Here is a 142,835-nt window from a genome sequence, read left to right as displayed (position 1 = left end):
AAGAACAATTTTCAAATGAAGTAATCAAATTTATCTATACCTACATGAAAAAATGCTCTAACTCACTATTGATTGGAAAAATGCAGATTCAAATAATTGAGGTACTACCTCATACTTATTAGATTGGCTAATAGATATTTTCTCAATCAATAGAGTATAAAATCTAAAATAAAATCGATCCTGCTCTCAAAGGTTTCTCTTATAGTCTATTATGGAAAAATACATATAGAAATTATATAACAAGAAAAGCTGCGATTTAAAGGTCATATCATAAACAAATTAAAAGACAAGGAAGAAAATACATTCATAATTATGGATAGGGGAGAGTTAATTAGAGAAAATCAGAGAAGATGAAAATAGAGAAACTCAATTACATAAAATAAAAAGATCTTGAATAAATAAAACCAATGAAATTAAAATTTGTAAAGAAATAGTTATCTGCAAGAAAAAAAATTTGCAGCTAGTTTTTCTGATGAATGCTTCATATTCAAGGTACATAAAAATTATTTAAAATGCCTAAGGATAACAATTACTCCCTACTATGTAAATGGTCAAGGGATATGAACAGGCAGTTTTCAAAGGCAGTTTCAAAAAAAATCTGAGCTATCAACAATCGTGAAAAATCCTTCTAGTTACTAATAATTGGAAAAATGAAAATGAAAGTAGCTCTAAATTTCTTCTTTGAACTCAACAGAAGATGAAAAAAAAAAAAGAAAATGACAATTTGCTGGAGAGGTTGACAAACATTAGATATTAGATATACATTGTTGTTGAAAGTATGGAAAAGTCTAGCCATTTTGAAAACCAATTTGGAACCATGCCCCCAAATTACTAATGTGTATATACATACTCTTTGACCCAGTGATATCATTATTAGATCTTTACCTCCAAAGAGATTAAAGAATGAGGAAAATGGTCCATTCCTTTTTTGTTTTTTTCAAGTATTTGAAATTTATTTATTTTATTTTTTTATCAAGCTTTTTATTTTCAAAACACATGCATAGTTTTCAACATTCACCCTTGCAAAACTTTGTGTTCCAATTTTTTCTCCCTCTCTTCCTCCTACCCTCTTCCTTAGATAGGAAGTAATCCAATGTATGTTAAACATATTCAGTTCTTCTATATATTTTTACACAATTATCATGCTGCACAAGAAAAATCAGATCTAAAAGGAAAAAAATGAGAAAGAAAACAAAATGCAAACAAATAACAACAATAACAATAAAAAGTAAAAACACTATGTTGTGATCCATACTCAGTCCCCACACTTCTCTCTCTGGGTACAGATAGCTCTCTCCATCACAAGATCATTGGAACTGGCCTGAATCACCTCACTGTTGAAAAAACCCACGTCCATCAGAATTGATCATTGTATAAACTTGTTATTGCCATGTGCAATGTTCTCTTGGTTCTACTCACTTCACTTAGCATCACTTCATGTAAATCTCTCCAGGCATCTCTGAAATCATTCTGTTGATCATTTCTTATAGAATAATAATATTCCATAACATTCATGTACCGTAATTTATTCAGCCATTCTCCAACTGACCGGCATCCACTCAGTTTCCAGTTTCTTGCCACTACACAAAGGGCTGCTACAAACATTTTTGTATGTGTGGGTCCTTTTCCCTTTTTTATGATCTCTGCTACAGGTCTAGCAGAGACACTGTTGAATCAAAGAGTATGCACAGTTTGATAACTTTTTGAGCATAGTTCCAAATTGCTCTCCTGAATGGTTAGATCAGTTCACAACTCCACCAATGTATTAGTGTCCTAGTTTTCTCACATCCCCTCCAACTTTTGTCATTATCTTTTCCTGTCACCTTAGCCAGTCTGAGAGATATATAGTGGTTCCCTAAGAGTTGTCTTAATTTGCATTTCTCTGATCAATAGTGATTTAGAGCATTTTTTCATATGATTAGAAATGATTTCAATTTCTTCATCTGAAAATTATCTGTTCATATCCTTTGACCATTTATCACTTAGAGAATGGCTTGTATTCTTATAAAGTTGAGTCAATTCTCTATAAATTTTAGAAATGAGGCCTTTATCAGAACCCTTAAATATAAATTTTTTTCCCAGTTTATTGCTTCCCTTCTAATCTTGTCTGCATTGGTTTTGTTTGTACAAAAGCCTTTTAATTTAATATAATCAAAAGTATCCATTTTGCATTCCATAATGTACTCTAGTTCTTCTTTGGCCACAAATTCCTTCTCCACAGATCTGAGAAGTAGATTATCCTTTGTTCTTCCAATTTGCTTATAGTAGCACTCTTTCTGTGCAAATCATGAACCCATTTCAACCTTATCTTGGCATAAGGCATCAAGTGTGTGTCAATGCCTAGTTTCTGCCATACCAATTTCCAATTTCCCCAGCAATTTTTGCCAACTAGTGAATTCTTATCCCAGAAACTGGGGTCTTTGGATTTATCAAATGCTAGATTACTTTGTCGCTGACAATTGTATTTTGCGAACCTAACTTATTCCATTGATTGACTATTTCTTAGCCTGTACCAAATGGTTTTGGTGACCACTGCTTTATAATACAGTTTTAGGTCTGGTACATCTAGGATCCATTCTTTTAAAAATATTTATAGTATCTTTTGTGGTTGTTGTTATTGCAGATTTAGAAATAAAGGTTTTACTTATCAGTTGAGGAAAAATTGAACAAATTATGGTATGTGATGAAAGGGATGTTTAGAGAAAAGACTTGTATGAAATGATGCAGAGGAAAGTGAACAGAACCAGAACAATTTATACAGTAATAATATTGTGAAGAAAAATGACTTTGAAAGACTTAGGAATTCTGATCAAACTGTTGGTAGAAATTCTGGAAAACAATTTGTAATGACGTTAAAAAATGTGATTAAAATATCCATGCCTTTTGATTCAGTATCTCACTGCTAGACATATACTCCAAACGAATCAAAGACAGAAAAAAGTCCCATTATATGTCAAAATATTCCATATGGTACTTTGTGTGGTAGCAAAGAACTGGAAACAAAATAGGTGCTCATTGACTGAAAAATGAAAATGTTGTAATAAATAAATGGAAAAATATATTACTAAACCTTAAGAAATTACAAATATGAAGAATTCAGGAAATCTCAAAAGGCATACTAATTGATATAAAGTGAAGTAAACAACCAAGAAAACTGAGTTTTAACAATGGGTATGGAAAGAAAAATAGAATAAAATGGAAAATAATATAATTACAGTAGCTAAGCTTGGACTTAAAGAAGAAAGAGAAACAATGCCTTCCTTCTTTTATTAGAGAAGTGGGAATTGATACATAGTTGCTTTACACTGTTAATATGCTATTATTACATTATTACAAAGGAGATTCAATGGATAAGGACGTTATGGAAATGAAACAGAAGGCATCAATTTAAATCATCGGCTAATATTGGTGCAGGTTTTTTGTGTTCTTGGTGAATATCCCAGTTAGCTCTTGGGTTACGGAAATAATGAATTCCATACTCTTCTATTATCGCACTTTCTGCAGATAATATTCCTTTACCGTTAACTGAGAGGGGTGGTTCATAATTTTGCTCACTAGGTGGCATGCTAGTCTATCCATTGGTTCACTCTTGCTCACAATCTTGACATTCACAAAAAACACTTCCTTGTTAATTTTTATAATTAATGCTAAATTTATTTTACTTAAAACAACAACAACAATAGCAACAATCCTAATCCCACATCCCACTAATGCACAAGTTCGGGAAATGAAATTTTCTGTGCAAAAAGAATCATTAGATTAATTTTTAAATCATTTTAATGTTTAAAATTACCTTATTTTTTCTTCTTAAGTTTACTTTAAAAAGAATCTAAAACTTCTCCTTCATCCTTAAACAAACAAACAATCCTCAAGTGTCAAGCATTTCAGTTGTGAGTGTTTTGCTCAATCTTCTCTAAAAATCTTTGGGTCACCTGGGAGAACAGCTCTGTCCCTCTGCTTCCACAGGTTATGGAAGGAATTGAGGAAGGGATCCTTCTTTCAGCATCAGTGAATATAAATGCCATAATGCAGCTGGGATTCCTGGTGCTTCTATGGCTCACTAACCATTCTAGACTCCCCTGCTTCCTGCTTGGCTGATCTGGCTGCTACTAGAATTCAGTTTCCCTGCCTCTGTGGGCTGGGAAATCCCAGCTTTCTCTGGTCCTGTGACTGAATGGCTGCTAGGAAATCTCTCTCAAGGGCACTACCAACAGATTTGATTCCCCAAAGTTAGCTAGTACTAATCTTTCTGGCAGTCAATTGCCCTTGCCTTTCAGTACTTAGCTACCAAGTGCCTCCATTTCTTTACATGGTGAGAAATGAATTCTTGTCTCAAAAGTCAACTGGGAGTAAAGAAAAAACATGTAAGGCAGGAATGCCCAAGGACCACTTTACCATTGTTCTGTTTATATCTCAAACCCTTGTTAGACCCAAAGCTATACCTTGCCAGCAAAAGAGCCCCTTATGTGACAAAGCCCTCCTGTCTCATTTTATTAACTAGATTTACTGGCTCTCTCTTAGCTGAGTTAAAATGACTTATTTCCATTTACCTCTTCACCATCAGAGCTCAAGCAATGTACTCTTAAGCTGTCAATACTTTCTATTGAATCTTTTGAAGCTAGGGGAAAATATTCACACCACCCCTTTCCATTAGCCTTTCCAACTTCTATCATTCACCCACTACCTTGGCAGTACAAATTACCCTGAAGGCTCAGAGATGTTTCCAGATAGAACTAGGAACAGTGGAAGGGGAGGGGCAGCAATCCAGCTGCAAAAGTTGCATGTCAAAGACATTTTCATGATTTGAAGACCCAGGTATACTTTGGAGAAACTTCTTATCCTCTGGGCTCATAGAACCTATCCAGGAAGGTATTGAGCCCAATCAGGTGGGATGTTTTAGTAAAAGGAAGAAAAAAGAAGAAATCTCAGGATGAGCAATTGTTAGTTTTCAAAATATTTGTTAATCATTAATCATTTACTTGTCCCAAGCTCATACTTCTCTGGTGAATGTCCTTTCCTTCAGGTCCTGTCATGACTCAATTTTCCATGCAGCTGAACAAGGACAAATATATTATCATTTAGGTCTCAAAGCTCATTGGTCTGGGATACTCTCATCACTGGTGAAGATCAATGTCCCATGACAACATGAGTAGCCAGGCAGAATTGACCAGAGCAGGACAGAATAGAGCACCAGACTCCTCAGTCTCTACAGTCACTTCAGGTTCCTCTGGCTTCCAGACTGATGAAAGAAAAGTTTTTGCAAACAAGCCAGTGTAAGAAGAGTTAGAAGTCTCTATCATATCCTTATTTTCAGTGTGTTATTCTAGAGACTGGGTGAGCTCAGATTCTTTGTTGAGTTGAATTAGTTTGCTACCAATGGAAAAGCTTCTTCATTCCATATTGTCTAACTACCCAGTTTCTTAAACTATGGTTTTGACTCATATGGACTCTCCTAACTAATATGGAGGTTAAAAAATTATGATTTATTATTAGTTATTGTTTGATTTGTATAACTGTTTTTTTATTTTTTATTAAAGCTTTTTATTTGCAAAACATGCATGGGTAATTTTTCAACATTGACTCTTATAAAGTCTTCTGTTCCAAATCATCCCCTCCTTTCTCCACCCCTCCCCTAGATAACAGGTAGTCCAAATATTAAATATGTTAAAATATATGTTAAATCCAATATATGTATACATATTTATAGTTATCTTGCTGCCCCAGAAAAATCAGATCAAAAAGTAAAAACTGGGAAAGAAAACAGAATGCAAGCAAACAACAGAAAGAGTGAGAATGCTATGTTGTAATCCACACTCACCTTCCAAGTCCTCTCTTTGGATATAACTTATTTCATATACCTATACATGTGGAGTCATGTAAAAATTTCTCTGGCAAAAAAAGACGTTTGGAAAAAAATTTAAGAAGCCCATACTTTTTCTGATTTGTTTTGTCATTAACTTGGATAAATAAGCTCCTTTGCTATCAGGTATGTGTTCGTTGTACAACTGGTATTTGGTGGGAAAGGAGTTGAACCTTGAATATAAAGCCAAAGTTTTGCCTCTATTAGTTCACTGTGATCAGAAGTTTATCTTGAACCCGAAAACCATATACTCTAGACTAAAAATATGTAAGGGAGCAAACAAATAATTTTAGCCTGATACCCTGTCTCTCTGAGGAGAGCAGAGCTGCAGTCCTCCTGTTTTTTTTTCCTGGCAAGAATTAAAATCTTTCTTGGAGAAAGGTGGAGGCAGAAGAGGCTAGAGATGTTTATTCTACCTTCTTTCAGTCACACAAAGACACCCCTATGTTACATGTGGGAAGGAAAATCCTTGCTACGCAGGTCTTAAATTATAGAAGCAGGGTGATATGGTATGTCTCTTCTTCTAATTCACCTCCTTTCCCTCTTATTTCTCATGCCTCTATAGCATATTCCCTATCATCACTATGTAGGCCAGAAGCTCTTCATCAGAGGCCTTCAATCTTTCTCTAACAATAAAAACTACCATTGGGCTTCAGGGTTTTTGGCACTATGTCCCTTCCTTCTCCATTTAGAGACTCCTCTGAACTCTTCTTGGGCCTTGCAGGTGATGTGGATTGGGTTCACTATTGGGGGAAGCTAGCTTAATGAGAAGGACCTGACATCCCTGTCACATACTTTTTGGCTTATTATATCCCCTCATCCTGCTGATCTGCAAAAGATCTATTTAAAGCTTAAATTTGAAATAATATATAGGCTTCCCCAAAAAAGTAGGCAAAAAGGTTCTCAAGATACAATATATGTATGAATCAGGTATAGAATGGATATTTACTCTTGACACACAAACGTTTACAAAGAAATGTTGTGAGACACAAAAAGACACAAGAGCATTCATAGAAAGACTTAAAACATGATTAACTCATACAACTATAGTTATACTTTCCTGAGAAGTTGGTATTTAAACCTCATCAGTACATAAAGCAGTTTGGGGAATTGCTGAATAGGGTTTTTATTACATTTTATCTCAATTCTGCATTATTCAAACAACTTTTGGTCCCTGTCTTCTGATTACATGGCTAGGTCTTGGTGCTGTCTTCTTGTTGGTAGTTATTGTTTTTGAGAACACTACAGTAATTGCTGAGGACTCTTGTCCTTATCTCTAATTAGCTCTGATGGAAGGGATTCGAGATCTCCGGATCTCTCCAACTTACAGGGTTGCCTCCAAACTTAGATATGTCTATTTCAGGAAAAAGAGTCATTCGCTTAAGATTGGAAAAGAACAAACACAAGAAAAGCAACACAAAACTTAGGGCTTATACTTGCCTAACAAAGACATGTGTTTTAGCAGCCATGTGTTTATGGTATATAATATATATACTAAGGAAAATGAGTAAGGATGCCATTCGTATAATCTACAGGTACGGATTACCTCATCCTGAAATCTAGGATACGCGTATACCAAGCAAATGATGGAGTGTGTATGTGAAGTATGCTTTACCTGAATGTATTATTCATAAGCATATATATTGTATATAATGTCCTTTTTGCAAAAATATTTTGTATGAATGTAGTAGGGAACCTGTAATAATTTATAGAGAAGGGATCAGAGGCAGGGTTGAACAGAACTGACCTTTCTCTTCTGAGTCCACATGCCTAACTAAGGGGATGAGGCACTTTTGAGATGAGATGAAATGAGTCTCCTTATTAGCTACTGAACAGGAAGAGCTGAAGATTTGGTAGATATTTAAAAAGGAATGATCATAAACAGTGCACTTTTCTCTTTTCTCTATAAATCACACAGGGATCTCCTGAAGTGATATCTCATAAGAAGTGGGGAATAAGGCAAGGTTTGTAAATTTCTAAATCTCTTCCATCCTCTGGTCCTGGAGAGAACGCGTCAGAGGGCAGCTGGATTCTCACCTGTGCATTAACATATGGTTATCCTGGGATTACTCCTGGTATGTAATAAAGGTGTCATGTGTGGAATCTCCTTAGCATTGGTAAGGTGTGGTAAGATTTTGTAATTCTTACCAGGTTGATAATTTACTAAATCATTTTCTTTCAAAATCTTAATATTGATCATAATGGATTCAGGTAGGGAAGCCAGAAACTGAGCAATGTTTCTCCCACAAGACTTTTAAGTACCACAAAAGTTCTCTGGTTCTAAATTGGCAAGGCCTGGGGTATATTGGGTAAAGTGGTCAGTCACTCCTACATTGTACTCATGTTCCTTTGATCTCCTTAAAAAAGATAAAGAGGTTTAAGCATATTAGTACCCAATATTTCTTAATGTGGAAGTTCTCCAGGCAAGTTGTTCAACTGGGTTTTCCTTTGATCATTGCTGGAACAATTCTCCCAATATACTCGAGGAACCATTTGAGGCCAGCAGAATTTGTTTCTCACTAGATCTACATTTTTCTCTTTACTTAAGTACCCTAGATCTTTACATTCGACATTTTATATGCACAAGTGATCTTCCATTTTTGGAGGGAAGAGGAGAGAATGTTGAAAAATGTTTAACAATGAGCCTTTCCAAAAAAGTGTATTCAACATACTTCTAAATTTACTTTGCATTATTAACATTCTTTCCATCACTTTCTCTTTTTTTGAATGTTGATGTAAATTTTTTTATCTATTTTAATTTTTTTATAATAATAGATTTTTATTTTTCAAAATACATACAAAGATAGTTTTCAACATTCATCCTTGCAAAACCTTGTGTTTCAAATTCTTTTCCCTCCTTCCCACCTTACCTCTCCCCTATAAAGCAAGTAATCTAATATATGTTAAACATGTGCAACTCTTTTATACATATTTCTACAATTATCATGTTACACAAGAAAAATCAGACCAAAAAGGAAAAAAATGAGAAAGAAAACAAAATGTAAGCAAATAACAACAACAACAACAACAAAAAAGTAAAAATACTGTGTTGTGATCCACATTCAGTCCCCACAGTTTTCTTTCTCTGGTACAGATGGCTCTCTCCATCACAAACTCTGTTGGAACTGGCCTGAATCAGCTTGCTGTTGAAAAGAGCCACGTTTATCAGAAGAGTTAAAAAAAAAAAGTTAATTTTTTTGGAGTTATTCTCATTTTTTTGGATTTGTCTTGAGTATACTTATCACCATAATAGCTTTTGATAGTGGAATTCTTTTTTGTTTGCTCATTCTTCCAGCCTACTTTCTGACTTCAGACTTATGTAAGGGTTAAGTTCTGTATACTTCAGGAAGAAATGTCTGGGATGGTCTTGCTATTGCTTTCTTAGGGTTGTTGAGAGTTGTTTCATGATATCAGGGACAGCTCAGGTGGGAGACTTGCAAGTTTTCAAAGCTCCCAATAAGGTTTGATCTAAGGCAAAGTCTGATTTCTGACTCCTTTGCTTGAGTTCTGCAAGTTCCTGACTTGAGTCTGAGACACAGGTTTGTGGATATGTTCTATTTGGAGTTCCTTAGACTGTTGCTGAACTCTGCTGTTATCAGCCAGCTGTGGATTCATAGTAGTGGAACTTTAAGCTTCCCTTTGGTTTGGAATTTTTGTCCTGGTTATTTCTCTGTAGGGTTCAGACTGGATTGGATGCTATTTCCTATTTCTGTGGTCCAGGCTACATGGTAGCTTCTTGCTTCTAAACCAGCTCCTCTGTTGGTGCACAAGCTAGGACTTGCAACTATTCCTCTTTTTGGAATGATAAGCCATGGCACAAGTTGACCTGAGCGACATGATATCTGTTCTTACACTGAACAAGCTTAAGTCTCTCTGTGCTGGTTCTGGGACTTTTTCTTCATTTAGGGTGTAGCCTATGGGGCTCCTGGCCAGAATCTCTTCTCAGTATCTGCCTGTTTACTTATGCTGATCTGAACTGGAAATACGAGTCCTTGTGATTTTTTTCCCCTTGGATTTCCTCATCACAAGACATTCTGGGTGATTTTCTAGATCTGTTTGAAGTCTTTTTTTTTTTTTTTCTCTCTCTCACTTGAGGTAGGGAAGTTGCTATATGTCTTCTTGCTACTCTACCATTTTAATCCAACCCCTTTCTCTATTTGTGAAAGCCATTTCCCATGACTGGAATGGACTCCCTGCCACTTATCTCCACTTTTTGTAACATTTTTCTTCTTTTAAGACTCAGCTGGAAGTCTTATTTGGGATGTCTCCCCAAATTTCATTCCCTATCTCCACCATACCTATAAAGGATATTTCCTTCCTTCATATTAAACTCTAATATAAGATTCCTTTGAACATATCATATTCTAACTTTTATTATAATAACTTACTTTTGTATTAAATATCTTCTGCTAGGTTCCGAAGCAGGAAGAATAGATGTAACATTTGTGGGTTTCTTTTTGTTGACAGCAACAATAAGGATTTAATAGTTAATATTCATATAGTACTTATTATGTTCCAGATCTTAAAATAATGATAATAATAATGCTTACTTATCTCTATAAGATCCTCTTTGTATTGAACAAGTCAAAAGGTGCTGTTAGAGCATCTTCTCCAAAATAAACTAAGAGCATAAAGATTATTTGTTGTACTAAGAAATGTTGAGTTATGCAATGATCTGTTGATTATCTCCTGAAACTAGCTTGTTCAAGTTGGATAATGTGCATGAATTTCCCTGTCTTTTAATTTATCCAGAATAATTTGTGAAATAATTTGCAGATGATATTAAAAAAAAACCTTATTGGGTCATAATTACCTTGGTCCTCTTATTTCTCCTCCTCTTCCTGTTGTTGTTGGTGCTGTATATATAGGTGTATATTTGTGTATATGCATACATGTAAGTATATGCAGTTATATGACTATATATCAGCGTGGAAACTTTCTTTCCTCCCTTGGATCTATAACCTGTCTTTATTTCTGAGACTTGTGTGGGCCATTTGGAAGTAAGAAGGCTTGCTTATGGTCAAATAGCTAATATGTGTCAGAGACACAATTTGGATCCTTCTTTCTGACTCCAAGTCTGTCCTTCTATCCATTATACCATATTTTTTCTCTATTTCCTTTTAAAGGAGTATCTGGAAAGTGATATAGACATTACCCAAGGTATGCTGGTGATGGTGAAAAATGAATATCCCCCTTAAAAAATTTAGAAATGATCTTCCCTTAGATTTCCTTCTCTTAGTCTGCTTTATTTCCCCCCATTTACTAGAACAATTAAGCATCTCCAAGACTTTCCACTTTGTAGCACTCTGCCCCATCAATTTCAGTATATGACTACCTTTTGCCCAGATCTCTTACCACCTCAGTCTTCCCTTCCTGACCATAGGGGAAAAGGTAAATGAGACTCATCTTTTCCCATGGATTTTTGGGTGAAGGAGCTCACCCAACTCAAATCTGCTGGCCTAGATACAGATTTACTAGATTTTCCAGAATGATTTTGTTATTTATCTCCCAGTTCTAGGAATAGATGCAGAGAAGTGCCAACATGGCAGATAAAATGTTAGGGGGCTGGTAATCAAAGAAAATGAAAATGAAATCAGACTTACTGAAAATGGTTTAGACACAGGTCAACATAAATATATATCTGAGTCTTTGAGAGATTTGAGAACTACCTATTCTACCCTGAATGTTGTTTTTTTCAGATAAAACACCACATTTTCTCTAAATTTAGCAACAACTTTTCCAAAGTATAAACAATTTAAAAAGTTCTAGTAACATTATCTTTTTTCTAAAAGGGCAGAAAAAGAATTGAAGCTCCAAATCTATCTTTATCTACCTGCCAAAGATGACAACTTGAAGCTTAATTATCACTTTATGTTTACAATTCAGAATTCCTCTTGTCATTTCCTGAAATTTTATTCCATTGCTTCATGATTACCTGGAGATGACCTGAGTTCTGCAAGTTGAACATAAATTCTGGCAGGTCCTACTATGCTGGGAAGCCTCTAAAAGAGGCCTTGGCAATGGATAGTGCGTTCATCTTCCAAACACTTACCTTCCTAAATATGAAGAATTTTATTACAAGAAGCTAATGAACTTTTTTTTAATAAGGAAGGAATTGCAGTCCGCTTTGGTTAAAGGGATTTCTTTCAGAATGTAATATTAGAAAAATATAGTTTATGTTACATTGGGCCCCATCCTTCCTTTTCATCTTTATTATTCAAGCTACCATCTATGCTTGCCACTGATGAGGTACAACAAGAAGTCATGATGAGGTACAATTAAGTCATGAAAGTGAGGAGTCATTCAGAATGAATTCACAGGCTCAAACCATCTCCAAGTCAAGAGGCAAAGCTTTATTATAACACCATAGGGCAGGCAAAGTTCCTAATGAAGTCACAATTAACAAGGGGAGAGATGGGATCTTATATGGGAAAAAATCACAAAATAAGGTATACTCACTATGCTAAATATATACATCAGTATATAATCAACTGGTGGTCATGGTCATCCTGTTTATATAAGATAACCTCAGGGGTAGACATTTACAGCTTACCCTCCAGATTGTATAAGGTAACAGTGAGCATCAGTACAGAATATCTGTGTACAAGAAAATTTTACAGGTTCAGCTTGCTCCTCCCTGGGGCCCCCTTAGACAATGGATTGTTACAACATGGTCTTTTGCTGGAATTCATTCACTCCATCACTATGGTCCAATCAAACAGGCCTTCCTACTGTTACTTAGACACAACACTCTTTTTCCTGTTTCTTGGCTTTTTACTATTCCTCTCCCCCCCCCCCCCCCCCCCCAGTTCCCAAGCTGGGAATGATCTCCCTCTGACCACCTTTGCCTCATTGAATTTTCAGTATCCTTTATGACTCAGCTCAAGGGCTACCTTCTCTATGAGGCTTCTCCTAGCAGCTGAAATCTTGCCCCTCAAGATTATCACATATCTATTTTTTATGTTTTCTACATATATATATTTATATGTACATATATTATTCTTTTTTGTTTATTTATTTATTTTTTAATTATAGCTTTTTATTGACAGGACACATGCATGGGTAATTTTTACAACACTGTCCCTTGCAATCACTTCTATTCTAACTTTTCCCTCCCTTCTTTCTACCCCCTCCCCTAGATGGCACGCAGTCTCATACATGTTAAACATGTTAAAGTATATCTTAGATACTATATATGTATCTTACATACAGTTCTCTTGTTGCACAAGAAAAGTTGGATTCAGAAGGTAAAAATAACCTGGGAAGAAAAACAAAAATGCAAGCAGTTTACATTCATTTCCCAGTGTTCTTTCTTTGGGTGTAGCTGCTTCTGCCCATCCTTGATCAATTGTAACTGAGTTAAATCTCTTTGTCAAAGAAATCCACTTCCATCAGAATACATCTTCATACAGTATCGTTGTTGAAGTATATAATGATTTCCTGGTTCTGCTCATTTCACTTAGCACCAGTTCATGTAAGTCTCTCCAAGCCTCTCTGTATTCATCTTGCTGGTCATTTCTTACAGAACAATAATATTCCATAACATTCATATAACACAATTTACCCAACCATTCTCCAATTGATGGGCATCCATTCATTTTCCAGTTTCTAGCCACTACAAACAGGGCTGCCACAAGCATTTTGGCACATACAAGTCCCTTTCCCTTCTTTAATATCTCTTTGGGATATAAGCCCAGTAGTAGCACTTCTGGATCAAAGGGTATGCACAGTTTGATAATTTTTTGAGCAGAGTTCCAAATTGCTCTCCAGAATGGTTGGATCAAACTCCACCAACAATGTATTAGTGTCCCAGTTTTCCTGCATCCCCTCCAACATTCATCATTATCTTTTCCTGTCATCTTAGTCAATCTGACAGGTGTGTAGTGGTATTCCAGAGTTGTCTTAATTTGCATTTCTCTGATCAATAGTGATTTGGAGCACTCTTTCATAGAGTAGAAATAGTTTCAATTTCTCATCTGAAAATTGTTCATATCCTTTGATCATTTACCAATTGGAGAATGGCTTGGTTTCTTATAAATTAGAATCAATTCTCTATATATTTTGAAAATGAGGCCTTTATCAAAACCTTTAACTGTAAAAATATTTTCCCAGTTTGTTGCTTCCCTTCTAATCTTGTTTGCATTTGTTTTGTTTGTACAAAAGCTTTTTAACTTAATATAATCAAAAATTTCTATTTTGTGATCAATAATGATCTCTAGTTCTTTTTTGGTCACAAATCCTTCCTCCTCCACAAGTCTGAAAGGTGAACTATCCTATGTTCCTCTAATTTATTTATGATCTCATTCTTTATACCTAAATCATGAACCCATTTTGACCTTATCTTGGTGTATGGTGTTAAGTGTGGGTCCATGCCTAGTTTCTGCCATACCAGTTTCCAATTTTCCCAACAGTTTTTGTCAAATAGTGAATTCTTATCCCAAAAGTTGGGATCTTTGGGTTTGTCAAACACTAGATTGCTATAGTGATTGACTATTTTGTCCTGTGAACCTAACCTATTCCACTGATCAACTAGTCTATTTCTTAGCCAATACCAAATGGTTTTGGTGACATCTGCTTTAGAATACAGTTTTAGACCAGGTATAGCTAGGCCGTCTTCATTTGATTTTTTTCCCATATATTGTTCTCATATCCACGTATCTGTTTTGGAATGTTTTGTACATATATGCATATATTTGTGTTATTTAAAGATGATGATTTTTCTTTCATATTAATAGCTAATTACTAAAATTGGGGAGATCTTAGTTTTTTTCCCCTGTCCTTGTTCAATCTCTCAAGAATAGAACTGATGGAAATTAATATTAAATTCTCCTTATTCTGTATATTGCTTCTTCACCCAACTAGATCAGACTTCTAATCTAAGGTGAAACTCCCTTCAGCTCAGGCTTGAGTGGGGAATAAATTATTTTAATAGATGACCAAGGCTGGGGGTAACTTAGAAGTAAATGGTGTAATCAAAGTTCATTTGAGTAGATTAACCAATTGGTTAACAATTTAATGTTTAATGGTTAACCAAATTGTTAACCAATCAGAGATGACTGACATCCTAGGAAATATTTCTCTTCCAAAGGCCATATAGGCTGTGAGTCTAACACTATGATGGTAGAGATGGTCAAGTGACCATCCTTTTATTAAAATGCAGCTATTATTAGTAAATTACCCAGAAATTATATTTCTCAAACACCACAGCTAATATACTTATGCACTCTGTATGTATATATATGCATATGTATATAAATAATAATTTGTACATAAACACACATATATGTGTACACATTATGTATACATATTTATATATACATGTGTTGTTTTCATTGTTAAACTATAAACTCCATCAAGGTAGGGACTATTTAACTTTTGCCTTTGTACCCCCAGCACCTAGTACAATGTCTAGTATATAATAGGAGCTTAATAAATATATTGAATAGAGCACCATCCCTGGAGTCAGGAGAACCTGAGTTCAAATCTAACCTCAAATACTTACTAGCTATGTGATCCTGGTAAATAACTTAACTTCAACTGCCTCAAAAAAGAAGTGCAACAGGGAACTGACCAATGAACCCAGCCTTAAAAAACACACATATTGGGATACTGATACAATTTCATGTCAAAGAGGTTGGGGAACCTGTTTCTGGAGAGTAATGGTGACTTTTATTGAAAATGTCTTGGAGAGACTTCAGCAAACTAAACAGAGAAATACCTAGAACTGAAGTCGTCACTTCTTTCCCACTCCCTCTTCCTAATATTCAATATAGCCCTTGGTCAAGTAAAGAGAGAGGAATGATCTTCTTTCATTTTTCTTCAGTACCTAGTAGAGTGAAAGTTCCTATCAGTGCACTAATTTACTTTACCTGCCACCAAGTTCTAAATATGAACCCGGGACTCCTGTTTTTGTTATGCTTGAGGTACCACGTGCATCTGAAATTCAATCCCTTATTTTGCTTCCTGTGATTGTGAAATTATTTTGTCCCTATTCAATTCCCAACTCCCCACTCCTCCTTTCCAGGTTTAGTTGAGCTATAAAGCAGACATTCACCTGGAGAGAAAAGTCCCAAGCATCTTCTAAGACTGAAAGATCATGTGGAATTGTAATCTACCAGCATCCCATATAAGGATTACGTGAGAACACACACAGCGGAGTCAAGGTCTGACTTTTCTGGGGACTGAAGGTTGAGCACAAGGTAGATAAAGTGGCACTGGGAAGACTGAGTGAAGGCCATGGTGGAAAAAGAAAGGGAGCAGGGAACTTGCCACACTAGTAATAGAAATATTTCTGCATGGCTCTCATGTGCACGGACAATGTTGGTTAGATTAAGAGGGAACAAGGAATGGTGAGATTATGTGGTGGAATCCTGATGAAAACTTTCTTTCAAGACGCTTTTCCTTCAATACTTCCCAGCAGTGATTACTCTTCTACAATATATTCCCTGATCACTTAAACACTTGGTTTGGATTATAATCACATATTGACATGTTTTATAAATCTTCTGAACTCTATCCTGGGTATAGAATCTGTCTTGCCAGCTAGAGAAATACGATTCTTAAGAGTAAGAATGAAATGTCCCTTCCTTTTCTCTTCATGGAAAATAGATGTTCTTACTTTAGTGTGTATTTCTACTGTATTATTGTTAAAGCACATTTGAGTGGAGGGTTTTTAGGAAAGAATAAAGAATCTAGGAGGGCAAGGAAAGGTACATAATTCCATTACTTCTAATCAGAGAAAGAGGCAGAAAATTAATGGTTCCCAGTAATATCCTGAAGTTACCAAAACTTGTCAAGAAAGATGAAAAGGGACACTATTTTTGGAGGTGGAAGGAAGCAGGAGTTGGGCGTCCTACTGGCAGGTGTGCCTTAGCCCTCCCTTTCCATAAGAAGCATGGCAGCTAGCATCATGGCATGCTAGTTAGTTAGGAACAGGGGCTGCTTAGTCTAGAAGCTGCCAGCTCCTAGGACTAGAATAGAATTGCTTTTGGCTATAGTTTCTTGGCGCTGGAATGTCTCGGCTTTGTGATCATGAATTTATTTTTATTTTATGCTTTTTTCCTTAGTTGGTAGAAAAGTTCCTTTTTGGAAAAACTGGACAAAGCAGAGCAATACAGAAAGCAATGATCTGTTTCAGATGAACCAGAGGAAAGAAAGGGCGTGTCCAAGGTGAAGCAAGGGGAATTTGGAATGAGTATGGATTCAGACTCTCTTGGAGGCCAGTAAAAAGCTGCTATCATAAAAAAGGCAGCCCTGAGATGCAAGCTTGCATAATAGTGGAAAAAAGTAGAGAAGTCCTAAGGCAGAATTAGGTCTGGGCTCTGGTTTCAAAAGTTGGCTTCCAAAGAAGCCCTGGAGGAACAGAGGAAAATGGGTTAGGAATCAGAGCATGTGGGTTTAAATTTTGGCTCTGTTACATATTACCTGTGTGACCCTGGGCAAGTGACTTGATCTCTGCCCATCCTCCCAAAAGAAGAATGTATAAGGTGAGTTCTCAGGCTTTAAATCTATGATCACACACAAGTCACTGAATCTCTCTGAGCCTCAGTTTTTTCACCTACGAAATATAGATGATAATACTTGTTGAGTGAAGATGACAAAGTTGTACTACTTTACAGATTTTTTTGATCAGTGGATCAAGTGCTGGATCTGAAATCAGGAAAACCTCAGTTCAAATCTGAGGTCAGACACTTAGTAGTTTCTGGATAAGTCACTTAACCAATTTACTTCAGTTTTTTCAACTGTAAATTGAGGGTCATAATAGCAACTACTTTGCAAAGTTGTTGGGAGGATCAAATAAGATATCTGTGACAGTAGTAGGTGCTTTTTTAAGCTGTCTTTTGACAGTTGTTTCCTTTCCCTTCCTTTCATTTGTAGAATGAGAACTTTGAACTAGATGGTCTCTAAGGTCCTTTTCACTTCTAAATCTATGATCATTCTATTTCTTTCCCCACTTACTACATTTGTGGTGCTAAGTATGATTCTCTGTATAATGAATTCTTCTTTTTTTTTTGCTAAGGAAATTGGGATTAAGTGACTTGCCCAGGGTCACTCAGCTAATATATGTTAAGTGTCTGAGGTCAGATTTGAACTCAGGTCCTCCTGACTTCAGGGCTGGTGCTCTATCCACTGCGCCACTTAGCTGCCCCTGTATAATGAATTCTTAATGAATGTTATTTACTAATTGGAGATTGTGAGGTAAGTGGAAATAATGGCATGACTTGGGAGTCACAGGAGGGGATGAGGATTGTTTGAGGAATGACTACATTTCGTCTATCTGCTCTGTTTCTGTTCCATTTCATCTCTTTTCTCTTCCTTTTCCAGCTAATTGAAGAGATGGCTCTAGCTCTGCATAGACCCTTCCCACTGCTGTAACTGGTGCTGTAGGCACTATCTGTGATTCTGGTCATTGAAGTGACTCCCCAGGTTTCACTAATTTTCAGTGGTTCAAAATGCAGCATTGACAGTTTCCCAAGGACAATTTCACCAATTATTTCAATAAAAAGATGGCACAATATGTCAAAAAATACCTTAAAGTTTTGCAAAAAGAATATTGTATGACTAGATCCAGAATATTATTGATGTTTGCAAGCTCTCTACTATTGTTTGTAAGATCACTATAGGAATAAAATCTCAACAATGATTACAATCACTAAATACAATCTCATCTACAATATTCCCAGGTGCAGCCACCAAAGCACTGTTATCAGTGCACATTTCATGCTGGTCTGTAACCCCCCTCAATTTAATGATACCCTTAAGGATCCATTGCTTCCTGTGCATCTGGAAGGTCCCCACCACATAACACTCCTACTGTCCAATTTGATTCTGCACCTCTTACTCCTCAGCTCCTCTGCTTCAGGTCTTATTCTGATTGTTGCTTCTGTAGCATTTATTCATTTCCCAAACTCCTGGAATCCTCCTCTTTCTATTATCCCAGTGGTTATTCTCCTAGATGAGATAGTATAGCCAGAAACATGTTGGAAAGAGTCAGAACTCCAACATGTCCTTGGATTCTTAGTACCTACTTAGAAATTACAAAGTATAGATTAGTTTTGAGTGACTCTTTATGTCTTGTGTCACAGAACACCTTTACTCATATCTTCTATCACCTAATCTGATCTGTATAGATTTTGTGATGAATTTTACTGCCTGCTTTGATAAATGTTTGCTTGTTGTTGGTGATCATCTTTTGTGTAATGGGAAGAGTGCTTAAATGAGATTAATTGTTACCTTCCATGTCTGGAGCAGAATTACTTTTCCTGCTCATCACCCTCCAGATAAATCAGGGAATCTGACTTTTATCCTAAATTGCCCCCAAATGATCAGATTCTTAGTCTACAAATATCTGATATAGGATTCATACAAGTCCAAACTCAATAATATTTTGAAGCTATAGAGGAAACTGAGGGAATGATCACCTGGTGATCTTCCTAAACCCTACAAAGGTGGAACTATAATCACCCCAAGACTTGGAATTGGGTCATTCTACATGAATCTATCAATCCAGGTTACTCATGGGGAGCCTGGAACTTTGTTAGGCACCATAACTTTTTTCCAGTCACTATAGTTCTGCCCTCCATTTATGTTTCATCTTGAGTGGTGTAGACTGGGCCTGATTCAGGCCAGTCTGGAGCATTAGGTTGGGAATTAGAACAAAATGAGACACTTGGAGACTACCAAACAGTTAACAAAAAGTTTACTTAGCCCTGACGCAGAAAGTATACTCAGCAAGGACATAGCACTGATTTAGTTGGGTATAGTTTCCTGGACCATAGATTGGGCTGGCACTCCAGGATAGCTTGAGGAAGGAAAGCAACTCCTGCTTACTTTCTCTGGCTTTTGTTTTTTAGCCCCTAGAATTGCAAAATCAAGGGTTAATTAGGTTTGAGGATAGTTTTAAGGAAAGAAAATGAGCCTAGCCTATAAGATAGCTATTGCTTCCATCACTGGAAGAGTGGATTATCTTTCATAATGAGAACATTTCAGGGTAATCACAGTTCATCCCGGGTGCGTTCGAGATGCACAGGCCTCCCATTCTCACAGGCCACGGTAACTTTGACTGCTTCTTTCTTTGTGCAGTTGTAGCGACATTTCCCAGGCTGAGAGTTTGCCTTCTCCTCACAGATGGTGACAGGGTGTGGCTTTGCACCTTCAAAGCAGTTGTCCCACCCGTTCTTGCAAGGCACATTCTTGCTGCTGGGATCGGTGCAGATATCCTTGATGGTGTCTTTTTGGCTGTGAATGATGGTATTTTTTGGTTTGCATCTTCTTTTGCCCGAGTTGATCTGCCTCATTTGTTTTTGGACCTCTTGATTACTGCTCCCTTGGTTGTGATGCTCCTGCCAAAACTTCTGCTCCCTCCTTGAAGATCCAGCAAACGATGAGCTGGAATCTCTCATTGGTAGCTATGAAGAAGAATAACATGTTGGTCATTGGGGATTCACATGTGTTGTTTGTGTATACCAGTACATAGCTGTTGCACAGCTTGTGTGGACACACACACACCATGCATATATCATACAGATTGGTGCCAGTTTGAAAGGCATTCAGTTTGTTAGAGAAACGGGAGCCAAGACAGAAGAAAGGAATCAACAGAGGTGATTGGTCTCAGTCAGAAATGAGATAAAGAACGATATAAGGTTTGACTAAAATAGGGAGGAAGGGAAAACACCATCCATTTTGGAAAGAGTTCTTAATATTTTTTGAAAACTATATATTTTGTAAATATATATGTATATTTTAATATATATTAATATAAACATACAAAATATATAAATTTAATATTTCAATATAAATAGAATATATTTAATATACCATAAAATATATCAATATATATGATATCTATATATGATATCTATGATATGATATGATGATTATCATTTATATGATAATATATCATAAAATATATAAATATAGAAAATGATATATTTTGAAAACTACATATATATCCAATATAATTAGTTTCCTATTTTATTTTGTTCATTTAAAAACATTATTCTTAGAGTATGATACCAGATACCAGAAAAAACTGTTAAGGACTCCTAATCTATAGGGAGCACAGCAATTTTGTTTGCTGATGGGAAGTAGGGCAAGTTGCTTGTTCCACCTAGACTTTTCAGTTTTGCCCCTGAATTCTTTTCATGTTAGCAAGGAACATAATTAGGGAGGAGATTGGAGAGATCTCCTTACAACAGTCTCACCTAGCTCTTTTGAAGTTTTGATAAATGGAATCTCTCAGATTATTTGAAGGTTCCCAGACTAGTTATTCAGAGACATGATAGAATGAATTTCAGACCATAACTCATTTAAGAATTTAGTCTGAGAGATCAGTAGCAGCCAGGGAAATATAATTCAAAACACAACTATCTAAATCTTGAGAACTTCTCTTGGCTTTTGTGGCTGTCCAAAGAGTGTGACTAAAAATAATCTTTGATGCAGTCACTCTTAAGAGTTAAATCCTCTTTTTTTCCCCAGGGGATAGACTTTATACAACATGCAATCCAATCGATAGCAACAAAATGTCTGATGAGTTTTCAGGGCAACTAAAGATCAGCAGATGGTAGCAGAGAGTAGCAGTGATGCCATTTGCTAGAGAGCAATAAAAACCAGTTGAGAGAACAGTCACAGAGGACTCTATTTCACTAGATCATCACCAAAGGGCATCTGAATTTTGGAATTGTAAGTTGTATTGGCCACACAGGTACTTGTCTCAATCACTTTTAAATTGAGAGACTTTAGAGAAATCACTTTTCTCATCTGTTAAATGGTAAGGTTGGAATAAATGGCTTCTAAAGTTCCTTTCAGCTCTAGATATATAATCCTAGAGTCTTATATGTATGAATATTGAATGAATTAAAAATTATTTTAGTGGCTTAATATACTTTTAAGTATCTCCTATGTGGTAGGCTCTGTGCTAGGTTCTAACAGTACATAGACAAAAATAAATTAGTCCCTGACCTCAAGGTCTTTAATAGATTCCTTGAAGTCAGGAACTGTTTTATTTTAATAGAAGATAACATATGTAGGAAAATGGTGGCCAGAAAAGGGAATCACAGGGATTCTGAGTCGATCCATAGGGTAATTACTATTACACTCTTTCTGGTGGCAATGATAGTTTGATTTGATTATTGTTCCCTGAGCAAAGGTGAAAAGGTGGATTCTGGAGGAGATACCCAAGAAGGAAGCAGGGAAGATGACAGCAATATTCTCTGCATGTGTTTCCTGTCTCTTTTATTGATATATGTATAGAAGAATGTTGTCTTTTTTTTGCTTTTGATAAAATGGAGTTCATGGTTCTACCCTCTAGTTAGAGAGAAGGAGAGTAATGATGAAGTCAATTATCAAAGCTTGAGGTTATTCTAACTTCCTGGGGGCATGGTGAACAAGTTAGAGAAGCAATATTTGGGACCGAAGGAGAGCCACTAGGACAGAAAGTGTAGTTTTGGGATTTATGAGATGTGTAAGAGACTACACAAATCTGTGTGTATGAGAGCCACTGGAACATAAAGTGTAATTACAGGTTTAGGAGATGTGCGTTTGAGGGTATAAGTGTGGTTGAGGCTGTTCAGGAGTTCTAAAGTCTGAATGACCAGCCTGAGCAATTGTAATTACAGGCAGAAACAATGATGGCAAATAATGGAAAGCAAGTGAACTGAGGCAATTATGGTAGAGAGGAACGAATTCTGAAGTCAGTGCCTGAGGACGACGAATAGAGACTTCATCTATAAAATGACTGAGTTAGACTCTCTGAGGTGATCTCTGAGAATCCCTCCTGCATGAAATTCTCGATTTCTGTGATTGGGTCTAGAGAATCCTAAGGTCAATCCATAACTACTAGAAATGCCACTTAGTCCACAGAAGCATCTCTGAATGGATTCTCTTCTGCATCTCTCCCCAATCCTCTTTGACCCATAAGGGAGACCCAGCAGCTGCAAGCTAAAGCGAGAGGGAGAACTCTAATATAGCTGAAAAGAAACTTAAGAGACCATCTCTTCCAACTCTCTTATTTTACAGATGCAGATACTAGTAACAGTGAGGAATCCTTTTCCCATCCTCCCAGCAAGTTTCAGGTTTCGGGAGGCGGGGCCAAGGATCACTAAGAGGAACTCTTCTACCCAATAGGAAGAAAGCTTTCTGGACAAACATTTCACTTTCAGCGAGAGAAGAAACAAAAGTGAAAGAGGTTAATTTTGTAGAAATGAAAGAGGTTCCCACCCAATTCACCAAATTTTCTTCTCTAAAGCAAAGTGATGGCCTCTCATTTCCAGGAAATGCCATTCTGAGCTGCTGCTGTAGCACTCCCTGACCACTCTTCGAAGGCGACGATTGACTCTATGAACTGGCTTTCTGAGGAAGAAAAAAAGGAAATGGAAGGAGACATGCTGTGAACTGTTTCCCTCTCCTTCATCCCTTCCTCCCATCCGCCCACTGCCCCAACTCTCAGCATCTGTTTCTTTGGGCATTACTACCTCAACTTGGACAGATCCATTATCAAATTATCCCGCTGTCACCCAGGAGACCCGGACCTTCACTTGGGGAAAAAGTCCTGGGGTCAGCAGGGAAAGAGAAGGCTGGAGATAAGTGTCCCACTCCGTGGCAGCAGAACAGAAGTGTCTGGGCCAGTGGGAGAGAGAAGCAGCATAAGGGGAAACAGGATAAAGTCTGCAGTAATTAATCCTGAGATGGAAGGAGGTTCATAGCCTGTAGGAGTAAGAGAGACAGTCTCCTTCACAGTTTTGCTTAGCTCTCAAGTACCAATATGCCATCTCAATATTTCTCTCCACTCCTATCCCGTTATTGTTTCTCATCCCCCTGAGCCCTTAATTCTTCCCAGCCCCTCTCAGTCCTTCCCTCTCTTCACCTCAATGCTGGTCCATCCCCAGAAGTGTCTTGCCTTACCTCGTCCTCTTGTCCCGGGTCTAGCGGAGAACAGAGCCAGTTGGGCTTGAGGCTGGGATGTCCTAGGGACCCAACAAATGACTGCAGAGCAGGACTTGGCCGAAGGAGGAAGTGCCAATCAAAAGCATGGAGGGAGGGATCATCCGATAAACGGAAAGCACCGAATTTCCCTTGGCTAGGGGCTTTCTACTTTTACCAGAGTCACTCTGGGACCGCTCAAAGGTCGAGCATTGACTTAGGTGTATAAACATAGAGACATAATGTAAAGCAATAACCTGGTTAGCTACTCCCCTCTGGGACTGGACATCTACTATGGGGCGGGGGGGAAGAGGGAAGAAAAGACCAAGTTTTTATTAAGTTCTAGGCATTGTAAGCAGCTAAGTGAAGTGAAGAAGAGAGGAATAAAGCTTAATATAACAGATCAAGGGAAGAATTTTTTTAGCCTTTGAAAGGGAGCTTGGGAGAGGTTTGGGAGAGCCCAAGTAGAAATTTTAAATTCTCATTCAATTGAGGAATCCTGATCTGATCCATCCCAGCCCCCACTGGGTCTGACCTGCTTGGGCTGTCCTAGCCCTCACTAAAGATACCCAATATAACAGCTTCCCTCCACCAAGGTCTTTACAGATGGACCTAGGTAGCTCACTCAGCTTCCAGGACCTTCCGTCCACTGAGAAAGCATTCTCAGTGCAAAACTCCACTTTCCAATAGATTTGCCACTCTATATAGAAGTCAGTTTCTTGGTAAAGTGATTTCTACCCAACAATAAACTTTCATTTTGCAACTAATAATTTGGGAATGAGTGAATCCTTTCACTCCTAAAACCTGTGGTTGATTTAAAGGGGATTCTTAACAACTCTCTTATTGCCACTAACCTTTAGACCATCAGGAATTGAGACCACTCAAACCACATCAGATGGAGAGACAGATTCAAAAAAGGAAATGATTGATGGAACTATTCTGGAGGATGTAGAAGGAGATAGTTTAGGGTATAAGTGGAAAGATTAGGTTGGATAAGTGAACCCAATTCTTTGTTTTTTTTAAAATTTATTTTAAATTTAATTTTTTTTTTTTTTGCTAGGCAATTGGAGTTAAATGACTTGTGCAGAGTCAAAACTGCTAGGGAGGTTCAGCTCCGGCCCAGAGAATCTTGTCTCCTCAGTGCCTACAACAATGACCCATGGTCTACCTCAGAACACTTCTTTCTACCTAAGAACCAGAACCACCCTTCCTTTTGCTCACAACCAGCTTTTGGAAAGGAGGGCCCTTGGGTGGGCAGGTGGACAAGTGATAGAAGACATCACCCAAGTCCCTAATGAACAGTTTTTCTGAGCATATCTATCATTATTTTGGGCATCTTATCTTTCCCACAAGTTTTCACCCTTACTAGCTTCTTAAAGGCCTAAATCTTGGGGTTTTGGTAAGAGAATTGGGTTGAAAATATTGTGAGTAAAGAGGGGAATACTTTTGAGTTCCATGGGCCCTGCCAGGATTACACTTCCCTAAAAAGAGGGAAATATGTCCCCAGGCTTAAATATTTTTCATTTCTTCTTAGTACAGTTTGTCTCTGCTCTTCAAGCATTGGGGCCATCTCCAGTAGTTTTGATCCATATCTTGCCACTAGACCCAGGTGGCTCCGGAGGGGAAAGGGAGGCAGGTGACCTCTCCCAGCCCTCCCTCACTTAAATCCCATTCACTTGCATGTCATGGCATTATCTCCCTGATGTCATGGTCCTCTTCCAGAATGGACAAACGAAGACAATCACCACCAGAGACCTCTGGCAAAGCAGGGGAGGGAGAAAGCCCTGGAGCCTTTGCTGGAGGACAGTCTTTCCTGGAAATGCCTCTTACTATCTCCATACTTGTTAGGCTGCTCCTAACAGGCGGTACCTTTCCTTACCTAGTGGCCTCTATGACTCTCCGGACTCTCCAGATACACGAGACGAGATAGTCAGCACACCTGATGAAGGCTGCAGCAGGCAGACTTTATTTGGTTCAGGTCATGATGTCTCTCCCTTTCTCTCTTGTCCCTTATATCTTCCCCCCAACCATCCTCCGTTTCCCCCAGGTCACATGCCTTGGCAACAGTCCTTCCAATGGAGGGGAGTGCTTGTCCCATTCTTGGCATGATGCATGACTTTGTGACATTTCTCTTGCTGGAACCCCTAGTGCACACCTGTCAGCAGAATACATGCTCGGGTGCCTCAGCCCAATTCTGGTTTGTACTGTTAGCCAAGGCATTGTGTTATAGGGGTCATGGAAAACAGGTGGGATAGAAGGTTTCAGGGCCCAACACATACTTAATACTTTCTTCCCTCAAATATTTTCCCTACTAAGTAATTTACATTTTCCTGAGGAGCAAGGGACAATAGGGTGGAATTGGTTTGGAGACCAGGGTGCACCTGCCAAAACCAAGAGACTCTCTCTCTGCTTAGCTGCTTAAAGAGAGTCATAAAAGCAGAAACTGCTTCTCTGGAATGATTACTGTCCCCAGCAACCTAAACCCCCAAGATAATTCAAACTTCAATAACCTGATGGGAAAAATGGCTGAGTCAACATGGATGCTGCCTACTCTTCTACCACCTTTCCATTCCCTAGGGCCAATGTTAAGGCAGGGGTTCCTGTAGAAAGGAAAAATGTCTGCATTTTATATGTATATTCTCTTTTCCCTTGTAAATAAATCCTAGAAAACTCATAGAATGTTAGGGGGACAGAGGATAAGAAGGGAAAGAAGTGGGTACCATAAAGCCCAGTTACATGGCAGCATCAAAGGAAGAAGAATAAGATAATTAAAGATAAAGTTTAGCAGATCTCAGAGGTCAGGGAGCCAATGACTTGAGTCATGAAACCAGACAACTCAAGTTGTTGTTGGTGGTGGGGTTAGGGATTAATGAAGGTTTAAAGAATAGTGAGGAACAAAAATCCTAAAGTCAAGAGCAAAGGTATCCTGGTTCCAAAGAAGGATGGAGATGTAGGAAGTTAATGTTAAAGTTAATCTAGTTCTAAGTTTCAGGGCTGAATCTTTCATATACTTAGAAAGTATTTTGCTTTCTCCTCTTGCGTGTACTTAGCATGCTTTATTTTGCAAGCACACAAAAACACACCACAAAAATGCTAAACACATGTGCACGTGCATGTATACATGTGTATATGTGTCCTCATCACTACCTCCTGGCCTCCCTGGATGCTACCTTTTCCAGAAGCCTTATCCAAGTTCTCTTTGTTGATTATTTATCCTGTATGTAGCTTGTTTGTACCTAGTTGCTTGCCTTTGGTTTCATTCACAGTCCAAGTTCCCCAAGGGCAGGGTTAGTCTTTGACCTTTTTTTGTAGTTATAAGGCTACATGTCAAACCGAAAGTCTCCAGAGGGACTGGATTGACTTCATTGTTGTATGTCTATGAATCCCTGGACAGTCTACAACACCATGCCAGAAAACTGAACTGCTCTCATTTGAATTGATTCAGAAAGATTCTGGAGATGATTCTCAGGTGCCAGATCCTGAGGTCCTCCCCTGAGTGGACCTGGCAAGCATTCAGTCTCCACCGCAGAGAGCCACAGAGCCCATTTAGCGGTGAGCTTGCCCAAGGCAAGTGTGTGCACGGAGGTCAGAAGGACATTCTATCTGAAGAACCTCTGTACCACTTCTGAGACAGGAGAGATCATGGCACAGAATCGCCCAGTATTGGGCCCACCAAAGGAGGCCAGCAGTCCCTGAGCAAAGCACAACTATAGAAGCACAAAGGAGATCGCCAAAACTACATCTCCACCCGACGTGTTCAAACTTTAGAATTAAAAGAAGTTGGGAAAGGCTTCTTGTAAGATAATCTCTATACTCCTCTGACAAGCTTCTCATACTCTGCGGGCTTATTAAACTCAAGGGTGCAAACTTCTATGGTATTCCTAGAGCAGGAATGTTTCTGGTTTGGGACAGTGGAGTTAAAGGATGAATAAAAGCTCAAGAAGGGAAGGAAACAGAGCAATTGCAGCTAAAGACCTGAGTGAGAAGGAGGTCGCATTTCTTTATCCTAACTCGGGCTTGGGCAAGTTGCCAGAGGAGAGAGAAGGAAATGCCATGGTAGAGGAGATGACTATCTGGGGAAAAAAGGAAATGCAGGCCGTTTGGAACAAGTCAGCTCTTGGCCATAGAGACTCCTTGAGGTCAAAGGGAATCCTAAGTCAAAGGAGGCTGAATTAGGACAAGCTACTTATCCATCCTTCAATCAACAAGAACTTGTTCATTTGTTTGGAGATAAGTGCTGTAGATAAAAAGAAAAAACTAAAATAATCCCGGCTTTTAAAAAACTTACCAATCAATCAATATTCATACAATAAAAATGTAGTAAATGAAAGGTAGCCTTAGAGGGGAAGGCATTAGCAGCTATGAGGGCTGGGGAAAGCCTTCTGAAGGAGGAGAGATGTAAACGGGGTCTTCCAGAGGCCCAGGGATTCTATAAGGCCAAGGTTGGTGGGAGAAAATTGTAGGATGGGGAATAATTAGTGCAAAGATATGGAGTTTATGTATGGAGAACAGTAAGCAGGCCAGTATCTGGACCACAGAGCTTGTATAGGTGAGTGATGTGTTAAAAGACTCTAAAGAAAGAGTCAAGTTGTGAAGATTTATAAATGCCAAACAGGAGTTTTTATTTGATGCTAAAGATAATAGAATCACTAGAGTTTATTGTGTAGGAGAATGACATGGTCAAGCCTGGACTTTTAGGGAAATCACGTTGACAGCTGGAGTGGAGTATGGATTGAAGTAGGAAAAGGACTCAGAGACCAGTGAGAAAACTATTGAAATAGTCCAGGTGAGAAGTAGTGAGGGTCTGAATCAGGGTGATAGCTGTCTAAGGGGAGAGAAGGGACACAAGAGGGGTGTGTGTGTGTATGTGTGTGTGTGTGTGTTTGTGTATGAGAGAGAGAGTAAGAGAGAGAGAGTCAGAGGGAAAGAAGAAGAGGGAAGGAGAAAGTGAATGGAGCTGATAATTTGAGAATGATATTAAAGTTGTGAACTTGGGTGCCTGGAAGAAGGGTAGGATCTTTGAAAATAACAGTCAAGTTGGGAAGAGAGGTAGGCTTGAGGGCAAATAATTATTCTGTATCCCAAAGATCACAAAAAGGGGAAAGGACCCATATGTACAAAAATATTTATAGCAGCTTTTTGTGGCACCAAAGAATTGGAAATTGAGAGGATAGCTATCCTTCAGGGAACGACTGAACAAATTGTGGATGTAATGAATATAATGAAATATTATTGTTCTATAAGAACTGACAAGTAAGAAAACTTGTCTTTCAGGAAACCTGGAATGACTTATATGAACTGATGCTGAGTGAAATGAGCAGTACCAGGAGAACTTTGTACACAACAATGACAACATTGTACAGTGATCATCTATGAGTGACTCAGTTCTTCTCAGCAATACAATGATCCAAGACAATTCCAAAAGACTTTGTGATGAAAAATGTCATTCACATTCAGAAAGAATTGTGGTGCCTGAATGCATACTATTTTCACTTTTAAAAAATTGTTTTTTTGTTTTTTCTTTATTGTGGTTTCCCCCTTTTGTTCTGATTTTTCTTTTACAACATCACTAATGTGGAAATATGTTTAATGTGATTGTGTATGCATAGCCTGTATGGAACTGTTTGCTCTTGGGGAGGAGAGAGGGAAAAGAAGAAGAAAAAATCTTACAAAAATGAATTTTGAAAACTATCTTTTCATGAAATTTGGGGAAAATACTATTAAGTAGAAAAAAAGATAACGATTATCATAGCCTTTAAGATCAAGTCTAGAGAGAACACTAGGTTTAGGTTTTGAAGAGCAAGTTATTTGAGGTTAGAAGCATATTGCTGTATGAACAAATCCTGATCTGGGGCTGGGGGAATGATACCTTAACCCTTAGTAATTTAAGAGAGTAGGGTAGAGGAAGGTGGATAAAATCTTCTGACACACAGTAACTTGGCTAGAGCTATATAATGACTTTTCCTGCAGTTGACATAGGAAGTATATTAAGGAATAGTGAAATGCTGATGGACCCAGAGAAGCTGATGTGTCTGTCTTTTTCCTCTAAAGTTGTCCATATCTCTTTACCCACATCCACAGACTGGGTTCAGTTTTGGTAAGACTGGCCCCGAGAGGAGTCAGACTCTTTTTCTTAAGTTTTCTGAATCTTTACAACTCCACCCCAAAGACCTCAGGAGAACTGCTCCAAACTTACGGTTGTTTCGCTAGACTCTCCTTATAAAGGAGAAGAAGGGTATTTAATAGATCAGGTATAGAAAAGCTATTATTTCCTCCATACAAAAAGAAAAGTTTAAAACACAAAAGATTCATGTACACATATTAACAACTTGAACACAAAGCAATAACAACTACCCATCTTGATGATGCTTAAAAATATTACAACAGGAAAACCTTTTTCGGGACTACTGAGTAGACACTCCACTTTCCCTTTGGTTCTCCATTATCTGAACTCCTTCAAGGGGGCTGTCTGGAAAGTCAGTCCAGAAGTTCTCCTCTTCCTGTCAGTGCTTGTCTTTCTCTAAGAATCCCAGGAGTAGCATTAGGGGATTATCACCTTTGGTTCAGATTATCACCAATTGACTGACCCAAGTGCTCGTAAGGTAGCCACTCAGAAAAAATCTTTCCCTCATGATTACTGCTCAGGTATTTATGCTCAAAAAATCGCCACACAAAGTAGGAACAGCAGCAAGGATGTGTATGTTACTCCTCCCTTAGGCCTCAAATAAAATCCTAAGGAGAGTCCCATGTTCTTGAGAGAGGGAGAAGGGCAAACCCAGAATAAAGTCACTCCTTTTAAGGTATGCTGAATTGTGTGTTTTGGGATGTGTGTGTGGAGACTGTTCTGGGCTCAGTGGCCAATTATCTCTAGTAAAGCACAGATGTGGCCCTCTGCCCCATTACTGCATCATCCCAAAGTGCCAGATCTTTTGATACAGAACAGACACTGCTGGCCCACTGGAAAGCTCAAGGTCAGGCTGTTACTGGAAGGCAAGGAGCTCTAAACACATTCTATGGGATGTGCTCTAGCCAAAACTGTTGGAGGCTGGTGAGAGGGTTAGTTCTGCTCTCATACATTATACTTTCCTGGCTTTTTTCTCAGGGGTAGTGTATATAGTACAGTACTTGAAGTCAGGACACCCAGATTCTATCACTGATTTTGGTCACTAAGGAGCTGGGTAACCTTAGTAAAGTCACATAAAACCTCTCTGGGTCTACTTACCTCATTTTAAATTCTTCTCAGTCAGTGATGCATGGTGGATTATGTTCAACTTGGAACCTGGATATAGTGCTGGATTTGAGGTTGGAAGACCTGGATCCAAATAATATTTTGTATACTTCCTGGTGTTCATATGAGTATGTGTAATTTGCTTAATCTCTTTAAACCTCAATTTTCTCATCTATAAAATGGGGATAATAATACATTTAAGTAGTTTCCTCATAGAGTTGATGTGAAACTCAAATGAAAAAAATGTTTGTAAAGTGTTTTGCAAACCTTAATTTGTTATATGGAAAGCAGTTTACATGTACTTACACTCACTGTCATTCTATATGTGACTACTGTTGATAAAGAGAGCTTTCTAACTATTTCCAGTCATATGAAAGAGTGTTCTCAATCACTATTGATCAGTGAAATGCAAATTAAGACAACTCTGAGATACCACTACATACCTGTCAGATTGGCTAAGATGATGGAAAAAATAATGATGAATGTTGGAGGGGATGCGGGAAAACAGGGACACTGATGCATTGTTGGTGGAGTTGTGAACAGATTCAGCCATTCTGGGGAGCAATATGGAACTGTACTCAAAAAGTTATCAAACTGTGCATACCCTTTGATCTAGCAGTGTTACTACTGGGCTTATATCCCAAAGAGATACTAAAGAAGGGAAAGGGACCTATATGTGCATGAATGTTTGTGGCAGTCCTCTTTGTAGTGGCTAGAAACTGGAAACTGAGTGGATGCCCATCAGTTGGAGAATGGCTGAATAAATTGTGGTATATTAATATTATGGAATATTATTGTTCTGTAAGAAATGACCAGCAGGATGATTTCAGAAAGGCCTGGAGAGACTTAAATGAACTGATGCTGAGTGAAATGAGCAGAATCAGGAGATCATTATATATTTCAACAATAATACTGTATGAGGATGTATTCTGATGGAAGTGGATTTCTTCAACAAAGAGAAAATCTAACTCAGTTTCAATTGATCAAGGATGGACAGAATTAGCTACACCCAAAGAAAGAACACTGGGAAATGAATGTAAACTGTTTGCATTTTTGTTTTTCTTTCCAGGTTATTTTTACCTTCTGAATCCAATTCTCCCTGTGCAAAAGAGAACTGTTTGTTTCTGCACACATATATTGTGTCTAGGATATACTGTAACCTATTTAACATGTATAGGACTGCTTGCCATCTGGGGGAGGGCGTGGAGGAGGGGAGGGGAAAAGTTGGAACAGAAGTGAGTGCAAGGGATACTGTAAAAAATTACCCAGGCATATGTTCTGTCAATAAAAAGTCATAAAAAAAGAGCTTTCTATGACTGTTCAAATAATCCGTACAATACAACTCTACTAATGGTATTATTTCCAGATTTTATAGAAGAAACCCCCAAAGGGCTGATAAATTCATTTTACTGCTTTCATCTGCAGAAGGAGTATGGAGAATAATTAGTTGAGGTCTCCTATTAAGAATTCAAGTCAAATATCCCCATCTTGCCCATCATACAGATATTCTGCAAGAATCAAATTAAATGACATTGTGGAAGCACTGAAAATTAAAAATGTTACTTTATTTTTATGTGACTTTATTTTAAAATTTATTTTTATTGATAATTAACTATTGCCTACTTTCTTCCATTGGGGTCAATGGGTTTGGGGATTAGGAATTAGGATATAAAAACAAGATGTTTGGGATGATAAGAGAGCTGATATTTTGTCTCATTTAACATGGATGAATCTGTAGAGCAGCAGCAATGAAAGGATTAATAGCAGTTCCCTTCTTGGATCTACTCCCAGTAATATTATTTCTCATTCCTCCTCCCTCCCATTGTTCATCCCTAGAAGAATCTAAACCAGAAGAAAGAACCTCTAGGGGCCAGCGCAGAAGGCAGCAAGAGAACCAGTGTGTCAGCCTCCCCGCCAGGCTTGGACAGAGGGCTTTCAGGGGCTAACGATGCCATCCAGGTGCACAGGAACCAGCTGATATTCAGGGGGATCACCATCTTCAGGGGGATCACAGGCCACAACGAAGGCTCTATCAAGGCAGGCGTCGCTATAGCGGCAGTTAGGGTATTTCCCAGAGGTGAGGTCACACTGGGTAATGGGAACTGTGCCAGGGCTCTGATGACAGTTCCCTTGGCCATTCTTACAAGTCATGCTGGGGGATCCACAGGCAATGGCCACATTTGGGAAAGTGTCATGGAGGAAGGTGTTAAGGGGCTTGCAGCGCTGGGTGTAATAGTTAATCCTGCCCATGGCCCTGTTGCATTGGAGAGGGCTGGGCTGCACATGCTGGACTTGAAACCACTGGGCATAGGTCAGGTTCTGAGGCTTTGTGCCAACTGGGACCTCCCATAGGCCCAGAAAAAGAAGCAAGAGGGGGCATGAGCCTGCCAGAGCTGGTGCCATCTCTCCTATGGGGGAGGAAAAATGAAGGGAGCAGAGGGCAACAAGCTATACATTCAAGAAGTTAGTGGCTCCCACCTCGGCTTTCAGTTACTGTCTCCTTGGTCAGCTGTGCTCCCATCCCCACCTATTTCATTGTGTTCCTATCCCCATTCATGATTGTGCTTTATGTCCAATTATCCCATAATCTCCCCAGTCTCCTTTTCTTGTTTCATTTAATCTTCTCATCCCTACTGGGATCCTATCCCTCCCTCAATTCATTCTAATGCTATATTCCCCCCTTCATTCCACTGTGATCATATTCCCCTTTATCCACTATTTTCCTACATGCTTCACTGTGGAATCACTGAAAATAGGAACTGCCTTTTTTTGACTCCTCAGCACATCAGCATAGTGCCTGACACACAACAAGTGTTTAATAAATGTTTACTCACTGTATTTCTGTATTTTTACTCTATGCTCTCATCTCCAAATAACACAGCATTCCCATCCTTGCCAGTATTTTCATCTCTACTGTGCTTTCCCCTATTAAGCATCAATCCCTCTTATCCCATTTTGCTCCCAGCTCCTCTCAACCTACTGTCCCCTTTATTCATATCATTGTATTCCTCTCTCTTCACATCTTATTTTATTTTGTTTTGTTTACATATTATTAAAAATATAAATTATATTTAAATATATACCCTATTGTGCTCCTTGCTTACATAAATCTCTCATCCCCATTGATTTATATAATTATCCTATGAAAAAACATCTTTTCTCTTTATCCATCCTTTTTTCCTCCCTTCCCTAAAACACTCATCCCTCCCTAAATCCTTATCTACCTCAACCATATAAAGCCATCACCTTTCATCATCCAGTCTGAGAATAATTTCTTGCTGAAAGCTGAATCCAGATGTCTCGAGAAAACCCTGGAGAATCTTCCTTGTTGGTTGTGGTTCCTATAGAGCCAGCTTCCTCTGTGCTGGCCAGAAGGATATGAGGACGATCCCGGGGTTGGGGGACAGAAGTGGTGTTTGTGGCTGGCGACCGTATCTCACTCCCAGAACAGCTTGAAGCCAGTCACTTCCTGGCTTTGGGATCAAAGGCAGTCCCTCTCCCCTTCCCTTCCATGTGACCTGACCCAGGGGATACATTCCAGCGTATATGGAAGGAATAAATACACCTGTCTAAACAAGTTCTGTAATGACAACGCCCTGAACAATGTACTCATCTTGCCTTGTAAAAAAAAAAAAAAGCTTAATGCTGTGCTCCCTTCTCCTCACGTGTCAACAGAGTATGAAGGCCTGGAAAAGGGCCATGGTGTATTTCTGCCCCTCAGCAGGGGCAGCAATGAGCTCCTTGTGGAAGCACCAAGTGCTCTCTACCGTGCTTGCCTCTACAAGTCCTTGTGGATAGGATTTTCTAATTGGGGCACTGTTTACTCCTGAAAATATGAAGAAAAAAGAGTTGCATCATCAAGGTTTTATGAGGATTCTGTGCTATTTGATCCCTTCATCTCCATCCCCACTAGTTATTCTGATGATGATGTAATGCTTCCCAAGGCTATTATCTGGGCGTCTTCTTCTTCTTTTTTTTCCTGTTCAAGTACTGACTTCTACATTCATTCAACGAAAATTTGTTAAGTGGCAGCACCATGCTAGGCACTGAGGAGACAAAGATAAAAATTAAAGTCCCTGCCCTCGAGGAGCTTACATTTAGTTGGGTGATACAATATGGATCCAGACAAGTAAATTCAAAATAAGTCCCAAATTATATTTGCAAGGGGAGAAGAGAAAGGGCAGTAGCCATTGAGGAGTGGGAGCTCAGACTGGGTCTTCTATAGAAAGAAAATGGTCCTTGAGCTAAGCCTAGAAGGAAGTGAGGAATTCCAACTAGAGAAGTGAGGAAAGAAGTAAATCTAGACATGGGCCTGCGCCAAAACATGGAGGTGGGAGCAGCAAGCAGGCTTCTTTGATTGGAAATAGACTGCATTGGAAGAATTATGGGGAATAAGTGTGGAAATGAACCAAAAGGGAAGTAGGTTTTAAACTCTAAAGAGTGGAAATTCGCGTCTGTTCTGGTGCAAGGAGGAGCCACTGGAGTATCTTGAATATAGGAGTAACACAGTCAGACCCGTGCTTTAAGAACATCATTTTGGCAGATGTGTGGGGAATGAATTGGAGATAGGAGTGAATGGAAACAGGAAGACCAATTAGGAAGGCTTTGTAATACATTGGGCAAGAGGTGATGAGGACCTGGAAATTCGGGTCACAGCTGTGTGAGGAGGGAGAAAGGAAAAGATGGAAGACATATTATGAAGAGAAGAGACAAGACTTGGCCATAGATCGGATATGAGGGTTGAAGGAGAGGGGAGAGTTGAGTGTTTCTCCAAGGCTGCAAACCTGTGAAATTGAAAGGATATTGATGGCATCAATAGAAACAGAAGAAAGAAGTTAGGGTTTTAGGGAAAAGAGAGTGATTTCTGTTTTGAGATGCTTATAGGACAAGAAGTTGAGAGAATTCAAAAGGAAGTTAGAGATGCGGGGTCTCAGAAGAGTCTGAAGCTACATATAGAAATCTGAAAGTCACATATTTAGAGAGAATAATTGAATTTATAGAAGTTGATGGAATCACTGAGAAAGAAAGTTGATAGAAAATACTCAGAACAGAGCCCTGGATAGTCCAACAAAGAAGACAGAGGGGTGGCCAGACAGGTAAAATAAGCATGTAGCAGCTATTACCAAAACCAAGAGGGCATGGTGTATGCAAGACAACAGGGGAGTCAAAGGTGTGAAAAGAGAGACATGGAGGATGAGGACTTCAGACAGGCCACATGATTTGGAAATTAAATGATCACTATTAATCTTGGAAAGATCAGATTCAGTTGCATGGTGTCAGAAATCAGACTGAAAAGGGCTGAGAAAGGGGAGGAAAGAGAAGACAATGAATGAGAAACACTTTGTTTTTGTTCTTAGCTATGCAAGGAAGGATTTACAAGATCAATATTTAAAGTAAAGAGACTTGGCCATGGTCACATGACTAGCAGCTTAGATCTGACTTGAACAGCAGATCCATGAGACCATGAACCAAAGTCTATTGATTCTTGCTAGAACTCTATGATGCCCCTTTATCAAAGCAATAAAGTATTATAGAAAATGCTCAATGTCAGTCTTGAGTATAAGGCTGTATCCAATGTTACCCTAGTATTCCTGGAACAGCAGCATTAATAGGGATTTGGAAACAGAGGATTTTGGGTTAGATCTATCACTTATCTGGCTTTGCCACAGTCTTTTAATTTCTCTGGCCCTCTGTTTTTTTAATAAAGACAATCAAGAGGTTCTTTATGGTTATAAATTAAAGTATGGGTCCCATTCTCTGATTCTCAGATTGGAGCCTGAGGACAGTCTCCTTCTGTCAAAACAATATTCAAGATCCTTAAGACTCTCTTCATTATATTACTGATTGGCTTAGGTCCAGCATCAATCAATAATATAATCACTGATGGCTAGATAGCTTGGTGTTGTATGAGATCTCAGCTACCAATATATGGGGACCAAAGGAAACAGATGGAATCGTTTTCTCCAGTTTCACATATTTAGGTGTCTTCCTCCTACTATCCCCCATTATTTTTATGATTTCCTTAGTATGTAATAACAACACAGGTATTTAGTGGGATAGATTATTTTAAATCAAAGTGATCTGAGAATTTAGGGTTAGAGATAGAGTTCTGGCCAGTAAGGTAGGCCAAGGTTTGGGTAGGGTTTTTATTGGGGCTCTAAGGGAGACAGGAAACCAACAGGAAGAGGACCACCCTTGTGTATCAAGAGAAGAGCAACTGTGGTGAGGGATGGAGGGAGACGGGAGACTGGCTGCACTAGAATGAACTGGGAAGAGAGATATTCCACTAGATGGCAGGAGAGGTTGTGTTTGTCCTTCCTTCTTGGAGATGACCAGGACATCAGGGAGGGGATGCCGGGACATGCAAGTGAATTGGATTTAAGTGAGGGAGGCTGGGCAAGCTCACTGGCCTCCCTTTTCCCTCCAGAGCCCTCTGGGTCCAGTGCCAGGATGTATATCAAGATGGCTGCAGATGGCCCTGGATGCAGTAGGAGACCTGGGCTATATTTAAGCTAAGGTCTTCCATGGGCCTCCATGGGACACTGGATGCTGACACTTCATTAATTTGCCTTTCTTGGGGCCTGAGCTCTTGAGCCACATCTTCCTATGCTTTCTTAGAGCAAAAGTGAACCTATGTAAAGAGAGCTACACACATGCTAGGGGAGATGTCAAGACATTTTCTGCCTAAGAATCCTTGATTCAGAATAGCCTCTTCATCAGAAGTTATCAAGATTCCCAAAGGTGGAGTCTGGGGGTGGGATGGGGAGGGAGGCTTGTAAGGGAGCTCAACTGGATTCTCAACTACAACTGCTCATTCTTAGCTTTCAAAATATATTTTATTTTTCTTGTGAGGCAGGTAAAATTAAGTGTTTTACCCAGGGTTACACAGCTAGTAGATGTTAAGCATCTGAGGCTAGATTTGAACTTCCAGGTCCTCCCAACTCCAGTCCTCTATCCACTACATTATCTTGTAATACACTGTTTCCACATCTGATTTCCTCTAACCACTGCCACTGAATGGCTGGAGGGTGCTGAACTCAGCCTCTTCAGACACTATCACTAGTTGTGTGTTTATTGACAAGTCACTTAACCTGAGTCCTAGTTTCTTTATCTGCAAAATGGAGAGAAACTGTCAATATTACAAACTTCACAGGGTGTTGGGGGATAAGAGGAGAGAATAAATGCAGTGTACTTTCCAAGCTTTAAAGTCTTATGTGAATGGAAGTTATTATTCTCCCTTCTCCCTCTCCATTTGAATTGCCTTTGTGGGAAATGAAATTAAATCAACATATTCCCCTATTGCTTTGGAGCAAAAAAGCAAAACCAAAATGTATGAAGATATTCAAAGCCCATGTCTATAAAGAAATAAAGTCACAGACTAAATCTATTATTTTGTTGATATAAGTAACTCCAAAATGAGGAACTCTTTCTGCTAAGATGAATTAGCACCTTCTCTGCAACTGTCTTTAAAAAAAATTATTTAGTTTAATATTTTGGAATTACATGTAAAATTTTTTGAACAATAATATTCTTAAAATGTTGAGTTCCAAATTCTCTCCATCACTCCTGACCCTCTGCCCTCTATGAAGAGGCAAGCAATTTTATTTTGATTATATATATGCATATATATATGTAAGGTCATGTAAAATATATTTCTATATTAGCTGTGTTTGTAAATTTAGTCTTAAAAACTTGCCTACCCACCACATGTGCAAAAATGTTTGTGGCAGCTCTTTTTGTAGTGGTTAGAAACTAGAAACTGAGTGGATGCCCATCAGTTGGAGAATGGCTAAATAAGTTATGTTATATTAATGCTATGGAATATTATTGTTCTATAAGAAACCATCAGCAGGATGATTTCAGAGAAGCCTGGAGAGACTTGAACTGATGCTGAGTGAAGTGAGCAGAACCAGGAGATCATTATACACAGTGACAAGATTATACAATGATCAGTTCTGTGACTCTGCAACAATGAGATGATCGAGGCCAGTTCCAATGATCTTGTGATGAAGAGAGCCATCTGCACCCAGAGAGAGGGTGGTGGGGACTGGATGTGGTCCACAACATAGCATTCTTACTCTTTTTTTATTGTTCACTTGCATTTTGTTTTCTTTTTCATTTTTTCCCTTTTTGATCTGATTTTTCTTGTACAGCAAGATAACTGTATAAATATGTATACAAATATTGGATTTAACATATATTTTAACATGTTTACTTGCCATCTCAGGGAGGGGATCTGGAAAAGGAGAGGAAAATCTGGAACATAAGGTTATGTAAGGGTCAATGTTGAAAAATTATCCATACATATGTTTTGAAAATAAACTTTAATAAAAAAAGTTACCTAGAGCATAGCTCAGAGGTTGTTTTAACCTCTGGTCAGGATCACAAAGCTAGTATTTGTCTGAGGATGAACTTGAATATAGGTCTGAAGCTGACTATTCATTATAACACAGTCTTTTTTTGGTTACCCACACATTAAATTTGAAATGGAAAATGGAATCCATTACCTGCCCATGGGTAAACCAGATCCTATCCTTGTAACTTCATCACCATCTAGATTCCACTGGGGAAGCTTTTCCCGGCCTGACTTAGGCAGCTTACAGGCTGTGGTCCACTTTGGATCATGTTGCACCAACATGAAGACTGAGTGTTCAGTGCGAATTATTTTTTCCCCTTCATTTGCCCCCTGGCTGCATTTTTTAAAGGGCATTTTCAACGAGAAGAGAAAATGTGGAGGATGGGTGAATAGAGGAGGGAGGCAGAGGGCCAAGGTGGAAAGGTCATGGAAGAGCTGCAGGAGGCCAGCCCTGGGGGGAGAAGAATGGGCAAAAATGGGCCAGAAAAGAAGCGGCCTCTGAGCATGGGAATTGAGAGAGTCGGCCTGCTCTCGCTCCCATCCCCTCAGCCATGGTGGCCCAGCCTCTCCCCAGGGGGCCCGCAGCTGGCAGTGAAGGGAGCCGGGGTGAGTGTTGTGCAAACCCCAACACATGCCAGGTGGAGCTCTGCCTCTTTTTATGGTAGGCCAACAGCAGCTGCTTCTTGTGGCTTTCATCTGTGGGGGGTAAAGAAGTGGTGTCTGAGACACGAGGAATTGCCTGCTCTCTGCTCCTCTGAAATGAATCCGAATTTTAAAATGTTCTTCTTGAAATCACTTTGATTTCTGGGCATCCACTCTCCTCTCCCCAGTAAGCCATACCTTATAACAAAGAAAAGGAAAGAAAGGGGGGGGGAGGAAGGAACCAAGTCTACTGCTGTAGGGAACCTTCCACCCCGCAGTCCCCCAGCTCTGTAAAGAAGGGAAACTGGCTCCGAGGCTAGAGATACAGACTTTGGGTGGGAGGGTGGGCATGTGAGAAAGTCCAAGGGCACGGAGGGTGTTTCCAGCATATCCCATTCACTCTTGCTGTTCCACTTTGTTGTGTAAGGTTGATGATGCATGCAGATGGAAAGTGACCTGCTTTTACAATATATAAAGGTGGGGTCAGAGGGACTAGAACCTAGGTTTTCTGGTTGTGATTCTCTCCATTAAATATCATTCCTCTGTCCCCTCTGTCTCACAGGGCCTGAAGGAGATATAGGAATACTTGTATCCCATTCCAATAAAAATCCCAATGATCTCTTCTGAGATTTACAAAATCTCTCTGTATCATCCTCTCCCTGTCCTGATTACTATCATCTACTAAATCTCTAGGGCATTCTCAAGTTTCCCAGTGACTTCTAACTCCGGCTCACCACCTTCCTTTCCATTCTGTCCCCTGCCATCATCTTTGGGAGATCAAAGGTCAAAGAGCCTTTTAACAACCTGACCTCTTGATTTCTTTACCTCTTCAACTCACAAATTTCCTTCTTCATCCCATTTCAAACATAAGCTGACAAACCGCCATACTCTAGACCAAAGCTTCTGAAATTATGGTTCACAACCTCATATGGAGTCACATAACAATGTGGTAGTCATGAAGTTATGAGTTGTTATATGAGTTGTTATCTATCAGCAAATATTTTATTTGTATGTCCATTTTATATACCTACAGACTTGCATTTGCATAAAGTTTACTCACTGAACCTCCTAGTTTTTTGACTGTAAAATCAGAGGACTGGACTAAATGACCTCCTTCTCATCCCTGACATGTATCCTGATCACTCCCTAGATATCTCCTGACCCTCAGTCAATGAGCATTTATTAAGCACCTCCTATGTGTCAGGTACTAAGTGATGGATATATAAAAAGAGACAAAAGACAATTCCTGCTTTATAGGAACTGACAATTTAGTGGAGGAAACATCAAGTACACAAATATGCACAAACAAGTTATACGTGGGAACATGAGGAAATAAAAGAGGGAAAGCATTATAACCAAGAGGGATTTCTTGTAGAAGATAGGATTTTAGTTGGAGTTAGAAGAAAGCTAGGGAAACCAATGGTGGAGATGAGGAAGGAGAGTCTTTCAGGCATAAGGAACAGCCAGAGAAAAATGCCCACAGCCAAGGGATTGAACAGCATCTTTGAGAAAAGGCAAGAAAACCAGAGTCATGGTCACTGGTATTAGGTACAGGAAGACTAGAAAGGTTAGAGTTAGGGGAAGGGGGCAAGGTAATGAAGATCATTAAATGCCAAACAGAGAATTATGTTCTGATTGTGGAGCTGATAGTTAGTGAAATTTGTTGAGTAGGGATGAGGATGACATGACTAAATTTTCTTTTTAGGAAAACCACTTTGGTGATTGAATGAAGAATAAACTAGAGGAAAGATATGTGATTGAGAGACTGGGAGGAAAATAGAAATGGGAAGAGTTTGATGGAAAAGAATGAATTCCCATTTTGCACATGTTGAGTTTAAGGTATCTACTGGATATCTAATTGCCATTGTATAGTAGGCAGCTGGAGATAACATAAAGATTAGATTCGGATTAGGAGATTTGAGAATCATCAACCTAAAGATGGAATTAAATCCATGGGAGTTGATGAGATCAGCAAATGAAGACTTTTGGAAGAAGAGAAAATGGCCCAGGACAGACCCCTGAGGGATATTGAAAGGGAAAAATTAAGACCTGGATGAGGATCTAGAAATGAGATTGAGATGGAACAGATTGATAAAGTCTATCTGTCTATCTATCTATCTATCATCATCATCGATCTATGATCTATCACCTACTGAACTTCCAAATTGTTTTATTTTCAGAGATACATAACTGCTATGTGTTACTAGAAAAAATCATGAAATTGATTCCTACCATTGGGCAAGGGCTGCCAAATGTCTAGCACAAGGTCCAGAGACTGTCTTTATTGTTATATGGTACTTTAAAGAGATCTGACCATTAAGCTCAGTGGGCTAGGGAGAAGTAATGTGATCCTCTTCACTGGAGTAATTTAAGCACAGGCTATACTGTAGTAAGTAAGAATAGCTTTTTAGACATGTCTGCTGAGGTCCTTTTTAACTCTGAAATTCTGTGATTCTGTGACGCAGCCAAGTTTGTATTTATGATTTTTCAGTAGGTTAGCCTGATAGTTCCCCAATGATACCTTGTATCACAATTGCCTAGTTAGCCATTTGACAAATGTTATCCATGGCAGCCAGTTAAGTTTCTGGGAAGATCATGCAAAGTAAATAAATGCTCTACCAAATGTAGGTCAATAGCATAACCTTTAATGAATAACAGAAAAAATATCATTGATTAACAAATAAAGATTTCCAAGTGTTGAGTCATGGCCCACTTTTTAAGGGAAAATTTTAGCTCAAAGAAGGAATAGGGTTTTGACTTGTAGTGCAAAAAGAGATCATAAAGTGCCAAAAATGTGGAATTAGAAAGCAAGAAGAGTGGGATGACAAGAAGTCAGAATATTGGGCCAAGTTTGGAAGGAGAGGGAGGGATGAGGACTGGTAGACAGGGAGGCAGGGGGATATTCCAAATAGAATTGCTAGTCTAAAGAAGCTCTATTAGGAGATTATTCAAATTTAAGTAACATATGGTAATAATGTGGGTGACAAGTAACATATGGTAATAATGTAGGTGACCTCCAGTGCATATTGGGCAATGTACTAGTCTGAGTACTGGGAAAAAAAAGTAAATAAATGAATTCTAGTCCCTGCCCATTCAAACATTAAATGGAGGAGATAAATACAATGTACACATAAATAACTTGTGGCATAAATTCATATAAGGTCAGCATAGAATGGAATAATATTTATTAAGTATCGTGTGCCAAGCAGAGAAGTGGAAACACGAAAAAAGTGCTTTGGAAGGTCAGAAAAAGGAAAGATTATTTTCTAACTTGGGACATTCAAAGAGGAAGTGGCATTTGAGGAGAGTGATGAAGAATAGCTATAATTCAATACTAAGATGGGGGTAGGGAATTCCAGATTAAAGGAACAAAGGTAAATTGTTGGGAAAGCTTGAATGTGTATACAAGTCATTTGGAGTAGAACACATACTATAAGAGGTTGTAAAGAAAGGTTGGACTCGGATTCTACAGAACCTTGAAAGTCAGTTAAATAAATCAATAAATAATTTTGAATCAGAGATCACAGAATTATGAATAGTTTGAAGAGAGCTCAGAAACTGTCTAGTCCAATCCCTTCATTTTAAATTCAAGAAATTAGTCTTTATCTGAGTCATTGCCTCCCCTCCCTTTAAAGTGACAGTCAATAGGGAACCTCTGGAGGGTTTTAAGTAGAGAATGAAGGCATCAAATCTGTTTGTAGAATAAAGATAGAGACACGAGGACCTGAGTTCAAATTTGATCTCAGACACTTAACACTTCCTGGTTGTGTGACCCTGGGCAAGTCATTGAACCCTAATTGCCTCAGCAGAGAAAGAGAGAGAGAGAGAGAGAGAGAGAGAGAGAGAGAGAGAGAGATTTAATTAGCATATTGGCACCTGTAAGCACCAATTATCTTAGATAAGGACTGCCAAAGCACAGAGGAGGTAAGGGATTTACAAAGTCATACAGAAATAAAACTTGAACTCCGGAGTTATCAGCTGATAAAATGAATCTTAAATTGAAAGACATGTGAAGGATAGATTAGAAAGGAAGAGAATAGAATTGGGAAGACCAGTTAGGAGGCTGTTGTAATTGAGATGAGAATAAAAGTAATAATTAGTATTTATATACTGTTTTAAGATTTATAAAGTGTTTTATATGCAAGTCTGAGCACAGCATCCCTGACTCAATAAACCCCAGTGTCTCCTTATAGCTTCAGTGCTCCTTGATATTCAAACCCCTTCACAACTAGCCCTGCCCCCAATCTTTCCAATCTTCTAAAGGTTTACTCCCTGTTACACACTTTTCCATCCAATGATATTGATCTCCAAGCAGTTCTTCAAACAAGACACTACATCTTTCAGCTCTGGTCATTTTTTTCTGGCTGTCTCCCATGCCTAGAATGCTCTCCCCCACTTTCTTCCTTTAAGTTCCCACCATCTTCCTTTAAATTCCAACCAAAAATGAAGACCTCCCTAATCTCTCTTATTCCAGTGCCATCCCTCTGTTAATTACTTCCTATTTATGCTGTATACAGTTTGCTCTGTATATATTCATTTGTACGTTGTCTTCCCCATTTGATTGTAACCTCCTTGAAGGGAGTGTCTATCTTTTGCCTCTTGACACATACTAGGCACTTAATGTTTATTGAATTTACAAATATTATATTTCATTTAATTCTTACAACAACTTGTGGGAGGGGGAAGTATTATCCTCACTTAATAAATAAGAAAACGGAGGCAGACAATGATTAAATGATTGGCCTAAGGCAACACAACTAGTAAGCTTCTGAGCTAGATCTGAACTGGGTCTTACTGATATTAGGGACAGCACTCCAGTCACTCCATCAACTTAATGGTAATAAAAGGAGGGAATGGATGCAATGGATGCAATGGATTCAAAATATGTTTTAGAGTCAGAATCTAAAGGATCTGGGAAACTGCATCCTGAAGAAAAGTTGAAGTTACAGAATGCAATCAGATTCTTCCTGAACCACACGGTTAGCTACCAAAATGATGGGGCATGAAAATGATGGGTCATGAGGTGAGACCCCAAATGAATACTGGGGTTAAGGTTACAGGTCATCCCAAAAGAATTCGTAGGCACAGACTTCCAAATCAAGGAGGAAAGAATTATCATGCTGCTAAGAATGGGCCAAATCCAAAAAAAGTTAGCGAAGAAAGGGGTTTTAGCAATTAAAACAACAGACAAGTTCCCTAGTGGAACTCACAACCATGAGGAAGATGCTATTTTTTTATTATTTATTTTTTAATAGCCTTTTATTTATAGGTTATATGTATGGGCAACTTTACAAGATTGACAATTGCCAAACCTCTTGCTCCAATTTTTCCCCTCCTCCCCCACCACCTCCCCCAGATGGCAGGATGACCAGTAGATGTTAAATATATTAAAATATAAATTAGATACACAATAAGTATACATGACCAAACCGTTATTTTGCTGTATAAAAAGAATTAGACTCTGAAATATTGTACTATTAGCCTGTGAAGGAAATCCAAAATGCAGCTGGGCAAAAATAGAGGGATTGGGAATTCAATGTAATGGTTTTTAGTCATCTCCCAGAGTTCTTTCGCTGGGCGTAGCTGGTTCAGTTTATTACTGCTCCATTGGAACTGATTTGGTTCATCTCATTGCTGAGGATGGCCAGGTTCATCAGAATTGGTCATCATATAGTATTGTTGTTGAAGTATATAATGATCTCTTGGCCCTGTTCGTTTCACTCAGCATCAGTTCGTGTAAGTTACTCCAGGCCTTTCTGAAATCATCCTTGGTCATTTGGTCATTTCTTACAGAACAATAACATTGCATAACATTCATATACCATAACTTATTCAGCCATTCTCCAATTGATGGGCATCCACTCAGTTTCCAGTTTCTGGCCACTATAAAGAGGGATGCCATGAACATTCATGCACATACAGGTCCCTTTCCCTGAGGAAGATGCTATTAAAGGGAAGATACCTTGAGGTGGAAATGCATTATTGACTGGGTGAGTGAAATTTATAAAGAAGTTAGATTAACCCTAAAAAGGGGTTAGCCTAAAAAGGAATTAGCCAGGGAAGGGGATTACACCATTAATTGGAGGGATAACCCTACAAGGCATTCAGCATCCTAAAAAGAGTGAGCAATGATCTATAATATGAACAGATCTTCTAGATGGAAAATACAACCTTAGGGGTTTGACATCATAACTTGGTTTTCTGATTGGATACAATAAAATAAAGTGGGGTGGTTTCAAGATACCTCCACCTGAGATGGGGCTGTAATCAAGTCCCACTTAAAAGGCTGAGAAAGATGCCATCAGTGCCCTTCTCTGCTCACCTCACCAGTATGAAAATCCTACTGGAACTTCAGGCTTTCTCTGCTACTGCCCACTAGCTACCCAAAACCTCATCAGAAGAAGAAAAAGTCAGAGAAAATATAGGTTTAGAACATGGGTGACGGAGAAAGTAGCAAGAGCATTGAAAGAAATTAAGGAGTTAGGAGGAAGAGGAGAGTGTTAAGGCAAAAGATAATAAATTTGGATTTGGACACTCTGGGTTTAAGGTTTGGGTAGGATATTCAAATATTCCTTAAACAGTGAGAAACAGAAAGGGCCAAAAATTTGGGTTGTGATAGCTTAAGAATAAAGAGTGGTTAATATACTAAAGGAGGGGGAGATTTGGAAAAAAGAAAGAGACACTGAGGCTAGACCCTTTTGGAAGTATGAAAGACCAGTTTTAAAGGGTTAGAAAAAGGAAGGGGAGAAAAAGGCTGGGACAACTAAGTCTTGGCTGTGGAGGAGGGGTATTTTAATTATGATTTAGGAGGACAGGCTTAAGATTTCTTCTAGTTTTCTATTTATTTTTGGAGGAGGGAGAGAAAAGGAGAAAGAACACCTTAATCACCAACTACCATGGAGAATTAGGAGATTAGGGATCTGGAACCTGCAAAGAAAGTAAAAAGTGGATATTAAGCCCTACTATGTGGAAGACTTTGTGCTAAGGATAAATGAGAGGGGAATAGGTGGTGCAGTGTATAGAGTACAGGGGCCTGGAGTTAGGAAGATTCATCTTTCTGGGTTCAACTCTGACCTCAGACACTTAATAGCTGGGTGAACCCTGAGCAAGTCATTTAACTCTTAGTTTCCTCTTCTATAAAATAAACTGAAAGAAGAAAATGGCAAACTACTCCAGCATCTTTGCCAAGAAAACACCCAATGATTTTGTTAACTCATGTTGAGTTTAAGATGCCTATCAGTCTAGGATGTCTAATAGGTGACTGAAAATGTGAGACTGAAGGTCAATCAAAAGATTAGGGATGGATAAAACAGATTTGAGAATTATGGGCATGGAAATAATTGAACCCTTGAGAGCTGATGAGATGAAGTATAATAAAAGATTAAGTCTCAGGACAAAATACTGTGGGAACATTGGGGTACCATGTGACTTGGATGAAGATCCAGCAAAGGAGATCCAGAAGGAGCAGTCAGATAGGCAGTAAGAGAACTAGGAGAAAGTAAGAATACTGGAAACTTAGAGAGAAGAGTATCAAGGGGAAAAAAGTGATCAACAGGGTTGAAAGTTGTAGAGAATATCAAGAAGTAGAACTGAGAAAATGCCCCTGGATTTGGCAATTATCTTTCATTCTCAAAGACCATCATGACATCAGGGAGGGCATGTCATGACATGTGCAACTAAATGGGATTTAAGTGAGAGAGGGCTGTGCAAGGTCACCTGCCTTACTTTCTTCTCCAGGGCCATCTGGATCCAGAGGCCAGATATAGCTCAGAAGGATGGAGATGTCTTTGGATGCAAGGTCTTTAACATGTCTCAGTTTGGCAGAGGCAACTGCCTTTCATTGAAGGCTAGGAAAGATAGAAATGAGCTAAAGGCTTTTTTAACCTAGTCCAACAGCCAGAGTGATTTGAATTTTTAAAGCAAGGTCAATTAAAAAAAACTACACTATGAACTCCATATGAAATATATATATAAGAGAGAGAGAGAGAGAGAGAGAGAGAGAGAGAGAGAGAGAGAGAGAGAGAGAGAGAATGGAGAGAGAGAAGAAAAAAATAAAGATGGGAGGAAAAGGAGGAAGGAAGGAAAGAGAAAGGAAGGAGGAAAGAAAGGTTGGCAATTAAGAGATCATGGGAAGAGACCAGCTTGTTAGGAGGAAGCCTTGTTCTTTGACTGACTTTAATTTAATTATAACTTACTTTTTCCCCTAAGAGAGAATGTAGTGAGCTGGGGCCCAAAGTACTTCCTGGCTATCACCATCTGCATTGCTCTCAGTTGTTCACTTCAAGATGAAAAAGGCAGTGCTGACATCAGCCTACTCTCCTGGGTTTCATCCTTTCTGGGCTGGGCAACCAAGTCTCAGAGATGAAGTTCCCTAAAATTGTGGCCTTTGGGGAGGCAGGAACTAGAATAAGAGCAATGCCTTGGTGACCAGAAGTTCAAAATTCCTTTCTGTGAAATCCATTGCAAAGTAGGATCAGAGAGAGAGAGCCAGAAAGCAGGAAGCCCTCTGGAAGAATCTTTTCTCCAAAGCTTTGTATGCCCTTGTATAAAGAGGGCAGAGCACTACCCAGTGGTGCCGGTAATAAGAACTGTAGAACCTCAGGAGTTGACCTCCTCATCCGTTTTCTGGCTAGCATTTTCCTCAGCATAGGAGAGACCTCTAACAGCTGAAAGTTCCAGTTCCAAGCCAATACCTTGTGGACACATAAACCATGAGATAAGAGAGTGAAACTGCTGAATTGTTTCCTGGACGTGGTAGGGATGAGGAGAGACTAGTTCTGGTGGCTAAGGCTTAGTGTTGATGGGAAGAACAAGCCAACAATGCTCTTAACTCTTCAGACTAACAACACTGGGTTCTGGACAGAGCAGAAAAACTCTGTGGTTCTCTACTCCTGCTCCAGCCCCCACACACAGTAGGCTGTGGTGGTGGTGGTGGTAAGGGTGGGTGGAAAGATGAGTCAGGGACTTATTAATGACCTTCTTAGAGGTTCTGACCCAGAATCTGAATTCAGAAAAATGATGTCTAGTGAGAAGAGATGGATGCCATGGTCTCAGATGGCATATGGAAAGTTGTTACAGACGTGTTTCTGAGCCTAGAGTCCTAAATAGAAACATATTACACTGGGCAGGCCGCAGAGAGTAGGAGAGAAAGGGGCATCATAGTCACTCTCTGTTCCTATCAAATTAGATCCAAGAGCACTCTGTTCTCCATAAACTAAATAGCCCTTTTCTATTCACCTTAGGGAATAGTTGAGAGGAAACATGAAATTACTAGGTATTCTGACTCAAAGTTCCACATCTTATCAAGATGGATCAGTTCAGGATGCTGTCTTTGATCTTTTTCAATCAACCAACCTCTGCCCTTGAATAGTTTCCTTGACCAGATTTTTAAATATTAACCCTCCTAGTCTATTGTCCGCCTCCAGACTCTGCCTTCTCATTACTCCATCCCCTCTTCCCCTCCGGTTTCCAGGTGAGACCAGGTTACAGCTGGCCTCAGAAGGAAGGAGCCTAGAGGAAGACAGGATCACCTGCTCTTCTGCCTTCTCTTTTCAGAACTCTCTGCCTGTACTGGTCAGAAGTTTGGGCCAGGGGACCAAAAAGACCAAAAGAGATTCCTAGTCTAAGGATCAGCTGATTCTTTGTCTACTCAAGCTTCAACATAAGAACTGGGTAAGGACAGGGGCTCTAAGCTGAGTTAGTCTGGGTAAGGAGTTTGGCATGAATAAGAAGAGAAAAACAGAAAAAAAGAGAGAGATGCTGAGACTTTGGGGATGAAGATGTAGGCCTTTTGGAGAAAGGGAATGATACCTGCCCTCTATTCTCTCCCTTCCCTTTATTGTTCTCCCCCCCAGAAAAGATGGTTCTGGCCAGGACTCTAGTTCTCCAGCTACTCCTGGTACCAGCTCTGACCTTCCTCTCCTTCTCATCGTCTAAAGTCAGAAATTTCCGTACTCTGCACGTTGACTTTCCCAAGGTTACATTTGCGAATGAGTTCCAAGGCTACTGCAATGGTCTGATGTCCGTTGTTCGAGGATACAGATATGATAGGCACTGCCCCTGGACCCACTATGTGCTGCACGCGCCCTGGAGCCAAATAAGTAAAAACTGCAAGGAACCTGACAGCTTTTGCCAGGACTTCAGTGAGTACTGCTCTCTCAGCCAAGATGCTTTTTTTCTTACCACCTGTTCACGAGTGACCTTGGAGCCGCCCACCACCTGCCAGTACAATGAAACCACTTCCACTCAACGGGTCTACCTACTTTGCAACAGAAGATTTAATGGGGAACCCATATATATCATTGGTCTCCTTGAGAAGTAGAATTGGGAGGGAACCAAGTGGTAGGGGAAACCTAGATTCCTATCCCTGGCAGAACAAGGGGCAGGCTCTTGTTCCCTGATTGGGGAATGTAAGTCTTCCCCCTGCCCTCTGTATCCCTCCTATGACAGCAATGCAGGCTGAGCCAGTTTCCAGGAAACTAGATCATTTAGCAAAGTCTCCAAGGGCTCCAGACCACTCCCCATGGTCTCTACATGAATAACAGATAAGTTACCTTATAGACCAAAAAGAAATTGCCCTATTACCTTTTAAACAAGTCCAATCCTATGCCCTCTTGCCAATCTTCTAACCCAAAGATATAGCCCCTCACCCTATGTAGGGTTCAGAGCCTTCCCTCCCTCCCCTCCTTTGGCCTAAGAAGTTAACTCTGTCCAGTTGGCAGAGGTTGGCTGTTCACTTGGCCGGATCCTGAAAATTGGAAAGAGCCCCAGAGCCATGGCCAGCACCATGACAACAGCTGGCCTGGCCTCCCTTCTCCCCAACCCCCACCTTCTATCCCCCATTACTTCTTTCTGTGCTCAGCTTCCTCCAAAGGGTATCTTTGTTTGCTATACTGGCCATCTAGTTTCTGAAGGAATCAGCCCCTTCACATCCATCCTGGAGTAACAGACCCCTTTCCTATTCTCCATCTTCCCTATCTTTAACTACACACACCCAAATTCTCAGTCTTTCCCTTTCTTTCCAGTTATATATATATATATATATATATACTGTCCTCTCCTTTCTTTCCATCCCACAACAGATTCTAAGTAGCACTTGTGGGGTTGAGTGGGATGGGCTAAGATAAAAGTTTTTTAAACCATGAACTCTGTGCTTTTATTTTATATAGATTCATCTTGAAATTTAGGAAAGGGTACAAGAGAATTAGGAAGTTTGGTAGTGTTGGGGTAGCTACATATCTGGGAGTCTCCAGAATTTCAAATTCAACAAATTCAGTAGCCTCCTTTCCTTCCTTCCTAGGCCATCCTTTTTCCTCTCAGCCAGGTCTCCTTTTTAATCTTTCATCTTACCTTGGAATTCTTTCCCTTGTGCTGTGCATTTGTATTTGCTCTGCCCATAAAATTAGTATGGTAGTAGTATGAAAGGTCCACTATAATGAAATGTTGGGGTGGTGTGTGAGACCTGTTAAAAGGCAATTTAAAAGTCCAGGCAGGTAATAGAGCTTATCCTAGGATAATAACAGGAGTATGATATAGGAATGATAAACAAGGGGTCTGAGAAATATGTTGGAGATAGAAAGGATAGGATTTGACAATTTATTAGATATGAGGGAAGAAGCCAAAATTAAGTTTTGCATACTATACCTGAGTGCCACAGTCTGATGACTTAGTTACCTCCCATCCCATCTAGGACTGCCTTTCCAAATTGCAACCAATGGAGGCAGGTGAGATCTAATGAGTTAACCAATCAACCAACCAATATTAAGGGTGCAAGGCACATTGGTACAAAGATCACATTTATACGGTGTTATACGGATATAAAGCACTTTACATACATTATTTCATTTCATTTTCATAGCAACCCTCTGAATCACCTGAGGTACTGGGTCCTGGATCCGCAATTTCACTGGTCTAGAGTACCTCCAGATAAGGAATCTGATAATTTAGGTTGTCACATTCTCTGCAATTTAAGGGTCCTAGAGTTGTCTAGAACATTAAGAAGTTGTGAGTGGGGTCATAGCCAGTGTATATTGGAGACAGAACTTGACATCGGCTCTCTGTGGCTCCTTCTTTTCCAGCTTTCCATCCACCACAATATGGCTAGTCAGGACTTAGAATTTATTTTATTAGTAGTACCATTTTACTAGGAGGAAATTGAGACCCAGAAAGGTTGCCACATATTCAAAGTCACAATGGAGCTTGAAGATAGGACTGGAACCCAAGACTTTTTGCTCCAGGTATAATGAAAGCCATCCCATGGAGTTGCCCTTCCTTATTCTTGCTGATCACATACGATGACTAAACCCTTAGGTTAGGGGTGTGGGTGGGAGATGGCTCAATCAGGCATGGGATTGAGAGCTGAAGTGCATGAGCACTCTGACACAACAAAGCAATTTCCTTGTTGAGTGATTAAACAGAGGAGTTGATGACAGGCTACCAAGCTCACTCCTTTGCTTTGGCTCTCTCATGTACATATATTGTTTTCTTTCATTAAACTACCCTCATGACAGAGGGTCTAGAGGTCCAGAAGTCCTTGGCCCAATGAATGGGGACAACGGAAACTTCCAGATGGAAAACTGCTCAATTCCTTGGCCCGGCTTGCCCCAAAACATTGTCTTTGAGGGAGACAACAAAGAGCTAACTACATAAAATGCCTAATGAGCAGTCTTGCAACCAGCTCTGCATTCTGATGAAAATTAAGTATCAGTCTATTGAGAAATTACTCTTGAGAGTAGTTATAGGGTGTTAATGACATAAGAGGTATGAGAGTTCTGCATCTTTTAGCAAAATTTCTGTCTGAAAAAAGTACCTGTCCCCTACCTGATTTAGACTGTATAATAAGTACCTTTCTGAGACCCTAGATAGAAGCTAAAATCTAATTTTTAAATAATTTATCCCCCGGATATAAGAGTGGGCATTTAATGAGCCGAAGAGAATAAGAAAGGAAGCATAGTCTCCACTCATTGGAAGTTAGGCTCCCTGGGAATGAATTTGATATAGAAGCTACATGCATGAGTCTAGGCCAAAGGGGCCCCTTAGGGAAAAGGGAGTTAGTATAGCACCACAGTCTCTTGGACCCAACTGTGGTTTCTTGTTAGATAAGATCATTTTCTTTCAGTAATAGGGGGATCTTCTGCCTCAAATGCAAAGTGCTTCCTAATTGGGGCAGGGCATCACAACAACGAAATTCCTCTGTGAGAAAAAATCTGGTTTTGGGGTGAATTTGGGGATGAAGAATTGGTGTTCAGTTGTATTAATATTTTAGTGCATGAAACAACAGTATAGTATAATCTGCATCTCAAGAAGGACAAATTCATATCTCAACACCATCACTTACCAGCTGTGTGGCCTTACACTTAATCTTAGTATGATATATTTATTGAAGGTAATTGTGTCTCATCCCCCAACCACTACCACAAATGAACCCAGAGGTGATCAATGATAATTGGGAACGTGTGGGTGAAGTTCCAAAGTTCACTACAGACAAGTCTTCCTGGGTTAGCTGGGCATAGGTACAGCATGGATTTTTAAAAACCTGTTGGGGGTTGGGAGTGAGTGAGAAACAAGTACTTTGGCCTGGAAAACAAGAACAGCTATTCTGCTTGGAGATGGACTAGGAAGAACATACATGTGGATTGAATTGAAGATGGGTTTTTGATTAAGTGATGGCAAACTGCTACAAGGTCTGAAGCAGACCTAATTTACTGTGGGATTTTAGGAGGACTACCTACTAACTTATTACTAGCCATAAACAGGTAAAGAAAACATTTTAAATCCCCCATGCAACTGTCTACTCCATGTTGACAACTGTTTGCAGCTGTTACACTTTTTCCTACTTGAACCAGCAGCTTTGAACCAGTCTTCCAGAAGCTGTCTCCCAAGCCTAATCTTTTCCCCCCTCCCATATTCCCAGAAATTTAACCTGCTCAAATTTAACTAGAAATGTACAAATTGGAGATGAGGACAAGTGACTTAGCAAGCAGATGGCAAGAGAGCCTAAATTGAGGACTTTATGGTTGGCTGCCCTAATGCTCAACCATCTTGACTGGTGACTAAGGATGAACAAGCTCACACTGCTCACTCTATCTACTACTGGGTCTCTGATTCCAAAACATGCCATGCTTTACCTTCACACCCTATCCAACCAGCAAGCCATACCTCTATAGGCTACCTTTGCCATCTGCCTGTTGCCTTTTCCCCAATCCCAACTTGTACTTTTTGCTCAAATTAATGGCACAATTGCTTCTGGAAAGAACAGTACCAATTGACTGTTCTAGAAATCAACTCAATATCCTTGTGAATCTCTTAAAATCAAAATATGTGTTGTCTTCCCTTGTTTGAATATAAGCTCTTTGAGAACAGGGACTGACTTTTTGTATTTGTATCTTCAGCTCTTAGCAGGGTCAGGCAAATTAGTATCTAAGAAATAATGCTGATTCATTCATCCATCCATTCATTCAACATTCAAATAAATCCTGGAAAATGCTCTTAGAATTGGAGAGTGTAGGTGGGAAGTAGGATGAGTAATAATGTAAAAGTAGAAGGCTCTGGGTTATTAAATAGCTGAGGGTAGTGGCTAAAACTTGGGGGATAAAATGAGTGACCAGAATAGGACACTGTGAGTGTCTAAGAAGTTTAGTAATGAAGTAACTGAACTCTGGAGTAGATTGTGGTGAGCTAAGGAGAGACTCATGCCCTGGGAAAGAGGAGATCTTCGACAGGATCTTGGACTTTTCTTCACATATGTCCCACCTTAGAACTAGCTCAAAGGCATAGCCAGGTTGACGGGGTCTAACCTTATCTGGTCTCTTCCTTGACCAAAGGTTCAATACAACCCCTACTCCCACCCCCACCCACCCCCCTTCCCTTTGCTGTTATCCTGCCCTGTCTCGAGCAGAGGAATGACATAATAAATCTATTCATAGAGAAAGTTAAACTGCCCTAAATGGGAAGGACAGATTAAAGAAGCTGGAAGCAGGGAGACTGGTTGACTATAGTAAACTGGGAGGTAAGGAGCCTTACCAGTGGTGGAAGTCTAGCATTTAAGAGATATCTGAGCCAGAACAGAGAGGTGATGGAAAATGGGAGCAGTCAAAAAGAGCAAAGATATGTTTAGAGCATGGGTGGCAAAGAAAACAGTTGTGGCTTTGAAGGAGGTAAGGAAGTTGGGGGAAAGAAGGTTTCTTTAATATCTAATGGGTTTTTATCCTAGAACTCTCGGGATTGAAAACCCCTCTCTACCAAATCAATTTCACCAACCTCTATTAAGATTTACTATGTACAAGGCACTGTTTTACTCTTCTCATTCTTAACCTGCCCTTATACTTTCCGAGGGGAAGAGACATGTTGGAGTGAAGGTCAGGGGCTTCTAACCCCTTGTTGGGAATGAGAAGGTAGGTGTAGCATGATAAAAACAGGAGCAACAGTTGCATTCACAGCTGGCTTTTCTTCCATATCCCCTGGGTCTGAGTTCCAAAGACTATATAAATGAGAGATTTTTGGTTTGGGGCCAGAGATTAGGTTGGGAAAGAACAGGAAGAGAAATTTAATGGAAGCTGCTCCCTACCTTATTACCCTGTGAGGAGGAGTTGGAAGGATAGTCTAGAATGTTTATGGAGAACCTTCCCTTGCTCTACTCTCTCCCCCAATATGGATGAAGCAGCCTGCCTCCTGGTACTGCCCGCAGAAGGCAGTGCGTGTTGGCTGCTGCACACACAGATGTTTATTGTCTCCCTGGTGGTGATGGAGTAAGAGCTAAGGAGATGAAGTTGAAGATGGAAGGGGGGAAACAGGGAGACTCACTCTCTCCCTCTGCCCCATTCCCTATAAAGGGCAAGCCAGGCCTCTATTTTTTCTTCTTGTCATAGGTGCCAGCACCTTTGTAACCAGTCACGTAGCCAGTGTTCATGTCCTCCCGCCCTGCTTTACCCTTCCCTTTACCAACTTCATCAAAACGATCCTTGTGGGAGCCTGTATACTTGCTGGGGTCTGTCAAACGCTCCACACCTCCCACTGTCATTGCTTTCTGTAAAATCATAGAAATCCACCCAAGAGCAGAGTTAGAATTGGAAGACCTTTTTCTACTCAATTCCATCTGCTACCCTTCTTTCCAACATGCATACACATAAATTCCCAGACCCCCCATCCATCATCTCTCTTCCCTCCAACTGCCTCAAGTTATCACCATTTTCTGTATCATTATATAAGGGGATCACCAACAAGCTGGAGTTCCATAGCTGAAGTTACAGAGTAGATGAGAAGACCTCTACCCCAGCATGGGCTGAAGAAGACTGTAAAACTTCCTTGTCTAGTCTGAAGAATCTTCTGTGGATACTCCTACACAAGGACCCCGTCCAGTCAGCCCCTACCCCAACCCTTTTTCCACTCATTCCATGGAAATGCCCAAGAAGACACATTTGCTGAAGAGAGAGCATTGAAATTGAGGGTGAGAAGGGCTAAGTTTACATGGGATAGAAAGAAGAGGAAAGGGAGCCCAAAATTAGAATAAAGACAAGGAGTTTAGAGTATGAAAGTGTACCATTTCATTGGGAAGGTGAGGAGATTGGAAATGACATAAAATGATATAAAAGGATCAAGTGAAAGAACTGAGGATGTAAAGCCTGAATCAAAGACTAGAATGGGGCAGACCAAGAGAAATAAAGATAGCCATCTTTAAGTAGCTGAGAGAGAATCTTATACAAGAGAGATTATTAGTATATATTTTTTACTTTAGAAGAAATGAGTTGAGGCTTCAAGTTGTTGAGGCAGAATTTGTGTTCATTTGAAAGGGTGAATAGGCATGAATACAGTATGTGCCAGTTATAACAAGGCAACTTTAATTTCTCAGAAAAAAAAAAAAACCTGACATTTTGGGTCTCATTTTTAAAGCTTATGTTTTAAAGTAAAATTTAGGGTTTTTTAAAAATTTAGTTAGATTTAAGTTTCCATGGCTTGATGAATTAAATCAATGTGCTTCATATAACTTAGAATCTTAAAAAGACTCAATTCCTTGGGTGAACATTACAAAAAAATGGAGGTGGTTCTCTATCATTGAGAATTTCCATATAGAGACCACTGGTAGAGATTTTTGTAGAAGAATGTTCTAGATTGGGTTTGATTATATTGACCTCTGAAGATATTTGAGCCTTTGAGAACAGAGGAAATACAGTGCCAAGGCTCAAGTGAATTTTTTGTTCTGTATCCTGATTCGCCACTCCTTGAGGAGTTTATATTCTATTGGACTGGCCTCAATGCCCTAATCAGTTAAGTGGGAAGTTTTCATCTGCTGATTTCTGAGGCCTTTCCAGTTGTAATAGTCTCTATATAATCAATTCTATATCCAGATTAACCCCTTGCTTCTTGGGATTTTTATAGCTACTCTCTCTTACCAGGAGTTGTAGTAGTGTTGCAGGAGTCATGGGTAGCAGTGGCCAGGTCTGACAAATGTTAGGGGTCAGACATCTGAAGAATATTAAAGGTTAGGTTTGGAAAGTGAGATGAATTAGAAAAAGAGAAAACTTACTGGTAAATCTTTACTAGGAGATTCTTCACTTAGGTGTAAAAACTCAGCTGCATAATTATTTATAATTGTTTAGAAGAAGGCCATGTGATTAAAAAGAATTCTATATATACAACACTTAGGGAAGGCTGAACAAATTTGGATATATTAATGTGATGGAATATTATTATAAGAAAAGATGAAGGGAATGATTTCAGAAAAATCCAAGAATACTTGTATGAACTGATATATTGTGAAGACCGAGTTAGCACCCTGGATACCTTAGAATCAGCTGGACTCAGGATAAGCAAAAGTCCTTGGTCTTTATTCTTGGTCGTTAGAGGTAGAAGTGAAGGGAATGGACACAGGTTCTCCACGACCACCTTTTTCCACCTCCACCGCCCAAGTGACCCTGGCTTGTCTTACTCTACCCCCTAATCCTCCCCACAATTCTCTGTATACACTAAAAGACTGAACCAGCGCAGACTAGTGGGAAGGGTCATTTTCCAAGCATATGCTAATATTATCCAATCGGTAGTTAGCCTTAAGTGTTTGGTTGTCCAACCTCAATGCTTCAACTCAAGAGTTTCAGCCCTTTATAATATATAATGAAGTGAATAGAACCAGGAGGACAATTTGTATAGTAACACTATTGTAAACAAATATAACTTTGAAAGACTTAGAAATTCTGATCAACACAAGAATCAGCCACAATTCCAAAGGACCCAATGAAAAATGCTACCCAACTTCAGTTAGGGAGCTAATGGACTCCACAGTACAGATTGAGAGGTGTGTGGATGCACACAAACACACACCTATCTGTATATACGTATCCACACACACAATGACATGGCTAATGTGAAAAAAATTTTTTCTTAACTATACATGTTTGCAAAAGATTTTGTTTCTGGTTTTCTTGTTTCCTTAATGAAAGGTGGGAAGGAAAGGATTTGACTGAAAATAAAAGTGAATTTTTAAAAAGGCATGGGAATGCTAGTAGATTGCCAACTTAAATGGAATACAGCATTGTGATAAAGGAGTCAAAAGAAGTGTGTGATCTGAGTCTACATGATTTGAAGAATTGTATTCAGATTGAGGGAAATGAGAGCTTCTGTATTTTGCCCTAGATTGATCATAACTGGAACATGCCATACAAATATGGATACCAGAAGATAAAGGTAAAGGACTAGAAGCTGTGCCCAGCAAGGGTTGGTTGAAGGAACTGGAGAGGTTTTACCTGGAGAAGAGGAGGAGGATTATTGGGTAGAAGTAGGAGGATTAAACTACCGACTATGGTAGGAGTAACAAACAAGGAAGCAGATCTGACTCAAGTGAAACTTAATAAATAGAGCTATCAGAACTGGAACAGGTTTCTCAAGTGGAGCTGAGGGTGAGAAGGGGAGTAGTGGGTTGTGAATGGGTTCTTGGAGTTTCTTCCCACTCCAGATTTCTATGATTCTAGGCAAGGGTAGAGGAGATTAAGGTCAAGATCAGTGTCACTCACAGTCACTCCTGAAGCAATTGGACCTTTGTTCCTCATGAGGGCAAACATACTCTGCAATGCCTCTTCTGGGCTTTTTCCAATGAATTTTTTTTGACCCAGCTCCTTAATCGCTGTCTGGAACCGGCCCCAATCGATGGTTCGGACATTCTTCTCCCTGGAATGATTGATTGACACCGTGGGCAGTTGTGCTAAGACATAAGCAACTTCCTTTTCCTTCTTCCCCACTCCCAGCTCTGTCATCCCTGCCTCAGAATCAGCTTTCCAAACTAGAGCTTCTCCCCTACTCTAATACCCCAGCATCCTTACCTTTGTTGCCTAAATCTCTGAGTAAGTAGGGAGTTCAGGTTTTATGGGGAGACTCTAACAGTCCTGTATTAAGGGAGGGGAAAATCTGAAATCAAAGCCTTCTTGCCGCCTTCATTATTTCAACAAACATTTAAATAGAAAACACATGCCAGATACGAAAATTTTAAAAAAGGGTTCATTACCTTATCACTTCATTCAGTGATAGCCCAGTGTCTCCTCAAACTTGTCACTCCTTCCCCGAAGCTATTTCTTTTACCCCTCTTTCTTTCCCCATCCCCAGGCGCCATAATCTAGATTCCGCGGGCCTCCTCACTTGACTTTGCTGAACACAATATCCACATCAGTGGGGGTGATTGCCTTGCCATCTATGATGCCGCAGTCCTTACACAGCTTGACAAAGTTCTGGTTGTTGAGGTTACTGCCACTGGAGGAAGAATCCCCAAAGGCGGCAAAGAGGTGAAAGGTTTTCTCCGCTTCGGATTCCATTGGTCAGCTGCAGGTTAGGGAGAGGAGAGACAGGGAAAATGGTGGGGAGGGAAAAAGGAAGGGGGAGGGGGAGGGGAAGGGGAAGGGGGAGGCCTAGAGAGAGACAAAAGGGACAGGGTTAAAGCCGAAGCAGTGCAGAAACCTAGAGCTTCCCTGGCCTTCACTAATTTCCCTTTGTTTCATCCCCCCACCCCAGCTTCTTCCCAGAATCAGACACTACCCACCCTCCTCCCTCTTTTGGCTTCCCACCTAAGAGGGACCAAATGGTGCCTGGAGCTGCCTGGCTTTTAGCTCTTTGGTGGAGGTATGTTGGGGGAGGGAGGAAAGTGTGTGCCCTAGTATGGACTGCAGGCACCTGGGGAGAGGCAGCTGTGATCTCATCGCTGATCTATGACATCAATGGTGGTAAGCCCCCAGAAGGCAGCCTTTGGGGTGGCTGAGTGGCCACATAGTCCTTACACTCTGCCCCTCCTGGCCGGCCTGCCTGTCCACCGACCTCCCCTGACCCAACTGTCCTCATCCTACCCGGCCAGGCCGCTAACCTTCTGGACCCTGGCCTAGCTGTCCACACGCTCTCCCTCTCCGAGAGAATAGGGAAAGCAGAGAGAATAGCAGCTCCACACCAGGACAACTCCACCTTCGAAGCTGCATGGACAAGCCGCATTATCAGTCACCAAATTCTGTTCAGACCCTTCCTTAGGGTCTTTTCAATTCTTCCCTGTCTTGCCATTCCTCCCAGCACTGATCTGGCGTAGAATCTCATACTTTAACCACACCTCGATTCTTACCAGAACCCCTTGTCTAGTCTTCCAACTCGAGCTGCATTTCCCTTTAATTCAGCTGGTGAAAAACCAGATTCATCTGCCTAAAGCCCAGGTGACTAGGCCAATGGGCAGCCTGGCTTCGGGCCAGTAAACTAGGAGTTCATGTCCTGTCTTCACATGTACCACTCAGGACAAATCACACCCCCCCCCCCCCCCCCAGGCCAGAGGTCTCAAATACCAGCCAGAAACCAGATCAAAATGTCATCGAGAAATATGTAACAAAATAAATACAAATACAACAGAGCACCGATCTTGCCAATATGTGGTTTTCTGGGTTAATATGCAGCCTCTCGGGTGATCCTTATGTATAGATAGGTGGCTCCTGTTTCACTTAGAGTTTGACAGCACTGATCTAGGCAGTTTTCTATGACTATAAATTGCAGAAGAGGCCGGAGTTTTTTCATCTAAGAGGTTCCCTCCATCAGTGAATTCTCTTATCTAGTCCTTATTCTTAAGATCTTTGTCAGTGCCCTCTTTAAAATTCTTCAGTGGTTCTCCCCCCACCTCCAGTTTTCTTATCCTTACATTAAAGGGCCTAAGACCCAAGTATTTTTTAAAGAAGTATAATCAGGAGTAGGTTAGCCTTGGAGGCAATACTGGCTGTGTCAATGGAGTATGTTATTTATCGTCTCATTTAACTCTTTAAGACTAGGAGCTGGATCTGCATCATTGAAGGATGTTTCTACATCAGGAATTCCATAAGTGAATGAAATTAGGCAGTTAGGTGGTATAATAGATAAATCACTGAGCCTGGAGTCTGGAAGATCTGAGTTCAAATCCCAGGCTCAGAAACTTCCTATCTATGTGATCCTGGGCAAGTCATTTAACTCCTATTTTCTTCAGTTCCCCATATATAAAACAATTACACATTGGAGAATGAAATGGTAAACCAGTTCAATATCTTTGCCAAGAAAACCTCAAGGACAAGCCTATGAAGTCATGAATAGTTGGACATGAATAAACAACAAATAGATGAAATGACTGGTCTGAATAAAAAATGATAACCAAAACAAGAGACAAATCTTCCATTGCTTCCCAACATTCCTCATAGTTCCAAGAATGTCAGCTTACTCACTCTTCCCCATCAACTGCCTTGTGTCCACCAAGGTCTATTTTCCAAGCTATTGGAACTTGATTTTTCATTTAAAGTTCAACTTCTGATTTCCCCTTAACTCAGGATTATTTCTCCCTTTCTAGAATTCCCTTACCACTTACAGTCTATATCATAACTTGGATTCTTACTTATAATGATAAGTCTGTCAGATTTTAATTCTTCTGTAGCTTTCTGATCGAAAAGCAGAAACTAATTACTCTCTAGTGCCATCACCTCCCAGCATCACACCCTTGACTAAGATAATAAGTATTTGTTGATTGTACATAAACAAGATTAAGTTTATTCCTAAAATCACTCCTCTGGCTATTTAGTCCATTGGACTTTTTGTGACTGCATTAAGGGGTTTTCTTGGTCAAGATACTGGAGTGGTTTGTCATTTCCATCTCCCGTTCGTTTTACAGATGAGAAAACTGAGGCAACTAGGGTACAGTGACTTGCCTAGGGTCACATACCTACTGTCTGAGATTGGATTATTTCTATTTTTCTCTGTGCTTCCCCTCCCTAAGACCACAATCTGATATGTTATACAATTATAATCATATTAATAAAAAGGGGGAAAATCATAGGGAAAAAAACTCAACAATAAAGTAGAAATAGCATGCTCCAACCTGCATTCAGATTCCATACTTCTTTCTCTGGATGTGGATAGCATTTTCCATCATGAGTTTTTTAGAATTGTTTTACATCATCACTGTAGTGCTAAAAAGAGCAGTCTATCAAAGTTGATCCTTTGCACAGTATTGCTATCACTGTGCACAATGTTCTCCTGGTTCTGCTCACTTCATTTAGCATCAGTTCATGTAAATCCTTCCATGTTTTTCTAAAGTTGGTCATTTCTTATAGAAAAACAATATTCCATTACATCTATATGCCACAGTTTGTTCAGCCATTCTCCACTTCATAAGCTTCCTCTTAAATATTTTTGTACATATGGGTCCTTTTCCATTTTTTATGATCTCTTTGGGATGCAGACCTAGTAGAGGTATTACTGGGTCAAAGATTATGCATAGTTTGGGCATGGTTCTAAATTGCTCTCCAGAATGGTTAGACCAATTCACAATTCCATTAACAATACATTAATGCTCCAATTTCCCCACATCCTCCCAAAATTTTATCATTTTCCATTTTTTTTGGTCTTATGAATCATTCTAAGAGGTGGAAGGCAGTACCATAGGAATTCATGTATTTTTGACTCTAGGACTGGCACTCATCAATTCCATGACAAAACTATCTTCTATAAATCTGAGGCCAGCTTTGTAGAAGTCTCCTATTTAACCTGGGTCTCCACCTTTATGAGCCCAGGGAAACAGAATGACTACAACAAAGTGGACTTTGCATATTCCCATAGTTCAGCATACCAAAGGGACCAATAAGAGAAAGGGGGAGGAAGGAAATTTTGCTTCCAGGGATTCTGAATCTAGGTCCTTGTAGCATATACAGGATATTTCTGCAAATTTCTCATACCTCACCATGTTGAGTTACAGAACCAAGATGGCTGGAGATTAGGAGTTCAGCCTATCCCTAAGGGATCTAAACATTATGGTTTTCTTTGTTTACTGGCGTGTCACAGTTTTTTGAGAGGCTGGACTGCTAGGAGTCAAAAGTGAGATCCTGTATAGGAAGTTTTGAGACTTTTGCGTCATGAGCCACTCCCTCTCATTCCCCATCTGCCATCACTTGTCAAGCATGGTGGATTTTCCATCCATTTCTCATCTCATTTCCTTCTCACCATTCATATTCTCCATCCTGTATTTCAGGTCTTCTCCCCCTTTTTCCTATTGTAAAAGTCTATCCTTTTGTAATCTTCTGTCTACGTGGGCCACATTGATATTCCTATAATACAGATGTGACCATGGAATCCATGTCATTCTCCTACTAAACAATTTTCAATGGCCGCCAATTGTCCCTAGAATAAAATATAAAACCTCATCTTTGTATTTAGATCCCTTCACAATCTGGCTTCCACTTAGTCTTCCAGTCTTTGTTCTGTCTTACTGGCTACTTACACACATGATGTGACATCTTCTGAATCTATCCAACACAGAATTCATATCCCCCTTCAAAGTTCAATGCAGGTACCAGCTCCTACATGAAGCCTTCCTTGATGCCCTTTTGTTAGTGACCTCTCCCTCTTGATATGACTTTTTCTTTTGAGGACAGGGAGGGTTTCATTTTGTCTTGGAAACCAGAGGCTCAACAACAATAATAACTACGAACGTTTATACAGTGCCTACTATGTGCTAGTCATGGCGCTAAGTGCTTTTTGTAATTATTTTTTTGAGGAAGTTAGATGCCATAGAGTAAAGTTCAAATCTGACTTCACACACTTACTAGCTTATTCAGAAACTGTGTGATAGGGGCAAGTCAATTATTTGTTTGTTTCCTCATGTGTAAAATGAGTTTAAAGATCAAATGAGACTATACTTGTAGATGAGCTTGATCTACTATGTCACCTATTTTCTTTAATGGGCTCCAATTAATTTACATCAGATTCTCTTAATCAGTGGATCTTGATTTCTCAATGGTTCATGACTGCCAATGAAGGGTGAAGAGTTATCACATCCAGGAAAAACAATATCTTTTCCAAAATTTTTTTGGGGGATATTGATTAAGAGAAGAGTCTGATGCAAATGGACTTGACCCTCCTTTATATATACACACACATATATATATATATATATTTTTTTTTTTATTTTTTTTTTTTTTTTGCTCATTTTTCTGAGTTCCGTCTTTAACATTTCAAATGGCCTTTAACTAGCTGTATGACACTGACCCAATTTGCCTCAGTTTCTGCATCTGCAAAATGATCTGGAGTAGGCAATGATAAACCACTCCAGTTTATTTGCTAAGAAAACCCCAAATGGGGTCACCAAGAGTTGGACCCAACTGAAAACAATTGAACAACCAGTTACTTGCGTTGTAGAGAGCCAGTATAAATTTAACTCACGTTTGTTGATTGAAATTGTCTTCTTCAAAATGTTTTCTGTTCAGTTCACTATATAGTGGGATCTTAGTAAATGTATATTAAAGTGAGATAAGCTTAGATTGTTGAATTTATGACTAAAGGAACCTAAATGAAAAGCATCCTTGATTTTAGCTGTTCCCTTGCTAGCAAAAGCTTACCTCAGACAAGGAATCCTATCTCAAGAGAACAGTTGTCTTTTCCTTGAAGGAGAGGACCCTACTTTCTGGGAACCATCCCAACTCGCTAGTGGAAATTTCCTGCTCACCCCTCCCCTCTCTTCCCTAGGCCCCTTATCAGGTTCTCCCTGAGTCATTCTGACCCAGAGACGAATATAGATGTTGGAACTCCCAGGTCACCTCTCCCTCCTTAGTTCCCCTCCTCCATTCCCGTCAACTATGACTATTAGTAGACCAGTGTATACTTTCCAGCCTAATTCAAGATTGAGGACCCCCAACATGAGAGCAGATTAATAAACAGGTTGATCTAAAAAAAAAAACTATAATAGTTTCAATAATACTTTAAAAATGAATCTATATTTTGTTAATTGCAATAGAATTATTCTTCAAATAGACATTTGTTTATTTATGAATGTAAGGACTCTTTGCCATTATAACTAAGCTTATTGGTTGTGAATGACTGCTTTCAACCTAGAGAGCTGTCTAATAAACTCTTGTTCTCCTTCTAAGGAAAGGTTTATATTCCCTTCCCTCCGGGCTATATAGTAAGTGCTGATTTCAAGCAACTTCCTGTTACTGCTAAAGAAGACCCCCCTCCTTCTTAGTTCCCTCCATCTCAGCATGGAGGAGGTCTGCAACAAAATTCTTTGCCACCCACCTTCTTGTTCACAACTATAGTTGTAGGCCCAGCTGCCTTCTCTCTCTCTGGGACTAAAATCGGGTTAAACCCTGGGTTTGGAGGGGAGAGGGGACTGGGCTGGAGGCCAGATTGCCTGGGTTCCGTGCCCAGCTCCTGATGGATAATGTTGAACAGAGTAGGGGGAAGGGTGTAGAAAAGAGGTTGTGGGGTATTAGGAGAACTGGGTGTGTGTGTCTGATGCCTCTGGGGATTGGGGGGGGGCGGGAAATGGGGGCTTTGAAGTGATCCTGGCCTGATCCTTCTCTCAGAGCCTTCTCCTACTCAGCCCCTCCTTCCATCCTGAAGCCCCTGCCAAGTGGGGATGAAAGGGGCATTGATGTTCCCTGGGGGAGTTGGAAAGGGGAGGGGGAGGCCGTAGTTCCCAGGCTTGGGGGGTGAGTTTGGGGGTCTGGGGAAGGGAAGGGGGTTGCTCTGTGCAGGCGTTACAGTTGGCAGCTTTAGTTCCATTGGTCATTGTTTCCAATTGGCTCGGTGCCGGGGGCCCCTAAATGGTGTCTCGGAAACCAGGCTGCATGGAGGGGGGCGGGGTGGGCTAGGCTGGGCCGGAGAGTCCTGGGGGAGCTTGCGGGTTGGCAGGAGATGGGTAGGCGCACTCAAGCCGGGCCTGCCTCATGCCCAGAGCAACCTCCCCCCTTGCCCCAACCATAAGTGACCTACATTGAAAGAGGGGCGGGGATGAGGTAACGCAGGTCCTCCAGGGATGCCCAGGAAGACCGACAGACAGGCAATGCAAGGGATACAAACCCGAAAGCATTTGCCCTTTTCGGGACCGTGCTGGGCAGCCTCGCTCTCTCCCAGTCTTTGGGCCGGGCAAGGAGGGGTTAGCTGAGTCCACAGCGGGGTCTCTTGGGCCCCAGCCCGGGACACCGCGTCCTCCCCCTAGCCCCCACCCACGGGGTTAACCCCGCCCCCAAGTCTGTTTACCCAGGAGTCAGAGCCTCTGGGGGTCCCCAGCTTTCCCTTCCCTCCGCCCCCTGGGGCCATGACCCCGGAGTCCGCGTTGGCCAGTCCCCGTCTCCCCCCTCACTGTTCCCTCTGCCACCCCCCCCCAACCCCCCGCCCCCTGCTCTATTTATAGCGGCCCTCAGTGCTCCCCGCCCCCCCGGGCTTGTTTTCCAACTACTCGCTCCGGAGCAGAGTAGGCAACCTCGGGACGCAGGGAACAGAGGTATCAGGACCCCCCCAGGCAGCCGGGGCTGGCCCTCCCGAGGCTCTCCGCGGCCCCCTGACCCTGAGCCTCCCCTCCTCTGCCCTGAGCCCCCCCCTTCCGCTCCGTCTCCCCTTCCCACCTCTGCTCGCCCCCTGTGACTCGGGCGCCTCTGGGGGAAAGCCCTGGGGGTTGGGGGCCGGGTCCTGCTGACCCCCGGGTCCTGCAGACCCCCGGCCGGAGAGGCGCGGGATAACCGAGGGAGGGGCGGCCGGGAGGAGCGCTTAGGGAGAGAGGTCTGGAGTTGGAACTGTAGGACCCGGAGGTTGGGGAGAAGAGCAGGTGGCAGGAGAGGGGCGGGGGGCCCGCCCACGACTTGGGTAGGGGGCATCACCTCCCAGAACGCCCCTCCCCCCCCCCCGTTCTGTCCCGATTATTCGCCCAGGGGAGAGTGAAGCGGAGCGCCCGCAGTCTGGCGGCACGGCGCAGCCCGGACCCTCACTTTGACCCCACCCCGGTGGGGGTGCGCCGGGTCTGGGGCAGGGGCACAGGGAAGGGCGTGTTTATTGGGGGGCTTCGGGGCGGGCTTTAGCGGCGGGCGGGTCCTGGAGGGGCCGGGGAAGCCGTCCGGCCGCCAGCGTTTGCTGGGCGGGTCTGCGGGGGCGGGGAGTCGGGGCGGGCCCGGAGTCAAAGGCGAGTGAAGGTGGAAGCGGTGGCCGAGAGCGCGGCGGCAGGTAGGGGGAGGGGCGGGCCCCCGCCCGCCCGGGAGTCGGTGGGTCGCGCTGGCCGGAGAGAGGGAGGCGCGGGCGCGCTGGGGGCCCGGGGGAGGGCGGGGTGGGCGCGGAGCGGGGCTGCCGCTGGCCGAGTCCAAAGCGCTCCTGGCGCCGCCCGCGCGTGCGGGAGCCTGGCTGCCCCGCACCTGGGCAGTCACGGGGCGGCGGCTTCGGCCGCAGGAACGGGCGGCGGGTCCGGGCACGCGGGAAGGGTCCGAGCCGGGCTTCGGAGGGGAGGCGAGCCCAGACCCAGATCTGGCGCGCGTGCGGGAGGCGTCCCCGGGACCCCCTCCCGGTCCCGTCTCCTCTCGGGCCGACAGATACAAGGTTGCGAGAGTAGCTGAGCGAATGGGTTACTCTATCCCATTCTTACCCAAGGGAGTTCAGAGTTAGAATAGAGCATCTCTTCCAGACCAGTTCTCTTTTTACAGACAGCACAGGGGGGAATGGTTTTCCAGAGTCTCGCGTCTCATTTATGGGGCATAGAGCAGTGATGAGACCCCCTACCCATCATGAATCCAGTTCAGTGTTTAATGTCACTTCCATCGGATGCTCCTGTGCCCTCTGCCCTGAAGACCCTGCGCTTTTTGCTCATACCCCCCATTCCTTTACTGAATCCTTAAAAAATCCTGAAAAAAATTCAAAAATCTAAGGTCAGAACTCCTGAAAAGGAAGGAAGGAAGACTATCCTTGGCTTTGAGATCATAGTGATTGGGTGAGGAAACCTTATTGCCATCCTGGGGGTCTCTGAGAAGAAAACCAGTCAGTAACGCTGGGCCTGGTGGAGGCTTCCCTCTCTAAAATGCCGAGGTCTTGCTCCTGGGGTCACTCACCTCTTCTCTGTGTCCCTTCAGACCCCTGGACTGAAAAGAGTGAGAACCTAGTCACCCTTAACCCGACTGCATCTGGCCAATAAGAATCCAGTAAGTGACCCCACCCACTGCCCTATCTGTAGCTGATCCTACTCTGTCTGTCTTTCTTAAACCCCCCACCCCAATAATCCACTTAAAGTTGGCATATGAATTTATTATTCATGGACCATCGATAGAGGGAGGTAAGGAATGGTGTTAGGTAGAGGTCTCTGCCCCCCAAAAGTTCAGCCTTTTCTTCCTTTCTGGTTATTGTTGTTCTGGGCACTTGGATCCCTTTTTCTAGCCATTGACCTTGGGGGGCAGGGAATTGAAGGTCACAATCAGTTATGGACTCGCCTTCCTTGTACCTTGTACCTTTGGTTCCTGGAGCCCACCGACCCCACTCCCCTGCATCTAGGGGCAGCCTCTGATCCAGGGTGGAGGAGGGAGGGGGTAGACCCTAAATATAGGCTCAGGAAACATGAGCTGTCCCACTGCCCCTCCCTGGGTATTTCTGTCTTGGACAGAGGAGAGGAAAAAGAAGGATTGGTGGCAGTAGTGTAGTATATCTGGAGTCTTTACCCATGCCTCTAAATTTCCCATCTTGTAAGTCTGTGAGAAAATATCAAATGTGGCTAGGATTTGTCCATGTCATATTAATGGACTCCATCCTCACATGTTCTAAGTCCTATTGCATTGTTCCATTTTCTGAGAAGATAGTTTTGAAGAGGATGTCACGGACAGATATTTTGGGACAGACCAAGGTGTGGGGAAAAAGCAGTTTCTAAGGAGAATTAAGTTCTCACAAACTCCCATTTTCTCTCCTCCCTTACTTCATATCTTTTCAGGCCACCATGGCGGAGTTACAGGAGGTGCATATTACTGAGGAGAAACCACTGTTACCAGGACAGACTCCTGAAGCTGCCAAGGTTTCTGGATACCCTCTGATCCCCAAATACTAGACATAAAGACCCTTCCCTTGATTTATACCCTAGTTTCTCTCCTCCCAAACATCATCGCTTGGAGTCTAGTCCCCATCCCTGTGCTGGTAGCCTTCTACCCATGCCCCTAACACCATTCCCCACACTAACCACCATTCTCTCTGTCTCTGTCAATTCTTTATCTCTTTTATTTTTGAGTTGATCTTTGTCTACCCATCTTCACCTATCTTTCTGTCTATATCTCTTGCTGTCCATGGCTCTGTCTGTGTCTCTGTGTATCTCTCCAGGAGGCTGAGTTAGCTGCCCGAATTCTCTTGGACCAAGGACAGGTAACAGTTTGGGGTAGACCCAGGGTGGGAAGGGTAGGGATTCATACCCCCCCCTCCCCTTGGTAATTAGAGAGAAGCTTCCAGTCAGTCTTGATTTCTTTACTTCCTTTCCCTCTCCTTTTCTGTTTTTTTTTTTTTCTACCACAGTAGGTTCCATTCCCCCTTTCTCCCCTCTCCCCATTTTCTCTTTACTTACTTTCTTGGAGCTCACTGGTTCTCTTATTTTTTCTCAATCTGATTCATCCCCATATTGATTTTCCATGTTACTAAATCCTCAACCTTAACTTTCTCTGATGTAATTTTTTTCCTGTGCTCTGATCTCTCTTCTTTCATTCTTGTTCTTCTTCCCTGTCCCCCAACCCTGATCTGAACTTTCACCTTGACTTCTGTCCTCTTTGAGTAACTCCATCTTGACTCTGATCTCTGTTCCTCACAGACTCATTCTGTGGAGACCCCCTATGGCTCCGTCACTTTCACTGTCTATGGCACCCCCAAACCCAAGCGTCCAGCGATCTTCACCTACCATGATGTAGGACTCAATTGTAAGCAGTTCCTCTAGAATTCTTCATATATCCTCACTCTCAGCCCTACTTTCTCCTTTGTTATAGGACTATGTCTGATACTGATATCTCCAATCTAAGCTACTCTTTCTACTCCCAAAACACTCCCTTTGAAACCTCTTCCTCCATGTAGGGAAGAGGTCAGGGGAACAGGTAGCCCAGGAGGAAGGGGTAGAGATGAACAAACATGGAGGCACTGGGGCTGACAAGATCTTCCCCAGTCTGACTCTTTCTTGGGAAAGTGTTTGGGGTCTGGTTCATGGGATTTTCTCTCCCTGATTAATTCTTCTGTCTGGGTGGCTTTTTGGGGAAATCTCCTCAGATAAGACTTGCTTCAAGCCCCTGTTTGATTTCGGAGACATGCAGGAAATTATCAAGAACTTTGTTCGTGTTCATGTGGAGGCCCCTGGCATGGAGGATGGAGCACCTGTGTTTCCTCTGGGGTAAGAACCCTTTCAATTTATGATAACCAGCTATCTGCTTATAAACAAATAGGGGAGTACAGAGGACCAACAGCTGGGAGAAGTGAAAGGGGAAGAAAGATGGTCATCAGGGGATAAGAGATGGTAGGATATTAAGAATTTCAGAAGCCTTAACATTTCCATCTCCCTCAGGTACCAGTATCCATCTTTGGACCAGCTTGCAGACATGATCCCTGCGATCCTGCAATACTTAAAGTGAGTCACCTGGGGATTCTTCTCTTCCCCCCACTAAAACAAGTATTCCCTACCTTCTATCCCAAGTTATGATTTCTAGTCTTGGGCATTTTGTCTCTCCCATCCCACAGTCACATCTTATAGGTGGTTACTGTTGGGGGTGGATGGAGATGATTAGAGATTTAAGTTGGGTTCTAGAGGGTGAAACCAAGACAGATGGGTCTGGCTGGGGTGTCTAGGTTGGTGAGGAGGGGAAAAAGGAGAAAGAGGTTTAATGTTCATCCTGAGTTTCTGAGAATTTTCTTAGTACTCTTGATCTGCAGGCTGGGGAGGGGCCCCTTCTGATCAGGAAGCTAGAAGGAAAGGGGAAGGGGGTGACATAAATCCTGAGGAACCAGACGAACCTGTCCTTTCCCCTTCTCTCTCCTCCTCCCTCGGTCCTTGGTATGCAGAGTTGCATGTTCTCGGTCCTGTTCTTAGCCCTCTTTGTGTTCATCACAGAATTGGCCAGCTCTGGTTTTCTTGTTTCCCTCAACCACTCACAGTATCTGTATCACCTTTCATCTCAAGTCTTAAGTTTTCACTGCCTGTGAGAGTCTGTGCTTCTCTCTGTCTTCTCAGTATGCAAAATAGGATCAAAACCAAAAATAGAACTAAGTTGGAAAAGCTATGGGAGGCTAGGGTGGGGCACAGTGAATTGGGGGAGTAATTTTTTATGGTTAGCCCCCCTTTTTGTTTTTTGCTCGGTCAGACCCTCTGGTCAGTTATATCCAGATTTTTTCCCCTTCTTGGTGCCTACTCTTGTTTTCATCTGACCCCTGGAGAGGATGGCTCCTAGCGTGACTGTGCCTGTGGTCTTAGGGGAAGGAGGGAGGGAGATCAGAACAGTTGAATTGTTGTAAGTGAAAAGGAGAAGGATTGGTCATTTTTGTATATACCCATATGTTGTGAGTTACATCTGCTCCATGTCTTCTCTATGAGACGAGATGTGCCTTGGTCAGAGTTTGACCAAGGGGTGTCCAAGGGATACCTGATACTATAAGGAAGAATAGCCAAGGACCTGAGGTTGAAGTCAGCTTGGAGAAAGACTAATGGTAGCTAGGTGGTCCTGGGCTTGGCGTCAGGGAGAACTGAGTTAAATTGAACCTCAAACACATAGTTGTGTGACCCTAGACAAATAACTTAACTGTCTGCCTCAATTTCCTCATCTGTAAAATGGGGATAGCACCTCCTTTCCAGGTTGTTATGAAGATGGAATGAGATAATATTTATAGAGCTCTTAGCACAGTACCTGGCACATAGTGAGTGATATATAAATGTTAGCTATTATTATTATTATTAATATATCTTATCAGAGTACTGAGTTCTGTCATCCTGAAAGGAATCCTGTACTGTTGGATCGGATTAAAATTTAGATGAGAGATAGGAATGATTTGTGATAATCTGCTCTTTGCTCTTCAGTACTTTCTTGCTCTTCCTGTTGCTTGCTTTCAAATCTACCTCTAGTTTTCTTTTCTCCATGTCTGGATTTATCTCCTCCTTTTCTGGGTGAGGGGGTTTTAGAGCCTTTTGGAAGCCTTGGTTTTCCAAGCTGACTAAGGTGGGGAGAGGGCAGAAGGCAAGTTAATACTAAGAACAAAGGGCCTGGCTTCCTGGAAGCTTTATGGCTCTCTCTGCCCCTCTTGAATTTTAGCCCTTGTTGGAAAGGGAGATTTGGAACACCACAGTTCCTTCTTTGTCTCTCATCTTCTACTCTAATTTTCTTTCCCCTCACAGCTTCTCTACCATAATTGGAGTTGGGGTTGGAGCTGGAGCCTATATCCTGTCTCGATTTGCTGTAAGAAAAGGGAGAGATGCCAAGATGAGAGATAGATAATTCAGGGAATTTAGGGAAGGGGGTCTGAATTGGAGAATAGGGGAGATTTTAACTTTCTTCTCTTTATTATTCCTAAGCTTTCAAACCCAGATGTAGTGGAAGGTCTTGTTCTCATCAACATTGATTGCAATGCTAAGGGCTGGATGGACTGGGCTGCTCACAAGGTTTGGAGGGACAAGTGGGATATCTGGATATGTCAGGGGAGAGGGAAGCAGAAAAGCATCGTAGGATATATTATACAGATGAATGTTCCCCCAAGCTGGGGAGCTCTCTTAAGCTTTGTATTAGAAGTGTGTCCAAAGTAAAAAAGGAAAGGGGGCTGGTGGGAGCAAAGTGGGGAGCCCCGACTCCACCAGGATGGGACAGGGGGTTCTAGTGGGAATTCCCCCTTCCTCCTGTGCCATCTCTTACCTAGTCTTCTTCCTGTAGCTGACCGGCCTCACCTCCTCCATCCCTGAGATGATCCTTGGACACCTCTTCAGTCAGGTACTAGGGTGTCAGTAGGAATCATGGCAACCTGGGGGAGTGGAGGGAACAACACGGGATTCTTGGGAGCTTCATCTCCCTTCCTAGAGGAGACAAGACCAAATGAAGAAAGACTAAGGGCTCCTGGGACATCTGGTGGATGACGGCTTCCCTGCTAGCCAGAATCTTTTCTTCCTTTTCACTTCACCTCCCTCCTCTTTTCCAGGAAGAGTTGTCTGGTCACTCTGAACTGGTGCAACGGTATCGAGATATTATTATGCATGCCCCCAACCTAGAGAACATTGAGCTCTTCTGGAACAGCTACAACAAGTAACTGAGCAGCATTATGTGTGTGTGTGGGGGCGGGGGGAGTGGAGATTGAGTAACTGTATTACTGTTACTGCAGCAAATGGAAGGGAACAAAGTGAAGGGGTGGCTGGGGCATACACATGGGAGATGGATATAGAGGTCAATTAAAACAGGTATGTAATGGGAGGGTGTGCCTTTGCAACTGCAGCTACACCTGGGGCAGGCCGGGAAGAATGGAAGGACTTCCTTTTTTGGAGGTGGTGATAGGTTTCTGGTTTCCCATAATTACATCACACACACACACACACCTTTTACCTTCCCATACCACACACTGCCTCCCCTCACCCCCCCATTACACAGAACACCATACATTACACATCATGCAGAGGCTCTCTTATTTCAGGTTTTTGAGACCCCAACAATTAAGCCCAACCCATATCATTTAGTTTACCACTTCTTCCATTCCCCATGATTCAGTCACAGAAATGACTTGTATTTGGGGACTTCAGGGGATGGTTACCTTTCTCTGAAAGGGGAGAGGATCATGCCTCTAATTAACTTCCCTCCTTTTCTTCTTTTGCCTCTAGCCGCCGAGACCTGCATTTTGAGCGTAGGGGTGATGCAACCCTCAAGTAAGATCTTCCAGGATCCATGCTCTCTGATACTCTCCCTGCATTTTCCCAAAGTACCCATACCTCTTAGAAAATAGGAAACCTTATGGCAAATTGGTGGCCAATGAGTGGTCTAGATTGCCCCTTGATTTTCACACATCTCCCAACTTGGCTCCCAAAACCACTTTTCTAGACTTTTCCTTCTTTGAAACTGAGAAATGGGAAGTGTAGGGGTTGGGATGAGGGTTATAGGGGATGTTCCCCAGTTAAGGTCACCTTCATATTAGACAATTGTTCAGTTGCTTTCCCCAAGAAGGCAGCCAAATTGTCTACTCTTTATCATTGTGCCTTTAGGTGCCCTGTGATGCTTGTGGTGGGAGACCAGGCACCCTATGAAGATGCTGTGGTCAGTGGGATGTTCTAGAATTGGGTCTTAGGGTGGTGGACTTAAAGGGGTTACCTAATCTCTAGGCTCTGGAGCAAGCATATCAGAGCTTTGTTTTGAGGGGGAAAGAGTATCAAAATAGCAGAATGGTGGAAGAGGAAGGAGTGCTTGATTTGGAGTGGGGAGATCGGGGCTCAGACCTTAGCTCTGTCACTTTGTGACCTTGGGCAAATGACTGTACTTTGTTGGGGATTGGATTAGCTAACTTCATAGGTCTTGTCCCCTCCTGTTCTTAATCTGTGATCTTAGATAACTTGAAGTTTTCAAACCTGGGAGAGAAAAGAGAGCTGAGAATCAGTAGGAAAAGGATGGGGCTCTGGGCTCCTGGAGGGGCATTTAGTGGGCCCTGCTTTAGGAGTTGGTAAATTAAGATTCTCAGAAGCTAGGGATCCTCCCTCATCTTGTCTCCTCCGAATCAGGTGGAATGTAATTCGAAGCTGGACCCAACCAAGACCTCTTTTCTCAAGGTCAGTCACCACTCCCTCCCAACTCTGACTGCCCTTTTCCCACCCATGACTCATAGTCCTGCTGTTTCTTAGCCCTCGGCTTCTCTCGTCTTAGCTTTCTTGGTCTTCTGGACCTTGTCCAGCTGAAGGTGGGGGGGGGTGTGAGATAAAGTTAGAAAGACTGATTAAAAGCAAAAAAGGGGGACTCTTTTGAAAAGTAGGGGTTTAGAAATAATTTTCTTGCTCCCGTCTCATGACTTACTTTGTCCAAATCATTTTGGTTTTGTAAATTTCTCCCAAACAGATGGCAGATTCTGGAGGTCAGCCCCAGTTGACCCAGGTGAGTTCCCTGCTACCTGTGAGCCCCAGTTTAGCCTCCTTCAGTCCCCAAAGCCTGAATTCCTCAACGCTCCTTGACTGCCTCTGTACCATACCTTTACAGCCAGGCAAGCTGACTGAAGCCTTCAAGTATTTTGTTCAAGGCATGGGCTACAGTGAGTATGAAGGACTTTTAAGGGCAGAAGAGGGAGATCAAGGTTTCTTTCTTTGTGTTAAGAATTCTGATTCTGGGTCCCCTTCAGAAGAGAAGAACTGGGGGTGTGGGGAGTGGAGAGGTTGGGCCTGGAGCTGGAGTTTGTCTATATATCTCTCTCTTCCTTTTCTTGTTAACTGCCCCAAATCTCCTTGACCTCTGTCTCCTGTCATTAGCCCTTTGTCTTTCTTCTTTCTAGTATCCCTCAGTTCTTGCCCTTGCCTTCCTTATCTATGCCAATTCCTTTCTCCTGATAGTCCTATTTTTGATTTTCATTTTCCCTTTATCATTTAACTACTTTTTCATAACAACTACCTCCCATCTCCACAGTGGCATCTTCCTGTATGACCCGTTTATCTCGATCCCGAACTGCCTCCCTGACCAGTAGAGCTTCGATTGATGGCGGCCGTTCTCGAACTGTCTCTCAAAGCAGCGAGTCTGGGACTGTTCCTTCAGGGTCTCCAGGACATACTATGGAGGTCTCTTGTTGAGCATCCCTCCCTCCCCTTTTGAAGGACCTGGCCCGCACCTCCCCCCAGCCCTCCAGATCTAACCCAGGGGGTATATAAGGGTGATAGGCCGGAGAGAGAACAAGAGAGAGAGGTGGGACAGATTCTGCAGGGAGATGACTTTGACCTTTTGATTTCTACCCTAATCTTGACCTCTAACTTGTGGACCCCCCCTCCCCAAACCCTGGGAGAGAGATCCTAATATCTCTTAGGGACCCAGACCCCTGACTTTTCATTCCTGGATTGTCTCCTTATTTTGGAGAAAGACTTGGAAGGGACATGCTATTCCTTGATCCAGGAACCTTCAGATGAGGGAAGAGAGGTTGCTGCATCCCAGCTCAAATTATTTTTTTCTAACCCAGGATGCACTGTAATAAGAGCATCTGGGGAACCCATTGGGGATGGAGTTGCTAATGCTGATTCTGATTAATCCTTATTCCCCTAATGGGGATGGATGTGTGAGTGACAGTATGAGTGTTTAGGAAACTTATTGGGTATTCAGGGTCAGTAAAGGCCCTATGATTGCAATGGGGATGTCCAAATGATAGAGAAGAATAGTAGTGACAGGTGATGAGTGTGAGTGAACGTGTAAGCTGGAGCCAGGAGCAGGAGTGGGGAGGGAGCTGGGGCCGCTTGGCTGCACTAACTCTATAGTTACCAGTTTTTATGGAGTGAAGGGGGGGGGGCGGCAGATCAGGGCTGTGCTGCTTTAGACTTGCCATGAAGAGTGGGCAGGATTGCCTAGGGAGCAGGGTAAGTGTCTTGGGGGCTCTGACCACACTATAGTAGAGGGGAAATTACCCCTTATGAGCCCGTTGTCCCTCACAAACTCCCCTTGTAACAATAAATTGTGTAGACAAGACTGAGGACCAGTGTTCACTCTGTGTGTATAAAAGTAGGCACTAGATTTCCTTAAAACTCCTTACACATTAATAAAATATGTAAAACAGACAGCCTGCCAAAATATGGTATGGCCTTCACCGCTCAAGAGATGATTAGCTTCACAAATCATGATGAATGATAAAACCTCTTAATATACTACTCATCCAGATTTTTTAGGCAGAGAAAGGGGGGAAAACTTGAAAAAATGCTACAGGCAGGCTGTCATTGCCATCTTTTTAAGAAGAAAATAAATTGTCACTAATCTCTACTTTGGAGTCCCTCATCCATTTAGGATTCTCAGTTATCACTAGGCATATATAGTGGTTTCTTAATAAGCTTGAGTTCTCAAAGATCCTAAGGTTTGCCTCATGATGGTTACTCAAAGTCAAAGAATATGTGGCAAACTGATCCACTGAAGCTGGGCACAATTATTTACAGTGTGATTTTTTTTTTTTCAGAACTCCATGCTCAACATGTAAGGAACATAAATGCAGCTGTTAGACTATTTCACATGAGCTTTTGAAAATTTAGAATTGAAAAGGCCAACATCTTTGAATTATAAGTATTATTGAAGGACTTTTAGGAATCATCAGAATCCACTACATACAAGGCCACTGTGTTCTTGAAGGACAATATGGGCAAGAATATTACCCACTTTATAGAGATGCTGGCACTGTAATCCTGATGGAAAAGGACCAAGGAAGTGTACTAGCTTATGATCTTGTATCAGGAAAACCTGGGGCAGGCAGGCAAATTGAATTTGTTTCTATGGAAGGTATGCTGAGTGGTTCATTCATTGATGAGAAGGGAAAAATTGAAAAAGTTGAATCCAGTGCAGACTAAGAGACCATCTTGGTCTTGATTCTTAAACAGTGTCACTAAAATGTTACAAGGCATGTTTTAATGTTGATGAAAAACAGTAATAGGCCAATATCTACACTGAATCAGTGGTTCTCAAAGGGCTTACTTTCCTAGGTGTGCCACAAGTGGAATGCACTTGCAACAGTGTAATTGTGCACATGTAAACCAGAGAATTGTATGAAATTTAGACTTTAGCTGCAAAAGATGTCCCTTGATTCTCCTTTAGTGTTGCTAATTTAGCCTTTGAGCCAGCTGTGATTCCTTGCAGTACAAAGCAAAGAATGATATACTGTACTATGAACAAAAAAGCAATGCATTAAATCAGTATTTGTTTCCTTCTACTAGAGTACTTAGGCACTTGGGCAAGCAGCAAGGAAGGCCTCCTCAAAAATCCACTATCTAGCTACATATTTGTATCTATACTTATATCAACTTTGTATTTCATGATATGAACATAATACAGGAAGTAACACATTTTAGAGAAGAAGGAATTAGTAGAGAGTTGTTAAATTTTTGTGTCCTCTATATTTAGGTGTCCTAGTTTTATGGTGCTGCCTTTCACACTTGCAGGTAAGAGAATGGCTACTCAGACAGCAAGCTATTGTTAAATAGTGAGCTGATTTGGGAAGATTATATTCAGGACCTGCAAAAGGAGCAACTGTCCAATAATGAAGTTTAGCTTTGTGAGAAAAAAAATCCCTAGCATCCTTAAATATAGAAATCTGAAATGAGAGTGGTTCTTTTTCAACAAATGTTTTGGTGGGAGCCTAAGGCAAGGCAAGAGTTGTAAATTCTACCAGCCTATACAAGCATTAGCTAGCTCTGCAAAGTAATGGACAGCTTGGAAGAGACTTATTTCTAGTCTTCATAAATGAGGATGATAGTCTATCTGTGGGCCTTTTCCTGCCTGTTAGAAAGTGGCCCAAGGGGACATGATGGATGGGAATGTACTTCCACTAAGACTCTCTTAGCACAAAGGATTCACATCTGTCTGGCCTGGCTTCCTGCCAGGTATGGGAACAGGATGACCTCAGCCCAGGCCAGTTAAGACTGCTTTCTGCTCTGCCAGATTCAGATTATGGAATCACATTGCCCTCTTGTGGTCGATTTGGCAATTTAACCTTGGATCCTAGCTCAGTACCATTTTACCTCCCTCTCTCTAGCTTATATCCTTTCCCCTCCTGCCTAGATTTTTTTTTTTTTTTTGCTGTGATCTGAAAGCAAACTGTTGATTTTCAGGATCAGAGCTTGAAAGATGAGGGGAAAGAACTTAGAATGGCTCATGGTGGATATCATGGAGATTCACTGTAGATCCAAAGAACCATAGCAGGCCCCTTAGAGTGGTTGTACTTTTAGTTTTTTTAGTCCCTCATCTTCTATTACAATTCTATTACAATCCAAGTGTGTCCAGACTTAGATTCCTGATCTCTCTCTGTGAGTCTTTGGACTTCTTAAACTGCAGGGAGAAGGTCCAAGAAAGTAGAAAGAGAAAGAATGGGAGCAATGGGAAAAAGGAAAGCCGCTTAAAGGATGAATGGGGAGAGGGAAAAGGAACGAACAAATTAGATTCAACCAAAAGAAAGACTGGATGAGACCTAAAGCCCACAAAGTTGGAAATCTCTGAAGATAATTCTCTGGAGGACACTTTTACAAAGAAAGAATAGATTTCCAGTACAAGAGATTAGACACTAGAAAAAACTCCACAAAAGGTTAGCAGTGAGAAGTACTTGGGCCAGGAGTGTCAATTCTCAAGATAGGAAATCATAGAATCCCCATCTGGCTAGATGTATAAAGCCATGGGTTAGCTATTACGACTCCAGAACTGACTTAACAGCTCCAGGGATCTTGAATTCCTTCTGCTTATCTCTTTGACACAAGATTTCAGTTATGGCAGGGGTGTTCTATCCTAGGTGTTTTATCAATAGCTATCCTGGAAGTTCACTGTATTTCTGTTCTTATCAGATAGAAACAAACCAAAATCAGGTGGAGATGATGTGGGACTATTTTCAGCCAAATAGTTTCTTGTATCAATATTTATGAATTGCTTCATAGTGTCCACGTCCTTATTTTTTTCCTTACTTGTTTGTTTGTTTTCTCAATTTGTGTCCACTCGATTATATTTTTTGGCCTTGCTCAAAAATGTTACTGTTCTCATTGTTTAGTTCTTTGAAGAGTGGTCTTTCATTCTTTCTTCACTTATTACTCCCCTTTTTAATTGCCTGTATTTCCTATTACATCCAACCCTTTTTTTCCAACAGGTAGAAGGTTTCTATAGTGCAAAGCTTCAGAGTTCTAAACTTAGGTAACAGAAAAGAGGTGAACTTAAAAATTCATCTTCCGGGATCTGGTTTTAAAATCATAGTCTTCATAGGGTTAATAAGAGGAAACTTAGAATTATAGCATTAGAAGATTGTAGAATGGTACATTTAGGATTGAGATAAAGAAAAACTTCCTAATAGGCTGACTTAGGTGGTAATGGTTCCTCCTTCACCCCTTTACCAATTGGAAGACTTTAAGTGGAAGTTAGATACCTGTTTACTGGGTATGTTGTAAAGGGTTTTGGTGATGAGAAAATTGTATTAGATTACAACTGAAGTCTCTTCCAAGGGTGATATTTATAATTAAAACTCAGACAGTGGTTACATCTTTAGGAAAAACTGTTGGCTTTTAAAAAAGGGGGAATGGGAAATGTAAGATATTGGTTTTAAATAGCCTTAAAATGTACATCTTGTTGTCCTCTCTTCTATTTAAACTTCATCTTTTAGATCTTTCACTGTTCCCCCTAGTTGATTATTTGGGGCCTTTAAAAACTTTCAGTGACTCAAACCTTCCTGTTCCTTAGAACCACTTTATAACACAATCTGTGGCTATCTGTCTTCAGTAACTTTGGATGAACATTGATTTTTTTTTCTCCTATACCTTATTTCAGATGGGATCTAGATCTTAGATTCTTTCCTCTTTCTAGGATAAGAGGTTTATATTTATTTATATTTTTTCAACCTCTGTTATTAGATTATTCCTTATGCCTATATTTTCATTAGAATGTTTTTGACATTTCTAACTCAATAATATACTATACTTTTCTTTCTCTACATTTTTAGTATCTGTAAGTCTTCAATTTCTCCTTTCCCATTATTGTTGGGGGAAAATGAAAAGTAGATTGCCTCCCTACAATCCCATTCCCTTTACATAAGTCCAGTTGTTTCTATCTCCAGAAAGTTTATTCCCTATTATTTTGGCTCTAGAGAAAGCATATTTCAGAATTAAGATGATTCCTAGATTCCTCAGAATGGAAAGAACCCCAAGGATGAGGACATAATAATGAGGAAGAAAATAGTGGCACTTTGGGTTAGAAAAGATTCTGGAAAAAAGAAAGGTATTACTAGTCATGCCTGAAGAACCCTGCCCTTACTTCCCATTGCTTCACATTGATCAGTGACCCAGAAACACGATTCTCTAGCTCTACTGCAAAGTCATCTGGCTTCAAAACAATCCAGTTCCTAGGCGTACTCTCAACTCCCCCGTGTACAAAGAATAAGGTCACTGAAGTTAAAGGGGGGGGGGGGGGAGTGGGGAGACAGGAAGAAGTTAGAACTAAGGCTGTAGGAGTTAATTACCTTTGTAAGATATTTTCTAAAGCCTGACCTCTGATATTAGGATTAGGTTTATTCACAAGTCTGAATGATTTATGTAGTATTAAGGGAAACAGGACGAGCAGGAGATAAGAAACCAGATAAGAGCAGATCTTCCTCTTCCCTTATTCTCCAATCATGAAAATCGAGGTGGGAGACTGCACATACTCATTTCCCTAGACTTTTCATCTAAACTCTAGATCTCCATTTGAGTACCCCCACAAAAAGCATCACAATCTTTCCCCTTCCTAATCCTAGAGAAACTAGTTTGTTCACTGGCCCGGGAGATTCAAGATGTAAAGCAAACAGTCTGGGGGAGGGGTGCAGGGACAGCACTGGAGGTGGAGTGAAGGCTAAGGCTGAGCCTGGGCTGATCCAGGCACTTATCTGGCGCCTTTCTTCCTTCCCTAAACACACCGTATCTTAATTCTTCAGCACGAGCAGCAGTAAAGGGGCCTGGGCTTAGAGAACACAAGGCCCAGTGTGAGAAACTCCGAGTGTGCTGACTTATAAGGAGTGGGTGGGAGAGGGTCTCTAGGTTCTGTTCAGCCCTTCTCTGTTGCCAGCACCAATGAAGAGAGAAGGAAGGAGGCCGGGGATGCCTGGAATCCCAGAAATCCATCCCTCCACCACCAGCTTCATCTGCCAACTTGTAGTGACAAGGCTAGGGCCCGACACAGGCAGAGCTCTTGCCCTGCTGTCCTGTCCCACTTTCCCGTCCCTGTCCCATCAGCTTGCCCTCATACCAAGTAGGGAAGTCAGAAACAGAACGGCTAAGACAAGGTGGACAGAGGACTGACGTTTATTGACACACAGTATCCCCAATAGTGCGGTCTCCAAGTCTGGGGCAGCAGGCAGAAAGGCTCCATCTTCATCTTGCTGTCCTCCCTTTCTCTGCTGCCCCCTACCCCAAGTTCTCTGCTATCTCAGAGCGGGGTGACCCAAACAAAGACCTAGCAAAGGAAGCTCAGAATCCAGCTATGAGGATGGTGCTGGATGCCTGCCACTGAGGCTTAGTAAGAATGTCCCAGGCCTGGGGCCAACTCGGAGCAGGGGATGTTTGCTCAGGCTAGTTATGTGGGGAAGGATGGTCTCTCAGAGTAGGGGGACACTTCATGCCCAGATGGCAATAATGGCCATGAAGGTAAAACCAGCAGCCACACAGCCCCATTTAGCAAGAGGGGACTCAGGGGCAGCCAGTTCACGGGGAAGAATTTCTAAGAAGGTCACATAGAGGAAAGTGCCAGCCGCCACACCTTCTAACACGGCCTGGGCTAAGGCCCTTCCTCCTTCAGGGTCTCCCCCAGCCACAGCCATCCCCAAAGCTACGCCAAGGGGGGACATGAGGGCCAATGCCAGGATGGAGATCAGGGCCCATCGTGGCCCTGTGCCGGTTTGCACCAATCGAAGCCCCACTCCAAACACCACTAGTCCCTTGTGTGCCAGAACTGCCAGGCAGAGCTGCAGCACAGCCGGTACTGAGGATTGCAGCCCCACAGCTAGCCCCTCAAACACTGAGTGAAAGGAGAGTGAAAGCAAGAGAACCAGTGCCCTAAAAGGGCCCTGAGAGGGGGGTGGTGGGGATCCGTGGCTGTGCAGGCTTAAGGAGTGGGCCCCAGGAGGCCCACCCCATTCCTCTGCATGTGTCTTTGACCCCCTGGTACTGCTAGGGCCCCACTGCAGCGCCAGTGACTCCAACAGGAAAACCAAGAAGAAGCCTAGGGAGATGATGAGCTCCCCAAATGGATAATCCACCTAGGGTGAGAAAGGATCATTAGGTGACTAAAGAAAGAAGCGGGAGAAAAGGGAATGGTTGGAAGAAAGTGTGGTGGACAAGAAATGTGGGCGTGAGGGTGGTGTAAGACATGGGGATAAAAGAGGGGAAAAGAAGATCTGAAGAAAAGAGAGTCAATCACGGGAAAAGGGGCAGGAATGTGTCCAGAGAACAGGGCCATAAAGAGGGGGACACATGTCCCCTGGGGCCCGATGTATGGGATGGACCTTTATTTAAAGTTTGCGGCTGGAACACCAGCTGGGGGACAGAAGGAATGCTCAGCATGCCTCACATACTCCCAAGAGAGGCCTGAATGGGGAAAGGCTCCCCTGACTCCTCAGCTGAGGCCTGGAGGGGGGGTCACTCACCTCAGTTGAATCAGTGGTGTCAGAAAAATTTCCCTCGCTTCCTGTCCTATTCTGGGAAGGAGAGAGCATGAATTAGAAAGGAAAGGATCAAGCTCCTGGGGTGCTGCTCTGGTTCCACTTTCCTTAAAGTGTCATGTCCCCCAGTTCTGTCCTTTCCGTAAACTCGCTTTTGTTCCTCCCTCAGGTCCCACACATCCTGGGTAGTTCAGCATCCCAGCCCCTCACCTGCAGGATGTAATTCTGGATCTCTGAATCAATGCCCTCCAGGGCCTCTGCCGTCATGTGCATAAGCCCTGCTCCCAGAAACACCCCTGCTGACACACAACCCAGGAGGCTGAGGACCCGGCGGTGCTTCCCTGCCAAGGCAAAGGGGCAAACAGCGGAGGACATTTTTTAGCTGGCTATTCAAGGCAAGCAGGCAGATGGCTAGAGAATGTGGGTCTGGCTGCAGAGAATCTGAGGTTCAGGATTGGAAGTAGAGGCAAGATAGGGCCCAAAGTGAAAGGAAGGGTTGAGGTGGGAACAGGGGCTTATGCTAGCAGGACAAACAACTATACCTGTGGCTGCGTGGATCCGGAACCATTTGAAGCAGATAGGAATAATGCCACAGAACACAGTGAGAGCCAGCAAGGCTAGCAGGCAGCCAATTTTTACACCCACAAGTGGCTCCATCCCTGGGGTGGAGGTTGAGTAGAGTCCCCAGGGTGGTAGAGTAGGTCTTCAGAGCAGAAGTGTTCAAAGCTGCTGTGTTCGTTCACCTGGTTCCAGTGGGCAATGGTCGTGGCTGACGTGTGCTGCCTCTGCTCAGGCAGATGTCTGCCTCTGCTTGGGACTCTGCCTCTGGCTTCCCCCCACCCTCCAACAGGGCCCCTCCCCAGCCTCACCCCTCTTCAGCTCGGTAACCAGAAACTCCAGCCTCCCTGCCAGACACAGCCCAGAGCTGTGTGTCTCTCCTCCTCCTCGTGGCTGACTAATCCTTAGGCTGACAAAGAGCCATGTGAGCTCACCTCTGGGGTGAGCCTGATGGGAGACGGCATGCTCTGTGATGGTTGTGGAGCCCCTTTCCCTTCTCTCTGGGGACAAAAGCCTGGCCCTTCCTTGCTTAGGACACTCAATCCAAAACATCCATATTTTTTTACTCAACCCCCTGCTTTGTAGACTGACACCTGAACTGCACCCTTTCAGAGGGGATTTGGGGCCAGCTGGGGCAAAAGCAGGTAGGACTAGGACTTTCCCTTTTGCCATGCTGTGGGAACTCAGAAGGTGAGCCCCCTTACCTGCAATCCCAACAAAGAACTTTCAGTATAGAATTAAAACTGTTTTTATTTTTTTGGGGGAAAGAATACAAGATCTATGGGGCCACTGCATTAACAATATCCCTGTCTCTTCCTGTGCCCAACAAGTGCTTTGAGGGGAGTTAAGGTTATCTAAGTAGTTATAACCTAAAGGTAAATGGAATAGTTGGCCCAAGACTTAATCAATACATTATTAAGGGCTAATGGAGATATTAACCAACAAGAGTAAAATGTACTAGCTTGGAGTACGGTGGAGTAGACCTTGAAAAAGCATTCAGTCCTGACTCATAGTTTGGGTTTAAGTCTAAGTGAGACAGCTAAGGAAAGCTCTGATTAGACTGAAGAACCTTAGGAGGGGCAATGGGAGAAAGTTAAAGGGGAGAAGGGACAGGATAGGTGATTGTTGGTTTCCCTAGGCAGGTTACCTGCATAGCCACATTGAGACCTGTTGAGCCAGTTTTCGGAGGAACTGGAGGTGGTTCTTGTCACCTAGTTTTCCCACTACTCCCAACCAGGTTTCCCTAAGGGAGTAGAGATTCTTATATAAGGGGCAATATTAGGAGGGGCTAAGGACTAAGTGAGAATACAAAAAAGCCCTGGAATTAAATTTTATTACCATGATAAATCAAAACTTCAGGGAAGGAAACCCTGAATACTTTTTTGTTAAGAATCACAACACTAATTTTTTTTTTTCTATTTAAAAAATAACATTTAATTCAATTCAAAAGTTAGAGGGTATGTGGTACCCCTATCATGAATCCCCACAAAGCTTCATATTTGGCAAGGATAAAAGCTGGGAGGTGTCCAGCCAACTACTCTTAAGCTCTCTTGTCAATTGTCAGAAGGATCTTGAACAGGGGATGGAGGAAGCTCAGGTGAAGTGGTAAAAGGCAAGCGATCTCCCCAGCTACTAGCACGAGCACAGCGATATAAGTGTCTATGAAGAAGAAAAAGAGAGAGACTCTGGTATAGCTTCCCCTTCAACATACATGTGAGTAGTATATCCTTTCTTCCCCAATTCCTCATGTTCCATGTACCTGCCATGTCGTCGAGCAGTAACCACAACATGTTGGAGATGGCCATCAGGGCAACACAAGTGACAATGTACGTGGCGTGGCCGTTTAAGGACAGGCTGGGTGACACGGGCCAATCGATGATTCTCTTCTGGAAAGCTCCGGCTTAGGATCACTAGAGAGAACTTCTCCTCCTTATGAGTATGGTTCTGAGGCCATAGTGAACCATATGGAAAGAAGGTGGGAAAAGGTTAAAAATAAGTAAGACCTCTTATTTTCAGGCCTGACGCCCCAAACCCTTTTTCCTTCCACAGACCAGGTCATTTGGTCCCTCACCTTAACTCTTATTTCATGTATCCCCTTATCCCACTCTGTAGCAACATGCTTACCCAGCTAAAAGGAATGGTGTTGTATGCTTGGGAAAAGCTGCAGGCCTGGGTTGGAGAAGTAGATAGCTTGGGGCAAGGAAGTTCATGGGGGCACTGTGAAAAAAAAGAAGTAACAAAGGTCAAAGAAACTAGAAGACAGTGAATTAGGAACTGGAGAATTATAAAGACAGTGGAACTATGAATATAGATAAGGTAAACAGATGGAAGGTAGCATAAAATAAGAGGTTAATTTTCCTTCTTTAATTTTTCCTAGCCATAGTTGAACCCAAAACTAATTCTACCAGTTCACTCAAGGAAGAATACTTACTGGAGCGAAGACATGTCCAGGTCGATGGTCTAAGGGAGATTTCTCTGGTCCCTGAAGCCCAAAAATATGTATCAGTGGTTGAAAGACTCTCTCACAGTTCAGTCACTGTATTTCCCCATTTAAAGGTCCTTAACCAATCCTTCATCAGTCATTAGATATTCAATCTATGTCAATCTAGGTAACTAATACCAGGCATGGTACACCTGAAGCTTGGGGAAGACAGTATAACTCAATGTATAGGATGGTATGATCAAGTCACTCTCATACACTTATTGGCAAAATCTAACTTTTAAAACCATGATACTGTGCAGTCTAGTGTGATTTGGGGTCACTAAAGTGCCCATTGATATACTAGCTCCTATACCCTTTGTGCTTCAGAAATCTACAATCCTTGGTTTACTCGCTTCTCAGATGGATAATCATTCTGATCCAGGACAATATGCTTTGTCAAATGAGAGTCAGCTTCAACATATCATTGAGCGCTCTCAGTTTTCAAGGGAATGTCAGTTCTGAAGAAGCAGGATGGAGTAGAGAAGAACCTTACTTTAAGGACTAGGTCCCTTGCATCCATGAGGAGACGGTGTCCAGTTTTTGTTCCATTCTCTATCAAAACCTGTGGAAAAAAATGGAAGATGAATAGAAGATCCAAAGCACTAGAGGTATCAATGAAAGAAGTTTTACTGGAAGAGGCAAAGGTAAAAACCTCATTCTAGGGGCAGCTAGATGGCAAAGTGGATATTACTCTGGCTCTGGAGTAAGGAGGATCTGTGTTCAAATGTTACTTAACACTTACTAGCTGTGTGATCCTAGACAAGTCACAACTCCAACTGCCTCAATAACAACAAACAAAATCCTAATCCAAAAAATAAAGCAAACAAACCCCCTTCTTCCACCTCTCCCCTCTCCTGCCCCCTGCCCTAAACACCCCATTCCAGTTATTCTAAGAAGGTAAGGGGAAGAATAGAGACCACAAAAGAGAAAGCATCAAAGACCATAAAAGCATTAAAAACTAAGCAGGATGATAAATGTGGAAAAATGTATAGAAGAATTGCACATAGTTAACACATGTTGGATCTTGCTATCTAGTAGATAAGGGTACAAGAAAAATTTGTAACAAGGTTTTGCAAGGGTGAATGTTGAAAACCATCTTTGTATGTGTTTTGAAAGTAAAAAGCAATTAAAAATATTCTGTTATATGGATTGTTTTTCTGGAAGGAGAAAGGATATAGGAGGTAAATTTAGTCAATATAAATACGAAAGATACAAGTAAATATATTTATTAAAAAGCAAACCATCTTTATCAGGTAAAGCTTCCTGGAGGCTAAAACTAAGAAACTGCTATATCACAGAGCTTTCTTCATCCTTTATGTAGTGTTCTTTTGTTAATCAACATGGATAGAAAAAGAGATAAAGACAGAGGTGATATAAATATAGATGATAGAGACATAGAGATCCAATATTTCTTTGTTTACTCATTTGTAAATGTGTCATATACCTCCAGAAGAATATAAACTTTTTGAGGGCAGCGACTTTATCATCTTTGTGATTTATTTCCAATGTGTAAGATAGGATCTAGCACATAGTAGGTACTTGACACATATTTATTGATTGATTAATTATAATAGTTTGTTTCTATGTATATGTGTATTGTTTTCATTATTTATATATAAAAAATAAACAAATATTTCTTGCACATTCTTAGCTTCTTAAAAAAAACTATGCAGAAGAAATAGGAGAAAAAGGGAGGATTAATCAACAAGACTTTATTAAGAATTAGACAGTAGGGATACAAAGACAAAAATGAAAAATACCCTTGCTCCCAAGTAGTTTACAGTTTAGCAGGGACAACCAACAGGTAGCCATATAAGTATATACAAAATATATAAATAAGAGACATGAGTTGATATTGGGAAGGCACTAGCATCTGGGAAATCAGGAAAGATAGCATGTCACATATAAAATGGTACTTGAACTTCTTTCTGAAACAACTGGAGAATCTTAAATAGGAGAGAGAGGTCATTTCAGGCATGGGGCAACTAATGGTGTTGGTTGTGTGAGTGGAGGAAACAGAACAGATGTTGAGATATAGACTGAACAAGATCTGGCAGCTGACTGGATGTGTGTGTATGTGTGTGTGGGTGTGTGTGGGTGTTTGGGATAGTGGTAAGTTACAGGAGTTGAAGATTATGTGGAAGATGTGAACCTGGGTGACTTGAAGGACCAAAAAACTATAGAGACATGGAAGAGATGTTAGATGCCATCTCCTCCAAATCTTTCATTTACAGGCAAAGAGATTACTGAGGTTATAAATGGCAGTCAGCTCTTTCCCACTATGCCATGATGTCTCTCTATGGTGCAGGGTGGTACTCTTGACAGAAACAATGTGAGTTCAGTTTTGGGCCCGTTAGGTTTGAGAGGTCTATAGTGAATCCAGGTTGAAATGTCCATAGATATTGGTGATAAATGTCCTGGATAACCCTGGAATTTTACGCATTGGAAGCGTAGAGGACTTGTTGAATGCTGACTATTATGGGCCAGAATGCTGTACTTGAAACAAGGATTCTTACAAAGTGTTAACTCAGTTGAATTGATAATACAATTGTTATCTAGTTTAGCATGGTGATTCATAGTTCTCCAGTTCAGTACGTGTACTTAGTACTTAATATAGTTCTACAAGATTCACACCCACGATGATGTAATTATAATAGAGTATATAAGATGGACAAACTCAGCCAGGGTCAGAGCCAGAGAAGACAGAGGACTGGAGGCAGGAGCTCAAGCTCTTGGAGCCAAGGAGAGACAGATTCACTCCATCTCACACCACCATGGTTGCTGGCCTGTCCTCCTGCTTCCCCCAATGAGACCAAGGCCAGTCTGAAGGGCCTCCAGAAAGCTAGCCGAGCCTCAGGCAATAAAGAATTTGGATTTTATCCCTGGCTATTCTTGTGGTGATTACTCAGCTGAAATGAAGGCTGGTCCAGAGACTTCCAGAAAACCAACCAAGAACACCACTCCTGACCCTGGGCCCTTGATAGCTTATGAATATTACTAAAATAAACATTTCTAAAATTACTAACACAAGTATGCTTAGATTTGCTGGGCCAAAGAAGGAACATTTGCTGCATAAAATGTTTTTTGAACTCAGGAAACCAAGTTGCTGTTTTGACTAACTGTCTTTAACAGACCTTGGCTAGTTAGTTTGAAATTTTTTTTTTTTTTTTTTTTAAGCAACCTATAATGTTCCTAACATGGCTTAGAGCCAAAATGTTGGTATAAAAGTTTTCTTCCTTCCCCCCTCCCCCAAGCCTAATTGCCAATTAGTTACCCATGACTGCTTTGGCAAGAATAAAGTTTTGACTTAAAAGAAAATCCTGTGCAAGTGTTCTCACTCAGACGCTAAACCAAACTCTTCTGCAGCAGAAGAGCCATTCCATCCCTGGGGCTGCTCCCTATTGGATGGCTCTTCAGACAACCTCCATTTAAGAAGGGTGCCGAAGACAGCTATGTCTCATCCCTCTCCAGACTGTACTCCAGAATTTCTCTACCATGTCCTGTTCCAATGAATGATCTGCCTCCCTGATTCCAATTTTTTCCAGCTTCTCTTTTTTTATGTATTGTTTTTCCTAATTAAATGTAAGCTCCTTGAGGACAGAGGCTGTATTTGTATTCCTAGTGCTCATCACAGTGTCTGGCACATAGTCAGCACTAATAAATGGTTGTAGTCTATTAAAAGACTAGCTCTCAACCAAGAGAATACGGGTAGAATTATAGAATTGGAGTCATCAGTTTAAAGCTGATAATTAAAACCATGAAAGTAGATGAGTTCACTAAAAGAAAAAGTACAGTCAAAGAAAAAAAAAAGGGCATAGGAGAGCTTTAAAGTATACCAATAGTTAAGGGATTTCTTACAGATGGGTTCTAGCAAAGGAGACCAAAGCAATTTGAGAAACAAAATGAAACAATTTCAATGTAATGAAAGCCCAGAAAGAAGAATATACATGAGGAGAGAGTGATCAATAGTGATGCAGGGAGGTTGAGAAGGATAAAGAATAAGAAAGGGATTTGGCAATTAAGTTCATTAATTACTTTTGAAAGAGTAATTTCAGTTGAGCAATGAGGTTGGAAGTTAGCTGCAGAGAGTTTAGAAGAGAATGAAAGGAAAAAAAAATGAAGACAATGAATAAAGATAGCTTTTTCAAGGAGTTTGGCTAAAAAAAGAAATAAGGGAGAAGCTTGTGGGTATGGTAGTGTCTATTGAAGGTGTTTTAAGAATGGGGGATAGTTCATACAAGAGAGGTTGAACTTAAGCGGTTTATTGAGAGGTGAAGGGAGATCTCAGCTTACCAGGAAGTGGCCTGTCTTACGCCACAAAGTTTGGATGACTTCAGTTCGATCAGCCATGCTGGGTAACTCACTTAGAGAGAAAGCAGAAACTACCACATCAAACTGTATCTGGAAATCAAGGCAAGGGACATTTTAGACAGACTTCTCTCCATCCCTGAGGCTCTCCCCAATTTCTACTTCCCTTGTGCTTTGTTTCCACCCATTGCCAAATACTCAGGCTGTGCCATAAGAATTTCTATATAAATATATATTTTCTTTCTTTCTTTTTTTTGGCTGAGGCAATTGAGATTAAGTGACTTGCCCAGGATCACAGCTAGGAAGTGTTAAGTGTTTGAGATTAGATTTGAACTCGGGTCCTCCTGACTTCAGGGCAGGAACTCTATCCACTGTGCCATCTAGCTGCCTCCAAATAAATATTTTCTATGTAGAATTTCATGCTGAAAATTTCCAATTGTCTGTTTCTCTATCAGTACATTGAGGAAATCTGGCACTTACCTTTGGTGAAACTGGGAGAAACTGTCTAAAAAAGACTCCTGGAACATGAGGTTTCCCAGAATCTAAACCACCTAGGGAATAAATAAGAGAATTAGTTAAAATGTGCCAATACCTGAGGAGGGAAGGGACATCTAAATAGAGAATAAAGATTCCAGGAATGGAGGAAAAAAAGAGAAAAAAATAAGTATGAGATAGGTTGGAGAAGGAAAGGCATGGGAAGAGTAGGAAGAAAAAAGGATTCCTTTTCTTATTTTGACTCCAGCTAGCCCATTCTCAGCTCAGCAAAGAATATTACCCTTTACTTTTATCTAATGAAAATACAAAATCTGATCTTTTGGAAGAATCTTTTTTTTTTTTTTTTTTAAAGGGAATAGGAAATCTAATTTTCCTTCTCCACTCTATCACAACCTCTTCTACCTAGTCCTTTGCCTTTTTTATTTGTAGATCATTTCAAGCTTATATTGCCTTATTCTCACCTTTCAGAAGCCTTTCTGCTAAGGCCAACATAGGAGCTGAGCTGTCCACATTCAAATATTCACGAAGACTATGGCCCCAAGTATTATAAGCAGCCCTGTGAAGATAGGAGGACAATTTAAAACATCTAAGAGACTGAGTTCTTAAACAGAGTACTGCTAATACATATTCTCTTAAGTATACTAGTAAGCTATATCAGGTAAAGGTTAAAAAGTAATGTTATCATTTCTATTAATTTTTCTGCACCTTCTGGATGGAGGATAGAGGGCTGTGGAGGGAAATGGATTCATAAAAATGTCAGCACCCTAGAAACTGATACGCAGCATCCTGCCCTTGATGTTATATTTCTCTCCTTTTCCCTTTTCTAAATGTAGTCCTTATTTCCCAAACTCTGACCCATTCCCCATGCTTCTAAGTTTTCTTTTCATGTGCCTAAACTCCTATCTAGAAATTAATTAAAATAAAATATCAATGGTGACATTAGTGCCTAATCTTTAACTTCATTTTCCTCTAGAATCTACTAGTTTCTTGGCTTTGGAATGGTCTTGGGTTTCCTGAAGACGGAAATGGTGGAGCTAATGCTAACTCGAGTCACTCACCAAGTAACAGAACCAGTGCCTGAGCCAAAATCCATTAAAGTTTGTGGCTTAAAGTCTGGAACACGAGCTTGGATCTAAAGAAACAAAGTAACAGATGCCAGGAATGACTTGGGGCCTTTCTGGAGATTATTCAGAATGTAGGACTAGGAAAGAGGTTAGATGTAAGGTCTTTGAAAGTTTGTGGCTATCTCAGGAACCTGTCTTAGAATAGAAACTAAGGGGCTTTACCTCATGGAAGGCTCTGGAAACAGCTGCAAAGCCACCATCCAGTCGTGCTGCCATGTATAGCAAGCTCAGTCTTTCATCATAACTGCCAAAGAAACCAGGTATGTGTAATTATTTGTCAAATCTTATAGAGTCCTAGTCTCACAGTATCTCTTGCCTCCATGATTACAATTCCTATAGCCTTTGTCTCTGGGTTATAACTTTACTATGTCTCACCTGGATTACTGCCAAAGCTCCTAACTCACCTTTTAACCTCTATTCTATTTTAGTTCATCCTAGACAGTGCTTCCAGATTCATTTTCTAAAGCAGAGCTTACATTATGGCACTTTATGTTCACAAACCTTCAACAATGACCCACTGATATCTATGGGAAGCACCCAAGTATAGGAGGAGAGTGTATTAGATTTGGTATAAAGTAGACCTCAATTCAAATTCTACCTCAGAAACTTACTAGCTATGTGGCTCTAGGCAAGTCACTTAGCCTTTTTTACTCTCAGATTCCTTAGCTATTGGTGATAGTACCTATTTCATAGGGGTTTTGTGAAGAATGAATGAGATAGAATGTATACAACAATATGCAATCTTTAAGCAATATAAATGTCAGTTGTTACTGTTATTACCCTTATTATTATTCTCTTTAGCTTGTCATTCAAAGACTCCCATTGCTGAGTTCAGTGTTAAAATCCTGCCCCTTCAAGGTCTAGTTCAAATGCTATCTGTTCTATCAAGTTTTCTTTGATCTGTCCAGCTTGTAGTTATTTCTTCTTTGTCTGAATTCAAAGTATATTTGTACCTTTCTTGTGTTATCAGTATATTCATATTTTTCACTGCAGTTATTTTGTACACATTTTAGAATTCCTATAAATAACTCTAGTAATTGTATTTAATTTACTTTTGAATCCCCTCTAACTCTTCCCTTCCTCCCACCAGTACTTAGCACAGAGCAATAGTTTTAATAGTTCTTTGTTGCATGAGTAAAGGAATGAACCTCAACAATCCAAAAACAGTTTTGTTAAGATAGAAAATGGTATAGGCTACAGAAAAAGACCCTTCATATGTCTGTCTTTTCAATAATAGAATGAAATAGAAATATTTTTAGAGCATAAATTTCTGTTCTAAACAGGAGTAACAAAATTTACATTTAACTAACTTGATAAAGCTACTAAGAATATTAAGAGGACTTTTCATTCCTTTCCTTCAATCTCTTCCCCAAAAATCCTGAATAGATCTTTTTTTATTCTTTCAATTAACAATCTTTCAAAATTAATTTGTCTCCCCCACTACCCCTAACTGAGCAAAATGCCATAAAACAAAAATAATACATCCCTCACTATAAAGTTCTATAGTCCAGCAAAACAAATTCCCCCATTCCCACTTCTCTGTCAGGTTAACAGATGTTTTTCATCATCTTTTTGAACTGTTTACCATTTTCATTGATAAGAGATCTAAAATCTTTAAAAGCTTTTTTTCTTTCTATTTTTGTTATTGTATAAATTGTTCCATTGGTTCTGCTTACTCTGCTCTGCATCAAAACATGTCTTAATTTCCTCTAAATTTATTCATTTCATTAAAAAAAAAAATCAAAAAATTTTTTTTTGCTGTCTAAATTCTCTCCTTCCCCCCAGCCCTTGCTTTACTCACTGAGAAGGCAAGAAATATGATACCTAACCTTCCCCCTATGATCCTTCTTTCCAGAACAGGCCTCAGTTTGGCTTCAGCCCAGAATCCTGCCCCCCCCCCCCCCCCCCCCCCCCCCCCCCCCAGTTTATCAAGGGATCTCCTGATCCTTAATGCCCCTATCTTTTTTCTTGGAGTAAAGCTTCTTTTTTTCCTGGTCTTAAGACAAACCTCTTCTCTTCTTTCCCCCATACTGCTTTGGGGCAATTTCTTTACCTTAGTTTTTGCCAATGGTAGATAGTTTTGCGTAGGGTACTCAACACAGCTCCACGAAGCTGTTTCTCTGACTGTAATGATCCTGAGAAGAGAAAGCAAAGACTAGAGTTGAGGAGCCAGAAGATGAAACTCAGCAACCAGTATGGGAATACTTTCATCTCATTTTTTTTTTTTCCCCAGCAGGGACTTAAAACCCAGGAGGCTTCTAAACCTACAGAAAAATGTTACATAAAAATGTAAGACATGTTCTGTGCCATAAGAATAATGGTTTAACCAGAGCATTATTCTTTCCCTGATAATTCATCTTCCCTCATTGCCTCTTATGATATCTATCACTAATTCAGTTTTGCTTCTGTGTAAATGTGATGAGTACCAGGGGTCTGGAATTCAAGATAATGGAACCTGCTTTGATCAGGAATTTCCTCACTCTTCTGCAACACTTCTTCCTAATTCTGAGTCTGTGCAATCTAGTGCACTCCACAAAGTTACTTACAAGTACTGTCATAAATAATTATTCATAATCTCAAACAAACTAAAGGAGTGACCACTTATTAGAGAATAGCTAAACAAATAATGGGTAGCTATGAGGGTATAGTGGACAAAGTGCCGGATTTGAAATCAGGAAGATTCACTTTCCTGAGGTCAAATGTGGCCTCATACACAAATTGTATAACCCTAGGCATGGCACTTAACCCTGTTTGCTTCAGTTCCTCACCTGTAAAATGAGCAGAGAAAGAAATATTAAGCTACTCTAGTATCTTTGCCAAAAAAATTTCAAATGAGCTCTCAAGAGTCAGATCCAATTGAACAACAATAAACGAGTTATAGTATATGAATAATGGATATATTATTGTGCCATGATTATGACAAAATGAACAGTTTTAGAGGAAAATGGGAAGATTCTTATGAATTGATATAGTGAAGTGAGAAAACTAGAACCATTTATATGACAAGAACACTGTATAGAAAAATAACTTTAGATTTTAGAACTCCAATGAAATGATAAACCATGAATCTAGAGGATGAAAGATGAAATCTATCACCTACCACTTGCCAGAGGTGATGGGACTTAAAATGTATAATGAGATATAAATTTTTACCTTTAGTCAATGTGGGAATTTGTTTTGCTGGGCTCTGCATAGTCATCATGAGGACTTAAAAAAAAATTATTCAATAATGGAGTGTGAAGAATGGAAGAAATAATGGTAATAAAATTAATTAATTAAAAAGAAATAGCTGCTCATTCAACAATGAGTCAAGTAACAATATAAGGCAGGTCATAAATCAAGAATGAAGTCATGATACTTCCTTCTAAATTTGTCTTGAAGAAAAGTATGCTGAGAAATCAATAATGTCATATCTGTGTGAAAGCACTACTGGAAGCTAGTTCAAATCTAGGTTAGGTCAAGGATGTGATAAGAGGAATGTATGTGGGTGAGATTTCATTCCATGGTACAACCTGGGAAAGTCCAACACATTTTCTGATCATTTCTGATCCAGATGATTCTAGAGAGAAAGGTCTAGGCATGGACTGGAAATTTAGGCATATCCTTATATACAATGCACAATAGAATCAAAGATTACTTATAATAATAGCTGACATTTTGTGTTTACCATTTACAAAGTGTTTTATACATATTATTTCCTCATTTAGTCTTCAGAGAAAACTCTTGATAAATAATACAAGTATTATTATTTTTACTTTATCTAGTTTCTAGTTGTTAAGTAATATTTATGAGTGATTTCAACAAAAACATATTGGAAAATTGACATATTTGTCTGCAAAGTTGATTTAAAAACTAATCTTTGCTCTCTTCCTAAATTATTCTAACCTGACTTCTTCCTTTGGCCCATCTTAGCTTTTACCTGTAGCTTGCTGGAGTTCATTTTCCAGCTGTATTGCTTTTTTTCGAAGTTCCTCGGGTTCTATAGGAAGTTTTCGACTCCAGAGGTAGTTGGTGAGCGTCTGAACCTGTTTCTCTATATTGGGTATAGAGTTTTCTGTGGGCCAGAGATGAAAAGGGGTTAACCAATTAAATGAAGATTTCTTTCTTTTCTCTACGTATTTCCTTGTTCAAGGGAATTACTCACCCTGCACGAGACGTTGGGCTGCAGTGACCAGGGCCTGTGGCAGCTGCACTTGGGATAAATTTAAGATGCCTGGATGCTTACGATGGGGTTGCTTCTCCAGGAAATCTAATATATCATTCTCCTGGGACACTCTGGGAATCAGGTCAGTAAGTGGCTGAATTCCAGAAAGAGAAAAACTGAATGAGGTAATTTAGTGCATGAAGAAATACGGGTAATAATGGTTCATTTTTTATTTTTTTACTTTTAAGATTTTGCAGAATGTTTTATGTATATTATTTTACTTCACAACAAATAATGTGGGAATGCACAGATTGAGACAGAATTCAATTAAGGGGGAATTTACTAAACTGCAAGTTTGGAGTGTTGTGGATGAAGATAGACCAGGGATAGCAGCATGGTGCAGGTAGAAGGTGTGCTAGATTTACAATCAGTAGAATCAGAGTTTGAATCCCGCATTTGTCACTTGTTACTGGTAAATTTTAAGTCTCATGTGGTTTCTTTATTTGTAAAACCAATGGTTTGAACTAGATAATATCTATAAGATCACTTCTACTTCTAAATCTACTATTTGAGAACAAGAGTCTTCTCCAGGGATAGGGAGGTTTCTCTTGCCTCAGCAAAGACTGAAAGAGTTTCAAGAGTTGGAAGGTTGAACAAGAATTCAGAACACTACTACAGAACAACAAGTGACTACCGTGGGCGGCTTTAATAAGCAGAATTGACGAATTCTGATTTGGAGGCTACTTGGTTTCATATTACGTAAACTATAGGTAAGGTTAGATGCTGATCCTAGCCAGGAGGCCATAACAACCTTGCAAATAAATCCAGCATCCGATTTGCATCCCACTCTAGCCCGGGAATCCTCCACCCTCACCATTTCTGACTTCTCTAAACCTACATTATTTGCATATTATTGCATATATATGCATATAATATAAACACGTTATTTGCATATTTGCACCCTGCCTTCCATAATCCTTTTATTTTTTTCTCCCTTTCCTGTCTCTCACTATCCCTTTTCCTTTTCTGTCACACATCCCGTCTCCAGCTTTTTACTGCGCGTCGCTCTTTGTGTCTCTGTCCCTCTATCACTATATAGAACTGTCTCTTCTTCGTTTCCTGGAATGACAGTTCTTCACGTGACCAAACATACATTGATTTACAGGGCTGGGGTCGGTGAGCTTCCCCGATGTGACCAAGCAGGGATGTTTCCAGAAGCAGGGAAACGCGCTGGGAGAATAATGGCTCTCACCCGGGATAATGGGATTCCTGCCGGCTGGCAGCTCCATCTTCCCAGCCGCAGCAGGGATCTCAATCTTCTGGAGGCCGCCATAACGTCTGTGGCGAACCGGAAAAGGAAATTGAAACGCCTGTGACCCTGCAGAAGCACTAACACTTCCTCGGCAAGCTCATCCCCGAGAAGCGAGGGGACATGTCCTCAACCAATCAGGAGAGGAAGATGATTTCTAAGCACCAATAGGCGGTCAGTATGTAAATTAGTCAGTGACGTAAGAGTGTTTTCCCTCGTAAGAGGATGGATACGTATCAGATTGAACCAATGGAGAGTATGGTCAGTGTCTGACGGGGTCGCGTAGGTGCTGCAGTTTCATGGAGGAGACGCTTTGTCTGTTGCTGTTTCTTGAGAGATTATATAGGGGAGTTAGTCTGTTTTTTTTTGTTTGTTTGTTTGGTGGGTTTTTTTGTTTGTTTGTTTGTTTGTTTACAAAATTCTGCAGTTAAAGTATCACTTAGGATGATGTCATTCAGTATTCCACTTCAAATTTAACATAAATCCGAAAGGCAAAATTGTACAGGAAAAGGCACTCCGTCACAAAAGCGTGTCAGAATAACAAGAACGCTATTTTAAAATACTCTTGCGAAGTGTAATTTCCAAACCATAAATTATTGCCGAATCCGCGCATCTTTTCCATATCCCCTTAGTATGCTAATAAACGTGGTTCGTTTTAATGAAGAGAACTAACTTTGGTTTTGGAGGGGAAAATATTTGATAAAATTAGACAGGTGGTCTTATAAATATTTACCTTGAAGACCAAATTTTACGTGTGTTTTCATTCAGGTTTATTTCACAATTTTAGAGGATCAAATATCACAATTGAAATATAAACCCTTATAGGAAAAAAAATTCACTTTATAAATAAGACTGCATGTAAATTTTTAAAGAACTGATTTATACAAAATCTGGAATTACATAGTTATAGATGGTCTCATAGAGAATTTCAAATTTCCCAAAGTCTGCTCACTCCCAGCAATTCATAATATACATAACTCTATTTTCAGTAAATCTTCTGCAAAAGATTAATGTATTAGTCTGTATTTTCAATGCATGCTTTTGGTATATTTTCTCAGCTCTTCTGAAATATGAGAATTATAAAGATAACTTGAGTTATATAGTAACAAGAATATGAATGTATAAATCTCCCATAAAGATTAGAATGTACCCTTTTTTTGGTCTTTCAAGGATGGAATTATAGTATGTTTCACTCAAATAATTACATGTGGCAAATTTATTTCTATATTCTCATGTGGTTAATATTGTAATCGGACAGAATAGTATACCATGTAAAATTTGTGTTTATTAACTAGTGATTTTTGCTTTCCAATTGGGAAGAAAATTATTTCGATACAACTTTTTATTACCCTATTTGTTAAGTGCCTAGTATGTGCTAAAGACTAGGAGTAAAAAAGCAAAAAAATAGTAATATTTATTTATTAAATATGCAAGGTGTACAAATCAAAATTTTTTATTGGCTACCTATATGAAAAGATGAAAACTAAGAATTCATATGATTCCAAATAAACATAGAAAAGCAAAGACCACCCCCCACAAAGAAAAAATATAATTTTCAAAGACACCTATGAAAAGAACAACAGTACTAATTTAAAAATTGTTTTTACTTAGAAGCATTCAGAATGACAACAAAACTGCCTCTGGGACTCAGTCTAGCTACAGCTCAGTATAGTTGCAGATATTTTTGGGGAGAGGTGCATGAAGTTAATTTGTAGTTGTTAACTGAATAAAAAAAATTGGATTTGTGAAGTCTTTTCACGTGAAAATGTTACAGGAACTTTGAAATGGGATGAGTCATACTTATTTAAAAAATAAGGAGTCTTGAGTCTAGGTGAACTTAAATAACTTACTCAAGTTCTTTTCTTTATGAAGCATGTAGGTGTATTGCTTCATAATTAATAAGCGTGCACTGATTCCAGATCCTTTCCTTCCTCATTTTTTCTAAACTTCCTCATTTTTTCTCACTGTGAAGGAGGAAGAATGTTGTGTAGGGGAGGGTTGGAGAAGATGGCAAGTGGAGATAGAGGAGTGCATTGAACCAAAGTGTCACCATTGTAATCATTAACTAATGATTTTCATGAAAGGCACTTTCCTACTTATTGCAATGAAAAATGCACTAGAGGACGCTGGCCTTTATTACTACCTGATCATCCTTTTTTAAGTCATTTCCCTTACTGAGTTGCTTTCCTCATCTGTAAAACGATGAGATTGAAAAAAATGTTCTGCAAATATCCTGCTTCCATTTTTCTTGTTTCTTTCTGTTAGTGAACAAGTATTTATTAAGTGCCTAGTATGTGCTAAAGACTAGGAATAAAAAAGCAAAAAAATAGTTCCTACTCTCAAAGAGCTCACAGACAGTTGTCTGGGGAGACAACGTGTAAACAAGAAGATATACACAAGATAAATTGGAGATGAAGATCAACAAAGTAAGGCACTAGGGTATTAAGAGGGATTGGAAAAGCTTTCTTATAGAAGGTAGGATTTTAGCTGGAACTGAAGGTAGCTAGAGGACAGAGATGAGGAGAAAAAAGCTCCTGGAGCCAGAAGACAGTCTTATGAAAGGAGAACCATGAAAGCCAGTCTCACTGGATTGAGAAGTTTCCAGAAGGGAGTAAGGAATAGAGATTGGAAAGATAGGAAGGGATCAAGTTATGAAGTATTTTGAAAGTCAAACAAATGATTTTATATTTGTTCTTGGGGGCAATAGAGAGTCAGTTTATTGAGAGTGAGAGAGCATTACATACCTGTGTTTTAGGAAGATTAATTTGACAGCTAAGTGGGAAATAGACTAGAGTGAGGAGAGACTTAAATCAGGGAGATTATCCATTAGGCTGTGTCAATAGACTGAGGAACAGATGTTAAATGCCTGCACCAATATGGTGGCAATGTTGGAGGACATAAGGGGGCATATGAAGGTAGAACTGACAATATTTGACAGACAGAACAGATTTGACAAACAAATATGGGGAACAGTATAAGAGAGAATGAGAAGTCAAGGATGACTCCTAGGATGTGAGCATGAATGAGTGTAAGGATGGTTTTGTTCTTAGAGATATAAGAGAGAAGGTCAAGTTAGAGATTAGGGCTGGATAAGTAGATCTGGAAATCATCCATAGAGAGATGATAATTGAATCTTTGGGAGCTAATGAAATTACCAAATGAAAGTGTATAGAGGGAGAACAGAAGAGATCCCAGGATAGAGCCTTAGGGGATGTCCCTGTTTAGTATGTCTGATGTGGAATGAAGAGTGGTCAGATAAGTAGTAGAACTATGAAAGAATCAAATGAGCAGTGTCAAGAAAGATAAGAGAGCTGAGAGTATTAAGGAGAAAAAGGGATAGACAGTATCAAAGGCCGCAGAGAGCTCAAGAAGGATGAAGATTGAGAAAAGGCTATCCCCTTAGCTCACCTAGTCTGGAACTGAGAAGAGGGACATGGCACCTTTTCCTACAAACATCATAACTGGGGCAATTGAAACAAAAAAGGGGTGAAAGTAAGGGTAGAAACTAAAAATGGGTAGCTAGATGGTACAATGAATAGAATACTGGGCCTAGAGTTAGAAAGACCTGAGTTCAAATCCAGCCTTAGATTCTTAGTAACAGTGTGATCCTGGGCAAATTTGCTTCAGTTTCCTCATCTATAAAATGAACTGGAGAAGGAAATGGCAAACTACTCCAGTATCTTTGCCAAGAAAAACTTAAATGGGGCCATGACGAGTTGAACACAACTGAAACAATTGAGCAACAAAGGGAGAAGAGACTTTGTCTACATTGATGCCTTATCTCTATTTTAGATCTAAATCCATGTGCCCTTGCTCCTAGACTGAAACAGTGTCTACTTCATTGCTTTGAGAAAAATACCCTCCTTTCTTGGTCCTGGATCAAAGACATATCCAGAGTATCTTTAACATTAAGCCCTGTACATAGTACATAGTAAATGCTCAATAAATATTTGTTGATGATTATGATTAAAAAAATGACTCCAAGTCTTAGGGGATGCATGGAAAAAAATTCACGCAGAGACTGATTTCCCCTGGAAGGGGCGGTCAAACCTTCATGACATCTTACCTATAGAAATAATTCATGTTCTAGTAATTCCATATTCATGCACCCATATTTGACAATATAATATATTCTGAGGATCCATATTTAGAGAAGAGGGAAAAAAAGGCTTTTGACAAAGGAATGTGTTTGTATGTGTGTGTGTGTGTGTGTGTGTGTGTGCGTGTGTGTGCGCGTGTGTGCGCGTGCGGGTGTGTGTGTATGAGACAGAGATAAAGAGACAGAGACAGAGACACACACAGAGAGAGATTAGATGGATTAATAATCAAAGGCTATTTTACATTGAATAGTGATTGACCAAATATGTTTAATGTTCATAGCAACTATTCTTTACTGAAAATGTGAGAAAAAATGTTGAACATTGTAATTAAACATAAACAAATTTTCAATAATCAAGAAATTGGGACAAGTTTGTAAGGGAATTCTTGAAGAGGACATTTTAACCTCTGCTTAAAAGTAAGGTCTTAATTAGAAGACCTTTGGAGATTCTGCAAGTCTTAGAAGGACGTCTCTGATTCTGATTCTATTCTGCCCTAACCTTTTTTTAAAGTACCAATAACTATTATTTTATTTTATTATTTTTTCAATTAAGAAGCATTTGTTTTCTTTCCCTACTACATCTTTCCCCAAAAATATTTTTTAAATTTATTTATTTAATATTTTCCCCAGTTACATTCAAAACAGTTTTTTTACATTTGTTTTTAAAATTTTTGAGTTCTAGGTTCTTTCTCTTATTCCCATCCACAATTAAGAAATCATTTGCGAAGTTATGTAAAATATTTCCATAAATAAATAACAAAAAGTTGTGAAAAAACAGATATAGATCTCCCACCCTAATAGAAATAAAAACTCTCAAGAAAAATTAAGTTACAAAAAAAGGAGATAAGAGAAAGAGAGAATGCTTCAATCTGCATTTGGATATAATCAGTTCCTTTTCTATGTATGGACGGGATTTTTCATCATAAATCTTTCAGAGTAGTCATGGATGATTGTATTACTGGGAATAACAAAATATCAGCTTGCCATCCCAGAACATTGTTATTACTTTGTATATAGTACATTTCACTTTGTTTGAGTTCACGGACGACTTTTCAGGCTTGTTTTTTTTTTTTTGTTGTTGTTGTTGTTGTTGTTGTTGTTGCTTTTTTCCCCTGAGAGCATCCTGGTCATCATTTCCTATACAACAATAATATTCCATAATAAACACACAGTAATAATCATGATTTTCTATGTCTCCTCAGCACTGAGATATGCTTTGTACATAATAGGCACTTAATATTTTTTAACTGATTAGTTGATTGATTGTTTCATTATATGTCTAGTGCTCTTTTGATTATATAAGATTGATTCTCATATCAGGAGAAAGATGGGATCTTTGTGATTCTATTTTTGCTACTAGTTTGGATAAATGGCTTTTCTTTGATAATTGCTCTTTGTTATATGTGTTTATTGTGGAAATGGTACTTGATAGGAAAGGGAATTAAGTCTTGCATGTAGAACTTGGGAATCCTATTCCTCCTCTTTCATTAATGACACAGTAATCCAATCATATCCCCCAAATTGGCAATACTAAAGGGATCAGATAGATACCATTTTTGCTTGATAATTTCTCTCTGAAGAGAGCAGAGTAGCTTCTACCCCTAACTTCTTGCTCTCTTCCTGTCAGGAATGAAAGTATCTCTTGGGGATCGAAAAGAGGATAGAGATGTATCTTCTGGCTCCCTTTGAAGAACAATATGATATTTCTCATGCTATAGGTGGTAGGAGAGGCCTTGCAATGTGTGGGTCTTTCTGGGGTGTTAGTACATGTGGAAGCCTGGCAAATGCTAAAGATCAAGGCTTGATTCATTGTTTTATTGGTTGTCTAGACTTAAGAAAGTAATGGAAAAAATGTTAATTCAGATAAAACTGAAAAGTGTATTGTGGGTCAGAGAGCCAGTGCAGTATGGAAAAGAAAGATTAGATAATCTGTTTGTCTATTGAGAGAAAAGCTAGGAATAGTGGGTGGAAGTTAATTGGGAAAGAGTATACAATAATAAAAAGCAACATTTATTAAGTGCCTACTATATACCAGATATTGTGTTAAGCACTTTGCAAATATTACTTCATTTGATCCTCATAACAACTCTGGAAAGTTATGTACTAATATTATTCCTATTTTACAGATAAGGAAACTGAGGCTAAAGGAAATTAAGTGACTTGCCCAGTGTTACATAGCTAGTAAGTGTCTGAGGTTAAATTTGAACTCAGGTCTTCTTGACTCCAGACCTAGTGCCCTATCCATTGCACTACTTATTTGAAAATGGAATGAGCTGTCTCAAGACATAATGAATTTCCTCTCACTGGAGGTATTAAAGTGGATCCTGGGTATTAGACTTGTCAGGGATATTTTAGAGAAAAATTAATGTTTAGGGAGATATTGGAATAGGATGAATTCTAAGATTCCTTTGAACTTGAGGGTATGCAATATAATTCCAGATCTCATTGGCAGACTTGGCTGCATCAGAAAAACTTCTAGTTGCTCCAGAACTCTGTCATTTGAAGAGAATTGAATCCTTATGGAAAGTGGAAAATGAGACCGTCCTATCAGATAAAGGGCTCTTGGATCCCTAAAAGATTTATTCTCATTCATCCCTGTTCCTCTGAGCAAGGTGGGCCTCCCTCTAGAGAGATCATTTTGTCTTGAGATATCTTCAGGGAAGGAAGTTCCAATCTGTACTTGGCTTATATAATGTCTTGCACTACTGAAGGTTAAAAATCTCTGTCTGTACTAGAGAATTTTATATTTGATCTTGGGAATATTAGGGAATTACTGAAGCCTATTGAATTGGCGGACAACATGGTTAGACCTTTAACTTAGGAACAACAATTTGCACTGGAATAAAAGGAGAATTGAGGCAAGAAGATCAATCAGCAGATTATTACAATTGTCCAGACATGAAAGGATTAGGACCTACAACTAGGGTAGTAGCAGTTTTAGAGGAGAGAAGGGACATATATGAGGGATGCTTATGGAAGATAGAATTGACTGGACTTGTCATGATGTCCAAGTGACAGTTGGAGGGAAAAAAAACCCTGGATGACAGAAATAAGATTAGGACTAGAAAAATCTGAGGATTATTTTCATAATCTTGAAACTGAATCCATGGGAACTGAAGAGATCATCAAGTAAAATAACAAAAGGACAGAGCTTTGGGGCCTATGCATGGTTCAGAGGGATGACTTGAATAAAGATGCAGCAAAAGAGACTAAGAATGAATAGGCAGATAGGTAGGGATAAAACCATGAAAATCTAGAAAATAGAGATTTTCAAGAAAAAGAGGGCGATTAATAGTGGGAAAGATTGAAAAGAGGTAAAAACAAAGTACATGTCAGCATTAGCAGCCCTTTCCCTTCTCTTGGGGTTTTTCAATCTGCTCTTCATATTATTCTTACACTCCTATTTCCCTCATTCCCTTTGCATTATTAGTTCTTGGTGAACCTTAGGTTCAGGGCATTGTTCAGAGGACTCTGAGATCAGGAAGCCTCAAAGAGAGTTGAAAGATGAAGGGTTGGATTATTGACTTAGGGTAGGTCTCCTTTCATCAAATTGTTGGCTGGAGCATTTTTTCAGACTTACTCTTTCTTTCTTTCTTTCTTTCTTTCTTTCTTTCTTTCTTTCTTTCTTTCTTTCTTTCTTTCTTTCTTTCTTTCTTTCTTTCTTTCTTTCTTTCTTTCTTTCTTTCTTTCTTTTTCTTTCTTTCTTTTTTTTTTTAAAGGCAAGACATTCTCTGTATCTCTTTCTGTTTTCTGTCTTTCTCTATTGGATAGGAGAGATGGGTTTGGATTTAGGCTTCAAGTCTGAAAATCATAGCATGTTGTAGCCTTAGAGAGTGGTGAACTTATATCTAAAGTTATAGCACTTTAAAAAAATTTTTTTATTCTTTTTTTTTTTAATCGAGGAAACTAGGGTTAAGTGACTTGCCCAGAGTCACACAGCTAGAAAGTATTAAGTGTCTGAGAGCAGATTTGAACTCAGGTTCTCCTGCTTTCAGGGCTGGTGCTCTACCCACTGTGCCACTAGCTGTCCCCTGAAGTTATATCACTCTTAAGATGAAACCATGGCCCCACTTCTCTCTAGTTCCACTTATCCTGCAGGGCTGTATAACGTGAAGATACCCACATGAGAGAGACCCTGGCATCTTTCTTGCTCTAGATTCTAAATCTACAAGAGGCAGAGCACAGGTAATACCTGAGGTGTGATATTCCAGGAGCAGCTGTGGGTATTATTCACCTGAAAGTAAGTAGAAAGTTAGTGATGAGGAAATGGGCCACTAGGGTGAGCAGAGAGATGTATGTTAGTAGTATAAATAAGAGGTTAAAGATTAGCACTATGAGGCAGTGAAAAGGCTTTGATTTTTTTTTTTTTTTTTGGTTAGGGAGCTGAAAGAGAGATCACCATCAACTACTTACTATTTGAGGATTTCTAGTCCTGAGAATTGGTGGCTTTGCCTTTAATTAGAAGTACAGAGAGATATCTCTCTAGAGTTAAATAATGTAAGCAAAGCTGGGACAAGGCATTTTATACACCCCCAGATGAGGATTAATAGTTGCCCCTCTCCCTATCTTTTCCTATATGATATTGCCCAATATTGAATCTTCACAGTCACACATGATTTATCACAAAATTAATACCTATGTACCATACAGAATAGCATTTCTGAATATTAAAATGTGCATGAATAAAATGTAGGATTAAACAGTGTCCCTGTTTGTGCTCAACCTGAGAGTTGCAACTCAAGCAACAGCTTAAATTGCCTACTTTTGTTCCAGTTTTGGTTGTAAGATGGCCCTGTGGTGTAGAACAAAAGTCCCTATGGTTGTGTTCAGGAGAAAGTTGTTTATTTCCTTGAACAATTCTGCTCTGTTCCCAACCCCAAACTTTCACATCAAGCTTAAAGCTAATACATTTGATAAAAGGAGTGTGTATATCACTCTCTCTCTCTCTCTCTCTCTCTCTCTCTCTGTGTGTGTGTGTGTGTGTGTGTATGTGTGTAGCTATGAAGAGAAGTTATAGAAATGGATAGATAGTGGGATGGGGGACACAGTGGGGATGGAGATATACTGAAGGTTTGAGCTATAAAGGGATGAAAAATTGGTGTCTCAGACAGTTACAGATTGTTACTTTCTGCTCTTTCTCTCTATTATTCCTACTCCTTTCCCAAGGAAAGATGTTTCATGCTGTGATGTGGACACTTTTTTTTATTTATTTTTTTTTTTTTTACTCCTCCTAGACATAGCTAACTTTTTCTATACCATTGATTTCTGGAGGTGATGTGTGGACTACCCTAGGTCTTTTCCCAAAAGAGAAGAATATTGTTACTCTACTAGATGATGAAACAGAGAAGGATAGCTTGGGTTAATCAGTGTGAACTAGTCAACACCTTTATCCATAAGAAAAACTCCACTATTGAAAACATGTGTAATCAAATCCTTAAACTCTGCAAACATCCCTGCATTCATTTCTGTCAATTAAGTCCCTATCCATTCACTGTATCAGATTTTTTTATCCTGCTTAGTAGCCAACCCCTTAACAGTCAATACTGGGTTAAGATTCAGTACCAAAATATTAGTATATCTTGTCAGAATGGACTTCTTACATGGATGTCTAAACACATCCATCTTTCCAAACTCCCACTTAGGGATCTCTTTCATGAAAAAATTGTCCCTCATTTTACTTCTTTCTGAGAGGTCTATTATCCATTAATGTTCCCCAGTCCCTATGCATATAGCTGCATGTCTTATATTTCCTGTTAATTCTGATGGAATGTAAATTCCTTGCGGCAGAGATTCTTTCATTTTTGTTTTTGTATCTTCAGTGACTAGTAGAGTGCCTTGTACTTAATAAGAGTTTAATAAATACTTGATTGATCAATTCTGCAGGTGGCTAATTGTGGGAAACTTGATATTAGGGGGGTATGTTAAAGGCTTAGAAATAATTTTATTTCCTTTTATGACTTTTCATATTCTTCATGTGGAACTTTCCTTTGTATTCCACCCATTTCTGTAAGAACAGGGAAAGACATATAGAGACTTTGAATTTCATTTCTCCTTTTATTTTCTTTAAGGTGGGTTATGTATATAATGTATAAGAAGAGATTAATCTCCAATATTATATAACTTTAGGACTAAAGCCACTTTACCCATGTCTTGAACCTTCTAGGTTGGACTCCTTTCCCAATGCTGTGGCTTCCTAGATCCTAGGTATGACCACTTAGGGTTGAACTTTGTTGAAACATGTACTCTACCATCAGGTTTGCACCTTAGATTGTGAGTTCCTTGAAGCTCACAGAGAGTCTATCCTTTGCCTTTCTTGATTTTCCAATACTTAGCACTGTATTTGGCACATAGTAGAAACTTAATGTTTATTGACCTTGGGAGTCCCAATCATCATATCCTATTTATGACTTTTTCTAATAAGGGATCCTGGTCATCATTGAATAGGAAGGTAGAATTAAGTGCTAAATGTCACTTGAGGATTCCTTTTGTATACTGTTGAGTATGGCTATATGTATAATTTTTAAAAACCTAAAATGTGTTGATTATTGTCATCCCGATGACTATACCCTGTTTGCTGAGTGATAACAATTTCAGGAAGAAGTTCTAGTAGCCAGTATTAGGTCCAGCAGATGACCATGATATTTTGGGCAAAAAAGACCTAGCAGATGATGACTTTGTTAGCAGATACTAGTAGCCATTGCACAGAGTTGCTGCAGAGGCCAAGTAGAGAAGCAGGGTTGCTTGGGGATAACAATCTTAAGAATTATTCAGGTATCATTTAACTGTGTTAAGTATTATGCTAAGGGCAGCTGAATGGCGCAGTGGACTAATTTTCTTGAATTCAAATCTGACTTCAGACACTTATTATGTGACCTTGGTATGGCACAGTTTTCTTGTCTACAGTTTTCTCATCTGTAAAATGATTTGAATAAGGAAATGACATATCACTTCAATATCTTTGCTAAGAAAACCTCAGATGAGATCATGAAGAGATATGACTGAAAGTGGCTGAACAACAATAACACCAACAACTATACTAAGTGCTCAGGATTCAGAAAGGGGCAAAAACATGATCCTTGACCTTAAAAAAAATTCATATTCTCATGGGGAAGACAGAAATTATACACAGTGAAAATAGAAAGTAATCCCAGAAGGGAGGTCCTGGGATGTGGAGAGAGGGATCCTACCTTGTAGAAAGTAGAATTCTAAGTCTTTTTTTTAATTTAATTTATTTTATTATAATAACTTTTTATTGACAGAACCCATGCCAGGATAATTTTTTACAACATTATCCCTTGCACTCACTTCTGTTCTGATTTTCCCCCTCTCTCCCTCCCCCACCCTCCCCTAGATGGCAAGCAGTCCTATAAATGTTGAATATGTCGCAGTATATCCTAGATACAATACATGTGTGCAGAACCAAACAGTTCTCTTGTTGCACAGGAAGAATTGGATTCAGGAGGTAAAAATAACCCGGGAAGAAAAACAAAAGTGCAAACAGTTTACATTCATTTCCCAGTGTTCTTTCTTTGGGTGTAGCTGCTTCTGTCCATCATTGATCAATTGAAACTGAATTAGGTCTTTTTGTTAAAGAAATCCACTTCCATCAGAATACATCTTCATACAGTATTGTTGTTGAAGTATATAATGATCTCCTAGTTCTGCTCATTTCACTTAGCATCAGTTCATGTAAGTCTCTCCAAGCCTCTCTGTATTCATTCTGCTGGTCATTTCTTACAGAACAATAATATTCCATAACATTCATATACCACAATTTACCCAACTATTCTCTAATTGAAGGGTATCCATTCATTTTCCAGTTTCTAGCCACTACAAACAGGGCTGCCACAAAAATTTTGGCACATACAGGTCCCTTTCCCTTCTTTAGTATCTCCTTGGGGTATAAGCCCAGTAGTAGCACTGCTGGGTCAAAGGGTATGCACAGTTTGATAACTTTTGGGGCATAATTCCAGATTGCCTAACTAAGTCTTGAAGAAAGCTAAGAGACAGTGGTAGGGAGAGAGAGCATTTGAGAAAGAAATGGTAAATAAATGCAAACATGTAAGAGTTGGCATATGGCATGTCATGAGTGAGGAACTGCAAGGAAGCAGTGTATCTGAATTGTAGAATGTATGGAAAAAAGTAAAATGTAAGATGATTGTAATGGTAGGAAGGATTTAGATTATGAAAAGCTTGAAATTCTAAGCATAATTTATACATATATTTTTCTTTATTAAAACTTTATTTTTCAAAATATATGCATGGACAATTCTTCAACATTAGCCTTTGCAAAATCCTGTGTTCCAATTCCTCCCCTCCCCCCCGCCTTCCTCCACACCCTCTCCTAAATGGCAAGTAGTCTAATATATGTTAACCATAGTAGAAATAGAAATATACACATACATATTTATACAGTTATCATGCTGCACAGGAAAAATCAAATCAAAAGTAAAGAAAAAAGAGAAGATAAAATGCAAACAAACAACAATAAAAAGAATGAAAATGCTACGTTGTGAACCACACTCAGTTCCCACAATCCTCCCTCTGAAAGCAGATGGCTCTCTTTATCACAAGATCATTGGAACTGGACAGAATGATCTCATTGTTGAAGAGATCAGAACTGATCATCGTATAATCTTGTTGTTGTTGGGTATAATGATCTCCTGGTTCTGCTCATTTCACTTAGCATCAGTTCATGTAAGTCTCTCCAGGCTTCTTTGAAATCATGCTGCTGGTCATTTCTTACAAAACAATAATATACCATAACATTCACATACCCTAATTTATTTAGCCATTCTCCAATTGATGGGCATCCACTCAGTTTCCACTTTCTTGCTACTACAAAAAGGGTTTCCACAAACATTTTTTTGCACATGTGGATCCCTTTCCCTCCTTTAAGATCTCTTTGGGATGTAATCCCAGTAGAAATACTGCTGGATCAAAGGGCAAAAAAGTTTGATAACTTTTTGAGCATAGTTTCAAACTGCTCTCCAGAATGGTTGGATCTGTTCATAGTTACACCAACAATGTATTAGTGTCCCAGTTTTCCCATATCTCCAGCATTCATCATTATCTTTTCCTGTCTTCTTAGCCAATCTGAGAGATTTATAGTGGTATCTCAGAGTTGTCTTAATTTGCATTTCTCTGATCAATAGTGATTTAGAGCACTTTTCATATGACTAGAAATAGTTTCAATTTCTTCATCTGAAAATTGTTTATATCCTTTGACCATTTATCATTTGGAGAATGGCTTGAATTTTTATAAATTTGAGTCAATTATCTATATATTTTAGAAATGAGACCTTTATCAGAGACTTTGAATGTAAAAATGTTTTCCCAGATTATTGCTTCCCTTCTAATCTTGACTGCATTAGTTTTGTTTGTACAAAAACTTTTTAACTTAACATAATCAAAATTATCTATTTTGTGACCAACAATGATCTAGAGTTCTTCTTTGTTCACAGATTCCTTCCTCCCCCACAAATCTGAGAGGTAATCTATCCTATGTTCTTCTAATTTGTTTATGGTATCATTCTTTATGTCTAGATCATGAACCCATTTCTGCCTTATCTTGGTATATGTCAATGCCTAGTTTCTGCTAGATTAGTTTCCAATTTTCCCAACAGTTTTTGTCAAATAGTGAATTCTTATCCCAAAAGCTGAGATCTTTGCATTTGTCAAACACTAGATTATTATAGTCATTGACTTTTGTCTTGTGAACCTTACCTATTTCACTGATTGATTAGTCTATTTCTTAGCCAGTACCAAATGGTTTCAATGACCGCTGCTTTATAATATAGTTTTAGATCTGGTACAGCTAGGCCACTTTCATTTGCATTTTTTCCATTAATTCCCTTGAAATTCTTGACCTTTTGTTCTTTCAGATGAATTTTGTTATTTTTCTAGGTCAGTAAAATAGTTTCTTGTGAGTTTGATTGGTCTAGCACTAAATAAATAGATTAGTTTAGATAGTATTGTCATCTTTATTATATTTGCTCAGCCTATCCAAAAGCACTTAATATTTTTCCATTTGTTTAGATCTACCTTTATTTGTATGGAAAGTATTTTGAAGTTTTGCTCATATAGTTCCTGACTTTCCCTCAGCAGATAGATTCCCAAATATTTTATATTTGACACTTATTTTGAATGGAATTTCTCTTTGTATCTCTTGCTGTTGGACTTTTTAGTGATGTATAAAAATGCTGATGATTTATGTGGATTTATTTTGGATCCTTTGCTAAAGTTGTGGATTTTTTCTAATAGTTTTTTAGTTGATTCTTTAGGGTTCTCTAAGTATACCAACATATCATCTGCAAAGAGTAATAATTTGGTTTTCTCACGACTTACTCTAATTCTTTTAATCTTTCTTTCTTCTCTTGTTGCCAAAGCTAGAATTTCTAATATAATATTGAATAGTAAATGGGCAACCTTGTTGTAATCCTGATCTTATTGGGAATGGTTCTAGTTTATCCCCAAACTTGCTGATGGTTTTAAATAGATGCTACTGATTATTTTAAGGAAAAGTCTATTTATTCCTATAACTCGCTAGTGTTTTTTAATAGGATGGATGTTGCATTTTGCCAAATGCTTTTTATGCATCTTTTGAGATAATCATATGGTTTTTGTTAGTTTGGTTATTAATATAGTCAATTATGCTAATAGTTTTCCTAAGATTAAACCAGCCCTGAATTCCTGGTATTCCTGGGTAAGAATTTGATTTTCCTCTTTCCTTTTTCTAGTCAGATTAACTAAAGGTTTATCTGTTTTGTTGGGGTTTTTTTTGATAAAACCAACTCTCAGTTTTATTTATTAATTCAATAAAACAATTAATTAATTTTTTACTTTCAATTTTATTAATCTCTCCTTTTATTTTTAGAATTTCAAGTTTGGTATTTGATTGGGGTTTTGCAATTTGTTTTTTTTTTCCTAGTATTTTTAGTCGCAAGCCCAATTTATTGATCTTCTCTTTCTCTATTTTATGCAAGTAAGCATCTAGAGATATAAAATTTCCCCTTATTACCACTTTGTCTGTATCCCACAAATTTTGGTATGTTGTCTCATTATTGTCATTCTCTTGGATGAAATTATTAATTGTGTCTATGATTTGCTGTTTTACCCATTCATTCTTTAGGAGGGGATTATTTAGTTTCCAATTACTTTTTGATCTGTTTATCCCCTGGCCTTTTATTGAATGTAATTTTTATTGCATTGTGATCTGAAAAATGCATTTACTATTTCTGCCTTTCTGCATTTGATTTTGAGGTCTTTATGTCTTAATATATGGTCAATTTTTATATAGATTCTATGAACTGCTGAGAAGAAAGTGTACTCCTTTCTGTCTCTATTCAATTTTCTCCAAAGATCTATCATACCTAACTTTTCTACTATTCTATTTACCTCCTTAACTTCTTATTTATTTTGTGGTTCAATTTGTCTAGTTCTAAGAGAGCAAGGTTGAGATTTTCCACTATAATAGTTTTGCTATCTCTTTGTTCTTGCAGCTCTCTTAACTTCTCCTTTAGGAATTTAGATGCTGCACCATTTGATGCAAATATATTTAGTATTGATATTGCTTCATTATTGGTAAAGGGTACTGTTAGCAAGATAGAGTTTCCTTCCTTATCTCTTTTAAATAGATGAACTTTTGCTTTTACTTGATCTGAGGTCAGGATGGCTACCCCTGCTTTTTTACTTCATCTGAAGCATAGTAGATTCTGCTCCAGCCTTTTACCTTTACTCTTTATGTATCATTCTGCTTTAAATGTGTTTTTTGTAAACAACATATTGTAGGATTCTGTCTTTTAATCCAGTCTGCTATCCGCTTTTGCTAAGCATTATATTTGATCCTGGAAGTAACAGGGAGGCTTATTGGAATTTATTGAGTGTGTATATTTGTTTGTGTGTGTTTTCAAGTTGGCATGATTAAACTTGCATTTTAGGAAAATCCCTTTGGCAGCTGAGTGATGGATGGTTTGGAGTGAGAAGAGACTTGAGGCAGGGAGAACAATTAGAACATTTTGTAATAGTTCTGGCAAGAGATAATATATGCCTGTGAAAAAATACTGCCTTTGTCTGTGGAGAAAAGAGGGCATGTATGAAAGTAGAAATGACAAGAATTGACAATAGATTGTATATATGTAGTGACTATGAGGTTGAGAGCCTCGAGAAATGAGAAAATTGTGGTGTCCTTGACATCAATAAGGAAGCTGGGAAGATGAGTGGGGGAAAGTTAATGAACTTTTTCTTGAATTTATTGAATTAGAGATGGTTATAGATTATCTGACTCAGTGTGTTCATAAGGCAGTTCACAGTGGGAAACTATAGCTTAGTTGAAAAATTAGAATTAAAAATAAAGATGTGGGATTTATCCATATGGAGATCATTGAATCCTTGGGAATTGATGAGATCACCAAGTAATTTAGTGTAAAGAAAAAAGGGGAGTAAGACAAGGACAAAATCTTGGGGACATGAATGAATAGGAATGTCTGGAACTAAAATCTAGAAAGATTTTAGTAGAAGTAGTGAAACATATAGCAGTGAAAGCAGGAGAGAACAGTGAAACAAAAATTTATAGAGGAGAGAAGATATAGTGATTGACAGTGTCAAGTTTTGCAGAGAGGTCAAAAATGATGATTGAGAAAAGGATTAGAGGTAGCATTTAAGAGATCACTGGTAACTTTGGAGAGAGCAAGTTCAGATGAGTAATGAATGAATTATTAGTAAGCAGATTTCATGGAGTTTAGAATATAAGAGGGGAGATATACTTTTCTCATCTGGGCATTACAACAAATCTGGAAAGCAACTACTTCAGGTACTACTATGCCCATTCACAGATGAGAAAAGTGAGGTTGAGAGAGATTGAGTGATCTTGTTGATGGTGATCCATTGATTGGTCTTAGTCTGGATTTTACATCCCTCATCTGGGGCAGGAATATCTCTCTCTTTTTGCTGAGGCAATTGGAGTTAAGTCACACAGCTAGGAAGTGTTAAGTGTCTGAGATCAGATTTGAACTCAGGTCCTCCTGACTTCAGGACAGGGGCTCTATCTATTGATTCATCTAGCTGCTCCTGGAGCAGGAATCTCTATGAAGATGTTGCCTTGCAACTGCTTCTCTGGGTGCCATGGTTCCTGTCTCAAAGCTATTGAAGACCTGAAAAAAAAAGTTTTTGAAACCAAAGTCTATGAAATGGTTCAAAATAACAAATTATAATTTTGTTAATGGAAAAGATACCAAAAAGATGCAGTGCCATCTTTTAAAATTGCTCCCTAAATACCATGAGACTTTTTCAGACAATTTGCAAGTGCAACTTCCTAATTGTACTGTTTCACAGTATTAGAATGTGAGCTTCCTAAAAATAGAAACAATTTTTTACTTCTCTGTTTATTCCCTCAATTCTTAACACAGTGCTTTGTACATTCATGTGGGTGCTTAATATATGTTTATTATTTCACTTGTTAGTTCATTTATTCATTCCAGGGAATATAGTGAGAAGACAAACCATAAAGCTATTAGAGGATTTGGTAAAATTGGGCATTCATTCTTCTTCTAGAGGTGGTGACATGTTTTGAAATGTTAGGACCTATTTGGGGGACTATACCTGTCATTTCACTGGCCAAGGAAAATTCTAGCAGGGAAATTTATTTTACCATTGCAGATCAAATACCTGCCCTGGGGAGTTAAGTAGTGATTTACTCAGGGCAGTGGTGGAGCCAAGGTGGTGGAGAGAACACATTTTTCTTTCTGAGCTCTTCTACTACCCTCATATAAATTAGGAAATTCAGCCTCTGAAATAGTGCTAGACTGGTAGAATTCACGAATATTGGGAGTGTAGCAAATTACCAGCAGAAGATGATTTTGAAGATCACCAGAAAACATCTGTTTTGATTGGGTGTGGGCACAGGAGGAGGCCAGGTGCAGGCAGGGAAACAGAGCAGCAAGGCCAGTGCAGGCTGAGCAGACCAGCGTAGGGTGTGGTCTCTGCAGAGCTGAGAATCTATGGGGAGGACTCTACCAAAGTGTTGGTTATTCTGCCCTGGCTGCAAGCCACTAGATCAGCAGAGAAGTTATAAAACATGCAATACAAATGCAAAAGATAAAGAGTAAACCCCAAAGCACAGCAGTCTCATGTGACCTGGCCACATCCACCTAGCACCAGGAGTGACTCAGCATGAGATCCTGATCCCAGCACAGCTGCAGTCTCTTCCTGGTCTGTAGAGGAAGCTTGGAACCTCCTTGCCCTAAAAGCAGATCCCAATTAAAAAAAAATGAATGAAAAGTCAAAGCGAGCTCTAAGTATAGACAGCTTTTATAGTGAAAGAGAACAGATTTCACACCCTGAGGAACTAAAAGCAGATTGTCTCCAGATAAAGCCTCACCACACAAAGCTCTCCTAGAAGAAATTAAAAAGGGTCTTAAAAGAGAGCTAGAAGAAGAATGGGGAAAGGAAAGTAAAACTCTGTAAGAGGGTCTGGATCAGGCATATAACTCATTAAAAGATATAGAATGGAAAAAGAAAACAACTCCCTGAAAAACAGTATTTGTGAATTGGGAAGAAAAAAAAAACTCCTTAAAAAAAGATTTATGAAATGGAAAAAATTCCATAGAACAAAACAACTCATTTAAAAACTCAATTGGACAAATACAAAAAGAAATTTAAAAAATTAAATGAAGAAAATAATTCATTAAAAATAAGAACTGAACAAATGGAAACAAATGACTTGATGAGACATCTAGAATCAGTCAAGGAAAACCAAAAAAAATAAAAAAATAGAAAAATGTTAAATACCTATTTGGGAAAACAACAGATCTGGAAAATACATCTAGGAGAGATAATCTAAGAATTATTGGACTCCCTGATTTATTCAGAGCTATAGAATCCAGTATAAGTTCAAAGTGAGATTTTCAAGTTAAGTCAAACCTTCTGAACTCTCATAGCTATATGAAAATACTTTTTTAGGGCCTATTTTTCATTTATTCTATGAGTAAAAATTAATTTATTAATAAACATTTATTAAGTACTTAACCTGTTGTAATTACTGTGCTAAATCCTAGGGATACAAATGAAAAACAAAACAGACAGTCTCTGTCCTCAAAGACATTCTGGGGATTAAGGGAACATCACATACTCATAAAAAAAATCAAATATATTCAAAGTAAATACAAAGCAGTTTTGGTGGGGGGAGGAGAATTATGATAGCAGAAAGGGAGGTTTTTTATGTTTTAATAATATTTTATTTTTCCAAATACAGGCAAAGATAGTTTTCAACATTTACCTTTGCAAAACCTTATGCTCCAAATTTTTCTTCTCCTCGCTCCTTCCTCTCCCCAAGACAGTAAGCAAGCTGATATAGGTTAAACATGTGCAGTTCTTCTAAACATATTTCCATATTTATCATGCTGAGCAAAAAAAAAAAAAAAATCAGATCAAAAGGTATAGAGGGCTGGAACTCTGAAAAGATGTATTTGAATCTAAGACAGCAGAGCACTTGAGGCTAATTATCTACTCACTGTGAGATAATAGTTCTGTAAGCATATATTTAGATGATATGGTGATGTGATGGCTCTCCTCATGATTGATGCCTGCTGAATGTGTTGTGGTGAGGTAATCAGAGGCAAGGATTAGAGGGCTGAGGGAGAGGGTCAGACTATCTCGGCTGCAGCATGCTCAGCAGGGAAGACTTCAGGCTCCAGACTCCAGAGTCCAGGATTCATCTTTGATGAGTCCTGTGGCAGCTTGTCTGCTTCCTTCACTTCTTCTAAAGACCAAGGACTTTGACTGATCCTGACTTTTACCAATCCTGAGGCCATCCAGAGAGCTAGCCCAGACATTATAAAAAGGAAAAAAAAGACATAAGAAAGGGGAAAAAAACGCAATCAAACATAATAACAAAAGATGAAAATACTATGCTTTCATCCATGTTCAGTCTTCATGGTTTTCTCTCTAGATGTGGATGACACTTTCCATCCCAAGTCCATTGGAATTGCCTTGAAACACCACATTGTTGAAAAGAGCCAAGTCCATCACAGTTAATCATCACATAATCTTGTTACTATGTATAATGTTCTATTGGTTATGCTTACTTCACTTAGCATCAGTTTATGTAAATCTTTCTAGGCTGTTTTGAAATAAGCCTGCTCATCATTTCTTACAAGGAAATAATATTCCATCACATTCGTATGTTATAATTTATTCAGCCATCCTCTAACTGAGGGACATCCATTCAATTTCCAGTTCCATGTAACTACAAGAAGGCCCATCACAAACTTTTTGTATGTGTTAGTCCTTTTCCTTCTTTTATGATCTCTTTAGGATACAGATCCAGTAGAGACACTGCTGGGTCAAAGGATAATCAGTTTTATAGCCCTTTGGGCATAGTCCTAAATTGCTCTCCAGAATGGTTCGATCATTTCACAACTCCATCAACAATACACTAGTGTTCAGTTTTCCCACATAGCCAACATTTATTGTAGAAGCCAGCAGGTCCATTCCCATATTGGCTCATCATCTCTTCTAATAGCTCTGGCTAGGAAGTCCATGCCCATGCTGGCTTACCATTTTCCTAATAATTGTAAAGACATATTGGGGGGCAGCTAGGTGGCACAGTGGATAGAGTACCAGTCCTAAAGTCAGGAGGGCCTGAGTTCAAATCTGGCTTCAGACACTTAACACTTTCTGGCTGTGTGACCCTGTAAGTCACTTAACCTCAATTGCCTCAGCAAAAAAAAAAAAAAAAAAAAAAAAAAAAGACATATTGGGTAAAAATCTTGATGGAGAATGCATGCAATAGAAACAAAGTGTTTTAAGTGTACTATTTACCCCATAACAATGAATTAAGGACATATTGAGGTAAATACATTAGTATGATAATTTATGCTATTTACTACTCTATTTGGACAAGTACTTTGGTATTGATAAAAACATTGTAGCTATTTACAATCCTGTTGATGTTGATGAGCATCACAAGAAGGCTATTTACAATTCTGTGTTGATAAGTATGTTGGTATTGATGGTTGGGGTAGCTACTGAAATATCAAAGTATGGAATGTGCATTAATTCTGGAGGGATAATGATGTCAACTAAAGGTAGCTAATGTTGTAACACTAGTCTAAACAGGTATATTTAAGACTAGCATTTCAGATTAATAGAAGAAGATTGAAAGCATATCTTCTGTCTGGTCTCTGGCATTCACACTCTCAGTTTTCACTGGAGCTGGATTCCAGCAATTTATCATTATCTTTTCCTGTTATCTTAGCCAGTCTAAGAGGTATGAAGTGGTACCTCAGAGTTTTCTTAATTTGCATTTCTCTAATCAGTAATAATTTAGAGCATTTTTTCATATGATTAGAAATGGCTTTAATTTCTTCATCTGAAAATTGTCTGTTTATATCCTTTGACCATTTATCAATTGGGGAATGGCTTGTATTCTTATAAATTTGAGTCAATTTTCTATATATTTTAGAAATGAGGCCTTTATCAGAAATATTGGCTGAAAAAATTTTTCTTTGATTTCTGCTTCTCTTTTAATCTTGGCTGCATTGGTTTTGTTTGTGCAAACCCTTTTTAATTTAAATTTTCCACTTTTCATTTGATAATATTCTCTAGTTCTTCTTTGGTTATATATTCTTCCCTTCTCCCCAGATCTGAGAGGTAGACTATCCCTTATTCTCCTACTTTGCTTATAGTATCACCTGTTATGTTTAAATCATTAACCCATTTCAACTTTATCTTAGTATGGGGTATTAGATGTTGGTCAGTGCCTCATTTCTGCCATATTGTTGAGTTATGAGAAATGAAGGGGGAAGATACTCTAATAGCAATGGAGTCCCCAGGCCAGTGTCACAGATTTTTGCAAAAGAATTTGTGGTCCTGATCTGCGGTGAGGTATTGGCAAAAACTGGGTTTATTACACTGAGAAACAACTTCCCCAGTGGGCTATTCCTAATAGGAATTAGCAAAGGTTTGGGTACACAGCCTTTGATTATATTTAGGTTTCTATGGCTTGGGGCTAGGGAGTCATCTCCAGATGAAATTGAGGGATTAATTAATAATGGGTAGTAATTATGCCCCAAGCCAAGATCTCCAATTGAATTGTAGGTGGAGATTATTATGGGAATTTCCCCTATGAATAGAAGAGTGGGGTTGCTCCCAAAGTTCAGGAGAGATTAAGATTTAGGGTTTTTCCAACCCAGGTTCATCCCCCTCCAAAGATTAGGGGGACATAGTTCCTTATTACATCAATACTATTTTCCAGTTTTCCCAGCAATTTTTGTCAAACAGTGAGTTCTTATCCCTATATCATTAGATTACTGTGGGGAACCGGCACTAATCTACAGGTGATAAGGCCATACAGATGATAAGGCCACATTCCTAAGACTGCCTTAACCTTGAATAGGCAGATATCTAGGCATTTCCTAATCACATCCTGGAGCTTCCTATGTGACCAAAGACACCTGGTCAACTCATCCTTTGGTGGGAAACCAATCTTTTGTCTAGGACCCCCAATCTGTACTGAGGTTGCACAACCCTGCTTCCTTTCCTATTGCTATAAATACCTTACTATTGCACTCATTAAAATGAGGCTTGATCAGATTATTTTGTCTTGCCGCCCCTCTGCGTCTTCCCTGTCTCTTGCTCTTGTCTCTCTTCTTCCAGGGTCCACAAACTCTGCCTCGCAGGGTGAGGCAGATTACAGTAGTCATTGATGGTTGCTAACCTATTCCATTGAATCACTACTTTATTTCTTAGCCAGTATCAAATCATTTTGATAAACACTACTTAATAATATATTTTTAGGTCTGGTACAGCTAGACAACCTTTGTTTGCATTTTTCATTAATTTCTTTGAAATTCTTGATCTTTTATTCTTCCAGATGAATTATGTTATTATTTTTCTAGCTCTATAAAGTAATTTTTGACAGTTTGATTGCTATGGCACTGAATTAAATAAATTAGTTTAGATAGAATTGTCATTTTTATTATATTAGGTTGATCTATTCATGAGTACTTGATATTCTTCTAACTATTTAGATGTAACATTGTCTGAAAAGTGTTTTGTAATTGTATTCATATAGTTCCTGGCTTTGTCTTGGCAGGTAGATTCCCAAATATTTTATATTATTTCCAATTATTTTAAATGATATTTCTCTTTCTATCTCTTGCTGTTGTGCTTTGTTGGTAACATATTGAAATGCTGATGATTTATGTGGTTTTATTTTATATCCTGCAATTTTGCTAAAGTTGTTAGTTGTTTCTAGTAGTTTTTAATTGATTCTCTAGGATTCTTTAAATATACCATCATATAATTTGCAAAGAGTGATAGTTTAATGTCTTCATTACCTGCTCTAGTTCAATTTCTTTTTCTTCTTTTATTGCTAAAGCTAACATATCTAGTTCAATATTGAATAATAGTGTTTTATCCTTGATCTTATTGGGAATGGTTTGAACTTATCCTCATTACTTTTATGCTTGTTAATGGTTTTAGATAGATGCTACTTATTTAAAGGAAAACTCCATTTATTCCTATACCCTCTAGTGTTTTTAATGGGAGTGGGTGTTGGATTTTGTCAAATACTGGTTTTTTTTTTTTTTTTTTTGCATCTATTGAGATGATATGATTTCTTTAAGTTTGGTTTTATTTATATGGTCAGTTATGCTTACAGTTTTCCTAGTATTGAACCAGCCCTGAACTCCTGTTATAAATCCCACTTAGACATAGTATATTATCCTGGTGACAAGTTCTCTTTGCTAATCTCTTTGCTAATATTTTATTTAAGATTTTTGCCTCATGGTAATTGTATAAATATATATGCATATATTGGATTTAACATATATTTCTACCATGTTTAACATATATTGGACTACTTGTCATCTAAGGGAGGATGTAGGGGAAGGAGGAGAAAAATTGGAACACAAGGTTTTGCAAGGGCTAATATTAAAGAATTGTCCATGCAAATGTTTTGAAAAAAAAAAACTTTAATAATAAAAAAAAAGAGATAAAAGTTTTAAACTGGAAAAAAAGTTATTGCATCAATATTCATTAGGGAGATTGTTTTATAATTTTCTTTCTCTGTTTAGGACCTTCCTGGTTTAAATATTTGCATCATATCTATGTCATAAAAGGAATTTGGTAGGACTCTTTCTTTCCCTATTTCCCCAAATAGCTTATGTAGTATTGAAATTGTTCTTTAAATGTTTGGTAGAATTCACTTGTAAAGCCATTTGGCCCTGGAGATTTTTTTCTTAGGGAGTTCATTAGGGCTTGTTTAATTCTTTTTCCAAAATGGGACTAAAATAAGTAATTTATTTCCTCATATGTTAATCTGAGCAATCTATTTTTGTTGTATGTATTCATCCATTTCACTTAGATTATCTGATTTATTGGCATACAATTGGACAAAACATTTCCTAATTATTGCTTTAATTTCTTCTTCATTGGTGGTAAGTTCAGCCTTTTCATTTTTGATAATAGTAATTTAATTTTCTTCTTTCCTTTTTCTAATCAAATTAATCAAATATTTATCTATTTTTTTTTTAAATAAAGCCTTAGTTTGTGGGAATGGAGCCAAGATGGCGGGGATGGCACATGTTTCTCTCTGACTTTCTTTACAACCCTCACAATAATTATGAAATCTAGCTTCTGAATTAGCTCTGGACTGGCAGAACCCACAAATATTGGGAGTGCAATAAATTATCAGCAGAAGATAATTTCAAAGGTCTTCAATTGGAAATGGCAGCCAGTACAACTAGCTGAGTACAAATGCCAGTGCAGACAGTGTAGAGTCCAGAGATGGTGTAAACTCCATGTAGCAGAGAATTTATAGGAGGAAAGAGATCAGAAATGTTTCAATATGAAATGGGAGGAAGGCAGCCTAACACAAATAGCTGACCACAAATGCCAGTGCAGACAACACAGAGCCCCCGGGCATTGCAGACTCCACCCTGGGGAGAAATCAACAGGAATCTACAGTTCTGCTGGCCACTCTGCCCTGGTTGTAAGCCAGGAGATCAGCAGAGAAGTTATAAAAAATCCAACACAAACACAAAAGATCAATAGTGAACCCCAAAATGCCAGAATTTCAGGGGGTCTGGCCATGCCCACCCAAGCACTGGGAATGAATCAGCACTGACCCAGCGCAGCTGGGTTGCTTGGAAAACCTCTCCTGCCCTAAAGGTAAACTTTAACTTAAAAAAAAAAAAAGAGTAAAAAAAATAAAGAAGACTCTAACAATTGACAGCTTTTATGGCAAAAGAGAAGAGCAGATTTCTTTTCTTTTTTTTTTTTTTTTGAGAAGAACAGATTTCAAACCCTGAGGAGACTAAAGGCAGATTGTTTCCAGATGAAGCCCCAAAACGTGATATAACTTGGTCCCCATCTCACAAGACTCTCCTAGAAGAAATTAAAAGGATCTTAAAAGAGAGTTAGAAGAAAAATACGGAAAGGAAATGAAAGCTTTGCAAGAGGGTTTGGAAAAGGCTACATAAAATAGACAGTGAAATGGAAAAAGCATATAACTCATTAAAAATAGATTTGATAAAGTGGAAAAAGGAAGCAATTCCCAGAAAAACAGAATTTGTGAAGCAGAAAAAGAAAATAACTACTTAAAAACAGAATTTGTGAAACAGAAAAAGAAAATAACTTCTTAAAAACAGAATTTGTGAAATGGAAAAAGAAAATAACTCCTTAAAAAACAGAATTTGTGAAACAGAAAAAGAAAATAACTTCTTAAAAACAGAATTTGTGAAATGGAAAAAGAAAATAACTCCTTAAAAAACAGAATTTGTGAAATGGAAAACAAATTCTATAGAACAAAACAATTCATTTAAAATTCAATTGGACAAATGCAAAAAGAAGTAAAAAAGTAAATGAAGAAAACACACTAAAATTCAGAATTGAACAAATGGAAATGAATGATTCAATAAGACAACAAGAATCAATCAAACCAAAAACAAGACAAAAAGACAAGAATCAGTCAAAACCAAAAGAAAAAAAAAAGAACAAAGCCTTAGTTTTATTTATTGGTTCAATGTTTTACTTACTTTCAATTTTTTTAATCTCTCCTTTTAATTTTGGTATTTGGAATTTTAAATTTTTTTTTCCCTAGCCTTTTAAAATTACATGTCCAATTCATTGATCTTCTCTTTCTCTATTTTATTCATGTAATCATCTAGAGATATAAAATTTTCCCTAAAAACTGCTTTGGCTACATCCCATAAGTTTTGCTATATTGTCTCATTATTGCCATTCTTTTGGATGAAATTATTGATTGTTTCTATGATTTGTTGTTTGATCCACTCATTCTTTAGAATTAGATTATTTAGTTTCCATTGGTCTAGTTTTTCATGGCTGTTTGTTACATGTAATTTTTATTGCATCATGATCTGAAAAGGATGCACTTACTACTTCTGCTTTTCTCCATTTGACTGTGAGGTTTTTATGCCCTAATACATAGTTGGTATTTGTGTATGTGCCATGTACTACTGAGAAAGAGGTACATTCATTTCTATCCCCACTCATATTTCTCCAAAGGTCTATCATATCAAACTTTTCTAAAGTTCTATTGACCTCCTTAATTTCTTTCTTATTTATTTTGTGGTTATATTTATCTAGTTCTGATAGAGAGAGGTTGAGATCCTTCACTAATATAATTTTGCAATCTATTTCTTCTTGCAACTCACTTAACTTCTCCTCTAGGAATTTGAATACTATCCCACTTGGTTCATATATGTTTAATATTGATATTACTTCTTTATCTATGGTACCTATCAGCAAGATGTAGTTTCTTTCCATATCTCTTTTAATTAGATCAGAATTGCTACTCCTGCCTTTTTTTTTTTTAACTTTAGCTGAAACAGAATATATTCTGCTTCAGCCTTTTACCCTTACTCTGTATGTTTTTCTGTGCTTCACATATGTTTCTTGTAAACAACATATTGTAAGAGTCTGACTTTTCATCCACTCTGTTTTATGGTAGAGTTCATCCCATTTACATTCACAGTTAAGATTATTATTTCCAACCATCCTCCCCACCATGTTATACTTTTCTTTCTCTTTTTACCCTTTCCTTCCTCACCAGTGTTTTGTTTCTGACCACCACATCTGTAAGCCTGTTCTCCCTTTTTTCAGCCCACCTCTCTTTCTCATTCCTTTCCTTTTCTACTTCTTCTCTCCTTTCTTTTAGTCTCTCCCTTTGCTTTCTCTTTTCCTCTCTTTCCTCCTCACCTGTAAGGTGAGACAAATTTCTATACCAAACTAAGTATGTATGTGATTCTTTCTTTGAGGCAAATCTGATGAGATTAAGGTTCAAACAATGTTCATCCCCCTGCCTTCTTTCCTTTAATTGTGATATATCTTTTTTTTCCTTTTTAATTTACCTTATTTTACTTGCCCTTTCCTCTTCTTCAGTACAAGCTCTTTTCCACCCCAAATTTCTTTCTTATATCATCGCATTAAAGTCAACTTATACCTACACCCTCTAAGTATACTCCTTCTAACTGACCTAACAAAGATACAGTTCCTTTTTTTAAGTGAATGAGAAGTTTATTGATTGTCATATGCAGCAACCAGAATGCATACATATATAGATTGAAAACATGCATGCAGATATGCAAGAAAGACTACAAAATTCCTCTAAATTGCCCCAATTTTTATACCTTTGCTCAAACAACTTTGCTCCCTCCCTCTCTTCTTCCCTTCTTTCCTTCCTCCCTCTTTTCTTCCCTTCCTTCCTTGTATGATGTATCATCTTTCCATATAGGGATGTAAACATTTTAAACTTTAAAAAACAGTTTTTTTCTTTCCATTTTTAAAAATGTTTTTCTTGAGCCTTGTCCCACCTATTATGCTGGGGTCCAGGAGCTCATAATTTGCCTTCTGTAGTTGCATTGAAGGTCTCACAGATAGTCTGTTGGTCCACTGGCCTTCTGAACCAGGACAGAGTAGCCAATGCTGATGTACTTTGTATAAAAGCCTCTCACTAGATTCCTCTCACCAGATTTCCCCATGCCATGTCTTCACTGGATCACATTCTCCTCCTGCCCAATTGAGACAGACTTTTCCTGAAGTCTTATGAAAATATCTCAAGCTAGAAAGTTATTTCACTCTGAATATTTGTGGGTTCTGTTACTCCAAAATCTGTTTAGAGGCTTGAGTGTTAATTCTGAAGGAAGCTGAAGAGAATTCAGGCAATATTTACAGACAATCCTGCCTACTCTCTACCATCTTGACTCTTCTCCTTCCCCCTAAAGGAGGGTTTTTAAAGGCCTTATGTAAGATACAGAAGCTGAGCTCTGAAGGGAGCTGAGCCTTTAGGAAAGCTGGCTAAAGAGAAATGGAAATTCTTCAAAAAAGAAATTCTGAAGACCCAAATGAAAATAATTCTAATCAGGAGGAAAAATGGGAAGTCACTAATGTGGACTCTTCAACCAACTTAGATATAAAAAAAGAAAAATATAGAGTTTGGAGTTAAGGACAAGTAACAGAATATGAAAATAAGAGTGTAGTTGAGTTCTGTAAAATCCTAGATTACTCTGAAGACTCATATCTGTATGTTATGAAATCAGTTTTCAAGAAGATAATCAAAAGGCATTGGACATGGTATGTTCCCCAAAACGGAACTAATTTTTTTGAGAAACATCAAAAAATTATTGTGAACTTAACAAATATTAATGTATCCACATACTAAGAATAGAAAATTGTTTATGTGAACTCATTGGGTTACTATTTATAGCTTGAAACTAACTATATCTTAATGGATAATATAAAATTGATTAATAGTCATTTCAGAATCTTGTCTATAGGAATTTAAATCACCATATGCTTAAAATCTATATCAAAAAAGAAGAAAATATAAAAAGATAAAACTATATAAACTTATGACATTTCAAACCTGATCTGTTCAGATAAGTTATTCACTCAAAAAAATTGAAAATGGACACAAGATATTGACTGAATATCTCTTAGAGATAGCTGGATGATGCAATGCATAGAGTGAAAGACTTGGAGGGAGACTTGAATTCAACTACTTACTAACTATATCATGCCTGAAATAAACACATAGTTGAGAGAAATAAATAAATAAAAGCTGGCAGAGAGCTTGAACAAAAATTTAACTAAGTTACATCATCCTGGGAAGGCAATAAGGCCTATTGGAAAGAAAACGAATTTGGAAGTAAGGTCATAAAGTGCAAGGGCATGTTTATACTCTCTAAACTTTTCATGAGATGGGAAGAAATTCTTTGGTCAAAATGAGGGAATTAGAGGGAGGCTAGCCATTAGCTATCCAAAACCATTGAAACCCTTTGAAAAACACAACACATACTCTCTAAGGAGTCAGTTGAGAGATGGGTCACCTTAAAGGAATAAAACTGATAGAAGAGAAGAATGGAAAAAATATGGAAAATAATCTCAGCTTTGGAGAAGGCTGGAAAGTATAGATTTTTCTCTCTTCTTTCCCACTGCCAAAGGAGTTTTAGCTTGAATTAACTCTTGAAACTGAGCTGTTTACCTAGTACCACACATAACTGATAGCTAATCAAATGAAATAGCTTTCTGGAATGAGACTTCCGTGAATTAAGAAGAGAGCTATACTTGGCTATTGGGTGTTGAGCTGCAGAGAGGGATGGGTCTAGGAAGTCCAGCTGAGCAAAATTCTTATCAAATTCAGTACCCTCCCAGGGAGGAGCGTGAGAACATCTGGCCCTGAAGTGCTAAAGGCACAAATTGCCCAATCTTTCCACTAACACTGTGTATAGTTGTGAGTATGTCAGGTTTATGAGGGAGAATGTTTTGTAACTATTTTTCTTATGTTGCTATCTTTGTAAATACCTTGCTTTGAAATAATTGTGTTAACTAATTGACTATTAAAGGTAACCACAATTGTAGTTTATGGGGTATACTTTTAAGAGTGAGAACCCATGGAACACCTTGAGCCTGTGGATAATCCCCCTCCTTGGGGATGAATTTGTGATTTCAAATTGTAGAGGGAGTTTAAAAGGGTTTTTTTTTTTTTTTAAAGATATGCTAAGTAGAAGAATGACAAAATCAAATAGATCTTTTATTCCAGAATCAGTACTCTTTCCAACAAATCATTTCCCCTTTCTCACAATAATACATTTTGTGGTTTCTGAATTTCTAAATCCTGAACTTCCTGAAGGAGCATCTGGTCTCTCCAGTGTGTTTAGTGTTGTAAAAATCTCTGACCAGTGGTTTATGGGGATGGATTATTCAGGCAGGGGCAGAAATAGTGTTTCCTATTTCTAGGAGCCCTAGAGATTTCCAGTTATAAATTGAGGCTGGGTACCTTTCTAACCAGATCTATCTCTTTTCTATAGCTTGTTGAAGGAAATTGGTGTATTCAAGTAAGAGAACCAGGAATCATGATCTTCTTCCCATTAGAAATTACAACAGTGATAATAATAGACATTTGTATGGTTCTTCATAGTTTAGAGTTCTTTGCACTCATATTTCATTTGACCCTTTTGATAACTCTGAGAAACATAATGTAGACATTATTATCCTCATTTTTCAGATGAAGAAAATGAGAGCTAGGGAGGCTGAATATCTCATTTGTTTGTTCTCTTAGACTGCTCTTCAAGAAACCAGTATAGTCACATGGACTCTTGAAATTCCTGAGTGACACTTAACTCTGACATTATTTACTGTAAAGGAGTCACATAACATTTCTGGATTTTGTTTTGATTAGGTTCCCAAGAGTGGCTGTGTGCTTAGGGTAAAGGGCATTGGAGTTGGAAGCATAGGGCCTATATTTGAATTTTGGGTCTGGTACTCATTATCTTATGACCTTAAGTAAGTTATTGATGCTCTCTGAGGCAGTTAGATCAGTTGATTCTTTCTAGTTCTGAGTAAAATGAAGTTCTAGAAAATAATCTATCATTTTTGAATACCCTATTCTAAATATACTTTACCCATATCAACTGGAAAAAGATTACAATGAAACATATTGATATAAAGAATGATTCTGTAATAAAACACATACCCTTAATTCTCCAGGGATACTTACAATTAAAAAAAAAAAAAAGCATGTCAAATCTATGTAATACAAAAGTTTGAAGGAACAGGCATTTCATCCATTCATTTGTAATGACCTCTTTCAGTTCCCCTCGTTGGTTGCATGTTGGGGAGAACTAACTACTACATATTTGAGATACTTGCTGAATCTCCAAACCCAGAATTATAGCTCATGATTTAAACGTGCTCCCCTTTTAGTGGTCAGATAGAGGATGAAATCAGTTCAAGGCAATACAAACATAAGATCTTTTTTACAAACCTGGAACATATCTTCCCATATAGATACATGGCTCCAGTGGGGAAAATGGAGACATATAAATATCATGAGTGGATATTTAATGAACATTGAACAAAAAGTATGTAGCACTGGTGAATGCAGGGATAGGTGAAATTTGAATACTGATAGATACTTCTTCATTGAAATCCTTATTTAAGATATTTCTAGGTTGTTAATTTTTTTAAAAAGAAAATCTATCTTACTTTAGGACTAGCAGAAATTACTCTTATTTTGCTTTTGGTCATCCTTGGAAAATTATGGGGGAAGTTCATCCCATCATTCATTTAAACAACCCTTTATTAAGGAAGGATCTACATTGTATTATGAGTTAGAGACATCTAACATCAACATAATACTATAAGTTTTTTGTTGTTGTTCACTTGTTTCAGTCATGTTCAACTCTTTGTGATCCTATTTAAGGTTTTCTTGGCAAAGATTTACAGGAGTGGTTTGCCATTTTCTTCTCTTAACTCATTTTACAGATGAAGAAACTGAAGCAAACAAGGTTAAGTAACTTGCCTAGGATCACACTGCTAGTAAGTGTCTGAGGCCAGATTTGAACTCAGGAAGATGAGTCTTCCTCACTTTGGGCCCTAGTACTCTATCCACTGTGCTACTTAGCTACTTTAAGGTTTGAAAAGTTCTTTACATTTACCTCTTGTGATCCTCACAACAACCCTGGGAAGTAGATGTGTTATTATCTCCAGTTTACAAATGAGAAAACTGAGATTGATAGATATTTAGTGACTTGTTCAAGGTCACAGCTAGTACCAATATGAAGTAGTACTTGAATCCAGGTCTTTCTGTCTCCAAATTCAAGCTCTTTTCTTTATACTGTACTGAAGCTGCATCTTGGAGTGGAGCTGCCCTAGAGCATGTCTGAAGGAAACCTGGCTCCCTGAAGAAGACATTGTATTCCTGATCATGTTCTCTGTTACTAAATATGCCTTCTATTATCCCCCTGGGCACATGGGCCAGAAAGAAGAGTATATACTTCTTGTTTTTTACTGCTACTTCCAATTTGACCCTCTGTTGCTGTTACTCAGCAACCTTGCCTCGTTTGAGAGATCTATTTAGATTTATGGTCATATTTTGATCCTGGTAGCAGTGACCTATTAGTTTCAGGTCATTTTCCCTTCTTTCTAAAGTATTTGAGTGGTGGAGTATAACTGTTAAAAATACACAATAGCTAGGATGAATTATATAATGAGTTTTGTGCAAAGTATGAGAAAAGAAAAATTTCCATTTGGGAGGGTCACAGAATTTAGGAAGTGTTATTTGAGCTGGTGCTAGAAAATCAGGTTGCATTTCAACAGGAAGAAGATGGAGATTGGGGCTTTAAAACATAGAGAATGATACGAATTAAATTAAAGTGACAGAGTTCACACAGATCTCCATCAAATGAAGCAAAAATAAAAACGATAGGGGTGGGGAATGGTTGATCCTCCTACCATCTTACTGAGGGCTTAACAAAACTCTCAAAAACTGCTAATCCAGCTGTTCTAGAAAATGAACTAAACCCCAAACTACTTAAACAATTGATAATAAAAAAGTAGAAATGGATGACAAAAGTATCAAATGCAACCAAAGTAATTTTTATTCAATATTACTTTATTTTCCAAATGCACACAAAATAGTTTCCAACATTTATTTTTTTTTTATTTTCGTTTAACTGATTCTTGATGTCTTACTGAGTCATTCACTTTCATTTGTTTAATTCTAATTTTTAGTGTATTATTTTTTCAGTTACTTTTTTTAGCTCCTTTTGTAATTGGCCAATTGAATTGTTTTGTCTATTGCATTTTTTTTTTCCCATTTCACAAATGTTGTTTTTCAGTGAATTGGTGTCTTTTTCATATCTATTTTGTAGAGCATTATATGCTTTTTCCATTCCTTCTTGCAATGATCTCATTTCCTTTCCCCATTTTTCTTCTAACTCTCTTTTAAGATTCTTTATGCAATCTTCCAAGAAAGCCTTGTGAAATGGGGACCAGTTCATATCTTCCTTTGGAGCGTCATCTGGAGTTGCTTAGCCTTTAGGAACCTCATGATTTGAGGTCTGTTTTCTCTCTCTCCATAAAAGCTGTCTATGGTGAGAGTTCTTTTTATTTTTTTAAGTCTTTGAGGTCTGCTCAATGCAAAAGAATGACAGATGCTTTAATTTGCCCCAGGGGAGTTTGCTGATTGGTTTCCCATGCTGGCTAATTGTGGCTAGGTCCCATGGTCTTCCAGGACTCAATGGTTTACAATGTGCCTTTTGTAGCAAATCTGCCAAACCACCTGCTTGCAACCAGGATAGAGTAGTCTAAGAGACTCACAGAAGAGTTCCAGGTGCATGCAAGTTGCAATGCTCTGACTCCCCAGCCCAGCTCCTTGCTCCATCTCAGTGTGCTGCAGTCTGGGCTAGGCAAACTGTCCCCCTGCCTGTTTGAAACAGAACTGTTCTGAAGTTCTTCCAAGGTATCTTCTTCTGGAAATGTATTATATTCCAAATATTTGTGGATTCTGTCCCTCCAAAACCAGTTAGGAGGCTTAATCTGCTGTTGGTTTGAGAGAAGGTCAGAGGAGGGCACAGAAAGTCGTGTCTGCTCTCTGCCATCTTGGCTCGACCCCACAACATTCATTTTTGTAAGATTTTTTTGTTCCAATTTTTTCCCCTCCTTTCTTTATCTTTCTCCTCCTGTACACAACAAGCAATCTGATATAGATTATATTTGTACAATTCTTTTAAACATATTTCCATATTTATCAAAACTATAGTAATTTTATCCAGAACTTAATCAATGTAAATTAACAACATGGAAACCAGATAAGTGTAGAAAGCACCCTAATCAGTAAACATCTAACTTCCCAAATGGAGAGAGATATCTGCCAAATGTAGAAAACATGCCTTTCTGGGTTTGAATATAAATCTATGTGTAAAATCATGTGAAGAGTGGTGGGTGATTATGTGCAGAATTACCTTATAAAACAGAATCAGGGGAGTACAAAATCAGCTAAAAGAAAGCATGGCTAAAATCTATCTATGTAGCAAAGTCATCCTCACAGTTTTTAAGGTTGAAAATGGGAGGAAGAGAAAATGAAAACTGTTTTATAAAAATCCTTATAATGAATTGTTTTCTTCATCAAAAATAGTGGAACCATCATACTTATACCCTGTTAAGTCTGGGCTCGCTCCCTGGAGGCCTCAGGATCAGCCAGAGTCAGGATAAGTAAAAAGTCCTTGGTCTTTAGGGGGAGAAGCAGGAAAACTGCCAGGAGTTTTGCCAAAGATCTCTTCTCGATTCTTGAATCCAGATTCTCCACCTTTTTCTTTCTCCTCCTCCTCCAAGTGACTCTGGTTTGTCTCACCCCACCCCCTAGTCCTTGTCTACTATCTTAAGACCAAACATTGAGTAAGCACCAAACAGTGAGAAGAGCCATTTTCCCAAACATATGCTAATAGAATCATTGTCTCATATTGAATAGATAATTAGCCTTAAGTGCAAGATTGTCTGATTCAAGTACACCTTTTCATAGTTTCAGCCCTTTATAATACTCTAACATCATGGTGTCTGATATGTTCATAAAGGAAGTGAAAATGGAAATTAAAAAAAATAAAGATAAGAAAAGCAGCTAGATTTAACCAAATATACATAGAGAAGATCTGAACTAAGCCACCACAACTGTGATGGTGTCAAGGGACCAATTTATCAAAAGAGGTGACTGAGATCACATTAATAACTATTGATCTATATGCCTATTCTCGGTCTATAAAAAATCTTCATAAGAATTATCATTTTTTCAAACTTATTGATGTCTTTAAACCATACAAAAATTTGTATGGTACAGTTAACTTTATCGAATAAAGGGTATTTTTGATATGTATATAAAGAGAGAACAAGACTTTTACAAGTAATATTTAACAAAGGATCATAGTTGTACCATTTCAAAATAACTAAAGGATGTAGAGAATTCTTATTGTACAAATTAGTTATTTTAAAAAATTTACTTCTTACCCCCAGACCACATTTGATTTGTTAACACAAAATACTGCCTGATAATTTCTTTTACATAAAGGTGGCTCCCATTCATACATCAAAACTAATCAACATACCATGTAGGACCTATATTATACACAATGCTGTTACCCATAGTTCCTAACCTCTGGAAAGAAAGCACATTCTTCTTTTGTGTTCAGCTTGCTCATTATAATTATAATGATGAATTTTGATTTCTTTTTTTTTTTTATGTTATGTGTTCTTTTCATTTACATTGTTATAGTCACTGTATATACATTGGCTTCCTCAGTTTTTATTTTGTTTTGAATTGGTTCTAAATGTCTTCCCATGCTTTTCTTTATGTTTATTGTTACTCTGCAATAATATTCCATTACATTAACCATAATTTGTTTGACTATTCCTTAAGTGATCTCTCCTGGATCACTGCCTTGATGTAATGGAGAGATTTGTGTAACTCAATGAAACAATAAATTATGTAATGCAGGATTATCCAAAACATTCTGATCAAAGTGAAGATGTCTGACAAAAGGTGATCCACTGAAGAAGGAAATGGCAAACCACATCAATATCTTTGCTAAGAAAACTCTATGGACAGTATTGGTGTGCTATGGTCCATGGGGTTATGAAGAATTGGACACAGCTGCATGACTACACAACATTCCTCAATTGATAGGAATTTATTTTTTCCCCAAATTCTTTGCTATTACAGAACTTCTTGCAGTTTCTTTTTACATTTGACTTCCCTGGGGGAATATGCCTAGTAGTAGGATCTCTGTGTCACGGATGTGGAGATTTTAGTCAATTCCTTTGTATAATTCTAGATTGTTTTGGGGCATACTTGGGTCAATTCACAGTTCCACAGTAAATCTTTCTCTTTAAAATTCAACTTGAGTTAGGGCTCCTTGTTTATACATTGGCCTGTACACAATTTTTATTTCCCACCTCATTGGATTTCCTCTTCTCTCCTTTACTACCACTCCTGAACATAATTCCTGAAAGTTTTCTATCATTTCTTTCTGAGATCCACCTGTAGAATTTTAAGCCATTGATCTTATCTAGCCTTCCAATTCTTTAAAATCTGTTTCCCCTAAATCTTAGGATGAATGTCAGAGTATACACACATCTTTGTTAATTCTTTAGCCCAGATTATAAAATAGAGTGAACATTGCTCCCAAGGACCTTAAATTTTCTCCTTTGGTACTCAATTCATCTTTATTGATCACAATCAATTACCCAATAGTTTCTTTCATCACTTTTCCCACCTTTTGAAAGATGACTTTATTGTAGTGTTCTCTCTAAAATGTAATGTTCTTTGTTGTGAGGTTTTCTTGGGGGTCTCTGAAGGCAGCCTTCGTTTCAGTTCAGTAATCACCACAAGTGCAACCAGGGATTAAAGTCCAAATCCTTTATTGTTTCTTCTAAAGCCTTGTCTCCTTTAAGGCTTGGTTAGCTTTCTTAAAGGCCTGTCTCTCTCCTTGGTTTCCTGGGCTTGAGCTCCTGCCTCCTTATCTGCCCTCTGAATCTCTCCGAATGTCTCTGGATCCAAAGGTTTGTGCTTCAACCTCCAGCCACCACAAAGGTGGAAGATGGAATGAATCTGTCTCAGCCTCCTTGAGAGCTTCTAGTGCACCTGCTTTTTTGGCCCTGAGAGCTTCTAGCTTACATGCTTATACACTGAGTATACACCAATCATTATATCACTAGGAAACCATTATTTGTTGTAGGATTAAATCAATGCTAAACTAAATTTAACCATTGTCTCCTCAATTCCACTTAGTGACTTGTTAAAAGTTCTGGCCCATAACATCTCCTTGTAGGATTAAATCAATCATACTGAACCATGCTAAATTAGATAACTATTGTCTCTATCAATTCCACTGATTTAGTACCTTATAAGAATCCTTTGTTCCAAGTTCAAAGTTCTGGCCCATAACACTTTATCATTAAGTTAAGACCAGAAATTTTTAACTCTTCTACTTGGTGGAAGGGAAAGCTCTATCAGACAATTATACCTCTCTCCCCCTTACCTTGATACTGTTTCATGCATCTATGCCAGATTTGTAATTTCATTCCTAAACTTCTCACCAATTTCTTCCTTTGGTTCAGATGGTTTGTAGTATATTGCAAAGACAATATTGCTCTGTTTCTACCTCCATTGATTTTTATCCAGTATACTCTAATATATTTCCTCCTCTGTTTTTGAAATTTCTTCACACTGTTTTCTTTCTTATCTCAATAATATACCACTTTAGTGGTTCACTGGATAGAGCTGGGTCTAGACTGAGGAAGGATCATTTTCATAATTTCAAATCAGGCCTCAGATATTTAATTAGGTATGTAATCCTGGGCAAATAAGTTAACCCTGTTTTCCTCAGTTTCCTTATCTGTAAAATAAGTTGGAGAAGGACATGGCAAACCACCTCAATATTTTTTACCAAGAAAACCCCAAATGGGGTAACCAGCTTAGATAAGACTAAAAAACAACTCAAGGCATTATAGTGGATATAGTGGAAAGCTTGGAATAAAGAGGAACTGATTTCAAATTCAGTTTCAGATATTTACTAGCTATGTGACCCTGGGCAAGTCTTTCCCCTTAGTTTCCTCAATTATAATTTGGGGATAATAATAGTATTTATTTTGCAGGGTTGTTGTAAGGATCATAATATTTTAAAAGTGCTTTCCACAGTTCCTAACACATAATAGATGCTTAATAGATACTTATTTCTTTCCTTCTATTTCCTTCCTTTTAAATTAGGCATATCCTTCCAGATTAATATTTCTAGGGCTCACCCTATTGAGCTGCAGGGATATTTACATTTTCCAAGCATATGTATATGTATAGACATATAAAGATATGTATGTATTACCATCCCTCATTAGACTCTCTTACAGAGACTCATTAGACTCTCTTACAGAGTCATTTATTCCCATATTTCAAATTATGTTCGAGAATTGAAATCCTATTTGTAGATACCATCTTATTAATCAGAGCTTCACTTCCAGAAGTCATATCTTTTTTGAAGACTTTGCCTTTATGTAGAGGGCTGAAACTATTGAATCAATGCACTGAGGTCAGGACTGCCGAGCACTTGAGGCTAACTACTGATTGGACAGTACTCTATGGGCATATGCTTGGAAAATAGTCCTTTCCACTATCCATACTGGCTCAGTGATATACAGAGGATTGTAAGAGGGACTAGGGGTGGAGTAAGACGAGCCAGACACACAGTCTTGATGGTAGACGAGGGAGAAGGTGGTCACAGAGAATCTGCTTCCATCCTGTTCAATCCTGTGTCTAAGACCAAGAATAAAGACTGAGGACTTTTCCTTATCCTGACTCCGGCTGATTTTGGGGTGTCCTGGGTGCTAGTGTGGTCATCACACCTTTAAGCATCAGAAATACTGAAAATACCACTTTTGTCTTTACATTTTTCAGTTTCTGGTCTAGAATTTTATCTTCTTACCTGTTCTGGCAGTATCATCTGTGCACTACATAAATCACCTAGATTGCATAATTGTATTCATCTTTGATAATTTTAGGAGTTTTTTTGTCTAGTCCTGCACACATACCTCCAAACAATTTGTCTTTTTATTGATGTCATTTATCATTTTAAAGGCAAATGGTCACTATTTTCCCCATTCTGCCATCTAGTGGTTAAAAATTCTATCTTGCCTCACTTTACTGGAAATCTGAATATTCACTTGACTTTTTTTTTTATTAAATAAATTTTTTATTGATGATTTATATATTAGTTCATATTTTATATCATCTTAGTTTCTTATGTGTTCTTTCTTCCCATCTCCCAGAGACATTCTATATGACTAGTAGTATATTTTTTGAGAGAAAAAAAATTCAACACAACTGATTGATATATTGAGAAAATCCAAAAATATGTGCAAGGTACAACACTTGTAGACTTCCCACCTCAACAAAGGGATAGGTTGGTATCTTCTCATATCTATTAATCACTGTCCCACTTGATGTTTAAAATTTTGTTATATTTACCTTTTTACACTTATTTTTGATTGATGTTTTCCATTTACATTATTACAGTTGCATTTTACTTTCTCAGTTTTTCTTACTTCACTCTATATCAGTTCATACATATTTTTTCATATTTCTCTGTATTAATCACACACATTATTTTTTACAGTACAAAAGTATTCCATTATATTTATGTACACAATTTGTTTAGCCATCCTCCAATTGATAGATACCTATTTTGTTTCCAATTCCTAGCTATACTCAAAAGTAATATAAACATTGCCATAAATATTTTGGAATATATAAGAATTTTATCAGTGGCTTCCCTGAGGTATAAATCCAATAATGGAGTCTCTGGTTCTAGAAGTATAGACATTTTAGTCTCTTTATTTACATAATTCAAGATTGCTTTCCAAAATGATTGAACCATTTCATAGCTCTAATAATGGATAAGTATATCTATCTTCCCATAATTCTCCAATATTGATTGTTGTCATTTTTTGTCATTTTTACATTTTGCAAGGTATGAGGTGAAACATCAGAGTGGTTTTGATTTTCATCTCTCTTTTACTATTTGTCATTTGGAATATTTTTTTTTAATGTGGTTGTGAATATTTTGCAGTTCTATTGAGAACTATCCATTCATATCTTTTGACCATGCATTTATTAGAGAAGGGCTATTTAACATATACATCTACACACATGTATATATTCTTTACATGTCTTATCTATCAAACCTTTATTAGAGAAATCTGATACAAAGATTTTTTGTCTTTTATTCAATCTTCCCTTCTTATCCTAGATACTTTAATGTTATCTGTGCAGAAGCTTTTCCATTCCTGATAATCAAAGTTATTTATTTTGTCTTTTGCAATTCCCCATATATCTTGTTTGGTTAAGAACATATTCTTTACCCATAGCCATGAGAGATATATGATTTGTTTCTCTTCTAATTTTTTAATAGTATGATCTTTAACATTAAAGATCATTTAAGGACTATGTATCCATTTAGATTATATTGTGTTGAATAGTATAAGATATTGGTCTTATTTCTTCCTGATGACTTTCCAATTTTCCTAGCAGTTTTAAAAAATCAAATAAGTAGTTTCCCACTAAGTACTCCAAGTTTTCTACTTTATTAAATATGGGGTTACTGAGTTCTATTATTTCTGAATTTCTCTTATTTAGTCTATTCCATTAATCTATTTCTTTATTTTTTAGCCAATACTAGATTAAAAAAATTATTATAGCTTTTTATTTACAAAACCTATGCATAAGTAATTTTTCAACACTGACTCTTGTTTGTAAATTTGATCTTCTGTTCCAAATTTTTCCCTTCTTCCTCCTACCCCCTCTTCTAGATGGCAGGTAGTCTAATATATGTTAAATATGTTAAAATATATGTTAAATCCAATATATGTATACGTATTTATACAGTTATCTTGCTGCACAAGAAAAATAGGATCTAGAAAGAAAAAAAAAACCTGAGAAGGAAAACAAAAAAAGTAAGCAAACAATAACAGAAAGAATGAAAATGCTGTGCTATGGTCCACACTCATTTCCCATAGTTTTCTCTCTGGGTGTAGATGACTCTCTTCATTACTGAACAATTGGAACTGAATATCAGATGGTTTTAATGACTACTGCTTTATAGTATAGTTTAGGGTTTGGAAATGCTAATTCCCTTTCATCCTTACTTCATCATTTCCCTTGTTGGAATCACTGTTCAGTGATCTTTTTTACCTATTAATAGAACCCTTCTTTGTAACAAAGAAGTGAGTCAAGGAAAACCAACCAACACATACATTATTTCTAAAAACATAGCCAACAAGTCTACCAAACTTGTTTCATCTTCAGTACTTTGAAGTCAAGATTAGTCACTGCAGTGACCTGGATTCTGCAGTTTTCCTATATATTATTGTGTTCATTGTACATATAGTTTTATTGGTTCTGCAGACAGAAAATAATTTTTACGTATATTTTTCAGATTTATAAAGCCATTTCCCCACTATTACCCTGTGAGGCAAGCAGTTAAATAAATAGTTGTTGAATTGAATTGTAAATATTATCAAACTCAGATACAGATGAGAAGGTTCAGAAAGACAAATTCCCAGTGATCATGCATCCAGATTTCCTTAATTCAAGGATAATGCTCTTTCCATTACATCACTATAAGCAGTTTTGTAGATGGTGAGCCATCAAATATCGGGGCTGAGCTGCTTATGATGAACCTATGAGCAATGAGGGAGGATGTCTCTGCTGTTCTCTTCAGGAATAGCTAAACATTCCATTTTGTTATTCATTAAGCATTTTAAAAATGTTTTGTTATCTACAAGGGACATTGTGTCTAGCTTTGTGCTAGGTACTGGGAATACAAAGAAAGGAAAAAAAGAAAGTCCTGGCTCTCAGCAGATTACAGTCTCATGGAGGAAACAACATTCAAACAACTAAGTACAAACAAGCCATGTACATGATAAATTTGAAATTATCTGCAGGGGGGAAATCTCTAAAATTAAGAAGGCTTAGAAGTGGCTTCCTTTAGAAGTTGAGATTTTAGTTGGGACTTGAAAGGTCTTAGGGAAGCCAAAATATGGGAATGAGGAGGCATGGAGAATGCCTTCTAGATATGGGGGACACTGAAAATGGCAGGAGTTGGCAGATAAACTGACACAGTTTTGTACCTGGTGCAGCAAAGAAATGTCATTGGATTAAAGAGTACATAGCAGTAGTCTGGTGCAAGGTGTAAGAAGACTAGGCAGGTATGGGGGAGAAAGTTATGAAAGACTTTGAATGCTGAACAAATGACTTTATATTTGATCTTGGAGTGATAGGAATCTGTGGGAGTTTATTGAGTAAGGTGGAGTGACATGATTGGATCTGAATTTTAGGAAGATTACTTCTGTGGCTGAATGGAGGATGCACTAACATGGACAGACTTGTGGCAAGGAAACCAACCATCAGGTTATTGCAGTAGTCCAAGTAAGAGGTGATGAAGCAGGAGGGAACTGTTTCCTTTACTATAAGTTGTGGTCCATTTAAGAAACTGTATTTCCTTTTTGATCTGTGATCCCTTTCAGAGTCTCAGCCCCTCCTGGGGAAGACATATCCTCCCCAGACAAGTTATCTTTTCAGGACGCCAGAGCCTTTGATTCAATTAGAAATCCTGGTCAAAAAGCATCCCTTTGAAGTGTTATTAATCCAATAGGAGATCCAGGCTGAAAACTGATAAGAATCTAAGCCCGGAACCTAGGTTCCTGAAGCCTCAACTTGGTCTGATTAGCTTGGGCTGTCCTAGTCCCCATCAAGATACCTAATACAACAGCTTCCTTCAACTAAGATCTTTGCAGATGGACCTGGGTAGCTTGAGATCTCTGTCACTCTCAGCTGCCAGGATTCTTCTGCCCACTGAGAAAGCATTCTCAGTGCCCAAACTCCATTTCCTACTAGAATTGATTTCTATCCAACAATAAACTTTCATTTTGCAACTAATATTCGGGAATGAGTGAATTCTTTCACTCCTAAACTTGCGGCTGATTTAAAGGGGATTCTTAACAACTCTCTTATTGCCACTATCCTCTTTTGACCACCAGGAATTGAGAGCACTCAAATCGCATCAGTGATAGCTTGGTGGATAAAGCTATGTAGGAAATGGCTCCTTTTGTAGAGTTTATTTCCCAAGAAAAAGAGAATAATTAGATAAACCCCTTCCTCTTCTAGTAGGCTACTTATCTCAAAAAATATTGGACTGATTTAGGTTGTCAGAGATCAATTCTATTCTACTATGTTCAGGTAAGACCATACCAAACCGATACTCAGTCTATACCCAGGAGGTAGAATGGGGGTGTGTGAGGTGAAATATATGACTCAGAAAGGAAGATTACATAACCATTCTAACTAGCCAAATATTATGTTACTCTTCTTTCACAGACTTTTCTTGATGCTTGAATAGAATTCTTCCTACTTCAATTCTTTTTTCCCTTTTTCAAGGGACAAAAAGAATCAACTCCTTCTTTTACTAATGGGTGGTGTCCTGCTATTAGACACTTAAATGCAGTGGAATCATGCTCTTCATTTTTTATCACAGCAAGTTCTGTGTCCTTCCTTCCATTTTCATTACCAAAGTCTTCTTATCCAGTTCTTTAGAAGGGGACACAATTTTCTGACTCTGCTTTGGGGAAAAATGTAACCTTTTGGGCTATTGATCAATAATAATAAAAATAGATGTGTGGTATAGAAACTAGAATGCTGAGCTTGGAAACAGGAAAAAACTTCAAATTTGTCTGATTTTATGACTGTCTTAACATTTGACTCTGGCCAAAACATTTAACTTTTATGTGTCTCAGGTAAATCCCTAGGTTTTAATTTTTAAGTCATAAGCCACTAGAATTGTCACACCAATAGTTCCCCACACTCATGAAATCACAGATCCTTGTTATGGTGAATTGTGGAATAAGAGGTGGATGAATAGAAAGGGAATTGAAATAGCAAAAGAAAGGATAAAGTTACAGGAAGTTTAGAAGTGGACCTAGTCTTTACTGACAAACCCCCCCCCCCCCCCCCTAAGTTTCTCATTCCTCTAATCCCTGATGGGATCACTCCTTCCTGTATGAGCAGGAAGAAAATTATATCCTTCCTCTTCTTACTTTCCAATCCAACAAGTAGAACTCAGATCCAGGAAGCCCATTTTAGGAAACTACCTCATAGGATACTCTGTATAGAATCTTTTCATATACTTAGAAATCCATCACTCAATCTGCTTTTCATGATGAATAATTTCAGTTTCTGCTTCTAATCTCTAGGAGTCAGTGGAGTTCCGAATTTTTCTCTTCTGTGATAAGATGAGAAATAACCTTACTCTAGTTGGGCCCTTTGCTGGAATCTTGGGTAGTTCCTGGTCTTTGTTCTAGAAGGTCTCAGGGTTCAGACTTTGCTGGTGATGTTTCAGATTGAATGTCTTGTGCAATTAGCCAGTGATTTCACCTTCCAATGGGGCAATAACTAATAATCTCAGGTGCCTGTATTTCTGGGTACCTGGGATTTTCCCTTTATCTCTTACAGAAGCAATGTTGTCTTTGGATTTTTGGTAGTACCTTCCTCCTGTATGGCCAATACATTCCATTCTTTGGAAAATTCAGTGCTGAATTGTTAAATAACCTTGGGCTCCATAGGAACAACTAGGATTGCTGTTTCATCTCAAATCACAAGTCTATGGGAACCAACAATTGTTTGCTGAATCATAAAAACTAAAAGTTTTAAGTGCTGAGTCAGAACACATGGAATATGTTTCCTTTATGCATGTTCTCACAGTTCCCAGTACAACAGGTCACAGTATTAATCTTTTTATACTGCTATTACATTAATGTTCAGAGAAGTGAAGAAAGATTCAGCATAACAGTGATAAGGGGAAATAAGATGTTTAAATCTCATTAGATACATGAATTTTGTTTATTCTCCTGTCTTGTATGCT

General features: G+C 39.2%; 7 protein-coding genes across 14 annotated transcripts; 2 read left to right on the top strand and 5 right to left on the bottom strand.

The window, feature by feature from the left end:
* Positions 1-19,542: 19,542 nt before the first annotated feature.
* LOC105749827 (ribonuclease pancreatic) lies at positions 19,543-23,798 on the bottom strand. 3 transcript variants are annotated; one of them, XM_012544533.3, is made up of 3 exons: positions 23,762-23,798; positions 23,078-23,209; positions 19,543-20,268 (listed from the first exon to the last, which is right to left on the bottom strand). In XM_012544533.3, exons 2-3 carry the CDS (start codon positions 23,138-23,140, stop codon positions 19,855-19,857), a joined length of 477 nt encoding a protein of 158 aa, XP_012399987.1. In that variant the 5' UTR covers positions 23,141-23,209; positions 23,762-23,798; the 3' UTR covers positions 19,543-19,854. The 3 variants fall into 3 exon arrangements, with proteins under 3 accessions (XP_012399987.1, XP_031810848.1, XP_031810847.1); XM_031954988.1 differs by lacking the exon at positions 23,762-23,798 and adding an exon at positions 23,724-23,742; XM_031954987.1 differs by lacking the exon at positions 23,762-23,798 and adding an exon at positions 23,332-23,552.
* Positions 23,799-32,586: 8,788 nt separating this feature from the next.
* RNASE8 (ribonuclease A family member 8) lies at positions 32,587-59,073 on the bottom strand. Its single transcript, XM_031954989.1, has 2 exons — positions 59,007-59,073; positions 32,587-35,053 (listed from the first exon to the last, which is right to left on the bottom strand). The coding sequence occupies exon 2, from the start codon at positions 33,408-33,410 to the stop codon at positions 32,943-32,945; it is 468 nt and encodes a 155-aa protein (XP_031810849.1). The 5' UTR covers positions 33,411-35,053; positions 59,007-59,073; the 3' UTR covers positions 32,587-32,942.
* RNASE13 (ribonuclease A family member 13 (inactive)) lies at positions 49,685-50,625 on the top strand. The gene has a single exon (XM_031954990.1). The coding sequence runs from the start codon at positions 49,865-49,867 to the stop codon at positions 50,324-50,326; it is 462 nt and encodes a 153-aa protein (XP_031810850.1). The 5' UTR covers positions 49,685-49,864; the 3' UTR covers positions 50,327-50,625.
* Positions 55,521-60,137, bottom strand: TPPP2 (tubulin polymerization promoting protein family member 2). Of its 2 annotated transcripts, XM_031954986.1 has the most exons (4): positions 60,048-60,137; positions 59,626-59,805; positions 59,007-59,160; positions 55,521-56,029 (listed from the first exon to the last, which is right to left on the bottom strand). In XM_031954986.1, exons 2-4 carry the CDS (start codon positions 59,796-59,798, stop codon positions 55,850-55,852), a joined length of 507 nt encoding a protein of 168 aa, XP_031810846.1. In that variant the 5' UTR covers positions 59,799-59,805; positions 60,048-60,137; the 3' UTR covers positions 55,521-55,849. The 2 variants fall into 2 exon arrangements, with proteins under 2 accessions (XP_031810846.1, XP_031810845.1); XM_031954985.1 differs by lacking the exon at positions 60,048-60,137 and having other exon boundaries at positions 59,626-59,891.
* Positions 60,138-66,633: 6,496 nt separating this feature from the next.
* Positions 66,634-77,177, top strand: NDRG2 (NDRG family member 2). Of its 4 annotated transcripts, none has more exons than XM_031954979.1 (17): positions 66,634-66,745; positions 68,352-68,420; positions 69,197-69,277; positions 69,577-69,618; positions 70,055-70,160; positions 70,501-70,621; positions 70,793-70,855; positions 72,611-72,671; positions 72,788-72,874; positions 73,140-73,196; positions 73,402-73,505; positions 74,072-74,116; positions 74,450-74,501; positions 74,960-75,007; positions 75,291-75,326; positions 75,429-75,480; positions 75,849-77,177. In XM_031954979.1, exons 3-17 carry the CDS (start codon positions 69,203-69,205, stop codon positions 76,007-76,009), a joined length of 1,110 nt encoding a protein of 369 aa, XP_031810839.1. In that variant the 5' UTR covers positions 66,634-66,745; positions 68,352-68,420; positions 69,197-69,202; the 3' UTR covers positions 76,010-77,177. The 4 variants fall into 4 exon arrangements, with proteins under 4 accessions (XP_031810839.1, XP_031810842.1, XP_031810840.1 ...); XM_031954980.1 differs by lacking the exon at positions 66,634-66,745 and adding an exon at positions 67,376-67,458; XM_031954981.1 differs by lacking the exon at positions 66,634-66,745 and adding an exon at positions 67,476-67,496.
* Positions 77,178-81,613: 4,436 nt separating this feature from the next.
* SLC39A2 (solute carrier family 39 member 2) lies at positions 81,614-85,340 on the bottom strand. 2 transcript variants are annotated; one of them, XM_003755801.4, is made up of 4 exons: positions 84,102-85,340; positions 83,770-83,900; positions 83,545-83,595; positions 81,614-83,157 (listed from the first exon to the last, which is right to left on the bottom strand). In XM_003755801.4, exons 1-4 carry the CDS (start codon positions 84,214-84,216, stop codon positions 82,516-82,518), a joined length of 939 nt encoding a protein of 312 aa, XP_003755849.1. In that variant the 5' UTR covers positions 84,217-85,340; the 3' UTR covers positions 81,614-82,515. The 2 variants fall into 2 exon arrangements, with proteins under 2 accessions (XP_003755849.1, XP_031810843.1); XM_031954983.1 differs by having other exon boundaries at positions 83,065-83,157; positions 83,545-83,590.
* Positions 85,341-85,433: 93 nt separating this feature from the next.
* On the bottom strand, positions 85,434-98,044 carry METTL17 (methyltransferase like 17). The gene is made up of 14 exons (XM_003755799.3): positions 97,923-98,044; positions 96,671-96,824; positions 96,446-96,580; positions 94,580-94,661; positions 92,689-92,770; positions 92,461-92,534; positions 91,864-91,958; positions 91,388-91,458; positions 90,893-91,000; positions 87,093-87,161; positions 86,549-86,599; positions 86,242-86,334; positions 85,877-86,061; positions 85,434-85,776 (listed from the first exon to the last, which is right to left on the bottom strand). Exons 1-14 carry the CDS (start codon positions 98,001-98,003, stop codon positions 85,671-85,673), a joined length of 1,386 nt encoding a protein of 461 aa, XP_003755847.1. The 5' UTR covers positions 98,004-98,044; the 3' UTR covers positions 85,434-85,670.
* Positions 98,045-142,835: the final 44,791 nt, after the last annotated feature.

The sequence above is a fragment of the Sarcophilus harrisii genome, chromosome 2 (genome assembly GCF_902635505.1).
Source record: "Sarcophilus harrisii chromosome 2, mSarHar1.11, whole genome shotgun sequence".
Taxonomy (NCBI): domain Eukaryota; kingdom Metazoa; phylum Chordata; class Mammalia; order Dasyuromorphia; family Dasyuridae; genus Sarcophilus; species Sarcophilus harrisii.
The sequence above is the reverse complement of the archived record's forward strand: the minus strand, read 5'-3'. Positions and strand labels throughout refer to the sequence as shown.

Bases quoted from the DNA above. Each gene is read 5' to 3' on its own strand.
- TPPP2 (XM_031954986.1), bottom strand. From the start codon at position 59,798: ATGGAATCCGAAGCGGAGAAAACCTTTCACCTCTTTGCCGCCTTTGGG. The intron at 59,161-59,625 runs GTGAGGAGGCCC...CAATCATTCCAG, and splicing joins ATTGTGTTCAGCAAAGTCAA to GGAGAAGAATGTCCGAACCA. The intron at 56,030-59,006 runs GTGAGTGACACT...ATGATTTTACAG, and splicing joins CAATTGCTTCAGGAGTGACT to AAAGCAATGACAGTGGGAGG.
- NDRG2 (XM_031954979.1), top strand. From the start codon at position 69,203: ATGGCGGAGTTACAGGAGGTGCATATTACTGAGGAGAAACCACTGTTA. The intron at 70,856-72,610 runs GTGAGTCACCTG...TTCCCCTCACAG, and splicing joins GCGATCCTGCAATACTTAAA to CTTCTCTACCATAATTGGAG. The intron at 73,197-73,401 runs GTACTAGGGTGT...CCTCTTTTCCAG, and splicing joins TTGGACACCTCTTCAGTCAG to GAAGAGTTGTCTGGTCACTC.
- RNASE8 (XM_031954989.1), bottom strand. From the start codon at position 33,410: ATGGCACCAGCTCTGGCAGGCTCATGCCCCCTCTTGCTTCTTTTTCTG.
- METTL17 (XM_003755799.3), bottom strand. From the start codon at position 98,003: ATGGCGGCCTCCAGAAGATTGAGATCCCTGCTGCGGCTGGGAAGATGG. The intron at 92,771-94,579 runs GTAAAGAAATTG...TTTCTTTGGCAG, and splicing joins TACCATTGGCAAAAACTAAG to TTATGATGAAAGACTGAGCT. The intron at 86,335-86,548 runs GTAAGTATTCTT...TTTTTTTCACAG, and splicing joins CTGGACATGTCTTCGCTCCA to TGCCCCCATGAACTTCCTTG.
- LOC105749827 (XM_012544533.3), bottom strand. From the start codon at position 23,140: ATGGCATTTCCTGGAAATGAGAGGCCATCACTTTGCTTTAGAGAAGAA. The intron at 20,269-23,077 runs GTGGGAACCTCT...TCTTCTTCATAG, and splicing joins AAGAAAATTTGGTGAATTGG to CTACCAATGAGAGATTCCAG.
- RNASE13 (XM_031954990.1), top strand. From the start codon at position 49,865: ATGGTTCTGGCCAGGACTCTAGTTCTCCAGCTACTCCTGGTACCAGCT.
- SLC39A2 (XM_003755801.4), bottom strand. From the start codon at position 84,216: ATGGAGCCACTTGTGGGTGTAAAAATTGGCTGCCTGCTAGCCTTGCTG. The intron at 83,901-84,101 runs GTATAGTTGTTT...TTGCCTTGGCAG, and splicing joins CCGGATCCACGCAGCCACAG to GGAAGCACCGCCGGGTCCTC. The intron at 83,596-83,769 runs GTGAGGGGCTGG...TCTCCTTCCCAG, and splicing joins TCCAGAATTACATCCTGCAG to AATAGGACAGGAAGCGAGGG.